We start from the raw sequence: 141,731 nt of genomic DNA on the forward strand, positions 1-141,731 counted from the left end.
GTTAGTACGTCTCAATATATTCTAACTCTGTATGGGAAAAGTGAAGAGTGCTGTTTTTGAGTTTTAATGGGGTGGGTGGGGAGGGTAATATAGTAGTAATTGGGTTGTGGTGGGGATTATGTATTTGGTTTGTAATGTTTGTTACATAATAAAAAAATAATAAAAAAAAAAAAAAAGGAGGAAGGAAGATGGGGGTTATACTCACAGCAGGACGGCCCGGCCGGGATCGATGCTCCTCTCCTGGGGTTTTGCTGCCAGGGGGGCTGATTGAAGATTCCTCCAGTTTATGGGGGGCTGTCAGAGATACCAGAGATTATATATATATATATATATATATATATATATATATATATATATATATATATATATATATATATATATATATATATATATATATAGTAGAGAAGAGATCCTGCTTGTTCCCTGGTGGGGTCTGCGGGGTCACTATCATTTGTCCTCCAGGATTTCTCTACTTTACATTAAAGGGATTGTTCACCAACATTTTTTTACTTTCAAATCGACTGGTGCCAGAAAGTGCCAGAGATTTCCTTCTATTAAAAAATCTCCAGTCTGCTAGTACTTATCATCTGCTGTATGTCCTGCAGGAAGAGGTGTATTCTCTACAGTCTGACACAGTGCTCTCTGCTGCCACCTCTGTCCATGTCAGGAACTGTCCAGAGCAGCAGCGAATCCTCGTAGAAAACCTCTCCTTCCACTTCCTTTAGGACATACAGCAGCTGATAAGTACTGGAAGGCTTGAAATTTTTAAGTGAACTCCTCCAAAATCCCTAACTGCCTAAAAGAGCATCATTCCAGTAGCTGACTACTAGTACCAGGATAGGGGACGTCTGGCTAGGGACACAGCAGTAGGAATGGGGATCCCCATGTATCCTCTTGGGGGACATTGTGGAAGAATGTGTCTTGGTTATTACCTATACGGTTCCTCTCCAGGGATCCGGCCTGGGGCAGGTTGGGGTGAGGAGACTGTAGAAGGGAATCCCCTCTTTCCCAGCCGCTCTCTGCACGGCGCAGATCTGGATTACTGGAAGACAAGAGGGGCGGCCATTAGAGGATCCAGTCAGGCTAGTAGGTGGGGAGCGTGTCCAGACGGATGTATAAGGGATGGGACAATGGAGCGGTATTATGTGGCATAGCCAGATGTGGGCGGCTTACCTGGCTCTGACAGCCTGGACTGGTCGCCCCCCTCCGGATCCGCTGGTGTTCAGCGCTGTGGCTATAGACGTCGTCCTCTGAGGAACCTGGAAGAAACCTCAGCACTTATACACTGGCCCCCGGCTGCCGGGCTGCTCTGTATACAGGTGTACTGCATGGAAGGAGATGTACACCCAGAATGCACTGCAGCACAAAGTGCCGTGTATTAGGGGAAATCAGTAATGTTCTCAGAAGACTTCTGGTCACACCCAGAGCTGCACTCATAATTCTGCCCCACATTGGGTCCACAGGAAACACTACCCCTCCCACAATGAGCGCAGCTCTGGAGGTGACTGGAGTATATGTTGTGATATCACTCAGGACAAGGTAAGGTAACCCTGACTGGTGCACTCTAATGCCAAACAGAGAGGATTGTGGGAAAAAAGAAACCCAGCAGAGACAAGTTTATTATGGGTGGGGGAGACGTCCATGAGAGAACAGTCCGGAAAGCAGAGTGGCGGTTAGTAAGAGAACGGTCTGTATATGGGGAAAGCTGGGTGGCCACCAATATGGCCGCTGTTACAGCTCAGGCACAGATGATATTCATTCTCCGTCGTTCAGGGGTCTGGGAAAGTTGTGTATCCACTTTTACTGATGAAGGTGTCACAGCGGCCAACAAAGACGGAGGCCACAGCGCCCATTGCCATAGTTGTGAATGTGCGTCTGTGGGAACTGTGATCACATCCGGCTTTACCAATCTCCTGAAAGGCACATATACGGCCAGCCCTCCCTTCTCCAATATAACTAGTAAGAGTTTCCCTTCGTAGGTCCTGCAAGTAATGGCGGCCATTCGGTTCTCATCCAACTTTTTCAAACTACTGAATGGCAAATCCAAAAAGGATCCCTTTAAGAGCTGTAGGAGGCCATATTGGCTGTCACCCAGCTTTCCAAGACCACTGAATGCTGACATACAGAAGCAGGGCATGTGTCAGAGCCTTACGGGGACAAAACTCAGAGGACCCCAGTAAATGTTATAATGGCGGCCATATTGGCTGTCACCCAGCTTTCCCAGACCACTGAATGCTGACATACAGAAGCAGGGGAAGTGTCAGAGCCTTACGGGGGCAAAACTCAGAGGACCCCAGTAAATGTTGTAATGGCGGCCATATTGGCTGTCACCCAGCTTTCTCAGAGACAGAAGATTTAGCTGATAGTACAGGACAGCGGAAAGCAGCCAGTAAGAAAGGGTTAAAACGGAGCGAGAGAGACAGGGGGGCCACACGGGCTGACAGACGTCCTTCTTCACACCCCCTTTACCTTTGGAGGAGGGGTCTCTGGCTCCATTTTCACCCAGGGGCCCCTGTCTGGCCGGGCGGAGGGGATATTGGCCGCCTCCGGGGAGGGGTCAGAGCTCTGACGGGCTAGCTGGTTCCGGGAGGCGGGAGGCATCATGGCGGCGGCCGGCTGACGGCTCATCATGGGTGCGGATGGCACGTCCTGGAGGGAATTGGGCCGAGGGTTGGGTTTCAGGGCGGCGCGGGCCTGCGGTGTGATGTTACGGAGCGGCTGAGGGATGGATGAATGGAGGATGAGATGATGAACAGGCTACGCACTGTATACGGCTATCTACTGTCAGCTGCACTACACCTCTCACAATGCAATGCAGCAGGATATACCGTCTCTCATAGGAGCAGCTCTGGATGTCAATAAGGTAGGAGGCATGATATTCAGGTTAAGATAGGACCTGGGGTATAGACGTCCTGCAATGCTCTATGGGAAAAAACGTATGGAAAGCAGGTCTCTGCTGCAAGGGAAAAAGCCGGCTCTTAGCTGCCACCTACCAGACGAAGCGTCACCTCACATAAATATTCAACAAGCCTTGAAACATGACTGGGGATTCTCTTTCCAGAAGGGAAAGTTACCCATCTGTACACAGCCCCCCACCATGGCCTATGGACGTTTATAGATGGCTATCCTTCCTTCTGGAACTGATTCTGACATATAATCCCCAGTCATGTTTTAAGGCTCTTTATGGGTGGAACATGGACTTAAAGGGATGCTGCCTCCAGCAGGTTGCAGCCTGGGAATAGAATTTCACACCCCAGTTTCCCTGATAATACACACTACTCCCTCAGTCCCAGAACCCTGCTGTCTACTAATGTGGGGCAAGAACCCTGAAAAAGCATGTGATCCTCTTAAAGGGAATGTTTCACCTACTTTTTTTTGTCGGTTAAGAGTCAGATACTAAAACTTTCTCTTTTATTCTAATCGGCTTCTATTTCCTGACTTTTTTTCTAATTTCTTATGGGAGTGGCCGTATTGCCTAAGCTGTTTTTAACAGCATTTAGTGACATGCTTTACAGCAAGACTCACGGACATAGACGACAATAGGCATAGACTCTGTCCCCTTGAGATAATTGTGAGACATTACTGAGCGCGCTCTGTGACCTTTGAAGAGGTTATCCCACAGGGAGCTGCTATTGTCTCCTCTATCTACTGGTGTCACATGACGCTGCAATGCTGTACAGATCACTTTACTGCAGCCTCCTCTTATTACAACAGACACAAAAGGAAGTCTCAGCTTAGTTTAAGCCCCAGTGGTGAGAATGAGAACTGCAAGATATCAGGATTATTTTAATTTAGATAGAAAATGGAAAATAAGAAAAAAAAAGTTTCAAAAAATTCCTTAAAAAATGTGTGTGTAACATAAAAACATTATTTATACAATAAGTTACATGGGTGGTGCACTAATTTAAAGGGACAATGCCACCTCCACTAAATACATTGCAATCAACTCCTACCTATGACCCCCCCCCCAGCTACTGAGCGGCTGTATGGAATCCACTTCATGCCTCAAGATGGACTCCTCCATGCTTTACACTGCAGCACTGATCCATCAGAGCACAGCTCCGGTCATTTGCTCCACCTGTATTATAGTCTAGTCCGTCGGGTAGTCTGTCGTTCATTAGCTGTTACCTGTTCTTCCTACACTACACAGAAGACGATGGATGGAGAGCTGATGACGTGGATACGAAGAGGACTGCGCTACTACATGGGTAAGAGATGAGACGTATGAGACTAAACTGGGTGGAAAAGGCGCCAAGCGAACGGTGATGGGGGTTGAACAGATTCATACAGTGTGCAGGTGCCCTATATCTACAAATGGCTTGTTTCCTTCAAATCAACTGCTGACAAAAAGTGCCAGAGATTAGTAATTCACTTTTATTTTAAAAAATTCCAATCTTCCAGTACTTATCAGCTGCTGCATGTCCTGCAGGAAGTGGTGTATTCACTCCAGTTCCAGTCTGGAGAGCAGGAGAGGGTTTCAATGGGGATTTGCTGCTGCTGTTCACAATTCCTGACATGGACAGAGGTGGCAGCAGAGAGCAATGTGTCAGACTGGAGGGAATATACCACTTCCTGCAGGACATGCAGCAGCTGATATGTACTGGAAGACTGGAGATTTTTTTTTAACCAGAAGTAAATTACAAATCGCTGGCACTAGTTGTTTTGAAAGAATTCTTTAATTTGTGAACAGCCCCTGTAAAGGAATTCAATAGTGTTGGGGTGCGGGGGCTGTCTCCTTGCACGTCCACAGACACTTACCTTATGCTCCTGGAGATCTAGCGGCCTTTGTGATGGAGGGGTCTGGTTGGGGGTCCCGGACGACTCTACTGAGCTGAGCTTTGTAATGGAGAGCGGAGAGTTCTGCTTGTTCAGTCTGGACCGTTCCTCCACCTGTAGAGAAGGATACAACAGGTGTCACTATGAAAGAACCATTGTATTAACCAAAAATAGATCTCTGGCGCCCCCTGGAACCAATCTATGATGGTGCAAGCGATTTTAGATGACAACGTCAAAATTAATTTGGCTTTACCAGAGGCAGACGGAGGTTGGGTGGCGTCTCAGAGCTAGTGTAGTAAGGGTGGTCATACCTCTCTGGCCCAGGCGGGCTTCTCGCTGGGGTTCATGACGGCCCGGTTATAGTGGTACAGCGGCTTCTTCTCCTGTTGTTGCTGCTGTTGTTGCTGCTGCAGTGACTTGAGATAGGCGTGCTCCTGCTGGAGTTGGCGCTGCAGGCGCTCGGACTGACGCTGCTCCTCCAGCTGTTTCCGCTTGTACTCCTGCCCAGATAAAGCCGGCTGAGCGCGTGTGCGACACACACAGGACACGCCACAAAGGTGCAAACACACACACGCTGCACGCTACTCGGTATAGTGGAGTATTATTCTACACTGCTAGGGGGTCAGGCCGCCGGGTGTAATAATACTCAGTGTCTATACACCGGATACAGGACATGGACACAGAGGAGGAGGAGATCGTCACCTACAGTAATAAACAGCACAGGCGTGAGGGGAAGAGACGAGAGGGCGGCAGTGTGGAGACCACAGGAAAGGACAGCGTCAGCTTAGGTTCTGCCTTCTCTAGGAGCCCAGAGGAGTGCGGCCTGGGGAACGGACCCCGCTACATGACTGTATACAGCACAGAGTTATGGGATAATAGCATAATACAGGCTGTCTCCATACTGGAGGAGACATGGTGTAGCACTGGGGGTCTACAAGTAGGTAGGGGTGTCACCGTGTGGTACAGGCAGTCTCCACACATTATTGTGTAGCATAGGATGTATACATGTAGGATCGGAGCCTCATGTCCAGGGTGTATCTGTACAGGAAGACGTGTTGTGGTGTATAGTACTGGGTGTCTATATGCAGGATGGGGCGTTATGGTGTATAGTACTGGGTGTCTATATGTACAAAGAAGCGTTATAGTGTAGTATAAGCTACATATCTGAAGGTCACAGTGTAGTATAACCTGTATATCTGCAGGTAGTGGTGTCACAGTGTAGTATAAGCTGTATACCTGCAGGTAGTGGTGTCACGGTGTAGCATAGGCTATATATCTGCAGGTAGTGGTGTCAGGGTGTAGTATAAGCTATATATCTGCAGGTAGTGGTGTCAGGGTGTAGTATAAGCTATATATCTGCAGGTAGTGGTGTCACAGTGTAGTATAAGCTATATATCTGCAGGTAGTGGTGTCACAGTGTAGTATAAGCTATATATCTGCAGGTAGTGGTGTCACAGTGTAGTATAATCTGTATATCTGCAGGTAGTGGTGTCACAGTGTAGTATAAGCTATATATCTGCAGGTAGTGGTGTCACAGTGTAGTATAAGCTATATATCTGCAGGTAGTGGTGTCAGGGTGTAGTATAAGCTATATATCTGCATGTAGTGGTGTCAGGGTGTAGTATAAGCTATATATCTGCATGTAGTGGTGTCAGGGTGTAGTATAACCTGTATATCTGCAGGTAGTGGTGTCACGCTGTAGTATAATCTGTATATATCTGCAGGTAGTGGTGTCACGCTGTAGTATAAGCTAAATATCTGCAGGTAGTGGTGTCACGGTGTAGTATAAGCTATATATCTGCAGGTAGTGGTGTCACGCTGTAGTATAATCTGTATATATCTGCAGGTAGTGGTGTCACGCTGTAGTATAAGCTATATATCTGCAGGTAGTGGTGTCACGGTGTAGTATAAGCTATATATCTGCAGGTAGTGGTGTTACGGTGTAGTAGTGTCACAGTGTAGTATAAGCTATATATCTGCAGGTAGTGGTGTCATGCTGTAGTATAATCTGTATATATCTGCAGGTAGTGGTGTCAGGGTGTAGTATAAGCTATATATCTGCAGGTAGTGGTGTCAGGGTGTAGTATAAGCTATATATCTGCAGGTAGTGGTGTCAGGGTGTAGTATAAGCTATATATCTGCAGGTAGTGGTGTCACAGTGTAGTATAAGCTATATACCTGCAGGTAGTGGTGTCACAGTGTAGTATAAGCTATATATCTGCAGGTAGTGGTGTCACGGTGTAGTATAAGCTATATATCTGCAGGTAGTGGTGTCACGGTGTAGTATAAGCTATATATATGCAGGTAGTGGTGTCACACTGTAGTATAATCTGTATATATGCAGGTAGTGGTGTCACGCTGTAGTATAAGCTATATATCTGCAGGTAGTGGTGTCACAGTGTAGTATAAGCTATATATCTGCAGGTAGTGGTGTTACGGTGTAGTAGTGTCACGGTGTAGTATAAGCTATATATCTGCAGGTAGTAGTGTCACGGTGTAGTATAACCTGTATATCTGCAGGTAGTGGTGTCACAGTGTAGTATAACCTGTATATTTGCAGGTAGTGGTGTCAGGGTGTAGTATAAGCTATATATCTGCATGTAGTGGTGTCAGGGTGTAGTATAAGCTATATATCTGCAGGTAGTGGTGTCAGGGTGTAGTATAAGCTATATATCTGCAGGTAGTGGTGTCACAGTGTAGTATAAGCTATATACCTGCAGGTAGTGGTGTCACGCTGTAGTATAAGCTATATATCTGCAGGTAGTGGTGTCACAGTGTAGTATAAGCTATATCTCGGCATGTAGAGGTGTCACAGTGTAGTATAAGCTATATATCTGCAGGTAGTGGTGTCACGGTGTAGTATAAGCTATATATCTGCAGGTAGTGGTGTCACGGTGTAGTATAAGCTGTATACCTGCCAGGTAGTGGTGTCACAGTGTAGTATAAGCTATATATCTGCTATATATCTGCAGGTAGTAGTGTCACAGTGTAGTATAAGCTATATATCTGCAGGTAGTGGTGTCACAGTGTAGTATGAGCTATATATCTTCAGGTAGTAGTGTCACAGTGTAGTATAAGCTATATATCTGCAGGTAGTGGTGTCACAGTGTAGTATGAGCTATATATCTGCAGGTAGTGGTGTCACAGTGTAGTATGAGCTATATATCTGCAGGTAGTGGTGTCACGGTGTAGTATAACCTGTATATCTGCAGGTAGTGCTGTCACAGTGTAGTATGAGCTATATATCTGCATGTAGTGGTGTCAGGGTGTAGTATAAGCTATATATCTGCAGGAAGTGGTGTCACAGTGTAGTATAAGCTATATATCTGCAGGTAGTGGTGTCAGGGTGTAGTATAAGCTATATATCTGCAGGTAGTGGTGTCACGCTGTAGTATAACCTGTATATCTGCAGGTAGTGGTGTCACGCTGTAGTATAACCTGTATATCTGCAGGTAGTGGTGTCACGCTGTAGTATAAGCTATATATCTGCAGGTAGTGGTGTCACGGTGTAGTATAAGCTATATATCTGCAGGTAGTGGTGTCACAGTGTAGTATAAGCTGTATATCTGCAGGTAGTGGTGTCACGGTGTAGTATAAGCTATATATCTGCAGGTAGTGGTGTCACGCTGTAGTATAATCTGTATATATGCAGGTAGTGGTGTCACGCTGTAGTATAAGCTGTATATCTGCAGGTAGTGGTGTCAGGGTGTAGTATAAGCTATATATCTGCAGGTAGTGGTGTCACAGTGTAGTATAAGCTATGTATCTGCAGGTAGTGGTGTCAGGGTGTAGTATAAGCTATATATCTGCAGATAGTGGTGTCACAATGTAGTATAAGCTATATATCTGCAGGTAGTGGTGTCACGCTGTAGTATAATCTATATATATGCAGGTAGTGGTGTCCTGCTGTAGTATAAGCTATATATCTGCAGGTAGTGGTGTCACGCTGTAGTATAATCTGTATATCTGCAGGTAGTGGTGTCACAGTGTAGTATAAGCTATATACCTGCAGGTAGTGGTGTCACAGTGCAGTATAAGCTATATATCTGCAGGTAGTGGTGTCACGCTGTAGTATAAGCTATATATCTGCAGGTAGTGGTGTCACAGTGTAGTATAAGCTATATATCTGCAGGTAGTGGTGTCACAGTGTAGTATAACCTGTATATCTGCAGGTAGTGGTGTCACAATGTAGTATAAGCTATATATCTGCAGGTAGTGGTGTCACGCTGTAGTATAATCTGTATATATGCAGGTAGTGGTGTCACGGTGTAGTATAAGCTATGTATATGCAGGTAGTGGTGTCACGGTGTAGTATAAGCTATATATCTGCAGGTAGTGGTGTCACAGTGTAGTATAAGCTATGTATATGCAGGTAGTGGTGTCACGGTGTAGTATAAGCTATATATCTGCAGGTAGTGGTGTCACAGTGTAGTATAAGCTATATATCTGCAGGTAGTGGTGTCACGCTGTAGTATAATCTGTATATCTGCAGGTAGTGGTGTCACAGTGTAGTGAAGTAGTATACAGCTGTCTGTACCAGGGAAGCACAGGGGTATAATAACTAGTGAGGAGGCGAGGAGGGGCCGTACTAGAGAAGCCGACAGGAGGAGGAGCGGATTTACCAGTAAGAGGGCCTGTTCCTGCAGAAGCTGCTGCTGGAGGATTTCTAACTGTCTCTGTTCTTCCTCTAACTTCTGTCTGATATATTCCTAGAGAAGGAGAGATGCAGAGAGAGCCAAGAGACAGCTGGGAGAGATACAGAGATAACACAGGAAGGAGGGAGCACGGCCAGATCACACAAACGTCCCCGCAAAACCAACACAGCGACCACGTGGTGACAGACACAGGGGACCCGAGGATTCTGTCATCTCCAAACATGACACTCAGTGACAATACACAACAGTGTGACAGGGTGCAACACAGACCAGAGAGGTGACCAGGCCCTCCCCGGCATACATGATGTATGTGCACTGGCCCTCCCCATTATCTATTAAGCATATGCTGTGGCCCTCCCCTATGTACATGAGGCACAAGAACTGGCCCTCCCCTATGTACATGAGACATGTGCACCGGCCCTCCCATATGTACATGAGACATGTGCAGCCCCAAGTACATGAGGCACGAGCACTGGCCCTCCCCCATATACATGAGGCACGAGCACTGGCCCTCCCCCATGTACATGAGGCACAAGCACTGGCCCTCCTCTATGTACATGAGGCACAAGCACTGGCCCTCCCCCATGTACATGAGGCACAAGCACTGGCCCTCCCCCATGTACATGAGGCACAAGCACTGGCCCTCCTCTATGTACATGAGGCACAAGCACTGGCCCTCCCCCATGTACATGAGGCACAAGCACTGGCCCTCCCCCATGTACATGAGGCACAAGCACTGGCCCTCCCCTATGTACATGAGGCACAAGCACTGGCCCTCCCCCATGTACATGAGGCACAAGCACTGGCCCTCCCCCATGTACATGAGGCACAAGCACTGGCCCTCCTCTATGTACATGAGGCACAAGCACTGGCCCTCCCCCATGTACATGAGGCACAAGCACTGGCCCTCCCCATGTACATGAGACATGTGCACTGGCCCTCCCCTATGTACATGAGGCACAAGCACTGGCCCTCCCCTATGTACATGAGCCCCATGCACTGCCCCTCCCCCATATACACGAGGCACATGCACTGGCCCTCCCCCATGTACACGAGGCACGTTCACTGGCCCTCCACTATGTACATGAGGCACAAGCACTGGCCCTCCCCTAAGTACATGAGGCACGAGCACTGGCCCTCCCCTATGTACATGAGCCCCATGCACTGCCCCTCCCCCATATACACGAGGCACATGCACTGGCCCTCCCCCATGTACACGAGGCACGTGCACTGGCCCTCCCCTATGTACATGAGGCACAAGCACTGGCCCTCCCCTAAGTACATGAGGCACGAGCACTGGCCCTCCCCCATGTACATGAGGCACGAGCACTAGCCCTCCCCCATGTACACGAGGCACGTGCACTGGCCCTCCCCTATGTACATGAGGCACAAGCACTGGCCCTCCCCTAAGTACATGAGGCACGAGCACTGGCCCTCCCCCATGTACATGAGGCACGAGCACTAGCCCTCCCCCATGTACATGAGGCACAAGCACTGGCCCTCCCCTATGTACATGAGGCACAAGCACTGGCCCTCCCCTAAGTACATGAGGCACGAGCACTGGCCCTCCCCTATGTACATGAGGCACAAGCACTGGCCCTCCCCTATGTACATGAGGCACAAGCACTGGCCCTCCCCTAAGTACATGAGGCACGAGCACTGGCCCTCCCCTATGTACATGAGGCACAAGCACTGGCCCTCCCCTAAGTACATGAGGCACGAGCACTGGCCCTCCCCCATGTACATGAGGCACATGCACTGGCCCTTGCCAGTTTACATGACAGATGTGTGCCCCACAGCCATGAAGAGGTCTTCCTTCTTATGTAGACTGACGCTATATTAGAGACATGCGTGTACATGGTGTTTGAAAGCGGAACATCTAGTACATGCAAGTACCCTACACTGTATACATGCTTCAGCCTTAGCGATACATATACCCCATGCTGCAGTGATATCTTACGTAGTATGTACCCCATGCTGCAGTGATATCTTACGTAGTATGTACCCCATGCTGCAGTGATACCTCATGTCTTATGTACCCCATCTTATATACCCCATGCTGCAGTAATAACCCGTCTTATATGTACCCCATGCTGCAGTAAAAACCCATCTCATATGTACCCCATGCTGCAGTGATACCTCATGTCTTATATACCCCATGCTGCAGTGACACCCCATCTTATATGTACCCCAAGCTGCAGTGATACCCTGATCCATACAACTGTCTCACCCTACAGGTCACCCTGCGTCATAGCATGAAGCCCACCTGGTGACCGAGCCATTGAAACACTAACCTGCTCCCTCTCGGCCATCCTTCTCTCCTCCTCCCGCCGTATGTCATCCCGCCTCCGCTGCTGTTCCTTCTCGTGAAGTTTTCTTTGCTCTCGCTCCCGGCGCTGCTGCTGTGATAATAGAAGCGGAGACACCGATACGGAAATAAGACAAGTGAAAGAGGACGGGGCCAAAGAGGATGTTGTGTGAGGGCGGAGACTGCTGGGTGTAACAGCGCTGGGGACCCCCTACCTCCTCCACACGCCGGCGCTCCTCCTTCTGCTCCTCGATGCGTCTCTGGCGCTCGTGCAGCAGCTGCTTGATGTGCGCCTCCGAGTCGCGGTGCTGCGGTCCCATCTGCTGCTGCTTCAGGGCTTCCGAGTTACTCTTGTTCTCTTGCTGCAGCCTGAGGAACTCACGTCTCAGCGTGGACTCCCCCGGGACGTTCATGATGGAGCTGGAAGGACGGGACATGGGACACTCAGGAGAGCAGGAGTCATGGGGGTGGCCGTGTGTCATTGTGAGGGGTGCAGGGCCTTACCTGGGCTCCCCTTCCTCCACGTGATTCTCCTCCTCATCCTCACTGCCGCTATATTCATATTCTGTCTCATCTGTATGGAGGGAACCAGAGTATATAGTAACCGTAATCTGGTCAATGTAACTAGAGCAGAACCTCTTTTATAAACACCCCAATGAGGTGCTGCAGCAGCTGTGGGGTAATATTAAAGGGCCACTATCAGTAGGTTCACATGGAGGAACCTGCTGATAGTTTCCGATAGCCGCTGAAGTCTTCTTACCGATGCCGATTTTCTCACTGTCTCATGTGCCGTCATTTTAAGGATAATTAATGCAAAACATAAATGCAAATTCCCTCGTTTCTCTGCCCCACAAAGCGTCGCCCCCCCAACCACCACTTATGCATAAGCACAAGCAGGCAGGCTGGAATATGCATCAGGAGGTGTGATCAGTCAAGGGGGCGGGCCGAGAAACTAGTACATTTGCATATTTGTACTGCATTAAAGAGGTATTTCACAAAATATTTTTTTAATTCAAATCAATGGTTGCCAGAAAGTGCCAGAGATTTGCATATTACTTTAGTGTTGCAGTACCTATCAGCTGCTGTATGTCCTGCAGAAAGAGGTTTTCTATGGGGATTTACTACTGGTCTATGCAAAGAAGGGGTCCGTGGAGCCTCAGTTACGAGTCTCATAACACGGGAATAGCCAGATATCCCTCTCTCCAGAGAAGGAAGCCCATTGCCAAGGGGTGCCTCCTAGTGGGGAGAGCACCAAACCACCCTGATACGTAGTCCCTCAGGTCCTCACTCTGTTGCGAGCTTTAGGACCTAAATAGGGAAACACCAGGGTGGCCCCTGTATGTCAGAATCCTACTCCACACTGACAAAGGGCAAATATCCCAATACTGCAGTCTGTGGATGGATGCCTAGCCTTGGTAACCCTTGTCTTATGTCGTTATACTCGCCACAGAGTTAGACTTTGACTCACAGGGGCCACCCTGGTGTTTCCCTATTTAGGTCCCAAAGCTGGAAACAGAGTGAGGACCTGAGGGACTACGTATCAGGGTGGTTTGGTGCTCTCCCCACTAGGAGGCACCCCTTGGCAATGGGCTTCCTTCTCTGGAGTGAGGGATATCTGGATATTCCCGTGTTTTGAGACTCGTAACTGAGGCTCCACGGACCCTTCTTTGCATATTCAAATTTTGTAGGGGACAATCAGTGGAGACTCGTAAATGAGTACTCCTTTGGATTTTTTTCGCTGTTCAGTGATTGTTGTGTTTTGTTTTACTACAGGTCTAGACAGTTCCCGACATGGACAGAGGTGGCAGCAGAGAGCACTGTGTCAGACTGGAAAGAATACACCACTTCCAGCAGGACATACAGCAGCTGATAGGTACTGGAAAACTGGACATTTTTTTAAATTACAAATCTTTGGCACCAGTTGATGTGAAAGGAAAACATGTTTTGGGGAACAATCCCTTCGATTATTCTCAGGCACGTAAGAAAACTTCAGCTGCTAGCGGGAACTATCACCTGCTGTAACCTTCTGATCCTGTGTATCTCACTGTGCACAGCAGGGGGCGCACTCGCTGACGTACCCTTCTCCACGCGCTTCTTCCGGGAGCGATCAATGTGATCTTTGAGCTGGATCCTGACCTGCCGCTCGGTGGGCTGGTCTCTAATAAAGGGGTACTTCAGCAGCTGCTCGGTGGGTGGTCGGTTCATGTAGTTCTTGATCAGACAGGTGTCAATGAAGTCGATGAATTTTTTGGACCTAAAGATTGAAAAAAAAAGAAGAAGTATAAAACAAAGTGAAACGTGTTATTACTGAACAGTGAAATAGGCGGCAGAGTGATGAGCGGTGGTCTTCCCTATATACAGGGTCTCATAGAGGGGTATATACTAGATAGATGCTGTAAGTACCATTAGCGCCTTGTGTACATATCAGTGACTGACTGGCGGGATGCCTGGAGGTCTGTAGACAGCGGGGACGCGGTCATGTGATGTGGGAGAGGATTTGGGCTGTTTGTTTAGCAGGGAATTAGAGCGATCCTGTAATACGTCCCATGTGGCCGGCATTATGCGGCTTTGCTGTGATTAGCGCAGTCATTACACACTTACCATTTCTTGGATTTGAGTTTCGGGGGAGGGTTCCTGGGGATGAGGAATAAAGCTCTCATCGGATGCATGTCACACAGCGCTGGAGAGAGAGCGAGGAGAGAGAGCGTCAGAAGACGGACAGGACGGCCATCAGAAGACCGAGAGGTCACTACTAAACTGACAGTGAGCAGCGCTGTACCGGATACGGGGTGATAGCACTGGGACCTGTCCACAAACCATCACCAGAGGACAACTGTACTGCCAGCCAACCGACCACCCCCAGAGGACGACTGTACCACCAGCCAAACAGACAACCACAGAGGACGACTGTACTGAGAGAGAACCGGCCACCCCCCAAAGAGCGACCTTACCAACAGCCAAACGGCCACCCCCAGAGAACACCTGTACCATTAGCCAACCGCCCACCCCCCAAAGAGCGACTGTACCAACAGCCAACCAGCCACCCCTAGAGGACGACTGTACCAACAGCCAACCACAGAGGACGACTGTACTGAGAGAGAATCGGCCACCCCCCAAAGAGCGACCGTACCAACAGCCAACCACAGAGGACGACTGTACCAACAGCCAAACAGCCAACCACAGAGGACAACTGTACTGAGAGAGAACCGGCCACCCCCCAAAGAGCGACCGTACCAACAGCCAACCACAGAGGACGACTGTACCGAGAGAGAACCGGCCACCCCCCAAAGAGCGACCGTACCAACAGCCAAACGGCCACCCCCAGAGAACACCTGTACCATCAGCCAACCGCCCACCCCCCAAAGAGCGACTGTACCAACAGCCAACCAGCCACCCCTAGAGGACGACTGTACCAACAGCCAAACAGCCAACCACAGAGGACGACTGTACTGAGAGAGAACCGGCCACCCCCCAAAGAGCGACTGTACCAACAGCCAACCACAGAGGACGACTGTACCGAGAGAGAACCGGCCACCCCCCAAAGAGCGACCGTACCAACAGCCAAACGGCCACCCCCAGAGAACTGTACCATCAGCCAACCGGCCACCCCCCAAAGAGCAACTGTACCAACAGCCAAACGGCCACCCCCAGAGAACAACTGTACCATCAGCCAACCGGCCACCCCCCAAAGAGCAACTGTACCAACAGCCAAACGGCCACCCCCAGAGAACAACTGTACCATCAGCCAACCGGCCACCCCCCAAAGAGCAACTGTACCAACAGCCAACCAGCCACCCCTAGAGGACGGCTGTACCAACAGCCAAACAGCCAACCACAGAGGACGACTGTACTGAGAGAGAACCGGCCACCCCCCAAAGAGCGACCTTACCAACAGCCAAACGGCCACCCCCAGAGAACACCTGTACCATTAGCCAACCGCCCACCCCCCAAAGAGCGACTGTACCAACAGCCAACCAGCCACCCCTAGAGGACGACTGTACCAACAGCCAACCACAGAGGACGACTGTACTGAGAGAGAATCGGCCACCCCCCAAAGAGCGACCGTACCAACAGCCAACCACAGAGGACGACTGTACCAACAGCCAAACAGCCAACCACAGAGGACGACTGTACTGAGAGAGAACCGGCCACCCCCCAAAGAGCGACCGTACCAACAGCCAACCACAGAGGACGACTGTACCGAGAGAGAACCGGCCACCCCCCAAAGAGCGACCGTACCAACAGCCAAACGGCCACCCCCAGAGAACTGTACCATCAGCCAACCGGCCACCCCCCAAAGAGCAACTGTACCAACAGCCAAACGGCCACCCCCAGAGAACAACTGTACCATCAGCCAACCGGCCACCCCCCAAAGAGCAACTGTACCAACAGCCAAACGGCCACCCCCAGAGAACAACTGTACCATCAGCCAACCGGCCACCCCCCAAAGAGCAACTGTACCAACAGCCAACCAGCCACCCCTAGAGGACGGCTGTACCAACAGCCAAACAGCCAACCACAGAGGACGACTGTACTGAGAACCGGCCACCCCCCAAAGAGCGACCGTATCAACAACCAACCGTCCACCCCCAAGGAACAACTGTACCAACAGCCAACCGGCCACCCCCCCAAAAAGCGTCTGTACCAACAGCCAACCCCAGGGACGACTGTACCAACAGCCGACCGCAGAGGACGACTGCCCCGACAGCCAACCAGCCACCCCCAAAGTACAACTGTACTGCCGGCCAACCGCAGAAAACTGTACCAACAGCCAACCAGCAATCTCCAGAGCACAACTGTACTGCCAGCCAACCAGCCACAGAGGGCAACTCTACTAACAGCCAACCGACCACCTCCAGAGGACAACTGTACTGACAGCCAACCGCAGAAGACAACTGCATCGACAGCCAATCTGCCTCCCCAGAGGACGACTGTACCGACAGCGAACAGGCAACCCCCAGAGGACGACTTTACCGACAGCCAACCGCAGAGGAGAACTGCAACAAAGGCGAACCGGCCATCCCCCAGAGGACGACTGTACCGACAGCCACCCCCAGAGGACGACTGTACCGACAGCCAAACAGCCAACCACAGAGGACGACTGTACCAAGAGAGAACCGGCCACCCCCAAAGAGCGACCGTACCAACAGCCAAACGGCCACCCCCAGAGAACAACTGTACCATCAGCCTACCGGCCACCACCCTAAGAGCAACTGTACCAACAGCCAACCCCAGAGAACAACTGTACCATCAGCCAACCGGCCATCCCCCAAAGAGCGACTGTACCAACAGCCAACTAGCCACCCCCAGAGGACGACTGTACCGACAGCCAAACACAGAGGACTACTGTACCGAGAGAGAACCGGCCACCCCCCAAAGAGCGACCGTACTAACAGCCAAAGGGCCACCCCCAGAAAACAAATGTACCAACAGCCAACCGGCCACCCCCAGGGAACAACTGTACCAACAGCCAACCGGCCACCCCCCAAAGAGCGACTGTACCAACAGCCAACCGGCCACCCCCAGGGAACAACTGTACTAACAGCCAACTGGCCACCCCCCAAGAGCGACTGTACCAACAGCCAACCAGCCACCCCCAGGGACTACTGTACCAACAGCTGACCGCAGAGGACAACTGCACCGACAGCCAACCAGCCACCCCCAGAAGACAACTGTACTGCCGGCCAACCGCAGAAAACTGTACCAACAGCCAACCAGCAACCTCCAGAGGACAAATGTACTGCCAGTCAACCAACCGCAGAGGGCAACTCTACCAACAGCCAACCGACCACCCCCAGAGGACAACTGTACTGACAGCCAACCAGCCGCAGAGGACAACTCTACCAACAGCCAACCGACCACCCCAGAGGGCAACTGTACTGATGTACAGACAGCCAACCGCAGAAGACAACTGCATCGACAGACAATTGGCTACCCCCAGAGGACAACCGTAACAGCAGCCAACCAGCCACCCCCAAAGAGCGACTGTACCAACAGCCAACCGGTCACCCCCCAAAGGGCGACTGTACCAACAGTCAACCGGCCACCCCAGAAGACAACTGTACCAACAGCCAACCGGCCAACCCCAGAGGACAACTGTACCAACAGCCAACCAGCCACCCCCAGAGGACAACTGTACCAACAGCCAACCAGCCACTCCCAGAGGATAACTGTGCCGCCAGCCAACCGGCCAACCCTAGAGGACAACTGTACCAACAGCCAACCCCAGAGGACAACTGTACCAACAGCCAACCAGCCACTCCCAGAGGATAACTGTGCCGCCAGCCAACCAGCCAAACCCAGAGGACAACTGTACCAACAGTCAACCCCAGAGGACAACTGTGCCCACAGGCAACCGGCCACCCCTAGAGGACAACTGTACCAACAGCCAACCAGCCACTCCCAGAGGATAACTGTGCCGCCAGCCAACCAGCCAAACCCAGAGGACAACTGTACCAACAGTCAACCCCAGAGGACAACTGTGCCCACAGGCAACCGGCCACCCCTAGAGGACAACTGTACCAACAGCCAACCAATCACCCCCAGAGGACAACTGTACTGCCAGCCAACCGGCCACCCCCAGAGAACAACTGTACCGCCAGTCAACCGGCCACCGCCAGAGGACAACTGTACCAACAGCCAATCAGCCACCCCTAGAGCGCTGCACGGTATATAAGGAAAAGTGGCAGGAGACAGAGCTGCTAACCACTGCAACCTGTCTACAAACCATCACCAGAGGCCGACTGTACTGACAACCATCACCAGAGGCCAACTGTACTGACAACCATCACCGGAGGCTGACTATTGATAGCCGCCTATCAGACACCTTCTGAAGCCACAGGATGATGTAGTAGCAGAGCTCAGTGACAGCCTTGATTTCAACACAAGGAACTAACACAGTAACACAGTCCTTGCAGTGGTATTATTACTCTCTATGTCGGCTGCTTCACAGATTGATGCACATGACAAAAATATGAATGAGTAAAAGCAGGAAAGATCTGGTTATTGTTGTTTCTAAGGATAAAACACTTAGCTGTAAATTTACAGTCACGGCCACAGAAAGCTCTAGAATCCATTGTATCCCATCAGACAGTAACGTACACCGCAGATACAGCCAGAGCTCCACCACTAGACAGCTATTACTGTAAGAGACTGACAGAGGATTTATAATGGACAGGAAACATTATATAACTCACGTGGTGCACCCTCCGCCATCTCTATAGCTGTGATACCCAGAGACCAAATGTCACTCTGTAGAAAGAGAGAGAAAGAAGGTACATAATATTATATATATATATATATATATATATATATATATATATATATAAAAAACAGCATGACAGATGATACAGATAGAAGGAGCTATAAGTCTCCTCCTCCTCCTGCAGGGTGATACAGATAGAAGGAACTATGCGTCTCCTCCTCCTCCTGCAGGGTGATACAGATAGAAGGAGCTATGCGTCTCCTCCTCCTCCTGCAGGGTGATACAGATAGAAGGAGCTATGCGTCTCTTCCTCCTCCTGCAGGGTGATACAGATAGAAGGAGCTATGCGTCTCCTCCTCCTCCTGCAGGGTGATACAGATAGATGGAGCTATGAGTCTCCTCCTCCTCCTCCTCCTGCAGGGTGATACAGATAGAAGGAGCTATGGGTCTCCTCCTCCTCCTCCTGCAGGGTGATACAGATAGAAGGAGCTATGAGTCTCCTCCTCCTCCTGCAGGGTGATACAGATAGAAGGAGCTATGCGTCTCCTCCTACTCCTGCAGGGTGATACAGATAGAAGGAGCTATGAGTCTCTTCCTCCTCCTGCAGGGTGATACAGATAGAAGGAGCTATGAGTCTCTTCCTCCTCCTGCAGGGTGATACAGATAGAAGGAGCTATGAGTCTCCTTCTCCTGCAGGGAGATTTAGGTAGATGGGGCTATGTCTCTGCTCCTCCCCCTGCAGGGTGATACAGGGTAAAACACACACACACACACAATATATCACTGCCTCATACCCTGTAGTCATATGTGGCGTCTGGGTTCTCATCACAGGCGATGACCTCTGGTGCCATCCAGTAGGGAGTCCCTATGAAGGTGTTTCTTCTTCCCACTGTACGATCCAGTTGGGCGCTGACCCCAAAATCGACTAAAGAAAAAACAAAAGAGAAGAGCCTGTGATGAGACTGAGCCACGGTGGATATAGCAGTGAGGATGGCGCTCCCTGTCTCCTGTGTACTCACCCAGCTTCACCTCCGCGTTCTCAGTCAGTAGCACGTTCTGCCCCTTGATGTCTCGGTGGATGACTTTGTGGGCGTGTAGGTGGGAGAGGCCCTGCGGGTGACATGAGGGGTTACCAGGACATAAACATGGGAAACCACAATCATCTAAAGGAGTCACAGCCCTTCCCACAGTCCCACTCAGTATTGCTGCTGACAGCAACAGGACTGGGCACCATAGGATCAGGTGAGTACACATACTGGTAGCCCGGCCCTTAGTCCCTCTGCACATAGATCAGGTCACTATGAGGTTAGAAGCCAGCTGTCTGCAGGCAGGGACAGGCGGCTCTCCTGGACAGAGGTGGCACAGGGCCCTCACCCGCAGGATCTCTCGGCAGATGTAAGCGATGCAGTCCTCCTTCAGAGCATTCCCTTTGGTGTTCTTCACCAGATCGGTGACTGATCCGGCTCCACAGAACTCCATCACCAGCTGCCAGAAAACAGGAGACAAGGGTGAGTACTGAACCTGGAGGGGAGCAGGCTCCACTAACATTAACAGCACACAAGTCACATGGTCAGCCCTGGACCAGCCGGGCCGGAGCTGTACATGGGTCACATGGTCAGCCCTGGACCAGCCGGGCCGGAGCTGTACATGGGTCACATGGTCAGCCCTGGACCAGCCGAGCCGAGCTGTACATGGGTCACATGGTCAGCCCTGGACCAGCCGAGCAGAGCTGTACATGGGTCACATGGTCAGCCCTGGACCAGCCGAGTAGAGCTGTACATGGGTCACATGGTCAGCCCTGGATCATCCGGGCCGGAGCTGTACATGGGTCACATGGTCAGCCCTGGATCATCCGGGCCGGAGCTGTGCATGGGTTACATGGTCAGCCTCCACATGTCCCCCAGTAATATCAGCAGAGACCCTCCCCCATGTCCCCCAATAATCCCAGCATAGCCCCTCCCCGATGTCCCCAGTAACCCCAGCAGAGCTCCTCCCCCATGTCCCCAGTAATCCTAGCAGAGCCCCTCCACCATGTCCCCCAGTAATCCCAGCGGAGCTCCTCCCCCATGTCCTCCAGTAATCCCAGCGGAGCCCCTCCCTCATGTCCCCAGTAATCCCAGCAGAGCCCCTCCATGTCCCCAGTAATCCCAGCAGAGCTCCTCCCCCATGTCCCCAGTAATCCCAGCAGAGCTCCTCCCCCATGTCCCCAGTAATCCCAGCAGAGCTCCTCCCCCATGTCCCCAGTAATCCCAGCAGAGCTCCTCCCTCATGTCCCCAGTAATCCCAGCAGAGCTCCTCCCCCATGTCCCCAGTAATCCCAGCAGAGCTCCTCCCCCATGTCCCCAGTAATCCTAGCAGAGCCCCTCCATGTCCCCAGTAATCCCAACAGAGCTCCTCCCTCATGTCCCCAGTAATCCCAGCAGAGCTCCTCCCCCATGTCCCCAGTAATCCCAGCAGAGCTCCTCCCCCATGTCCCCAGTAATCCCAGCAGAGCTCCTCCCCCATGTCCCCAGTAATCCCAGCAGAGCTCCTCCCCCATGTCCCCCTATTTATAGTACAGCCTCTCCCAATGCCTAATCCCCCATTATCTCACAATCAGACCCCCTTACATACTTAGCCCCGCCCTCCTCCCACACATGTGCCCCCAGTTACACTCAGCTGAGAGTGGGGTCTCACCCATAGCTGGTCGTCGTTCCCCGGGGGGCTCTTCTTGATGAAGGCTCCATAGTAGGTAGCGATGTTGCGGTGGTGAGAATACTTCTTCAGCATATTAATCTCCTGCTTGATCTCCTCCTCCTCATCCTGAAAAACACAACACACACAATGGCGGCATATACGGACCCCCCGCTCTATAGCAGAGGAAGAGACACCAACCAAGGGAGCGGTGACCGACCACAACGTCATCCACCGCCCACTCACCTCCGTAACATCCATGACTTTGATAGCGGCCAGCTGACCCGTCTTGACATGACGACCCTGAAAACAGAGGACACAGGTCACTACTGCAAGTATACAGGAGAAGGAGGGGTATACAGAGCAATGGCGGACAGAGACACCCTGCAGAAGGAGGAGGAGGAGGAGACTCATAGCTCCATCTATCTGTATCACCTGCAGGAGGAGGAGACGCATAGCTCCTTCTATCTGTATCACCCTGCAGGAGGAGGAGGAGGAGGAGACGCATAGCTCCATCTATCTGTATCACTCTGCAGGAGGAGGAGGAGACGCATAGCTCCTTCTATCTGTATCACCCTGCAGGAGGAGGAGGAGGAGACTCATAGCTCCTTCTATCTGTATCACCCTGCAGGAGGAGGAGGAGGAGGAGACGCATAGCTCCATCTATCTGTATCACTCTGCAGGAGGAGGAGGAGGAGGAGACGCATAGCTCCATCTATCTGTATCACTCTGCAGGAGGAGGAGGAGACGCATAGCTCCTTCTATCTGTATCACCCTGCAGGAGGAGGAGGAGGAGACTCATAGCTCCTTCTATCTGTATCACCCTGCAGGAGGAGGAGGAGGAGGAGACGCATAGCTCCATCTATCTGTATCACTCTGCAGGAGGAGGAGGAGACGCATAGCTCCTTCTATCTGTATCACCCTGCAGGAGGAGGAGACTCATAGCTCCTTCTATCTGTATCACCCTGCAGGAGGAGGAGGAGGAGACCCATAGCTCCTTCTATCTGTATCACCCTGCAGGAGGAGGAGGAGACCCATAGCTCCTTCTATCTGTATCACCCTGCAGGAGGAGGAGGAGACTCATAGCTCCTTCTATCTGTATCACCCTGCAGGAAGAGGAGGAGGAGACGCATAGCTCCTTCTATCTGTATCACCCTGCAGGAAGAGGAGGAGGAGACGCATAGCTCCTTCTATCTGTATCACCCTGCAGGAGGAGGAGGAGGAGGAGGAGACTCATAGCTCCATCTATCTGTATCACCCTGCAGGAGGAGGAGGAGGAGGAGACTCATAGCTCCTGCTATCTGTATCACCCTGCAGGAGGAGGAGGATGAGACTCATAGCTCCTATCTGTATCACCCTGCAGGAGGAGGAGACTCATAGCTCCTTCTATCTGTATCACCCTGCAGGAGGAGGAGGAGGAGGAGACTCATAGCTCCTTCTATCTGTATCACCCTGCAGGAGGAGGAGGAGGAGACTCATAGCTCCTTCTATCTGTATCACCCTGCAGAGGGAGGAGGAGGAGGAGACTCATAGCTTCTTCTATCTGTATCACCCTGCAGGAGGAGGAGGAGGAGACTCATAGCTCCTTCTATCTGTATCACCCTGCAGAGGGAGGAGGAGGAGGAGACTCATAGCTTCTTCTATCTGTATCACCCTGCAGGAGGAGGAGGAGACTCATAGCTTCTTCTATCTGTATCACCCTGCAGGAGGAGGAGGAGACTCATAGCTCCTTCTATCTGTATCACCCTGCAGGAGGAGGAGGAGACTCATAGCTCCTTCTATCTGTATCACCCTGCAGGAGGAGAAGGAGACTCATAGCTCCTTCTATCTGTATCACCCTGCAGGAGGAGGAGGAGACTCATAGCTCCTTCTATCTGTATCACCCTGCAGGAGGAGGAGGAGACTCATAGCTCCCTCTATCTGTATCACCCTGCAGGAGGAGGAGGAGGAGACGCATAGCTCCTTCTATCTGTATCACCCTGCAGGAGGAGGAGGAGGCTCATAGCTCCTTCTATCTGTATCACCCTGCAGGAGGAGGAGGAGGCTCATAGCTCCTTCTATCTGTATCACCCTGCAGGAGGAGGAGGATGAGACTCATAGCTCCTTCTATCTGTATCACCCTGTAGGAGGAGGAGGAGACTCATAGCTCCATCTATCTGTATCACCCTGCAGGAGGAGGAGGAGGAGACGCATAGCTCCTTCTATCTGTATCACCCTGCAGGAGGAGGAGGATGAGACTCATAGCTCCTTCTATCTGTATCACCCTGTAGGAGGAGGAGGAGACTCATAGCTCCATCTATCTGTATCACCCTGCAGGAGGAGGAGACGCATAGCTCCTTCTATCTGTATCACCCTGCAGGAGGAGGAGGAGGAGACGCATAGCTCCTTCTATCTGTATCACCCTGCAGGAGGAGGAGGAGACACATAGCTCCTTCTATTTGTATCACCCTGCAGGAGGAGGAGGAGACGCATCGCTCCCTCTATCTGTATCACCCTGCAGGAGGAGGAGGAGGAGGAGACGCATAGCTCCTTCTATCTGTATCACCCTGCAGGAGGAGGAGACTCATAGCTCCTATCTGTATCACCCTGCAGGAGGAGGAGGAGGAGACGCATAGCTCCTTCTATCTGTATCACCCTGCAGAAGGAGGAGGAGGAGGAGACGCATAGCTCCTTCTATCTGTATAACCCTGCAGGAGGAGGAGGAGACACATAGCTCCTCCTATCTGTATCACCCTGCAGGAGGAGGAGGAGGAGACGCATAGCTCCTTCTATCTGTATCACCCTGCAGAAGGAGGAGGAGGAGGAGACGCATAGCTCCTTCTATCTGTATAACCCTGCAGGAGGAGGAGGAGACGCATAGCTCCTTCTATCTGTATCACCCTGCAGGAAGAGGAGGAGACTCATAGCTCCTTCTATCTGTATCACCCTGCAGGAGGAGGAGGAGACACATAGCTCCTTCTATCTGTATCACCCTGCAGGAGGAGGAGACATTTGCCCCCAGTAGAGGGCAGTCCCGCACACTACGTGCCCTCAGGTAGACAATGGCGCTGCAGGCACTCTCTTATACGCTTGCACATCATCTTCTGTTGCTATGGTAATCCATGTTACACTAATACTCCCCCGCTCATTCTCCTAATAACGCCCCCTCTGTTTCCGTCTCTCTCACCCACCTCCCCCTCCCCCTCCTCTCCATGTGCCGTCTGCTTACTCTGCAGTTTCCAGGCTGGCACTGCCAGTACAAGAGCGGACAATGGAGAGAAAAGACAGCGACACATTCCAAGAGAACGGCCGGACGACCAGTGATGGAGGAGAGGATAAGCAGAGAGAGCACGCAAAGGAGGGAGCAGAGAGGCAGGGGGGCAAGGAGTAGGGAGCTGAGGGGCAGGGGGGAGAGCAGTAGGGAGTAAGGTACAGAGAACTTCATAAGGAGGCAGCAAAGAGTAGGGGGTGGAGGAGCCAGTGAGGGGTAGGGAGCGGCAGGGGCTGACAGTGAGGGGTAGGGAGCGGCAGGGGAAGCCAGTGAGGGGTAGGAAGCGGCAGGGGAAGCCAGTGAGGGGTAGGGAGCGGCAGGGGCAGACAGTGAGGGGTAGGGAGCGGCAGGGGCAGACAGTGAGGGGTAGGGAGCGGCAGGGGCAGACAGTGAGGGGTAGGGAGCGGCAGGGGCAGACAGTGAGGGGTAGGGAGCGGCAGGGGCAGACAGTGAGGGGTAGGGAGCGGCAGGGGCAGACAGTGAGGGGTAGGGAGCGGCAGGGGCTGACAGTGAGGGGTAGGGAGCGGCAGGGGAAGCCAGTGAGGGGTAGGGAGCGGCAGAGGAAGCCAGTGAGGGGTAGGGAGCGGCAGGGGCAGACAGTGAGGGGTAGGGAGCGGCATGGAGGGTAGCGATGAGAGATGGGCGGGGGAAGCAGTCAGCATGGAGGGCAGTGATAGCAGTCAGCATGGAGGGCAGTGATAGCAGTCAGCATGGAGGGCAGTGATAGCAGTCAGCATGGAGGGCAGTGATAGCAGTCAGCATGGAGGGCAGTGATAGCAGTCAGCATGGAGGGCAGTGATAGCAGTCAGCATGGAGGGCAGTGATAGCAGTCAGCATGGAGGGCAGTGATAGCAGTCAGCATGGAGGGCAGTGATAGCAGTCAGCATGGAGGGCAGTGATAGCAGTCAGCATGGAGGGCAGTGATAGCAGTCAGCATGGAGGGCAGTGATAGCAGTCAGCATGGAGGGCAGTGATAGCAGTCAGCATGGAGGGCAGTGATAGCAGTCAGCATGGAGGGCAGTGATAGCAGTCAGCATGGAGGGCAGTGATAGCAGTCAGCATGGAGGGCAGTGATAGCAGTCAGCATGGAGGGCAGTGATAGCAGTCAGCATGGAGGGCAGTGATAGCAGTCAGCATGGAGGGCAGTGATAGCAGTCAGCATGGAGGGCAGTGATAGCAGTCAGCATGGAGGGCCGGGGGAGACGGTTACCTTATACACTTGCCCGTATGTCCCATTTCCAACCACTTCAACCAGTTCAAAGATTCCTGCAGGATCCTGTGAAAAAGAACAAAAAGAAACGTGAGAAGAGGGAAAGCTGGCGGAGAAAGTTATCACAATGACAATCGCACCCTGAGGCGGTGATGTCACCCGAGAAGCGTTCACAAGAGCTGACAATCCGCTACCGTGTGTCAGAGCGGCTGTCACCGCGGGTAGGTGTAGTGGCTATATATAGCAGCTGGCACCGAGAGGCTGTTACTATGCATCTGAGCCCCGATTACATCTCACAGTATACAGCTCTGCCTGAGAAACATGGCGGTACACAATATACACAACGCAGGTGATGCTGAAGTATACAGCTCCTCCTGAGAAACATGGCGGGTACACAATATACACAACGCAGGTGATGCTGAAGTATACACCCCTGCCTGAGAAACATGGCGGTACACAATATACACAACGCAGGTGATGCTGAAGTATACAGATCCTCCTGAGAAACATGGCGGTACACAATATACACAACGCAGGTGATGCTGAAGTATACAGCTCCTCCTGAGAAACATGGCGGTACACAATATACACAACGCAGGTGATGCTGAAGTTTACACCCCTGCCTGAGAAACATGGCGGGTACACAATATACACAACGCAGGTGATGCTGAAGTATACACCCCTGCCTGAGAAACATGGCGGTTACCCTACTGTTCCCAAAATCCCTCCCCAGTAAAAATATACTGTACACCACTGAGTATGATCCAGGTGGTATATATGACCCCCCTCCTCCGGTATACTATATACTGTACACCAGTCAGGAGGAGGATACAGGTGGTATATATGCCCCCCCCCCCCGGTATATACTATATACTGTACACCAGTCAGGAGGAGGATACAGGTGGTATATATGCCACCTCCCCCGGTATATACTATATACTGTACACCAGCCAGGAGGAGGATACAGGTGGTATATATGACCCCCCCTCCCCCGGTATATACTATATACTGTACACCAGTCAGGAGGAGGATACAGGTGGTATATATGCCCCCCTCCCCCCATATACTATACACCAGTCAGGAGGAGGATACAGGTGGTATATATGCCCCCCCTCCGCCGATATATACTATATACTGTACACCAGTCAGGAGGAGGATACAGGTGGTATATATGACCCCCCTCCCCCGGTATACTATATACTGTACACCAGTCAGGAGGAGGATACAGGTGGTATATATGCCCCCCCCCCCCCCGGTATACTATATACTGTACACCAGTCAGGAGGAGGATACAGGTGGTATATATGCCCCCCTCTCCCAGTATATACTATATATTGTACACCAGTCATGAGGAGGAAACAGGTGGTATATATGCACCCACCCACCCCCCTCCCCCAGTATATACTATATACTGTACATCAGTCAGGAGGAGAATACAGGTGGTATACATCCACCCCCCCCCCCGGTATATACTATATACCAGTCAGGAGGAGAATACATGTGGTATATATGACCCCCTCCCCCCATATACTATACACTGTACACCAGTCAGGAGGAGGATACAGGTGGTATATATGCCCCCCCCCGGTATATACTATATACTGTACACCAGTCAGGAGGAGGATACAGGTGGTATATATGCCCCCCCCCCTATATACTATATACTGTACACCAGTCAGGGGGAGGAGGATACAGGTGGTATATATGCCCCCCATATACTATATACTGTACACCAGTCAGAAGGAGGATACAGGTGGTACATATGCCCCCCCTCCACCGATATATACTATATACTGTACACCAGTCAGAAGGAGGATACAGGTGTGGTATATATGCCCCCCTCCCCCAGTATACTATATACTGTACACCAGTCAGGAGGAGGATACAGGTGGTATATATGCCCCCCCCCCCATATACTATATACTGTACACCAGTCAGGAAGAGGATACAGGTGGTATATATGCGCCCCCCCCCCGGTATATACTATATACTGTACATCAGTCAGGAGGAGAATACAGGTGGTATATATCCACCCCCCCCCCCCCCGGTATATACTATATACTGTACACCAGTCAGGAGGAGGATACAGGTGTTATATATGACCCCCTCCCCCCATATACTATATACCAGTCAGAAGGAGGATACAGGTGGTATATATGCCCCCCCCCCATGGTATATACTATATACTGTACACCAGTCAGGAGGAGGATACAGGTGTTATATATGACCCCCTCCCCCCATATACTATATACCAGTCGGGAGGAGGATACAGGTGGTATATATGCCCCCCCCACAGTATATACTATATACTGTACACCAGTCAGGAGGAGGATACAGGTGGTATATATTACCCCCCCCCCCCCGGTATATACTATATACTGTACACCAGTCAGGAGGAGGATACAGGTGGTATATATGCCCCCCCCCCGGTATATACTATATACTGTACACCAGTCAGGAAGAGGATACAGGTGGTATATATGCCCCTCTCCCCCAGTATACTATATACTGTACACCAGTCAGGAGGAGGATACAGGTGGTATATATGCCCCCCTCCCCCAGTATACTATATACTGTACACCAGTCAGGAGGAGGATACAGGTGGTATATATGCCCCCCCCCATGGTATATACTATATACTGTACACCAGTCAGGAGGAGGATACAGGTGTTATATATGACCCCCTCCCCCCATATACTATATACCAGTCAGGAGGAGGATACAGGTGGTATATATGCCCCCCCCACGGTATATACTATATACTGTACACCAGTCAGGAGGAGGATACAGGTGGTATATATGCCCCCCCCCCATGGTATATACTATATACTGTACACCAGTCAGGAGGAGGATACAGGTGGTATATATGCCCCCCTCCCCCAGTATACTATATACTGTACACCAGTCAGGAGGAGGATACAGGTGGTATATATGCCCCCCTCCCCCAGTATACTATATACTGTACACCAGTCAGGAGGAGGATACAGGTGGTATATATGCCCCCCCCCCGGTATATACTATATACTGTACACCAGTCAGGAGGAGGATACAGGTGGTATATATGCCCCCCTCCCCCAGTATATACTATATACTGTACACCAGCCAGGAGGAGGATACAGGTGGTATATATGCCCCCCTCCCCCGGTATACTATATACTGTACACCAGTCAGGAGGAGGATACAGGTGGTATATATGCCCCCCCCCCCCGGTATATACTATATACTGTACACCAGTCAGGAGGAGGATACAGGTGGTATATATGCCCTCCCTCCCCCGGTATACTATATACTGTACACCAGTCAGGAGGAGGATACAGGTGGTATATATGCCCCCCCCCCGGTATACTATATACTGTACACCGGTCAGGAGGAGGATACAGGTGGCATATATGCCCAGCCCCCTCCCCCGGTGTATACTATATACTGTACACCAGTCAGGAGGAGGATACAGGTGGTATATATGACCCCCCGGTATATACTATACACTGTACACCAGTCAGGAGGAGGATACAGGTGGTATATATGCCCCCCCGGTATATACTATATACTGTACACCAGTCAGGAGGAGGATACAGGTGGTATATATGACCCTCCCTCCCCCGGTATATACTATATACTGTACACCAGTCAGGAGGAGGATACAGGTGGTATATATGACCCCCCTCCCCCGGTATACGCCACAACACAGATCGTCAGGAATATTGAGTGTGACGGACGCTCCCTGTAGCTGCTGGCACATTTCCCATACTGCACTGCAGCACGCTGCTTCTCTCTCTGCAGTTTTGGAAGAATTAACCCCGTCCTGCCTGTAGTTGGGGGAACACTGACAGATCGTCCTCCTCACACACGGGGAGACCTGCTGGAGGGGGGGGGGGGGGGGGGGTACAGCGGTCCGGCGGCAGCCAGGGGGCGCTCTCCATACACTCCTCATACAGGGATCATCTCATGATATCGGGTGAATACACCTGCACCCAGGGGATGACATGGGGGGGAACTAAGTGGAACTTCCCTTTAAGTAAATCATTAACAATGATTTGTCACTTTAAATGAGGGCATCCTCCTAATGACATGTAACAGGAGGAGGAGTGTACGCCGGAAGGAAGATCCCGCTCACTGACCATAGAGGGGTTATCCCAAGCCTGGCAGGACCCCAGCCCCCCATCAGGGCAGAATACCCGACTATCCCCCCCCCCCCAGTCATCAGGGCAGGACCTCTACTTCCTTAATATGTACTACCTCTTCAACAACGGTAGGACCCTCCAATTTCTTACTGGTCACGGCAGGACCAGCACCTCCCCCAGCAGTCCCCAGCGGTCATGCCACGGCCTGCACTACCACCTAGCGGTCACAGCAGGACCAGCACCTCCCCAGCGGTCACAGCAGGACCAGCACCTCCCCAGCGGTCACAGCAGGACCAGCACCTCCCCAGCGGTCACAGCAGGACCAGCACCTCCCCAGCGGTCACAGCAGGACCAGCACCTACCCAGCTGTCACAGCAGGACCAGCACCTACCCAGCGGTCACAGCAGGACCAGCACCTACCCAGCAGTCACAGCAGGACCAGCACCTCCCCAGCGGTCACAGCAGGACCAGCACCTCCCCAGCGGTCACAGCAGGACCAGCACCTCCCCAGCAGTCACAGCAGGACCAGCACCTCCCCAGCAGTCACAGCAGGACCAGCACCTCCCCAGCGGTCACAGCAGGACCAGCACCTACCCAGCGGTCATGCGACGGCCTGCACTACCCCCTAGCGGTCACAGCAGGACCAGCACCTCCCCAGCGGTCACAGCAGGACCAGCACCTCCCCAGCGGTCACGGCAGGACCAGCACCTCCCCAGCGGTCACAGCAGGACCAGCACCTCCCCAGCGGTCACGGCACGGCCCCCTACTACTCAGCGGTCACGGCCCGCACCTCCCCAGCGGTCACGGCCCGCACCTCCCCAGCGGTCACAGCAGGACCAGCACCTCCCCAGTGGTCACGGCACGGCCCCCTACTACTCAGCGGTCACGGCAGGACCAGCACCTCCCCAGCGGTCACGGCCCGCACCTCCCCAGCGGTCACAGCAGGACCAGCACCTCCCCAGCGGTCACGGCCCGCACCTTCCCAGCGGTCACAGCAGGACCAGCACCTCCCCAGCGGTCACGGCAGGGCCCACTACTCCCCAGCGGTCACGACCCGCACCTTCCCCGCGGTCACAGCAGGGGCCGCACCTCCCGAGCGGTGACAGCAGGACCAGCACCTCCCCAGCGGTGACAGCAGGACCAGCACCTCCCCAGCGGTCACGGCAGGGCCCACTACTCCCCAGTGGACACCTCCCCAGTAGTGGGGTCACGGCAGGGCCCACTACTCCCCAGTGGACACCTCCCCAGTAGTGGGGTCACGGCAGGGCCCACTACTCCCCAGTGGACACCTCCCCAGTAGTGGGGTCACGGCAGGGCCCACTACTCCCCAGTGGACACCTCCCCAGTATTGGGGTCACGGCAGGGCCCACTACTCCCCAGTGGACACCTCCCCAGTAGTGGGGTCACGGCAGGGCCCACACCTCCCCAGTAGATGGGTCACATACAGTAATAGGGTCTCTGCACCCTCCTCCTGTATCCCCCCCCCACCACCACCACAGAAGAGCCAATCACACGATCCGATCCCCCAGTTTATAGGAAACAACAGGCGTCTATCAGCCAACGTTCCCTGCAAGCTGATATGTGAAGCAGGGGAGGGGAGCTGTGTACTGAATACGGGAGACGTAGAAGACATAAACAATCAGTGTATTAATAGGAGTCTTAAAGTGCCGGAGGCCCAACAGGGGGCGGCGTACAGGACTGCACTCATCTACAGGAGACAATGCCAAGATGGCTGACACCAGAGAGCAGCAGCACCGACGAGGCCTACGGAGAGGAGTGTGTCCCTTTAATGTGCAGCCCTACATTCAGTCCCCCCCTTATTACAGCACTCCCGAGTATTACGGCTAATGCGGTGAGATAATGACGGAGGGGAGGATGGGAATAGTCAGCGACCATCCTTAGATAAACAGCTCTGTGTACATGGCACACCCACTGATCTCCTGTATACACTGGAGCATTGTTATCTGACCTCATCCCGCTCACAGCTGAGGGTCTGGTACAGTGTATCCCCACCACACAATACTCTCATCCCGCTCACAGCTGAGGGTCTGGTACAGTGTATAATGTATCCCCACCACACAATACTCTCATCCCGCTCACAGCTGAGGGTCTGGTACAGTGTATAATGTATCCCCACCACACAATACTCTCATCCTGCTCCTCACAGCTGAGGGTCTGGTACAGTGTATAATGTATCCCCACCACACAATACTCTCATCCTGCTCACAGCTGAGGGTCTGGTACAGTGTATAATGTATCCCCACCACACAATACTCTCATCCTGCTCCTCACAGCTGAGGGTCTGGTACAGTGTATAATGTATCCCCACCACACAATACTCTCATCCTGCTCACAGCTGAGGGTCTGGTACAGTGTATAATGTATCCCCACCACACAATACTCTCATCCTGCTCACAGCTGAGGGTCTGGTACAGTGTATAATGTATCCCCACCACACAATACTCTCATCCTGCTCACAGCTGAGGGTCTGGTACAGTGTATCCCCACCACACAATACTCTCATCCCGCTCACAGCTGAGGGTCTGGTACAGTGTATAATGTATCCCCACCACACAATACTCTCATCCTGCTCACAGCTGAGGGTCTGGTACAGTGTATAATGTATCCCCACCACACAATACTCTCATCCCGCTCACAGCTGAGGGTCTGGTACAGTGTATAATGTATCCCCACCACACAATACTCTCATCCTGCTCACAGCTGAGGGTCTGGTACAGTGTATAATGTATCCCCACCACACAATACTCTCATCCTGCTCACAGCTGAGGGTCTGGTACAGTGTATAATGTATCCCCACCACACAATACTCTCATCCTGCTCACAGCTGAGGGTCTGGTACAGTGTATAATGTATCCCCACCACACAATACTCTCATCCTGCTCACAGCTGAGGGTCTGGTACAGTGTATAATGTATCCCCACCACACAATACTCTCATCCCGCTCACAGCTGAGGGTCTGGTACAGTGTATAATGTATCCCCACCATATAATACTCTCATCCTGCTCACAGCTGAGGGTCTGGTACAGTGTATAATGTATCCCCACCACACAATACTCTCATCCCACTCACAGCTGAGGGTCTGGTACAGTGTATAATGTATCCCCACCACACAATACTCTGCAGGGTAATGCTCTCCCTGTCCTTGCCTCATACTGCTCACAGCTTTATACTAGCGGCAGCCTGAGAGGTAACAGTAATGCAGCGGTGCAGACAGATAGCTGTATACTAACTGCAGCCTGAGAGGTAACAGTAATGCAGCGGTGCAGACAGATAGCTGTATACTAACTGCAGCCTGAGAGGTAACAGTAATGCAGCGGTGCAGACAGATAGCTGTATACTAACTGCAGCCTGAGAGGTAACAGTAATGCAGCGGTGCAGACAGATAGCTGTATACTAACTGCAGCCTGAGAGGTAACAGTAATGCAGCGGTGCAGACAGATAGCTGTATACTAGCGGCAGCCTGAGAGGTAACAGTAATGCAGCGGTGCACACATAGCTGTATACTAGCGGCAGCCTGAGAGGTAACAGTAATGCAGCGGTGCAGACAGATAGCTGTATACTAGCGGCAGCCTGAGAGGTAACAGTAATGCAGCGGTGCACACATAGCTGTATACTAGCGGCAGCCTGAGAGGTAACAGTAATGCAGCGGTGCAGATAGATAGGTGTATACTAGCGGCAGCCTGAGGCGGGGAGATCCATTAGTGTGTGTTGATGAAGACCCGGGTAGTTTAGCTCATTTATTCGGTGCAATGTGCATAAATACGTTGCTAGTATGCGTTTCGGCCAAACACGGCCGTCCTCAGCAAGATGAATAACTCAGCTAAGCTACTCGGTGAGCGCCGGGTCTTCATCTACACACACCGCAGCTCTGGACGTGACTGGAGTGACAGACATCATGTGACACTGTGAGCTGTCAGCTGTGGTTATAACACAGGAAGTAAGAGGAGTCCGCTGTCAGCAAACCGCAAGAGCGGCGCTAGTCTATGGAACGGACACATCTGACATCGCAACCCTGGCAGTGAGGTGCCCCGTCACACACAGTCTCTCTCCTGCCCCCCCCCGTCACACACAGTCTCTCTCCTGCCCCCCGTCACACACAGTCTCTCTCCTGCCCCCCGTCACACACAGTCTCTCTCCTGCCCCCCGTCACACACAGTCTCTCTCCTGCCCCCCCCCCCCGTCACACACAGTCTCTCTCCTGCCCCCCCCTCCCCCGTCACACACAGTCTCTCTCCTGCCCCCCCCTCCCCCGTCACACACAGTCTCTCTCCTGCCCCCCCCTTCCCCGTCACACACAGTCTCTCTCCTGCCCCCCCCCCCCCCGTCACACACAGTCTCTCTCCTGCCCCCCCCTCCCCCGTCACACACAGTCTCTCTCCTGCCCCCCCCCGTCACACACAGTCTCTCTCCTGCCCCCCCCCATCACACACAGTCTCTCTCCTGCCCCCCCCCGTCACACACAGTCTCTCTCCTGCCCCCCCCCCGTCACACACAGTCTCTCTCCTGCCCCCCCCCCCGTCACACACAGTCTCTCTCCTCCCCCCCCCAGTCACACACAGTCTCTCTCCTGCCCCCCCCCCCCCCCCCCCGTCACACAGTCTCTCTCCTGCCCCCGTCACACACAGTCTCTCTTCTGGCCCCCGTCACACACAGTCTCTCTCCTGCCCCCCGTCACACACAGTCTCTCTTCTGGCCCCCGTCACACACAGTCTCTCTTCTGGCCCCCGTCACACACAGTCTCTCTTCTGGCCCCCCCGTCACACACAGTCTCTTCACACACAGTCTCTCTCCTGCCCCCCCCCCCTCCCCCGTCACACACAGTCTCTCTCCTGCCCCCGTCACACACAGTCTCTTCACACACAGTCTCTCTCCTGCCCCCCCCCCCCCCGTCACACACAGTCTCTCTCCTGCCCCCCCCCCCCTCCGTCACACACAGTCTCTCTTCTGGCCCCCCCCGTCACACACAGTCTCTTTTCTGGCCCCCCCGTCATACACAGTCTCGTCACACACAGTCTCTCTCCTGCCCCCCTCCCCCGTCACACACAGTCTCTCTCCTCCCCCCCCCCAGTCACACACAGTCTCTCTCCTGCCCCCCCCCCCCCCGTCACACAGTCTCTCTCCTGCCCCCCCCCCCCCCCGTCACACACAAGTCTCTCTCCTGCCCCCCGTCACACACAGTTTCTCTCCGGCCCCCCGTCACACACAGTCTCTCTTCTGGCCCCCGTCACACACAGTCTCTCTCCTGCCCCCCGTCACACACAGTCTCTCTTCTGGCCCCCGTCACACACAGTCTCTCTTCTGGCCCCCCCGTCACACACAGTCTCTCTTCTGGCCCCCCCGTCACACACAGTCTCTTCACACACAGTCTCTCTCCTGCCCCCCCCCCCCGTCACACACAAGTCTCTCTCCTGCCCCCGTCACACACAGTCTGTTCACACACAGTCTCTCTCCTGCCCCCCCCCCGTCACACACAGTCTCTCTCCTGCCCCCCCCCCCGTCACACACAGTCTCTCTCCTGCCCCCCCCCCCCCCCCCTCCGTCACACACAGTCTCTCTTCTGGCCCCCCCGTCACACACAGTCTCTCTTCTGGCCCCCCCGTCACACACAGTCTCTCTCCTGCCCCCCCCCGTCACACACAGTCTCTCTCCTGTCCCCCGTCACACACAGTCTCTCTCCTGCCCCCCGTCACACACAGTCTCTCTCCTGCCCCCCGTCACACACAGTCTCTCTCCTGCCCCCCGTCACACACAGTCTCTCTCCTGCCCCCCGTCACACACAGTCTCTCTTCTGGCCCCCCCATCACACACAGTCTCGTCACACACAGTCTCTCTCCTGCCCCCCGTCACACACAGTCTCTCTCCTGCCCCCTCCCCCGTCACACACAGTCTCTCTCCTGCCCCCCCCCTCACACACAGTCTCTCTCCTGCCCCCCGTCACACACAGTCTCTCTCCTGCCCCCCCGTCACACACAGTCTCTCTCCTCCCCCCCCCCCCGTCACACACAGTCTCTCTCCTGCCCCCCCCCGTCACACACAGTCTCTCTCCTGCCCCCCCCCCCCCCGTCACACACAGTCTCTCTCCTGCCCCCCCCGTCACACACAGTCTCTCTCCTGCCCCCCCCCCCCGTCACACACAGTCTCTCTTCTGGCCCCCCCGTCACACACAGTCTCTCTTCTGGCCCCCCCGTCACACACAGTCTCGTCACACACAGTCTCTCTCCTGCCCCCCCGTCACACACAGTCTCTCTCCTGCCCCCCGTCACACACAGTCTCTCTCCTGCCCCCTCCCCCGTCACACACAGTCTCTCTCCTGGCCCCCCCGTCACACACAGTCTCTCTCCTGCCCCCCGTCACACACAGTCTCTCTCCTGCCCCCCCCCCCCGTCACACACAGTCTCTCCCCTGCCCCCCCGTCACACACAGTCTCTCTTCTGGCCCCCCCGTCACACACAGTCTCTCTCCAGCCCCCCCCCCCCTCACACACAGTCTCTCTCCTGCCCCCCCCCCTCACACACAGTCTCTCTCCTGCCCCCCCCCCCGTCACACATAGTCTCTCTCCTGCCCCCCGTCACACACAGTCTCTCTCCTGCCCCCTCCCCCGTCACACACAGTCTCTCTCCTGCCCCCCCCCCCCCGTCACACACAGTCTCTCTCCTGCCCCCCCCTCACACACAGTCTCTCTCCTGCCCCCTCCCCCGCCACACACAGTCTCTCTCCTGCCCCCCCGTCACACACAGTCTCTCCCCTGCCCCCCCGTCACACACAGTCTCGTCACACACAGTCTCTCTCCTGCCCCCCCCCCGTCACACACAGTCTCTCTCCTGCCCCCCGTCACACACAGTCTCTCTCCTGCCCCCCGTCACACACAGTCTCTCTTCTGCGCAGTCACACAGTCCGGGGTCCCTGAACAGCGTCTCCTGCTCCATCACACACAGGTGTAAGATCTCCGTTTGCAGGCAGGGAACAGAAACTTATTGTTTCTTATCACACAGCGGAGGGTTTGTTACAATGTATCGGTGCAGACAGTGCTCTTACCTATACTGATACACACCTGCAACCTGAGAGGCCACATCCAGCCGAACCTCCTACACACCCTGAACCTAGCGCCAATCATATGACCGCCCCTAAACCTAGCGCCAATCATGTGACCGCCCCTGAACCTAGCGCCAATCATGTGACTGCTCCTGAACCTAGCGCCAATCATGTGACCGCTACTGAACCTAGCGCCAATCATGTGACCGCTACTGAACCTAGCGCCAATCATGTGACCGCTACTGAACCTAGCGCCAATCATGTGACCGCTCCTGAACCTAGCGCCAATCATATGACCGCCCCTAAACCTAGCGCCAACCATGTGACCGCCCCTGAACCTAGCGCCAATCATGTGACCGCTCCTGAACCTAGCGCCAATCATGTGACCGCTACTGAACCTAGCGCCAATCATGTGACCGCTCCTGAACCTAGCGCCAATCATGTGACCGCCCCTAAACCTAGCGCCAATCATGTGACCGCCCCTGAACCTAGCGCCAATCATGTGACCGCTCCTGAACCTAGCGCCAATCATGTGACCGCTACTGAACCTAGCGCCAATCATGTGACCGCTACTGAACCTAGCGCCAATCATGTGACCGCTACTGAACCTAACGCCAATCATGTGACCGCTCCTGAACCTAGCGCCATCATGTGAACGCTCCTGAACCTAGCGCCAATCATGTGACCGCTCCTGAACCTAGCGCCAATCATGTGACCGCTCCTGAACCTAGCGCCAATCATCTGACGCCCCTGAACCTAGCGCCAATCATGTGACCGCTCCTGAACCTAACGCCAATCATGTGACCGCTCCTGAACCTAGCGCCAATCATGTGACCGCTCCTGAACCTAGCGCCAATCATGTGACCGCTACTGAACCTAGCGCCAATCATGTGACCGCCCCCGGATGGCGGGGCTATGGCCGCCACAGACTGGAAATTGTCAGCTCCCGTGGCGAGGTTACATATAATATCACAATATGAACCCCATTACTTTGCCGATCACTTTTTTCTAACGTCAGTCGCCACGGCAACAAGCGAAACACTGCGTCACCGCAGGCTCTGGTCACCGTGGTAACCGGGAGCATCGATTACCGGGTCATTTCCCTGCTTTTGATACTGATCTGCATTGGAAAATGATTTATGAGACCTCTGATCACTGTCAGTGAATGGAATCAGTAACTTCTACACAGCTGAGGGTTTGTTACAATGGCATCCAGGCTGTCTGAGGAGATGACACTGTGACAAACCCTCTGCTGTGCACACTCTGGATTTCCTCCATACAGACACCCTGCCCAGTGTTCCCCCCACCCCCATGGTACATCAGCAGACCCCCGGGAGACGGGAATCAAAGACAGGATGTAGGAACAATAAGCGGGGAAGGAGATCTGGGGGCACACGGAGGCCACACAGTGCCAGCAACCTCCCCCATACCTTACTGTAAGAGAGCAGTGTAACAGATAGGGGGAGGACAGGGGAGGATCACCTGGTGGGGGCACTGACTGCTGCTACACAGGGAGAGACGGAGAGAGAGAGAGAGGGGGGGGGGGGGACAGAGGAGGATCACCTGGTGGGGGCACTGACTGCTGCTACACAGGGAGAGACGGAGAGAGAGAGAGAGAGAGAGAGGGGGGGACAGAGGAGGATCACCTGGTGGGGGCACTGACTGCTGCTACACAGGGAGAGGGAGAGAGAGAGAGAGAGAGAGAGAGAGAGAGAGAGAGAGAGAGAGAACGGGGGGGGCAGAGGAGGATCACCTGGTGGGGGCACCGACCGCTGCTATACAGGGGGAGAGAGAGCGAGAGACAGAGAGAGAGAGAGAGAGAGAGAGAGAGAGAGAGAGGGGCAGAGGAGGATCACCTGGTGGGGGCACTGACTGCTGCTATACAGGGAGAGACGGAGGGAGAGAGACACAGGGGGAGGACAGGGGAGGATCACCTGGTGGGGGCACCGACCGCTGCTATACAGGGGGAGAGAGAGAGAGAGAGAGAGAGAGAGAGAGAGAGAGAGAGAGAGAGAGAAAGGGGGGGGCAGAGGAGGATCACCTGGTGGGGGCACCGACTGCTGCTGTACAGGGGGAGAGAGAGAGAGAGAGAGAGAGAGAGAGGGGGGGGGGGGAGGACAGAGGAGGATAACCTAGTGGGGGCACTGACTGCTGCTATACAGGGAGAGAGAGAGAGAGAGAGAGAGAGAGAGAGAGAGAGAGAGGGGCAGAGGAGGATCACCTGGTGGGGGCACTGACTGCTGCTATACAGGGAGAGACGGAGGGAGAGAGACACAGGGGGAGGACAGGGGAGGATCACCTGGTGGGGGCACCGACCGCTGCTATACAGGGGGAGAGAGAGAGAGAGAGAGAGAGAGAGAGAGAGAGAGAAAGGGGGGGGCAGAGGAGGATCACCTGGTGGGGGCACCGACTGCTGCTGTACAGGGGGAGAGAGAGAGAGAGAGAGAGAGAGAGAGGGGGGGAGGGAGGACAGAGGAGGATAACCTAGTGGGGGCACTGACTGCTGCTATACAGGGAGAGAGAGAGAGAGAGGGGGGCAGAGGAGGATCACCTGGTGGGGGCACCGACTGCTGCTACACAGGGAGAGACGGAGAGAGAGGGGGGGGGGCAGAGGAGGATCACCTGGTGGGGGCACCGACTGCTGCTATACAGGGAGAGACGGGGGGAGAGAGAGAGAGAGAGAGAGAGATAGGAGGGCAGTGGAGGATCACCTGGTGGGGGCACCGACTGCTGCTATACAGGGAGAGACGGGGAGAGAGAGAGAGAGAGAGAGGGGGGGGGGCAGGGGAGGATCACCTGGTGGGGGCACCGACTGCTGCTGTACAGAGAGAGAGAGAGAGAGAGGGGGGCAGAGGAGGATCACCTGGTGGGGGCACCGACTGCTGCTGTACAGAGAGAGAGAGAGAGAGGGGGGCAGAGGAGGATCACCTGGTGGGGGCACCGACTGCTGCTACACAGGGGGGGGGAGAGAGAGAGAGAGAAAGAGAGAGAGAGAGAGGGGAGGACAGAGGAGGATCACCTGGTGGGGGCACTGACTGCTGCTACACAGGGAGACGGAGGGAGAGAGACACAGGGGGAGGACAGGGGAGGATCACCTGGTGGGGGCACCGACCGCTGCTATACAGGGGGAGAGAGAGAGAGGGGGGCAGAGGAGGATCACCTGGTGGGGGCACCGACTGCTGCTACCCAGGGAGACGAAGGGAGAGAGACACAGGGGGAGGACAGGGGAGGATAACCTGGTGGGGGCACCGACCGCTGCTATACAGGGAGAGAGAGAGAGAGGGGGGGGCAGAGGAGGATCACCTGGTGGGGGCACCAACTGCTGCTACACAGGGGGAGAGAGAAAGAGAGATCACCTGGTGGGGGCACCGACCGCTGCTATACAGGGGGGGAGAGAGAGAGAGAGAGAGAGAGAGAGAGAGAGAAGGGGGGGCAGAGGAGGATCACCTGGTGGGGGCACCGACTGCTGCTGTACAGGGGGAGAGAGAAAGAGAGGGGGGGGAGGACAGAGGAGGATCACCTAGTGGGGGCACCGACTGCTGCTGTACAGGGGGAGAGAGAAAGAGAGGGGGGGAGGACAGAGGAGGATCACCTAGTGGCGGCACCGACTGCTGCTGTACAGGGGGAGAGAGAAAGAGAGGGGGGGAGGATCACCTAGTGGGGGCACTGACTGCTGCTACACAGGGAAGAGAGGCAGAGACAGGGGAGGATCACCTGGTGGGGGCACCGACTGCTGCTACACAGGGAGAGACGGAGGAAGAGAGAGACACACAGGGGGAGAGGCAGAGAGGGAGAGACAGGGGAGGATCACCTGGTGGGGGCACCGACTGCTGCTGTACAGGGAGAGAGAGAGAGAGAGAGAGAGAGAGAGAGAAAGAAAGAGAGGGAGAGGGAGAGAGAGACAGGGGGAGGACAGAGGAGGATCACCTAGTGGGGGCAACGACTGCTGCTACACAGGGAGAGACAGAGAGAGAGAGAGAGACAGAGAGACAGAGACGGCAAGGAGGATCACTTGGTGGAGGCACCGACCACTGCTGTACAGGGGGAGAGAGAGAGAGAGAGAGAGAGAGAGAGAGAGAGAGACAGGGAGGGGGAGAGAGGGAGAGAGACAGAAATTTATTGTTTAAAAAAAACTGATTTTAGGTAATATGTAATATCTCCATTCCTGGACAGCAAGCAGAGATCCTACGGGTGACAGGAGACATGTGCAACCTCCCTCGTCCGTCTTCTCGCCCTACGGCCATTACCTTCTCTCTTGCCCTCCGACCATTACCTTCTCTCTTGCCCGTCCTCTCACCCTCCGACCATTACCTTCTCTCTCGCCCTCCGGCCATTACCTTCTCTCTTGCCCGTCCTCTCACCCTCCGACCATTACCTTCTCTCTCGCCCTCCGGCCATTACCTTCTCTCTCACCCTCCGGCCATTACCTTCTCTCTTGCCCGTCCTCTTACCCTCCGGCCATTACCTTCTCTCTTGCCTGTCCTCTCACCCTCCGACCATTACCTTCTCTCTCGCCCTCCGGCCATTACCTTCTCTCTCGCCCTCCGGCCATTACCTTCTCTCTCGCCCTCCGGCCATTACCTTCTCTCTCGCCCTCCGGCCATTACCTTCTCTCTCGCCCTCCGGCCATTACCTTCTCTCTCGCCCTCCGACCATTACCTTCTCTCTCGCCCTCCGGCCATTACCTTCTCTCTCGCCCTCCGGCCATTACCTTCTCTCTCGCCCTCCGGCCATTACCTTCTCTCTCGCCCTCCGGCCATTACCTTCTCTCTTGCCAGTCCTCTTACCCTCCGGCCATTACCTTCTCTCTCGCCCTCCGACCATTACCTTCTCTCTCGCCCTCCGACCATTACCTTCTCTCTCGCCCTCCGGCCATTACCTTCTCTCTCGCCCTCCGGCCATTACCTTCTCTCTTGCCAGTCCTCTTACCCTCCGGCCATTACCTTCTCTCTCGCCCTCCGACCATTACCTTCTCTCTTGCCCATCCTCTCACCCTCCGACCATTACCTTCTCTCTCGCCCCTCTTCTCGCCCTCCGGCCATTACCTTTTCTCTCGCCCGTCTTCTCGCCCACCGGCCATTAACTTCTCTCTTGCCCGTCCTCTCACCCTCCGGCCATTACCTTCTCTCTCGCCCTCCAGCCATTACCTTCTCTCTTGCCCGTCCTCTTACCCTCCGGCCATTATCTTCTCTCTCACCCTCCGGCCATTACTTTCTCTCGCCCGTCCTCTCACCCTCCGGCCATTACTTTCTCTCTCGCCCGTCCTCTCACCCTCCGGCCATTACCTTCTCTCTCGCCCGTCCTTTCACCCTCCGGCCATTACCTTCTCTCTTGCCCGTCCTCTCACCCTCCGGCCATTATCTTCTCTCTCACCCTCCGGCCATTACCTTCTCTCTCGCCCGTCCTTTCACCCTCCGGCCATTACCTTCTCTCTCGCCCGTCCTTTCACCCTCCGGCCATTACCTTCTCTATCACCCTCTGGCCATTACTTTCTCTCGCCCGTCCTCTCATCCTCCGGCCATTACTTTCTCTCTCGCCCGTCCTCTCACCCTCCGGCCATTACCTTCTCTCTCGCCCGTCCTTTCACCCTCCGGCCATTACCTTCTCTATCACCCTCCGGCCATTACTTTCTCTCGCCCGTCCTCTCACCCTCCGGCCATTACTTTCTCTCTCGCCCGTCCTCTCACCCTCCGGCCATTACCTTCTCTCTCGCCCGTCCTCTTACCCTCCGGCCATTACCTTCTCTCTCACCCTCTGGCCATTACTTTCTCTCGCCCGTCCTCTCACCCTCCGGCCATTACCTTCTCTCTCGCCCGTCCTCTTACCCTCCGGCCATTACCTTCTCTCTCACCCTCTGGCCATTACTTTCTCTCGCCCGTCCTCTCACCCTCCGGCCATTACCTTCTCTCTCGCCCGTCCTCTTACCCTCCGGCCATTACCTTCTCTCTCACCCTCTGGCCATTACCTTCTCTCTCACCCTCCGGCCATTACCTTCTCTCTCACCCTCCGGCCATTACCTTCTCTCTCACCCTCCGGCCATTACCTTCTCTCTCACCCTCCGGCCATTACCTTCTCTATCACCCTCCGGCCATTACCTTCTCTATCACCCTCCGGCCATTACCTTCTCTATCACCCTCCGGCCATTACCTTCTCTCTCGCCCGTCCTCTTACCCTCCGGCCATTACCTTCTCTCTCACCCTCCGGCCATTACCTTCTCTCTCTCTTTTCCCACATTCAGGCACAACTAGATAATCCAGATCTAATAGAAACACCAGGAGCCCAGAGCACATAGCAGGCCCCCCCCCCCCCCCCCCGTCACTACACATATATTCATGTATAACCAGTGAGGTGTATCTAAGCCTAGCATGTGTGATACTGCCTCCTGAACCAGTGTATCTAGACATAGCTTATGTGATACTGTCTGCTGAGCCAGTATAGAGAAGCCTATAACAATCTGTTAATCCAGGTGTATCTAAGGGTACTATTACACCAACAGATCTGACGACAGATTATCTGCCAAAGATTTGAAGCCAAACCCAGGAGTGGATTTGAAAAGAGGAGAAATCCAGTCTTTCCTTTATGACCTGTTCTCTGTTTATAGTCTGTTCCTGGGTTTGGCTTCAAATCTTTGGCAGATAATCTGTCGTCAGATCTGTTGGTGTAATAGTACCCTAAGGCTATCATGTGCGATACTATCTACTAGCCGATGTAACTAAACTTATGCACAATACTGTATCTGAGCCTATCAAGTGTAACAGTCAGGACAGTGTATCTAAGCTTATCATGTGTCACACAGTAAATGGGGTAGATGCATAGGTTCAGCATACAGAGTGATACTATTGGCTGCCCTAGTGTATCTAAGCCTATGCTGTGTTACAGTATATAACCCCCCATATACACGGCACAGCCAGGCCTCACCCGGTCACAGCTGGGCGGCTGCCATCACCTCACAGGGCACGACCTCTACTGTCGTGTCAATAAAGTTTAGTGACAGTATGATTCATAACACTTGCCACCTGATAAAACGCTGTTGCCCATGGCAACCAACCAGAGGACAGCTTTCATGTTACCACAGCTGTTTGAGAAAAGAAATCTGAGCTCTGATTGGTTGCTATGGGTGACAGCGTCTTATTATTAGACTTTCTCTTCATACAGAGGATGTCCGTTTTCTGTCAGTCCTGATGACTGGTCGGGACCCCGATCCCTCTCATCTATCCGTCCTCCCATCCCACCGTGATCATTGGGCACAAAAGTCACATGAACAGCCCCTAGGCCCGGCCCTGGCCTCCTGTACAGAGGGTCAGCCCCTAGGCCCGGCCCTGGCCTCCGGTACAGAGGGTCAGCCCCTAGGCCCGGCCCTGGCCTCCGGTACAGAGGGTCAGCCCCTAGGCCCGGCCCTGGCCTCCGGTACAGAGGGTCAGCCCCTAGGCCCGGCCCTGGCCTCCGGTACAGAGGGTCAGCCCCTAGGCCCGGCCCTGGCCTCCGGTACAGAGGGTCAGCCCCTAGGCCCGGCCCTGGCCTCCGGTACAGAGGGTCAGCCCCTAGGCCCGGCCCTGGCCTCCGGTACAGAGGGTCAGCCCCTAGGCCCGGCCCTGGCCTCCGGTACAGAGGGTCAGCCCCTAGGCCCGGCCCTGGCCTCCGGTACAGAGGGTCAGCCCCTAGGCCCGGCCCTGGCCTCCGGTACAGAGGGTCAGCCCCTAGGCCCGGCCCTGGCCTCCGGTACAGAGGGTCAGCCCCTAGGCCCGGCCCTGGCCTCCGGTACAGAGGGTCAGCCCCTAGGCCCGGCCCTGGCCTCCGGTACAGAGGGTCAGCCCCTAGGCCCGGCCCTGGCCTCCGGTACAGAGGGTCAGCCCCTAGGCCCGGCCCTGGCCTCCGGTACAGAGGGTCAGCCCCTAGGCCCGGCCCTGGCCTCCGGTACAGAGGGTCAGCCCCTAGGCCCGGCCCTGGCCTCCGGTACAGAGGGTCAGCCCCTAGGCCCGGCCCTGGCCTCCGGTACAGAGGGTCAGCCCCTAGGCCCGGCCCTGGCCTCCGGTACAGAGGGTCAGCCCCTAGGCCCGGCCCTGGCCTCCGGTACAGAGGGTCAGCCCCTAGGCCCGGCCCTGGCCTCCGGTACAGAGGGTCAGCCCCTAGGCCCGGCCCTGGCCTCCGGTACAGAGGGTCAGCCCCTAGGCCCGGCCCTGGCCTCCGGTACAGAGGGTCAGCCCCTAGGCCCGGCCCTGGCCTCCGGTACAGAGGGTCAGCCCCTAGGCCCGGCCCTGGCCTCCGGTACAGAGGGTCAGCCCCTAGGCCCGGCCCTGGCCTCCTGTACAGAGGGTCAGCCCCTAGGCCCGGCCCTGGCCTCCTGTACAGAGGGTCAGCCCCTAGGCCCGGCCCTGGCCTCCGGTACAGAGGGTCAGCCCCTAGGCCCGGCCCTGGCCTCCGGTACAGAGGGTCAGCCCCTAGGCCCGGCCCTGGCCTCCTGTACAGAGGGTCAGCCCCTAGGCCCGGCCCTGGCCTCCTGTACAGAGGGTCAGCCCCTAGGCCCGGCCCTGGCCTCCTGTACAGAGGGTCAGCCCCTAGGCCCGGCCCTGGCCTCCTGTACAGAGGGTCAGCCCCTAGGCCCGGCCCTGGCCTCCTGTACAGAGGGTCAGCCCCTAGGCCCGGCCCTGGCCTCCTGTACAGAGGGTCAGCCCCTAGGCCCGGCCCTGGCCTCCTGTACAGAGGGTCAGCCCCTAGGCCCGGCCCTGGCCTCCTGTACAGAGGGTCAGCCCTAGGCCCGGCCCTGGCCTCCTGTACAGAGGGTCAGCCCCTAGGCCCGGCCCTGGCCTCCTGTACAGAGGGTCAGCCCCTAGGCCCGGCCCTGGCCTCCTGTACAGAGGGTCAGCCCCTAGGCCCGGCCCTGGCCTCCTGTATAGAGGGTCAGCCCCTAGGCCCGGCCTCCTGTATAGAGGGTCAGCCCCTAGGCCCGGCCTCCTGTATAGAGAGTCAGCTCTTAGTACAAGTCCAAGCTGTAGCACGGCACACCCCCTCCCTATAAGCCCCAGCTCTCACCCTTAGTGCGGAGAGGTCGATGTCATCCAGGCTCCGGGCTGGTGGGTCGGTGGCCATGTTGCCGCTGTTCGCTGCTCAGGGGGGTGGTCGGCGGGGAGCGCTCCTCACATCACTGACCACACACGATGCTCCGGGGTCCGGCAGATCTTAGCAGCTGTAGTGATTCACATGCTGCTGCAGACGCGACACCCACACTGCAAACACAACGTGAGGGGCGCAACACCCCCGCTCCGCCACTACACCCACACTACACCAGCACAGGGAGACCGGGGACCCCAAAATACTGCAGCCTTGCAGCTCGGGGGTCTTCAGACTAGTGGTCCATATAAGAAGCTGGGTGGTCTGCAATATAGATGACAACCAGGGGGATCCAGCTGCTCTGCAGGGGTGGTGGGGGTCTGCAGAGCCTCTAATGGTCACTGTACACAGGTGGTGGGGGTCTGCAGAGCCTCTAATGGTCACTGTACACAAGTGGTGGGGGTCTGCGGAGCCTCTAATGGTCACTGTACACAGGTGGTGGGGGTCTGCGGAGCCTCTAATGGTCACTGTACACAGGTGGGGGTCTTCAGCTCTGGATGACGATCACTGCACTTCACTATAGGCAGATGGGGGTCTTCAGTTCTTGTGACAGTCGCTCCGGGGGTCTATAGACAGTTACAGGCTTATAAGAACTCCGGGAATCTCTATAGACAGATGAGGGTCTCCAGCACTAGTGACAGTCGCTTCAGGGGTCTCTATAGACAGTTACAGGTTCCCAGCACTAGTGACAGCTGCTCCGGGCGTCTATAGACAGATGAGGGTCTCCAGCACTAGTGGCAGCCGCTCCGGGGGTCTATAGACAGTTACAGGTCTCCAGCACTAGTGACAGCCGCTGCGGGGGGTCTCTGTAGACAGATGAGGGTCTCCAGCACTAGTGACAGCCGCTCCCGGGGTCTCCAGCACTAGTGACAGCCGCTCAGGGGGTCTCCAGCACTAGTGACAGCCGCTCAGGGGGTCTCCAGCACTAGTGACAGCCGCTCAGGGGGTCTCCAGCACTAGTGACAGCCGCTCAGGGGGTCTCCAGCACTAGTGACAGCCGCTCCCGGGGTCTCCAGCACTAGTGACAGCGCTCAGGGGGTCTCCAGCACTAGTGACAGCCGCTCAGGGGGTCTCCAGCACTAGTGACAGCCGCTCAGGGGGTCTCCAGCACTAGTGACAGCCGCTCCCGGGGTCTCCAGCACTAGTGACAGCCGCTCAGGGGGTCTCCAGCACTAGTGACAGCCGCTCAGGGGGTCTCCAGCACTAGTGACAGCCGCTCAGGGGGTCTCCAGCACTAGTGACAGACGCTCAGGGGGTCTCCAGCACTAGTGACAGCCGCTCTGTGTTCTCCAGCACTAGTGACAGCCGCTCTGTGTTCTCCAGCACTAGTGACAGCAGCTCCCGGGGTCTCCAGCACTAGTGACAGCCGCTCCCGGGGTCTCCAGCACTAGTGACAGCCGCTCTGTGTTCTCCAGCACTAGTGACAGCCGCTCCCGGGGTCTCCAGCACTAGTGACAGCCGCTCTGTGTTCTCCAGCACTAGTGACAGCCGCTCTGTGTTCTCCAGCACTAGTGACAGCCGCTCCCGGGGTCTCCAGCACTAGTGACAGCCGCTGCGGGGGTCCTTACAGACAGCGGGGGCGAGCGGCCGTAGTATGGGGGCAGTAGAGTGGGCTGGAGCGGTCAGGACCCCTGTGGCAGCTGCTGGGGTCTCTCCCCGTCTCCTCCGCCGCCCCCGTCCCTCAGTCTCCGGTACTTCCGGCTCCGTCCTCCGTTCTATGTCGCTGAGGCCGCACCTGGAGGATGGCGCTCCAGGCTCCGCCCACCAACGGGCTGATTGGCGGAGAAAGGCGCGGAGAGGCGGGGCTACAGCAAGACATGTCACGTGACGAATAACCGCAGCGGCACCATAGGCAGCACCTGAGGCGGGCGGAGCGTATGGCGGGGGAGGAGCTTGATGCGGATTTAGGGGGCGCGGTTAATAACGTCTACAGACAGATAATCATGGACTGGGCGGAGCCTGAGAAGTTCAGCGTGGGGGGCGTGGTTAGAGGTGTGCGGGCGAGGCGAGGGCGGCCATATTGGATCAGGGAATGGGAAGGCGTCAATCCTAACAACGTAATATTACTACCGGGGCTGTGTGCCGTATCTAAGCCAGTCCTGAGCGATAGTGTATCTAAGCCCATAATGTGCAATTCTGGCTGCTTAGTTGTGTATCTAAGCCTGTCCTGTGTGATTGGGTCCGCTGAGCAGTGTATCTAAGGCTGTTACATTTGATAACGTCTGCTGAATGTAAGCCAATCCTGTGTGATGTCACCTGCTGAGCGGTGTATCTAAGCTGATTGTGTAATACCATATGCTGAGCGGTGTATCTAAGCTGATTGTGTAATACCATATGCTGAGCGGTGTATCTAAGCTGTGTAATGCCATATACCAAGTGGTGTATCTAAGCTGATTGTGTATAACCATATGCTGAGTGGTGTATCTAAGCTGATTGTGTAATACCATATGCTGAGCGGTGTATCTAAGCTGATTGTGTAATACCATATACCAAGTGGTGTATCTAAGCTGATTGTGTATAACCATATGCTGAGTGGTGTATCTAAGCTGATTGTGTATAACCATATACCAAGTGGTGTATCTAAGCTGATTGTGTAATACCATATGCTGAATGGTGTATCTAAGCTGATTGTGTATAACCATATACCAAGTGGTGTATCTAAGCTGATTGTGTAATGCCATATGCTGAGCGGTGTATCTAAGCTGCTTATGTATTACCATATGCTGAGCTCTGTATCTAAGCTGATGGTGTATCCATACTCAGTAGTGCAGAAGCCTCCTCCATTTACTCTTAGGTTGTTTTAGATACGGGGTCCTGCCCCTACCCCCATGACCGTTCTATTCATGTAGGCCCCCACTTTTCCCATAACCAATCAGCAACAGCCTAGTAGTAGCAAAGTGGGCAGGGTCATATTGTCCCCTCCCAGTAATACCAGCCTGCAACCACCCCACCATTATTACACAGGCAGGTTATGGGCTGAATAAGTTTCTAGCAATGGAGTAATACGGCTAATACAGGTAGAGTAATTCTCTACCTGTAACACCACACAACACGCTGTATTCTCTACCTGTAACACCACACAACACGCTGTATTCTCTACCTGTAACACCACACAGCACGCTGTATTCTCTACCTGTAACACCACACAGCACGCTATATTCTCTACCTGTAACACCACACAGCACGCTATATTCTCTACCTGTAACACCACACAGCACTCTATATTCTCTACCTGTAACACCACACAGCACTCTATATTCTCTACCTGTAACACCACACAGCACTCTATATTCTCTACCTGTAACACCACACAGCACACTGTATTCTCTACCTGTAACACCACACAGCACTCTATATTCTCTACCTGTAACACCACACAGCACTCTATATTCTCTACCTGTAACACCACACAGCCCACTGTATTCTCTATCTGTAACACCACACAGCACTCTATATTCTCTACCTGTAACACCACACAGCACTCTATATTCTCTACCTGTAACACCACACAGCACTCTATATTCTCTACCTGTAACACCACACAGCACTCTATATTCTCTACCTGTAACACCACACAGCACTCTATATTCTCTACCTGTAACACCACACAGCACTCTATATTCTCTACCTGTAACACCACACAGCACTCTATATTCTCTACCTGTAACACCACACAGCACTCTATATTCTCTACCTGTAACACCACACAGCACTCTATATTCTCTACCTGTAACACCACACAGCACTCTATATTCTCTACCTGTAACACCACACAGCACTCTATATTCTCTACCTGTAACACCACACAGCACTCTATATTCTCTACCTGTAACACCACACAGCACTCTATATTCTCTACCTGTAACACCACACAGCACTCTATATTCTCTACCTGTAACACCACACAGCACTCTATATTCTCTACCTGTAACACCACACAGCACTCTATATTCTCTACCTGTAACACCACACAGCACTCTATATTCTCTACCTGTAACACCACACAGCACTCTATATTCTCTACCTGTAACACCACACAGCACGCTGTATTCTCTACCTGTAACACCACACAGCACGCTGTATTCTCTACCTGTAACACCACACAGCACGCTGTATTCTCTACCTGTAACACCACACAGCACGCTGTATTCTCTACCTGTAACACCACACTGTATTCTCTACCTGTAACACCACACAGCGCACTGTATTCTCTACCTGTAACACCACACAGCACACTGTATTCTCTACCTGTAACACCACACTCACACTGTATTCTCTACCTGTAACACCACACAACACACTGTATTCTCTACCTGTAACACCACACTGTATTCTCTACCTGTAACACCACACAGCGCTGTATTCTCTACCTGTAACACCACACAGCACACTGTATTCTCTACCTGTAACACCACACAGCACGCTGTATTCTCTACCTGTAACACCACACAGCGCTGTATTCTCTACCTGTAACACCACACAGCACGCTGTATTCTCTACCTGTAACACCACACAGCACCCTGTATTCTCTACCTGTAACACCACACAGCGCACTGTATTCTCTACCTGTAACACCACACAGCGCACTGTATTCTCTACCTGTAACACCACACAGAATGCTGTATTCTCTACCTGTAACACCACACAGCACTGTATTCTCTACCTGTAACACCACACAGAATGCTGTATTCTCTACCTGTAACACCACACAGCACTGTATTCTCTACCTGTAACACCACACAGCACACTGTATTCTCTACCTGTAACACCACACAGCACGCTGTATTCTCTACCTGTAACACCACACAGCACACTGTATTCTCTACCTGTAACACCACACTGTATTCTCTACCTGTAACACCACACAGCACACTGTATTCTCTACCTGTAACACCACACAGCACGCTGTATTCTCTACCTGTAACACCACACAGCACCCTGTATTCTCTACCTGTAACACCACACAGCACTGTATTCTCTACCTGTAACACCACACAGCACTGTATTCTCTACCTGTAACACCACACAAGCACGCTGTATTCTCTACCTGTAACACCACACTGTATTCTCTACCTGTAACACCACACAGCACGCTCTATTCTCTACCTGTAACACCACGCTGTATTCTCTACCTGTAACACCACACAGCACACTGTATTCTCTACATGTAACACCACACAGCACTGTATTCTCTACCTGTAACACCACACACCACGCTGTATTCTCTACCTGTAACACCACACAGCACGCTATATTCTCTACCTGTAACACCACGCTGTATTCTCTACCTGTAACACCACACAGCTCACTGTATTCTCTACCTGTAACACCACACAGCACACTGTATTCTCTACATGTAACACCACACAGCACTGTATTCTCTACCTGTAACACCCCACAGCACGCTGTATTCTCTACCTGTAACACCACACCGCACACTGTATTCTCTACCTGTAACACCACACAGCACGCTGTATTCTCTACCTGTAACACCACACAGCACGCTCTATTCTCTACCTGTAACACCACACAGCTCACTGTATTCTCTACCTGTAACACCACACAGCACACTGTATTCTCTACATGTAACACCACACAGCACTGTATTCTCTACCTGTAACACCACACACCACGCTGTATTCTCTACCTGTAACACCACACAGCACTGTATTCTCTACCTGTAACACTGATATTGGAATAAAGTAAAGAACTTTTTTGATTTTTTTTCTTTTCATTTTCACACACTTATGATCAAGCATCTGTTATCTGTGAAGTTAAGCCCCACAATAAGACTCTGAACCTCTCTGCCGTTTAGCATCATTTACTGTGTTACTGCAATATTTCTGGGAATACGCTACAGTACTGCAATGAAACTCCAATATGTGTGAACACAGCCCTAATTTCACTTCACACTTCTGCACCATCAGAGAAATCAGTGCAGCAGCTGCTTCTGGCTGGTCAGAGATGGTGAATCACTCAGGGGATTGGGAGATCCAGCTCCGCCTCCTGTGACATCACACCCTGCCCCCTGTCTGCATCATCAGCCTGTGCTCAGCAAACACACACAATGTGAGATAGAGGCATGGAAGATTTGTCTCCTAAGGTGGGAGAACAGCAGGACCAGGAGACAATGTGAATTAGCACAGAGGCCATTTTTCTTCACTTGAGCTACCAGTGTGGCAGAACCCCACAGATACGGTAATACATTGTATAGACACATCTATAGCACTTTCAATGTACTTTTAATAGAAAACAAGTTTTCCCTTTAAAGTTCCCCTTTAAAGTTTCACTGTTTCAAAAAACTTTTGGTCATAAGGTTTTATTGGCTGGGGTCAGAGTGTTCAGACCGATCAGGAGAAGACTGCGATCAGCACATTCCTCTCCCACCTCTGGGTCACATGATCAGTCAGACATATAATGTAAGTCTAGGAGTCAGACTATCCTCACTGAGAGCGGGGAGCTCCCCTTTAAGATGCCACCTGCAATAATAATGAAGGACACTAGTGCCGGAGTAAGTGCGCCCCTTTATTCCTGTACACATCGGGGGGACAGATTCTTTCTTCGCAATCGTCCAATGACGACGAAAACAACACAGACAAGGACCACCACCAAGCTGAGGCCCCCCACCCCCACCAGCAGCCACATCTCCACCCCGCTGGAGCCCTCCATCCCTAGGGAACGTCTCTGGTCTTCTCCCAGCACCAGCAGCGGTCCCACCATGGCCGAGGCCCGTCTGTCCTCCAACCGGGGTTCTGTAAGAAGATTCAGATTACCCATAATGCATCACCTCCCACAATTTGTGTGGGGGGGGGGGGAAGGACATGGCCGCTTTCTTCCAGAGACAGCACCACCATACTCCTCAGGTCGGGTGCGGTATTACAGCTGCGTTCTATTGAAGTAAATGGAGCAGTGTTGTAATACCACACACAGCCTGAGGACTGGGAGGGGCAACATCAGTGATAGCAGCCATGTTTTATTAAATCTTTATACAACTCCATTACCGACCTTGTAAGACTTCTCCATCCAGCCCGCGCGGTCTTCTGTAGGACGGACCCCAACTCCTGCTCTGACCATCGGGGGCGCCACAGCTCTGGGTGTTACAGCATTGGCAGATCTCACTTGGGCCCTCCACAGCTGACCAACTGAGGAGACAATGGACAATATAGAAGTCAATGGAATAGCGCCCCCTGCAGTCAGTGAATGTCACTACAACTTGTATTATCCACTGCTGAGGGTTTGTTACAGTTGCATCTGATAAAAGCCCCTTTAGGCCCTTGTATCCAAGAACGCAACATCACATCTTACTGGAGACGACGCAAACAAAGCTACGGCACCAAAAGTGTTAACAAGCCTGGAAGTGGAGACGTAAACGCACAAATTCACAGCATCTTAAAAGGGAATATATATATATTTTATATATACATATATACACACAGCTCTGCGGAAAGTCGCGTGGCCCCGGCTGTGATTAGAGAATATAACACATAATGGGCCCCATAGAGCTGAGCAGGTTGCTATGGGCAACAAGACAATCAGACACATCAGGTTCTATAGCACAGAAGAGACTCCAGCCTGATGATCTGTCACCATCTAGTGGTCATTACTGGTATTACAGCCAGTGACAGCCGCCATTGTACTGTAGCCAACATTGTGAAATCTTACTGCAAAGACTTTATTGGGGTCTCCAACCCAAGGCTGCAGGGCATACTAGAAGGGGTAAAGTGCTGGGTGGAAAGGCCACTTCCTCTCACCTGTTGGAGGTCTTGTTGTAGGAGCAGGCCTTGTTTGTGGGATCTGGGGCCTGGGTGTCCGCAGCCGCCCTCAGGTAGCAGGTAATGTACATCTACAATAGGGCACAAAGATTAAGTGTCCAAAAATAGTGAGCGCCACCCCTGTCCACAGGTTGTGTGAGGTACTACAACTCTGCTTCATTCACTTCAATGGAACCGAGCTGTAATACCACACACTCACAACCATGTCTTTACAATCCTGGAGGACCCCTTTAAAGACCCTCGATTAGACAATGAGCGCCGCCCACAGGACACTTACAGTGGACGCCTGGGAGTCTGAGAAGTGGAAAGCGTCCACCGTGAACTGCAGCTTGTCTGGACGGGGTCTGGGAGATCGGAAAGCAGAGGAAGAGTCTTGTTGGGTTCCATCCATTAGGCACCTGTAGGAGACGTTCATTAGAGCAGAGACCCCCATAACCCCCACAGCTGCAGGAATAGGGGGGCTACATACCCATAGGAAGCAATGATCTCATAACTGGGGCTGGAGCTGGGGTCTGGAGAGATGGTGGCCACACAGCGCTCAATGAAGAGAGTCATAGGGGCGTGATGCTGGGTCTCCAAGGAAGCCTCAATGTAGAAGACGTCTCCAAGACTGAAGACCGGCGATGACCTGGGGGCGCTCCAGTCCTCTGAGGATACACATACATAGTCTGATGGTGGCCGTATACACTGCTCAGCCAGCATTCTATTCATGCTGCCTGAGCCACAAGATGGGGCGGGGCCTGACACCTTCTCCTGCCCACCAGCCTCGATCAATAGATCCCAAACAGGGAGGAGTCAATCGGTCTGGTGGGAAGGAGCACAACCCGATGATTAGATTTATCAAACATGGTGTAAAGTGAAACTGGCTCAGCCGCCCCCGGCAACCAATCAGATTCCACCTTTCATTTTCCAAAGCGTCTGAGGAATGAAAGGTGGAATCTGATTGGTTGCTGGGTGCAACTGAGCCAGTTTCACTTCACACCATGTTTGATAAATCTCCCCTATGTCCTTATATACAGCGTATGACTAAACCTACCGGTCATCAGACGTAAGGAGAAGACCAGCCGCTCCTCCGAGGACACAGTGCTGCCAAAGGGGATCCAGGTGGGCTTGATGGCATTACTGCTCACATTACCGTATCTGCCAAAATATCACCGCCAACAGGTTATACTACCGCAAGAAACTGTATTCTCATACATACAAGGCAGTATTATAGTAGTTATATTCCTGTATATAGGAGCAGTATTATAGTAGTTATATTCCTGTATATAGGGGGCAGTATTATAGTAGTTATATTCCTGTATATAGGGGGCAGTATTATAGTAGTTATATTCCTGTATATAGGAGCAGTATTATAGTAGTTATATTCCTGTATATAGGGGGCTGTATTATAGTAGTTATATTCCTGTATATAGGAGCAGTATTATAGTAGTTATATTCCTGTATATAGGAGCATTATTATAGTAGTTATATTCCTGTATACAGGAGCAGTATTATAGTAGTTATATTCTTGTATATAGGAGCAGTATTATAGTAGTTATATTCCTGTATATAGGGGGCAGTATTATAGTAGTTATATTCCTGTATATAGGAGCAGTATTATAGTAGTTATATTCTTGTATATAGGGAACAGTATTATAGTAGTTATATTCTTGTATATAGGAGCAGTATTATAGTAGTTATATTCCTGTATATAGGGGGCTGTATTATAGTAGTTATATTCCTGTATATAGGAGCAGTATTATAGTAGTTATATTCCTGTATATAGGAGCATTATTATAGTAGTTATATTCCTGTATACAGGAGCAGTATTATAGTAGTTATATTCTTGTATATAGGAGCAGTATTATAGTAGTTATATTCCTGTATATAGGAACAGTATTATAGTAGTTATATCCTTGTATATAGGGGGCAGTATTATAGTAGTTATATTCTTGTATATAGGGGGCAGTATTATAGTATTTATATTCTTGTATATAGGGGGCAGTATTATAGTAGTTATATTCCTGTATATAGGAGCAGTAATATAGTAAGTATACACTAGTGTCTGACTACACATCTAGAGGGATACTCACCGGGGGTAGTAGCAGCGTATGGGGACCACAGCTGGGTTGGTGAGGGTGATGGACGTGGTTTGGGTACGAGGCGTTAGGCTGACAGTAAGGTTGTTGCTATATATCAGCCAGTCAGGAGTCATCTGAGGGTTAGAGGCAGGTTACATGTTACATAAATCAGAAGGTAAGAAAAGAGAATATGACAGTAAAAAATGTTATATGTTCATGCCCTAGGCTTGCTGTACAGCTGCAGACTTCGTTACAATGTATCAGTATAGGGAGTCGCTATCAGCCTGGAGGACAGAACAAGCAGGATGTGTACAGCAGCAGGATACACTGTAACAAAGAGTCAGCTGTGCGAGTCAAGCAATACATTTCATTACAGCCCATAAGCCCAGAATGGGGAGGCATATGTGACCAAGACCATTGTCACCTCCCAGTTACACACCACCTCTACACTGCCACCAGTGGCCAGTCATTGGAACTGCACCCGATATATACACAGAGCTCATACCTGTAAACTGCTCCCGCACTCTTGCAATCCAATGTTGAAGACCACCGTGGTGTCCGTACTCTGGGGGCCAGGGCCACAGGACTCGGGCCCCAGGGCCAGATCAGAGGTCCTAACTAGCCTTCCATTCCCATAGAGATCCCTGGTCACAGTCACCACCATCCGGCCCTCCCCACATTGGACACTGACAGGGGAGCGTTCAGGGGGCCGCAGCGGTCTGGTGTGTAGCCCCCCTTCAGCATAGCCCACTAGGCCCCTGCCATGTAACAGGTTATAACCCAGAGCTCGGGAGCCATCCTGATACCTCCTGGAGTCACCACTCCACCCAGTCTCCTCATGTCGCCTCCGCCACAAATCTATCTGGCGACGAACTCTGGTTAAACTCTTAGTGGCTGCAAAGTCCTGACCTAAGACTAACACTATGAGCCCAAGACAAACCACCCCATCTCTATGCTGCCCCATAGTGGCCAAAGATGGAACAACACCAGTGTAGTCACCCTTATCTTATAGCTCCACCCGTCCTCTCCTGAGATCTCCACCCCGGCGGGTTGATACAAAGCACCTGGGGGCCGCGCTGTGACTCCTGGGAGTTTACGGCTCTGTTCACACATAGGCTGGGGCCACGCTTTGCGTTTGTGCCATACACATGTGTTTTATGCTTTTTTTTTTTTATATAATGTATTTCAATGGGAAATGTACAAGAAAAACAAAGGGGGAGATTTATTAAGTGAAACTGGCTCAGTTGCCCCTAGTAACCAATCATATTCCACCTTTCATTCCTCATAGATTCTTTGGAAAATGAAAGGTGGAATCTGATTGGTTGCTAGGGGCGACTGAGCCAGTTCTACTTTACACCATTTGGGCCCTTGCACACTGAGCAATTCTTGAGGAATTGTAGCTGAAAAATTTCTGCTTGAAATTCCTCGCCTATTCTGCTCTGGTGGAATTTGAGCGGAATTCGAGCGGAATTTGAGCGGAATCCGCGCGGAAATCAAGCGGAATGCAAGCGGAATTACCAGCAGAATTCAAACCCCATTGACTTCTATAAGATTCCTCTAGTGGAATCCGCCCAAAGAATTGACATGTACATTCTTCGGGCGGAATGCGGATTCTGCGCGGAATCTGCGCGGAATTCCGGACGGAAATTTACTCTGTGTGCACGGGCAGTCCCATTGTTCTCTATAGAAAGAGCAATGTTGCATTTACACGGGCGGAATTCCACGCAGATTCCGCCCGCTTTTTATGGCGGAATTCCGCGAGAATTGCTCAGTGTGCACGCACCCTTTTGGATAAATCTCCCCCAAAGTGTAAACCAAGCCCTAGTAGCCCTACATAGAGTCACAGTGTAGTCCTGGCCATAAAAGAGGCCCAGCTGAGTGTAATAAGGCATCAGGTGGAGGATGGCCGTGTGATGGGTATAAAGATCAGCCTCCTCCATCCTCTCCTTGTGTGACTTGTCCTGCAGTCAGGATGGAGCTGTGGATCAGGTGGAGTTGGTTCTTAGTGGTTCTGCTCTATGGACCAGGCTTTAGCAGCTCCTCGGTTAGACCCCGGCGCCAGTATGACACTTGGTGGAGGAGTAACCAGGCTGGATGGGGATCTTCTAGAGGACTTGGACAATCTGGACTGGGCTCTCCCAGAGCAAACCCTTGGTCTCAGTCTCAATCAGTCTATAGTGTTGGGTCTCCAAGAGGTTTTCTGCCTGTGGCTGGATGGGGCCCTGCGTTTCTTAGAGGAGACCATCATTCCCGACAGCTTCCACCACAATCCTCATCTTCCCCTATCAGTGTGCAGTGTGGGGAAGACAAGATGGTGGTGATGGTGAAGAGAGACTTCTATGGTAATGGTTTTCTAGTGAAGACTTCAGACTTTAGCTTGGGCTCTTGTAGCCCTGGATCCCAGAGTTCAGACACCATGGTGGTCTTTGATAATGATGTCCAGGCCTGTGGGAGCAGCTTACAGGTGAGAACATGGTAGAAACGTCTTAAGGAACCCTTTTGAGCTGGGAGATGTTACTGGGATCTTGGTTGGTGGGTTGGTCTACTAACTTAGTAACTGGAGCCATAGCTGCTTTAGATGTCACTAAAGTATAAGTTGGTCCTTTTGCGATCTATGACTTGTATGTTTCCTATAGTGACTAGTTATAGGGGTGTGCAGACCTGTAGACCTTTCTGCTGTAATAAGGTACCCCTATTATAAGTGGTAGGTGGTGGCATGGTTTACAGACTTGGCCCAAGGACTTCCTTTGACTAGTGTTAGGTAGACCTGTCTGGATTCAGTAATGTTCTCCAAACCTGAGCGCTTGGCATTTGCTTCTCCATGGCTGAAGAAGTTGGATGCTGCCCTAGGGAGTCCTTAAATACAGCTATAGACTTTACTCCTGTTTTCCAGGACTCTAGGGTGGCATCCAACTTCTCCAGATGCTAGGAGTCAAATGATGAACGGGCTCAGAGAATGTACCCAAACTGTTTGACTGGTCTGCAACGCTACAGATTACCCTTCTTATGGTGTACGTCTCATTGGTTTATCTTTATTTAGATGACACAGGAATTCATGATCTACAGAACAATGTTGAGCTACAATCCAGTCTCCAGCAACACCGTCATAATAAGGTCCAGTCCAGCTATGGTTCCAGTCATTTGCTATTACCCCCGGTGAGTCTCTCATGGGTTTGGTTGGAATCCTACATTGTGCCATTAATCTCATGTTTAGGATAATGGCACCATGGTGGGGTGACCCTACTACAGACACTAAAGCTTCTTAATGTCTGTTAAGCTTTGAGAGTCCTCTGCTCTTGTCTGGTTTCTCTGTAGGCATGGTAATGTGAGCAGCAAAGCAATACGGCCAACGTGGGCTCCATTCAGTACCACAGTCTCCACAGAGGAGAGGTTGGCATTCTCCATGTACCTGATGACTGGTAAGTTAAGTAGAGGTCTGGTGTGGTTGACCCTATGTCTCCGTCAACCTGACTCTCTACTGTTGACCTTTTATAGATGACTGGAGTGCTCGACTATCATCCTCCATCTTCCAACTTGGGGATGTATTCAACATAGAGGCATCTGTGGTAATAGACAATCACATCCCCATGATCCTGTTTGTTGACAGCTGTGTGGCCACCACCACGTCGAATGTCAACTCCAACCCCAGTTATGACATCATAACCTACAATGGGTATGTTGAGACTTGGGTTGACTTGGGACTTGCTATTAATTTGGTACTTCACTCATTACCGACTCCTTGTTCAGGTGCCTGGTGGATGGGACTCAAGATGACTCTACTTCAGCCTTCAGGTCTCCAAGGTCTCAACCAAATATGATCCAGTTCACAGTTGATGCCTTCAGGTTCATTGAGGTGGCTGCATCTACGGTGAGGAACAATTTCTTATAAGTAGTCAGACTACATGTACGTATCATGTACACCAGGTGTTTGACTTAAAAATGTTGCATGAGGTGGACCATAAAGTGGTAACCTAAAATGACCTCTAACAAGATATTGTTGTCTTCTAGATCTTCATCACTTGCTCTTTAAGAGCTGCAGAACTTGCCCAACCTCCAGATCAAATGAACAAGGCCTGTTCCTACAACAAGGCCACGAGAAGGTAAGATGACAAATTCTTGACTAGGCTTAATGCAGGCCCTGAAGGTACGTGACCTACAGTAGGCATTGGTGGTGGTGCTGCATCTGCCTGATGTCTTTGGTTGTATCTATTTGGTAGTATTATAGTATTAGAAACATTCTGTTGCCCCTACATTGTGTATCTGAACAGCTTTTGTCCTCTGTAAGCACCAATAACTTGCATTGAGGACTCCTGAAATAAAATAAAAAAACAAATAAATAAAAATTCCCAGTCACTTAATCTCCATATCTCTGGTTCCTCCTCAGCTGGTCTGCTGTTGAGGGCTCCAATGACATCTGCCGCTGCTGTGACTCCAGGAATTGTGCCATGCCTCCTGTTGGCCAGCCAAGAAGATGGGGCCCAGTCGTTGGTGGGTCCAGAGGTATTGGAAAGAGAGATGTTGGTAAGTGTGGGTCTTGTAAAACATGGCACGCTTCATGCTGTAACTGGCAAAAACTAGCCTGTAGGCAAGAGGCTAGATTCCTTATAGTCTTATCTAGTTCCACCCTTCCCAGGGATAGTTAATACACCATAGATCTCCTAGTATACCCTGACACTTCATAAACTTACTGTAGATGCTGTTCTAAGAGGCGTGATGCCCACCAGACCACACGATTGTTTTGGTATGGGCAGCTGGGTCTACTCTGGCGTTAACAATTCTGTGTGGGGAAAGGGTTTAGAATGGCCCCTTAAGAGTATCTTGGGTTGTCCTTTTTCTGTGAGCTGATGGCCACCTCCCACTCCGAGTCTAGCTCCACTGTAGCCATGGGTTTTCCACAGGTAGCAAGATTAATATGCTGATCTATGATTCTACATACTAAGCCTTCTCTCCTCCAGGTCCTCATCCAGAGGAGCATGCCATGGCCACACTCGGTCCTCTCTTGGTCATCAGTGCTGAGACCCACCATGTGGCATCCACGGCAGAACGTGTCCAGAGTCTGAGAGTTCCTGAAGAGTCCCAACCCCTGGAGCTTTGGCTGTTGGTGGTGGTTGGTTCTGTCAGTGTGGTGGTTGTTGCTGTTGGCCTTGTTGCAACTGGTCGATATGTTATGAAGATGTTGTCTCCCCAAGAAGCTCTGTAAAATAAAGACTTTATCAAACAGTATCTCATTGTCTGAGTTCCACTATCATGCCCCCTGTATCACCCACAGTCCAGAAAGGTCATCTTCCTATATTGTAAGCAGGTTAGCCACCACTCCCCTTAGAACACCTCTAGTGGTCTTCATCTGTCACAATGGTAAATATGCTCTCCAGACCCTTCATAGTATTCCCTGTTTCCATGAATTTCAAGTTACCTCCTAATACGGCTCACATGGAGGTTGTCGTCCAGCTTTCCCAGCCCTCTGAATGGGAGATAAGGGGATACACCACTTATCCTTGACAAAAGAGGACAATGGTGGTATGGACCAGAAGGTGGGCTCCACTCTTTTATGTTGCCTTCCTGATTGCTCATGTTCACAAATGGTGGGGTGATGGTTCTATGTGGTATGGCCCAACACTAGGGAGGGAGCCCTGTGAGGCTGTGTTCCTCAATGTATACCCCTGATTATTCTTAAGTAATGGTGGGTAGAGGTAATCTAATTCTACTTCTCTCATACCAGTTACGGCATTGCAGGACATGCGGCTCTGCTTGCTTGGGTTGCTGCACTGCTAGGGTAGATCTCTTTGTGGGCACTGCCTGGACGTAGGTAGAATAATGCCAGAAACAGAGACTCTCCTCTCTTGGACAGAACCCTATCTCTGAATCCACATGTAATAAAGGTTAACTGACTACAGTAGTAGGTGAGCACCTGTGACATAGGGACCCACCTCACTGCCTTCTCTTCCTTAGTATCTATTGGAAGTCAGTCCATTCACACCGGGGATGGTGGAATTCCTGAGACTTGTAGTGCTCCTAGACTGTGTAATGTCCAAATGAGGTTGTGGATACGCTGGTGCTTGGTCAGAAACAATACATGTCCTAGATGGGAGTGAGATCCTTGTGATGAGTCTCCTCACTGCTTAGACCAGGGCTGCTTTGTGATGTAACCCCTTCTTTGTTATATTTTCTTTAGCTTGCCCTCATTGGTTCACTTTTTTTTTTTTCTTCTCTCAACCATATAAGCTACAGGACTATGACAGAGGGTGCTACCGGTAGTCGGTGTGCCTGGATCTATGTAAAAACTGGGGTGTCTGCACACACATCCCTCATACACACATACCCTATGCCATCATGGGTAAAGGGGTGATTTATTAGCATTGTTAAAAGGGATGGTATTGGCTTGTGGGGGCAGTGTTATGGACAGGGTGGTGTGTTTTTACACCACCCATCCATGTGGAGGTGCTCTCTGCTGATCTGGGTATAAATCCATCCTTGCAGATCACATAGATCCATACACAGTTTCCCCTGGGGTGGAGTGCATTACTGTAAGTACTACCCTGGCCCCTAACCCCCCCCATACTCCTGTAGGGCCACCTCTATGGTGTCTGCTCTATGGACTCTCCAGCAATGACACCTACCATGACCTTGTAGAGCGCTTTTACTGGCAGCCTACAGTGTTTCCTCTAGCCGGTCTCCCTAAGGTCTTTTTACCATGGTGCTGCTCCACACTGACGACCTGAAACAGCTTTCTGTGGATGGGTACCTGGCTTTGGTATTTCCCTATTATATCATCAGACTTGTAAATTGAGTTAGACAATGACTGAAAGAGACATTTAAAGCGGACTTGGATGAAAATCTTTTATTTATTTTTTTCAAATCAACTGGTATATAGATTTGTAATTTACTTCAATTTAAAAATCTCTGGTCTTCCAGTACTTATCAGCTGCTGTATGTCCTGCAGGAAGGGGTGTAGTCTCTTCAGTCTGACACAGTGCTCTCTGCTGCCACCTCTGTCCATGTCTGGAACTGTCCAGAGCAGGAGAGGTTTTCTATGGGGATTTGCTGCTGCTCTGGACAGTTCCTGACATGGACAGAGGTGGCAGCAGAGAGCACTGTGTCAGACTGGAAAGAATATGCCACTACCTGCAGGACATACAGCAGCTGATAAGTACTGGAAGACTGGAGATTTTTAAATAATAAAAAAAAAAGTTCCAAATCTATATAACTTTCTGAAACCAGTTGATTTTAAAGAAAAAGATTTTCACTGGGGTACCCCTTTAGTATGGTGGTTTTGGCGGTCTTCTTCCAGGAGTCACCCCCTGGTCATCTGGCTGGTCACATATGTTGAGACTCCACGGACTCTTTTCCAGGACCTTATAGAGTTCCTCCGGCCCATCTAGCTGCTGTCTGGGTCCCAATGGACTCCACTCTGTATAAACTTTGGGGGAGTTTTTGTGGGGTAAAAAAAAATTAAGCATATTCTGATTTTTTTTTTTTCTTTTGGGGGGAGGGGGGGTGTCCTAGGGTAGTTTACGGTGTGTTAACATACATACAGGCAATGGATCTGGGTGCTCCCAGTAAGGCTGCATTCACACTGCGTTTTTGCAATCCGTTTTTTTTCATCTGTTTTTATGCAAAAAACGGATGAAAAACGTATTGCAGAAGACGGATGCATTTGTGTGCATCCTTTTTGATCCGTTTTTCCATTGACTTCCATTATAAAAAAAAAAAACAGATTAAAACGGATTCATTGTTTTTGACTGGACACAAAAATGTTGCTGACACTATTTTTTTGTCCGTAAAAAAAACAGATCCGTTAAACGTATGCTGAAAACGCAGTGTGAACCCAGCCTAAGGCTGCATTCACACGTTCCGTGTTCTCTCCGTGAAACACGAATGACGAATCACGAAAGCCCGACCTGGACTGTTTCCCCGCCCGCCATGATATTGATACATCATGTTGGCAGTAGGGAAACTCATTGAATTGCAGCAGCACTGAAATGGCACAGCCGACCAGAATACTGAGCAAAAATACTGTGTGGGAACAACGCCTGAGGGTATGGAATCTGCACGGATAACTTCCAGAGGATTCTGGCGCTCCCTCCGCATGACTGCGCCATCTTTCTTTTGTGCTAGATACACATTGAATACATTTTCCAATAAGAAATGTCTGTGGACAACAGTGTGACGAAGAATGATTTACTCTCTGGTCCCGTCTACTTCCTCAAAAAAACATGAACCTAAAAGACGTGAAAGAGACCACACCCTGGTCCGGACTCAGTGACACACACATAAACATCTTATCTGGATATGAAAGATTTAGCTTCGGGTCTATTCACACCATCAGGTTTCTTAAAGCCAAAGCCAGGAATGGACTTACAGGAAGAGGTGGATAAAGGTGTCCAGCTGAGTGTAATAAGGCATCAGGTGGAGGATGGCCGTGTGATGGGTATAAAGCTCAGCCTCCTCCATCCTCTCCTTGTGTGACTTGTCTTGCAGTCAGGATGGAGCTGTGGATCAGGTGGAGTTGGCTCTTAGTGGTTCTGCTCTATGGACCAGGCTTTAGCAGCTCCTCGGTTAGACCCCGGCGCCAGTATGACACTTGGTGGAGGAGTAACCAGGCTGGATGGGGATCTTCTAGAGGACTTGGACAATCTTCCTCTAGACTGGGCTCTCCTAGAGCAAACCCTTGGTCTCAGTCTCACTCAGTCTCTGGTGTTGGGTCTCCGAGAAGTCTTCAGCCTGTATACGGATGGGGCTCCAGGAGTCATGGAGCAGAGTATCAGTCCCGACAGCTTGCACTACAACCCTCATCCTCCCCTATCAGTGTGCAGTGTGGTGAGGACATGATAGTGGTGATGGTGAAGAGAGACTTCTATGGTAATGGTAAGCTGGTGAAGTCCTTAGACCTGTCCCTGGGTTCCTGTACCCCAGGAACTCAAACTACAGACGCTGTTGTGGTCTTTGAGAACAGTCTTCAGGACTGCGGAAACAGCTTAGAGGTGAGTGATGGCTGAAGGACATGGGAAGATGTCTTCTCAATAGGTTTACACTCAAATGTTGATGTGTCTATAGCTAGTATGATAGATGGATACACCACTAGCAGGTGAATTGTGCAAGGTCTTATGGCTCCATTAGGCCTTCCTGGTAATGTTAATCAGTGATCTGTCTTATATGTAATAAGCCCCCCTTATCTGTAATGTTCAGATACTATAGAGCGAGAATGATGGTTCATCTATGTGAAACCTGAAGTGCCTGCTAATATTGCCCCCTTGTTTCCAAAGTATTAACCAGGTAACTAATGTCTTCCAGATGACTCCAGACTGGCTGATCTACAACTCCATCCTACGTTACACCCCCACTTCTCCCAGCAATGCGCCAATCACCAGGTTTAACCCTGCTGTGGTTCCCATCAAGTGCTTCTATCCAAGGTGAGTCTATATAGTATGCGGGAGGGGGGCTTGTAGGGAATTGACGGAGCCTTTAAAGTGACTGTACCACCAGGCCCAGGCAGAAGCACTGGAGGCGGGCCGACCCACCCTTAGTGGGAGGAAACCCTAGCCCCTCTATCATAGGGTTCCATTGATTCTAATGGAGTCACGTCTTGGAGGGGCTGGGGTTTCTTCCCACTAAGGGTGGGTTGGCCCACCTCCAGTGCTTTTGCCTGGGCCTGGTGGTACAGTCACTTTAAGAAACCTTGTACTAGTGTTTGAGGGATCCCATGGACCATTTTCTTTAGACCACCAAAAGTGGCTATTCCATGTAAATCCCTGTAACTGTTTTCTATGGATCTTTGCATGGGCCAAATGTTCGTCTGACTGCCATCTATTGATAACCCACCCCTTCGGTATGCATGTCTTGTTGGGTCAGAAACTGGACACTGTTAGGTGTTTTCCCTTGGGCCCACGTTCTCTTAACTACAGTAATAATAATAAAAGGGCCTCAAAGGAGATTCTAATACTGTACTTCTCTACTGGTTACCCCATAGGCAGGAATAGGGCGCCTGCGGCCCTCCAGCTGTTGCAAAACTATTGTTTGGACAACCTAAACAAAGCTTTGTTCAAGTACGATGGGAATTTAAGTCTTACAATACCTGCCTTAAAGAGCAATCTATTGCAAAACTCCTTAGCTACCTACCTGGGTTCAACCACCTCAGTTTAAGCCCTACTCATTTTGCTATGACTTGAGTTCTTTTTTTTTTTTATTTTTTTTTTTCTCTGTACCTTTTTACTTGCAAGTATCTATTACTTGGCCATGTACTGATATGGGTCCTAGGATTTGTTCCCACTCTCCTAGTACAATTTCTTTCTTGTGTAGACATGGTAATGTAAGCAGTAAGGCCATCAAGCCAACATGGATTCCATTCAGCAGCACTGTGACCTCAGAAGAGCGGCTGGCCTTCTCCTTGCGTCTCATGACTGGTAAGAAGCTTTCTAGTATTAGGGTGGGGGGTTCTGAGTCTCCTGGCCTTTACTTATCCCCCAGTATCTTCTCTCCAGCGGACTGGAGCGCTCCCAGTCCATCACTGGTCTTCCAGCTTGGTGACATGTTCTACATAGAAGCCTCTCTGGACACTCAGAACCATGCCCCGATGATCCTGTTTGTGGACAGTTGTGTGGCCACCATTACCCCAGATGTGACCTCCACTCCTCGCTATGAGATCATCTCTAACAATGGGTGAGTTACTCCCATCAATAATGTCCCAAGTCTTCAAGGAACCTATTGTCTACAGCTCATCTCTCCTACAGGTGCTTGATGGACGGGATGCAAGAAGATTCCTCTTCAGTATTTGTTTCTCCAAGACCTCAAGCAGACACGCTTCGCTTCATAGTAGATGCCTTCAGGTTCACAGACAGTGCAGTCTCCCTGGTAAGGACTCTGACCTGAGCCTGTATTGACATCTGTACACCCCCCCCCCCCCTACAATGGGGGCTTCTACGTTTGCTAAACTGGTTAAAATGGCCCCTGGTGTTGACATGGGCACCTTTGGTAGCCTATACTTAACTGTCTTAAGAATAATAGAGGTTCCATATATTTATGCCATTGTGGTGTCCTACCACAGGTGTTATATACACCTTTTCATAAAAGCTTATACGTATGTGGTGGTGGTTTTGCCACTAGATGTTGCTGTTATAGAAGTATGTGTTCAGATGCTGCACAGCTGAAGTGTGTATAGGATTATTGTTTGTATGTCACATGGATATGTGAACCTATGGGAATCTTTTCTTCTGTCCTATCACCTCTTTGCTTCTATTGCATTCTTCACCCCCTCACAGCGCATGCTGAGGAAGGAAGTCACGTAGGAGACAGGAAGAATAGGTCAGTCTTGGTCAGAACCCCGTATGGGTAGGACGTCAAACAGGACACCTGTAACAGTTTCTTATCAGTGATGCTTCACAACACTATGCAGTGTTTAAACATCTACCAAAAGAGAGAGAGTCAGAACTTCAACCCACGCTGTGGACAAGGAGTGTCAGAGCAGGACAGTATCCACAGACTAGCAAAAAGAAAGGAACTGATCCGGATAGAGCAAAGTGCGCAAATCCTATGAACTCTTATCTCGCAGCGCGGTTATCAGCAGGGAACCCTCAGCATTCAGCTCATCCCAGGTAACAAGGTCTGGGCCTTGTGTCACCCCCTAGGACAGGTCCCCCCCCCAAATCTAAAAGGCATAAGGTGGTGCAAAGACCCAAAGGTCAATACACAGGCACAAGGATTTTCTTCTGAGTATTCTTCTACCTCATCCTCCAACATCCCAGCAGAGCACAGTACTACTTGAGTTGGGACTCTCACGACTTCTTCCTCTCTGCTACTCTGCTTGTCTGTCACAACAGGCCAGTTGGTCTGCACTACTATTCTCCTTACTACCTTCCTGTCACAGATCTGGCTGTTGTATTGTCAAGTGTTCGTCCACCAGTATTTGAGTGTCTTTTCAAGTGCTCCATCAAGAGAAACGTATACTGTCAAGTCAAAGCTGTATAACTTGCTGCATCAAGTATCTAAGTAAAAACAAGCTTATTTATGGTAAAGTGTACACTATAGCCTTGGGCCACTTCACCTTTCTGTGTGAGGCAGTGCGGGAGGGTCATTACGCCACTCCGGTCAACCGTAATATCATCCCAAGGGACCTTGTAGCAACCCAGCAGGTACAACTAGCCTTAAAAATAAAAGCAGGTGTGCCATCACACCTGTGTGCCTACCCGGCACTGGCGTCACGGATTAACATCCTAAGGTCCGGCTGCATCTCTGCCATCTGCAACCGGAGTGGTGTCACACCCCTCCTTCTAGCGAGTGACTGGGCGATCCTCTGACACAACACCTCCAGGGGTCACCACACTATTATAACTACTTTTAAGTAGGATGAGAGTGACTGCTCCTGTTTTGTCCTAGATCTACATCACCTGTACTCTGAGAGCTGCAGCCATCGACCAGACCCCTGACCCAGTGAACAAGGACTGCTCCTACAACAAGGCCTCCAGCAGGTCAGGACCTATAGAAGTAACCTTTGAGTTTGAGGATCAGTTGTGTATCAACCATCTAACAAATTGTCTAATTTTCTAGCTGGTCACCTGTAGAAGGCTCTAGTGGGATCTGCCAGTGCTGTGCAACCGGGAACTGTGCTGCTCCTACAGGCCCCAGATCGGCATGGGGCTCGTACTTTGGGAGGCCGAGAGGACTTGGGAAGAGAGATGTTGGTGAGTAAAGGACATCCTCTCTACAGAGACCTGTAGTAATGAATGAAGCTAGCTTATCACTGGTATACCACTAATTCTCATGACGTCATGTAAAACTACTCCCTTGTGTGTTGACGTTAGACCAAACCCAGGCTTCTACCGCTCATAAACCTGACTAGGTTCGTCCAGGTTTTTGAGACCATAAAACTTGGTATAAGGCCTTGAGCGCACAATTGTTAGGTTTTTACTGTTGGAAAAAACTAAATTGGTTGTCAGTAGGAAGTAATCGGTATTTCCTGATTCCATACGTTTGCCAATGTCTCCTAGCGAGAATTCTATGGACTCATCCATGCTGTGATTAAGGGCAAAAATGGTATTTGTCTTTTTCTAGAATAATATCTCTGATTAAAGACAAAAAGATGCTGTGGCCATTAGACCTCAATGGGTCTAAATTGCTGTATGTTACTTGGCTATGTGACAAGTGGGAGTTGCTTGTGAATTTGTATCTGACTTTGCTTCTGACAGGTTCTCAGGTGGAGGAACACGGCCTGGCCACACTAGGTCCTCTTCTAGTGACTGTAGCGAAGCCTGACCAGGGGTCCAGAGCAGGAACCGCCCAAGCTTCCAGGATGGGTGCAGGCCAGGAACCTCTCCAGCTGTGGGCGATGGTGGCAATTGGATTTGTCACTACTGTGGTCGTTGTCATTGCTCTTTCTGTGGTTGGAAAATGTCTGAAAAGATTAACTGCTAAAGAATCTGTGTAAAAATGAAAAATAAAAACGAGAAATTAGCAGTTGTCTTGGGTCTCCTTGAAGTGGGTAACTCTTACATGCAATGGGGATTGTACATACAGTTGACTTCTCCTGTGTTTGCAGACCATTGGAGGTAGACTTCAGAGAGGAGATGCCCACCACCAGCCCTGGCACCCATGAAACCAGAAAATCCAATTTCTGCCCTTTGGGGGACAGTCGGACCTTCCATGCAGTCTGTAAATACAGATGTACGATGGAGGGGAATCGTGGAACTCTTGGTTTTATGATGTTGGGAGTTTGTCTCCATGTGTCAGTACAGTAGAATGAATACTTAACTGATTTGGAGCTCCTGGCCTCATAATGCTGGGAGTTCTGTGTCTCCAGTCTATAGCACATCTTCTGTATTTAGTTTGTACATGGAATGTGTACTCACACACTCACACCCTTTTTTTTTTTTTTTTTTAACTTTTCTAGGACTGTAGGTTCTGATTAGAGATCAGTGAACCTGGTTTGAGTCCATCCGAACCCGAACATTCGGCATTTGATTAGCAGGGGCTGCTGAAGCTGGAGAAAGCCCTAAGGCTATGCGGAAAACATGGATATAGTCATTGGCTATATCCATGTTTTCCAGAGAACCTTAGAGCTTTATATCAAAGTTCAGCAGCCCCCGCTAATCCAACACAGAATTTTTGGGTTCTGATCGACCGGAATCCGGTTCGTTCATCTCTAGTTCTGATTTCTCTCCCACCCCAAGCAATCAAGGCATGACTTTTTTTTTATTTTTTTAAATGTGATGCTTCATCTGTTCACTAACCCTAATATCTACTGTTCATTAACCCTAATATCTACTGAACACCAAAATTAATTTGCCACAGTGGCCATTGTCCCACTAAAGCTTATATGGCTTATAACTTGCATAGCCTGGTTAGCCTGGTATGTGTATATTGAACCCAATCCATTATATAGGAAGATAATACAGTGGTACCTTGGTTTAAGAGCTCAGTTTTTTTTTTTCAAAATTGTGACTTGGTTTTTAAGAGCTCTCTGTATTGGGTGGGGGTGGGGGAGGGGCATGGGCTGCATAGCGGGGTCTACAGCCCTGTACTCTGACCCAGGAAGGCTCGCTTACCTTTTCAAATCATAGCAGATCCACTTCAGACTGGGGCCTGCATCAGGGGACAGGACTGTGGAGGTAATCTCTCCATAGCTGTAACCCCTCTCTCCCCAGACAGAGGGCTGCTATACTGTGCCTACATCTGCCCTGCTCATTCCTTCATGCTCCCTGTCAGCCTTAGTGTTTCCCATTCTCCCATAAATGTCTTCTATGCTCTATTGGAGTTTAATATGGCTAGACTGGCAACAAGGTGAGGTTGTTGGTGAACACATGGGGGGATGTGGTCTGCTTCTGCAGCCACATAGGCCAGCTGAATTACTCAGACTAGATTATGGGGCCCACATCTAGAGATCTAGAACCTCCAGTCTGGCTGTGGCCACCACCAAAAGTTATCCGTTATTAAACTTTGCCTCATAGAGTATTCATGTATCTGAGAAGTGCTGCCAGTACTCCATAGAGTAATCAAAAATCCGTATATTTGCTTCTGGTCAGGCCTAGAGACTTCCAGCTCCCTGAACTGACCCTCCCCGGTGAGCCAATGGAAGGATTTTAGCCACCTTAGAATAGTAATCTGGAACTAGTGTCGCACTTTCTACAGGGCCTTCCCCATGGATGACTCATTTCACGCCTGGTTTCCATTGCACCTTAACTATCTTGGGTGACTCCATAATCCAGACACCATATAGGGGTGTACCTCTGGGGGGAAAAAAAATCTGCTCCATTAACATTGCTTAAGTCCTTTTTACCTCTGCGCCGGCCCTTATGGAATGCAAGAACCATTGCCCTGTGGAACGATCATGTTTTACAGTGATGAGGAGCACCACAAATCCCAGCCATCCTCAAGGGGCATCTACCCCCTGGCTCAGCACCCTTTGTGCGAGCTAGTGCTAACACCCTGGACCACTTCAGTGTTAACATACAATAAACCCAGTGTTTTCTATTTGAGTACAGATTCAATTAAAACAAAAGCCGTTCATTAGACTATCCCCCCAAATTTACTAGAATGTAATATGTCTATGTGCAGAGGGACAGAACAAGGCCTCACTGGTATCCAGGCAACCAGAAGTACTAGGCCTCACAGGTATCCAGGCAACCACAGGTACTAGGCCACACTGGTTACCAGGCAACCACAGGTATTAGGCCTTGCTGGTATCCAGGCAACCACAAGTACTAGTCCTCACTGGTACCCAGACAACCACAAATACTAGTCCTCACTGGTATCCAGGCAACCACAGGTACTAGGTCTCACTGCCATCCAGACAAACACAGGTACTAGGGGTCACTGGTATTTAGGTCACCACAGGTACTAGGCCTCATTGGTATCCAGCCAACGACAGGTACTAAGCCTCATTGCTATTGAGGCAACGACAGGTACTAGGCCTCACTAGTATCCAGGCAACCACAGGTACTAATGTGGTGTCTGACCGGTCACCTGTTTGTTCCTTGTGACGCCACTTCTATGGTAGTTGGTCAGTGGTGTAGTACAGCTCAGCCAGTGATAGTTCTGTTGAGACGCCAGTGCCAACTCAGCAGACGGGTGTGATGGTATGTCTGCTTTGTGCAGTGGCTGATTATACTGATCCCCAATGGTCGATGACCTGCCGGGTTGTGATGGGTCCCTTGGGCTCTTATCGTGGTATCCTGGAGTGGAGAGATGACCCACCTGTACTGTCGGTACCGCCACCCACAGAAAGGGAAAAGTGATCCAAGGATGGTGTAGCCTGTGTGTAGGTGCTGGTGCAATGATCACCGAGTCCCAGTAGAATAAATAAACTGATCTTTACTGAAAATCTCTTGCAATACAGCATAGTAGGGTAACAAGTGACTCCTGAGATACAGACTTGAGTTCACTGAATCTGTGCTGAGAGATGCTGAAGTGCTGAGGTAGAATAGCAGTACTGGTTCAGTTGAGCATTGAGTAGAAGAGTGGAGAGGAGTTTGTCGGGAGAGCCCCAACCCAGTGTAATAATGTGCTCTGCTGGAACTTCTAAGATGAAATACTTGTAGAATACTTGAGACGTGAATACTTGTGCCCGTGTGTCGACCTGAATGTCGCGAAAACCACCTTCTGCCCTGCAGTGTTGAGTTACCCGTCCTATGAGGGTGACACAAGCCCCAGTCTTAGTTACCTGAGTGTAGCTAAGTGTCCAAAGTTATCCTGTGTCACCTGGGCTGCAAGATAGAGTACGTAGACCTTGGTTACGGTTGCTTTGCTCTATCCGGGTCAGTTCCTCTGCCTTAGGATACCACCCTGCACCTTTAAGAGAGGTTCTCGGCATGGGCTGGGGTGATATCTGACTTGTTCTCCCTTAGTAGCTTAACACTGCATAGTGTCTGTGGGTATAGCTTGACAAAAGAAAGTCTCCAAAGTCTCTGTCCACTATCACAGCTAGACTTCACTGGACTGTTCCCCAAAGGGTTGTGTTGTGGATGTCTAGAGTGCAGGGATAGGTAGAAAAAGAAGAGCATCTCTCATTGGCTGGCACAGACCATGTGGTGCAAAAACATTAACCCTATAGTGACTGCAGCTGTGCAACATATAATAAAGCTTAAACAACAATGGTCACGTGACGATAACGTGACACCTCAGTACTATGAGTGGAGAGCGACAGATTTTTAAAGCCAAAGCCAGAAATGGATTTGAAATCTCAGTCTTTCCCTTATGACCTGTTCCCTGCTTATAGTCTGGTCCTGGCTTTGGCTTCAAAGATCTGTGGGTGCGTTTACACAGAGAGATTTATCTGACAGATTTTGGAAGCCAAAGCCAGGAATGGATTTGAAAAGAGGTTAGATCCCAGTCTTTCCTTTATGACCTGATCCCTGTTTATAGTCAGTTCCTGGCTTTGGCTTCAAAGATCTGTCAGATAAATCTGTCTGTGTAAACGCACCATAAGTTGTTTGTCTTTCAACGTGAACGATCAGCCAACATGAACGATGTCGGCTGATCATTGCCTCCTACACCAAGGGATGATTATCGGCCGAATACGGACGATAATAGTTCCGTGGAATAGGGCCTTTACAGTGTGACACAATCTATGTGTTGTGCAAGCAAAGTGCCAATGTAGCTCCAGCATAAAGGGCAGGGCAGTTTCTAGGTAATTTTGACTACAGGGCGAATCTTGATAAAAGCGCCCCCCCCCCCACATACACACTATGCCATTCGCCCCCCCCCCCCACACACTATCAACACACACCTAACCCACACACACACTATCCCCCCTAACCCCCCTCCTCCACACACTATCCCCCCTAATCCCCTTCTCCACACACTATCCCCCCTAACCCCCCCTCCTCCACACACTATCCCCCCTAATCCCCTTCTCCACACACTATCCCCCCTAACCCCCCCTCCTCCACACACTATCCCCCCTAACCCCCCCTCCTCCACACACTATCCCCCCTAACCCCCCCTCCTCCACACACTATCCCCCCTAATCCCCTTCTCCACACACTATCCCCCCTAACCCCCCCTCCTCCACACACTATCCCCCCTAATCCCCTTCTCCACACACTATCCCCCCTAACCCCCCCTCCTCCACACACTATCCCCCCTAACCCCCCCTCCTCCACACACTATCCCCCCTAACCCCCCCTCCTCCACACACTATCCCCCCTAACCCCCCCTCCTCCACACACTATCCCCCCTAATCCCCTTCTCCACACACTATCCCCCCTAACCCCCCCTCCTCCACACACTATCCCCCCTAACCCCCCCTCCTCCACACACTATCCCCCCTAATCCCCTTCTCCACACACTATCCCCCCTAACCCCCCCTCCTCCACACACTATCCCCCCTAACGCCCCTCCTCCTCCACACACTATCCCCCCTAACCCCCCTCCTCCTCCACACACTATCCCCCCTAACCCCCCTCCTCCTCCACACACTATCCCCCCTAACCCCCCTCCTCCTCCACACTCTATCCCCCCTGACCCCCCCTCCTCCACACACTATCCCCCCTGACCCCCCTTCTCCACACACTATCCCCTGACCCCCCCCTCCTCCACACACTATCCCCCTGACCCCCCCTCCTCCACACACTATCCCCCTGACCCCCCCTCCTCCACACACTATCCCCCTGACCCCCCCTCCTCCACACACTATCCCCCTAACCCCCTTCTCCACACACTATCCCCCCTAACCCCCCCCCACACACACACAATATTCCCCCTGACCCCCCCCCCTTCTCCACACACTATCCCCCCTAACCCCCCTTCTCCAAACACCATCCCCCCTGACCCCTCCTTCTCCACACACTATCCCCCCTGACCCCCCTTCTCCACACACTATCCCCCTGACCCCCCCCCTCCTCCACACACTATCCCCCTGACCCCCCACCCTCCTCCACACACTATCCCCCTGACTCCCCACCCTCCTCCACACACTATCCCCCTGACCCCCCCCTCCTCCACACACTATCCCCCTGACCCCCCCCTCCTCCTCCACACACTATCCCCCTGACCCCCCCCCCTCCTCCACACACTATCCCCCTGACCCCCCCCCCTCCTCCACACACTATCCCCCTGACCCCCCCCCCCCTCCTCCACACACTATCCCCCTGACCCCCCCCCTCCTCCACACACTATCCCCCTGACCCCCCCCTCCTCCACACACTATCCCCCTGCCCCCCCCCCCCCCCTCCTCCACACACTATCCCCCTGACCCCCCCCTCCTCCACACTCTATCCCCCTGACCCCCCCCCTCCTCCACACACTATCCCCCCTGACCCCCCCCCTTCTCCACACACTATCCCCCCTGACCCCCCTTCTACACACACAATCCCCCTGCCCCCCCCTTCCTCCTCACACATACACACTACCCCACTTCATATTACATAGATGGCTGTCTTCTCACCTCTCAGCTGCAGCAGTAGTAGTGGCCCGGTCTGTCAGATCCCGTCCGCAGCTGCCGCGACTGTGCTCATGTGACTTGCCCCGGCCGTCCCTGCGCCTCACCTACTGCCCGCACTCCTCCAATCAGCGCAGAGTGGGGCCGCTGCGGCCGGCCGTGGCGAACACGTTGATTGGCTGCGTGCAGCACGGCCGGCCGCAGCGGCCCCACGCTCCCGCTCTGCGCTGATTGGAGGAGTGCAGGCAGTAGGTGAGGCGCAAGGACGGCCGGGACAAGTCACATGAGCGCGGTCGCGGCAGCTGCGAACGGGATTGTCGCTCACATGAGCGTCCCGTGCCGCTCATCTGACAGATCGGGGGGGCGAGATGGCGGGCGGCCGGGTGACGTCTGGGTGTGGGGGCGTGTGGTGCGCTATCCAACCCAGGCTGTGTGAGGTCCCGGGGGAGCCACCAGCGCCCCCTAACTCTCGGCGCCCCGTGCTGTCGCCCGGCCCGCCCGGTGCAAGAAACGACCTTGATAAAGGGTCTCATGTGAATAGACCCAAAGAAATGGAGGCTGCTCCTAGTATGACTCCTCCTCATGGCTGTCTCCTCATCAGATGTGGTGGTGGGGGGGAGGCCCAGCTGAGTGTAATAAGGCATCAGGTGGAGGATGGCCGTGTGATGGGTATAAAGCTCAGCCTCCTCCATCCTCTCCTTGTGTGACTTGTCCTGCAGTTAGGATGGAGCTGTGGATCAGGTGGAGTTGGCTCTTAGTGGTTCTGCTCTATGGACCAGGCTTTAGCAGCTCCTCGGTTAGACCCCGGCGCCAGTATGACACTTGGTGGAGGAGTAACCAGGCTGGATGGGGATCTTCTAGGGGACTTGGACAATTTTCCTCTAGACTGGGCTCTCCTAGAGCAAACCCTTGGTCTCAGTCTCACTCAGTCTCTGGTGTTGGGTCTCCGAGAAGTCTTCAGCCTGTATACGGATGGGGCTCCAGGAGTCTTGGAGCAGAGTATCAGTCCCGACAGCTTGCACTACAACCCTCATCCTCCCCTATCAGTGTGCAGTGTGGTGAGGACAAGATGGTGGTGATGGTGAAGAGAGACTTCTATGGTAATGGTAAGCTGGTGAGGCCCTCAGACCTGTCCCTGGGTTCCTGCCCCCCTGGAGCTCAGACTACAGACAGTGTCGTGGTCTTTGAGAATGGTCTTCAGGACTGCGGGAACACTATAGAGGTGAGTGATGGCTGGAGGACATAAGAACACTTCTGGTAATACAGTAGCTCTCTAGCATGGTATATATGGTATGACACTAGTCACGCCGATAGCTCTACAGATGTAACTTCCATGTGTCTATGTTCTGCAGGCTTCTTGTCGGACAGTGTCTAGTCTTCATTGGTTTAGCCTTGCGATCCTCTATGCGTCATCCTTGTATAAGGTCATTTGTAGGAGCTTTATACAGAATTCAGCAGAAGTTATTTAATGTGTAAATCTTGTGTTCTCTTCCAGATGATTCCAGACTGGTTGGTTTATGACTCCATCCTAAACTTCACCCCCACTGTCCCCAGCAATGTGCCCATCATCCGGTCTAACTCTGCTGTGGTTCCCATCCAGTGCTTCTACCCCAGGTGAGTTTGTACAGTATGAATGGCCTGTAGAGCGTTTCTGAGGAGCCTAAAGTGACTGTAGTAGCAGTAGTGGATTACAATAGGGGTGTTTCGGGCGGCAGCCCGGGGCCCTGAGCTCCTGGGGGGCCCATGACCACCCAAACAGACTTATACTGTCTCCTGGCTACACTTCCGCCATGATTTGCAAAAAGTCAGTTTCTTTTTATGGCAATTTTGCACAAATCATGACATTATCTGTCCTGTACTATGAACACCAGGCTAGTGCTGCCATAGTTATAGTGGGGTGGGGGGGCCCAGGCTTGGTGAACAGCCCGGGGCCTATGGTAACGTTAATCTGCCCCTGACCACCAGGCCCAAGCTGAATGACTGGAGGTGGCTGACCCACCGTTAGTGGGAGGAAACCCCAGCCCCTCCATGATAGGGTTCCATTGATTCTAATGGAGTCACATCAGAGGGGCTGGGGTTTCCTCCCACTAGGGGTGGGTCGGCCGCCTCCAGTGCTTCAGCCTGGGCCTGGTGGTACATTCAGTTTAAACTAGTGACATGTTTACTAGATAGTTTGACGCTTGGCTGCATTCAACTGTCTTCCAAAAAGCCTATAGAAGTTAGTACCAGTTCTAGTTAGTACTTCTATAGTGTAGTGTTTTTTGTTTTTGTTTTTTTGGTTTTTTTTAAATTGGTAGCATTTTATAAAATGACTAGAGATGAGTGAACTTGCTTTGTTTTGCAATCTGCTTATCAGCCTGTTGCTTTTGAAGTCCGTGCTGCTCCACCGCAGGTGCCTGGAAAAGCTGGTTCGTACCTGGGAGAAGTTTCCCAGGACTGGCTACAGCTTGGGGTCCTATTCCAGGGGCCGAGCAGGGCCTGATCAATGACATAAACGAGCGCCGATCTGCTAGATTGGCGCTCGATTACTGGGCCTATTCCACGGCCCGACAATCGTTAGTGAGGGCTGCAGGGACATTGTTACCTATGTCCTTGCAGTCCTTGTTCCATAATTACCTGTCCAGGCGCAGGTCTTCTCCTGGTCCCGCGCATCAGCTTCGGAGCGGCCTGACAGAGCGCTCAGCCAATCACTGGCCGCGGCAGTCCTGGCCAGTGATTGGCTGAGCGCTCTCTCAGCTCAGACGGGCCGCTCCGAAGCTGATGCTGCAGCGCGGGACTGGGAGAAGACCTGCAGCCTGGACAGGTAATGTATGATCATGAAATCGTCGGGTGCCCGCTATTCCACGTAGTGATGTCCGGGTGGCGACTGATTTTAGGTTTGAATCCAGCTGAACTATCAGCCGATGACACAATCAGCTGATCGTTCTCTATTCCACAGAGCGATAATCGGCAGATTTATCGCTCCGCTGAATAGGCCCCTTACTCCACCTCAGGTGCCTGGGTCACAGATCATAGGCAGGCCGCTGAGCAAACAAAGCACTTCTGTAATGTAGAGTCGCTCATCTCTAGTCCATAACCCTTTGCAGTTCATGGTCATGCAGTGGAAATTTGTTACATACATATTTTTTTCTTCTTCTTTTAATAGACATGGTAATGTGAGCAGTAAGGCCATCAAGCCAACATGGATGCCATTCAGCTCTACCGTGACCTCAGAAGAGCGGCTGGCCTTCTCCTTGCGTCTCATGACTTGTAAGAAGCTTTCTAGTATTAGGTTGTTGGTTCTGTCTCCTGGCCTATACTTATACCCCAGTATCTTCTCTCCAGCGGACTGGAGTGCTCCCAGTCCATCACTGGTCTTCCAGCTTGGTGACATGTTCTACATAGAAGCCTCTCTGGACACTCAGAACCATGCCCCGATGATCCTGTTTGTGGACAGTTGTGTGGCCACCATTACCCCAGATGTGACCTCCACTCCTCGCTATGAGATCATCTCTAACAATGGGTGAGTTACTCCCATCAATACTGTCCACGTCTTCAAGGAACCTATTGTCTACAGCTCATCTCTCCTACAGGTGCTTGATGGACGGGATGCAAGAAGATTCCTCTTCAGTCTTTGTTTCTCCAAGACCTCAAGCAGACACTCTACGCTTCATAGTGGATGCCTTTAGGTTCACAGACAGTGCCGTCTCTCTGGTAAGGACTAGTGATCTTGTAGTGACTTTAGTGTTCACTATAGTGGGAATATCCAATATACAAATCGGGACTAACATAAAACCTGTCTCGAGGCTTTTAATAGTGCCTATACTTTGGCATATCACCACTGTGTAATAGCCCTAACTAGGATGACTTGGCAGATTGTTTGGTGTAATGGTCCATTTACACGGAGCGATAATTTGCCTTATCAACTTTCTGAGACTTTTTAGATGAAGCAATTGAACACGTTGAAAGACCACAATCAACGACTTGTCGCTTGATCGATCGCTGTGTTTACACAAACAGATTATCGCTCAAATGTTGTCGTTAAAATATGAGCGATAATCGCTCCCTGTAAATGGACCATAATAAAGAACTATCAACTGATGACACAATCATTGGCTGACTGTTCCAGCCTAAAATGATCATCCACCAGGCACACATCGCTACATGTACATGCCTCTCCATGCTCCTTGGTGTCCTCCTTGCGTCTACCCTCTGCCTGCAGCCACCACGAGAACTTCTGAGCTAGTCCCTGAAGTGACAATCTGCCAGTTATTGGCTGAGCAATCTTGGGCCGTGATTGAAGTGACAGGCCACTCAGCCGGAGACCAACTCAGAAGTGCCAGCGGCTGTAGAGGGCAGAAGCAAGAAGGACACCAGACACCTCTAAGGTGTATATTTTACAATAGGGCTGCACAGACATTGCTTACTATGTCTGTGCAGCCCTTGCTACATGATAGAGCCGTGTAATAGGCTCAGTAAGAAAGCGCCAGTCTAGCAGATTGACTTACTTACTTTAGTGATCAGGCTGTGTAATATGGCCCTTAACCTATAGTAAATGGGGGTCTAGAGGGTGGGGTCTAGAGGGTGACAATGTCTGTTAAATGTTCCAGATCTATATCACCTGTACTCTTGAGAGCTGCTGCCATTGACCAGACCCCTGATCCAGGGAACAAGGCCTGCTCCTACAACAATGCATCCAGCAGGTAGGAACCTGTATGACTGGCTGAATATTCAGAATATACAACTACATAATGGTGGTGGTCACTCAAGAATTGTCTGAATCTCTTCTAGCTGGTCACCTGTAGAAGGCCCTAGTGGGATCTGCCAGTGCTGTGCCACCGGGAACTGTGCTGCTCCTACAGGCCCCAGATCAGCATGGGGCTCGTACTTTGGGAGGCCGAGAGGACTTGGGAAGAGAGATGTTGGTGAGTTAATATTTAATGCATTATCATGGAGAGGCTGGGTATTATAAAGGTTTTCAAGTGTTGGACTTGACCTTATCAGGTCTTGACGGGTATAAGCATTGTGAGCATGATTGTGCTAAAAGAGTTGCTGTCAATTTTGATCTACAATCTGACTTTGCTTCTTCTGACAGGTTCTCAGGTGGAGGAGCATGGCCTGGCCACACTGGGTCCTCTTCTAGTGACTGGAGCTAAGCCAGAGCAGGAACTGCCCAAGCTTCCAGGATGGGTGCAGGCCAGGAACCTCTCCAGCTGTGGGTGATGGCGGCCTTTGGATCGCTCACTACAGTAGTTGTTGTCATTGTTCTTGCTGTGGTTAGAAAATGTCTTCTCAAGAGATCTACTCCAGAATCTGTAGAAATAAACACATTTTTGTAAACTCATGTCGTCCACTTCAATATGGGCAAAGTTTGGGGTATTGAGATCCAAAAAAGTTGTCTTCATCGATGTTGGCTGAAGACCTGGTCCCTGTATAGGTCTTGGATGACTGTATCACCTATGGGTCTAATGTAGTCGTACAGTATGAGTGATCAAGTTCTTTCACACTAGGCTGAGGTTTACATAGTGTTCTATACATACTCCCCACTCTGGATGTTGTGTATTACAATACTTGGCCTTGCTCCTGTACCATAAAGTAATTTAGGGCAGAGGACACCTACTCAGGTCAGGGGGAATTCTATTTTCATGTTACAGGAAAATACTGCTCTGTAGTAGGTGGTGGGCTTCCCTAGGTGTCATGTAGCCTCTTGGAACTGGACATGGCTAAGCTTGTGACAAATAATATAAAAATGTGTTCCAAACTATTTTCAGTAAGAAATTCCCATCAGATTGGTTCAGTATTGGAGACAAGGCTTGGTAATAGGTGCTGTCTTCCTGTATGAATGTTTCACTAAGTTTTGGCACCTGTCCAGAAGTAAAGGTCAGGTGCCACACTCGGGGATGATGGGTGCTTTTCCACACAATCTTCACATTTCTATGTACAGCTGAAGGAGGTAAAAGGGGCTAAATGCTGTTTGCTTTATATTCACTGTTGTGCAGGTACCACACGTACTCGCAACCGATCACATCCATCTTGTTAGTATGTTCCCTAGTACTAGGAGAATACACCCAGTCACTCCTATATAAGTTTCTGGTGGGGGGGATGGTGGAGATGGCCAGAGCCCTTGGTGGGAACCAGAGCTCTAAAGGCCCTATTCCATGGAACAATTATCGTCCCGTGGAATAGGAGGAAATGATCAGCTGACATCGTTCATGTTGATCGTTGAATTTGTCTTTCAACATGTTGAAAGGCAAACAACTTGTATAGCAGCGATCTGTCATCGCCCCGTGGAATAGTAGCAGCGGCAGCAGACTGCCCCTATATCCTATGGGTTGCATGGACGATCTAGCGATCACCCGGGCGGACTCGCCCACTCGCTGCAGCCAGAAGGAATGAGGACAAAAGAGTGCTTACGGCCTTAAGTTGTTCATGAGACTAGAAAAATCATTATGCGGTGATAAGGGAACTGGCACCTGGGTTCAGCCCTGCCTATACCTGGGACCCTAATAAAATATCAGGACAATGTACAGTGACTGATCCGCAGTGGAACAAAGAGCCCATGCTGACGTGTTCCGCTGATACTTGCTTGGCCTTCTCTGGGAACCTTGAGGTGTTAGCTTCACCCAGTAATTCACGGCTAGGACTCGTAATACCAAACCTGACACTTGTTGGACTTGTTTGGCAAAGGGCGGTCTTATTCAAACGTAAGTATGAGGTTATCCTACACACCATCACTGCAGAGTATTGCACTAATTAGGCAGGGTCCCTAAGACAGTTCTTGAACCTATCCAGTCAAGCAACACTTCTACTTACTGTCAGCTACTACATCAAGCACTATTAGCACCTTTACCAAGTAAAGATATTCACCTAAATTGCACTAAAGTTCTTAAGTTGTTTCTTTAAGTGCTGGACTCTGTGCTATATTTTTTTTTTTTTTTTTTAGTCCAGTGCACCCACACTTACCATTCACAAAGCTCCGTGCCATTGTGTCTTGGGGAGGGTATCACCACTTCTGGCCACTGTGACCCAGTGAACACCAGAAGCCCTCCTGCTAGCTGCCATCCCCAATAGTTTATCTGTATGTCATATTTATAAAATTATTATTGGTGCCGTTTGTTATATAACTGGTGTAGCTACCACGGAGGCAGACCACACAATTATCATGGGGCCTGTGCAGCAGGGGGCCCAGCGAAACATGGTCTGCCTCAGGACCGGCATACTCAACTGGCCTGGGAGAATGATGTAACATTGTGTGGGGGAGGGGCTGTACAGTCTTTTTGCTATGGGGTCCCCATATTTTAATGTACGGTCGGTTCACTAGAGGTAGGCTGCCATATTGTTACCCAACAAGCCCCCCACCAGCAACCAGCATGTTCTGCTTTCATCTCAGGCTGAGACTCTATGGCAACTTTTTAAAAAGCAATTTTAATCAACCCAATATCCCAATTTTGCAGATGTCTGAACCCTCGTTTGGTCATCTTTGGAACAATGCAAACTGCACTGTGGTTGGCTGATAGTAGCTATGTATGAAGACAGTGACTATAGAGTAAGGGTCCTTTTAGTCATAATGATTGCCGGCTGTCCACGAACCACAAATGGGTGCAGATCAGTGAGATTGGCGCTCATTCACACTGCTTTTAGACAGAACAACCAAATTTAGCAGTTGGGCCACCTGAACGATCACTGTATCATTTGTGTGGCCTTTTGAATATATTGATAGATTAAAGCAGTACATATGTACTGCATTAATCCCTATGAGCGAGTCGGTTAGGGGGACTTGAAGTCTCCACGCGGATTCTGTAGTGTGAACATACCCTTATAATAATTTAATTTTTTTTCATAGTAATCACCCCCCCCCCTTTTCTATTTTTTTTTAAATAAAAATACAAACTAAAAACAAACATATTTGCTATGGCCACATGCTGAATCAGTTAAGTTATAACATCCCTGATCTCACACGGTCAACGGCGTAAGACCACCAAGGTGCAAAATTGTTGATTTTTGGTCACATCAGATTAATGAAAAATAGAGATAAAAAAATTGCATTTACACAAGTGCGACACCGATAAAAAGATAATGGCACAAAAAATGTTTACATCACACAGGCCCATAGGCCAAAAAATTACAGCACTATAAGGATCAGAATCAAGCAATTTTAAACACGTTTTATGTTTTTTCAAGTTAATTTTTTTTTAAAAGCAATAAAATAAACGTTATATATATTGGGTATAATTGTAATTGTACTGACTCAACGAACATAAATAACATGTCAGTTTAAGGCTAGGTTCACACTGCGTTTTCAGCATCCGTTTAACGCATCCGTTTTTTGCAAAAAACGCATGAAAAACGGTTTGCAAAAAACGGATTCATTTGTGTGCATCCGTTTTTCCATTGACTTCCATTATAAAAAAAAAAACGGATCCGTTTTTTTTGGCGGACCAAAACGGACCAAAAAACGTTGCTGACCCTATTTTTCTGGACGTTAAAAAAAACGGATCCGTTAAACGGATGCTGAAAATGCAGTGTGAACCTAGCCTTACCACATGGGGAATGGCATGAAGATGATACCCCCAATAATGTAATGTGAACCTCAACTAAAATATCTGATGTGAATAGACTCAAAGGCATGGAAGCAGCTCCTAGCATGACTCCTCCTCATGGCTGTCTCCTCATCACATGTGGTGGTGGTGGGGAGGCCCAGCTGAGTGTAATTTGGCATCAGGTGGAGGATGGCCGTGTGATGGGTATAAAGCTCAGCCTCCTCCACCTTCTCCTTGTATGACTTGTCCTGCAGTCAGGATGGAACTGTGGAGCAGGTGGAGTTGGCTCTTAGTGGTTCTGCTCTATGGACCAGGCTTTAGCAGCTCCTCGGTTAGACCCCGGCGCCAGTATGACACTTGGTGGAGGAGTAACCAGGCTGGATGGGGATCTTCTAGAGGACTTGGACAATCTTCCTCTAGACTGGGCTCTCCTAGAGCAAACCCTTGGTCTCAGTCTCACTCAGTCTCTGGTGTTGGGTCTCCGAGAAGTCTTCAGCCTGTATACGGATGGGGCTCCAGGAGTCTTGGAGCAGAGTATCCGTCCCGACAGCTTGCACTACAACCCTCATCCTCCCCTATCAGTGTGCAGTGTGGTGAGGACATGATAGTGGTGATGGTGAAGAGAGACTTCTATGGTAATGGTAAGCTGGTGAGGCCCTCAGACCTGTCCCTGGGTTCCTGTACCCCAGGAACTCAAACTACAGACGCTGTTGTGGTCTTTGAGAACAGTCTTCAGGACTGCGGAAACAGCTTAGAGGTGAGTGATGGCTGAAGGACATGGGAAGAAGTCTTCTCAATAGGTTTACACTCAAATGTTGATGTGTCTATAGCTAGTATGATGAATGGATACACCACTAGCAGGTGAATTGTGCAAGGTCTTATGGCTCCATTAGGCCTTCCTGGTAATGGCTCCATTAGGCCTTCCTGGTAATGTTAATCAGTGATCTGTCTTATATGTAATAAGCCCCCCTTATCTGTAATGTTCAGATACTAATAGAGAGAGAATGATAGTTCATCTATGTGAAACCTAAAGTGCCTGCTAATATTGCCCCCTTGTTTCCAAAGTATTAACCAGGTAACTAATGTCTTCCAGATGACTCCAGACTGGCTGATCTACAACTCCATCCTACGTTACACCCCCACTTCTCCCAGCAATGTGCCAATCACCAGGTTTAACCCTGCTGTGGTTCCCATCAAGTGCTTCTATCCAAGGTGAGTCTATATAGTATGCGGTTGGCCCGCCTCCAGTGCTTTTGCCTGAGCCTGGTGGTACAGTCACTTTAAGAAACCTTGTACTAGTGTTTGGTGGTCTAAAGAAAATGGTCCATGGGATCCCTCAAAGTGGCTATTCCATGTAAATCCCTGTAACTGTTTTCTATGGATCTTTGCATGGGCCAAATGTTTGTCTGACTGCCATCTATTGATAACCCACCCCTTCGGTATGCATGTCTTGTTGGGCCAGAAACTGGACACTGTTAGGTGTTTTCCCTTGGGCCGACGTTCTCTTAACTACAGTAATAATAATAAAAGGGCCTCAAAAGAGATTCTAATACTGTACTTCTCTACTGGTTACCCCATAGGCAGGAATAGGGTGTCTGCGGCCCTCCAGCTGTTGCAAAACTATTGTTTGGACAACCTAAACAAAGCTTTGTTCAAGTACAATGGGAATTTAAGTCTTACAATACCTGCCTTAAAGCGCAAACTATTGCAAAACTCCTTAGCTACCTACCTGGGTTCAACCACCTCAGTTTAAGCCCTACTCACTTTGCTATGACTTGAGTTCTTCTTTCCTTTTTTTTTTTTTTTTTTTTTTCTCTGTACCTTTTACTTGCAAGTATCTATTACTTGGCCATGTACTGATATGGGTCCTAGGATTTGTTCCCACTCTCCTAGTACAATTTCTTTCTTGTGTAGACATGGTAATGTGAGCAGTAAGGCCATCAAGCCAACATGGATCCCATTCAGCAGCACCGTGACCTCAGAAAAGCGGCTGGCCTTCTCCTTGCGTCTCATGACTGGTAAGAAGCTTTCTAGTATTAGGGTGGGGGGTTCTGAGTCTCCTGGCCTTTACTTATCCCCCAGTATCTTCTCTCCAGCGGACTGGAGTGCTCCCAGTCCATCACTCGTCTTCCAGCTTGGTGACATGTTCTACATAGAAGCCTCTCTGGACACTCAGAACCATGCCCCGATGATCCTGTTTGTGGACAGTTGTGTGGCCACCATTACCCCAGATGTGACCTCCACTCCTCGCTATGAGATCATCTCTAACAATGGGTGAGTTACTCCCATCAATAATGTCCCAAGTCTTCAAGGACCCTATTGTCTACAGCTCATCTCTCCTACAGGTGCTTGATGGATGGGATGCAAGAAGATTCATCTTCAGTATTTGTTTCTCCAAGACCTCAAGCAGACACTCTTCGCTTCATAGTAGATGCCTTCAGGTTCACAGACAGTGCAGTCTCCCTGGTAAGGACTCTGACCTGAGCCTGTATTGACATCTGTACACCCCCTCCCCCCTACAATGGGGGCTTCTACGTTTGCTAAACTGGTTAAAATGGCCCCTGGTGTTGACATGGGCACCTTTGGTAGCCTATACTTAACTGTCTAAGAATAATAGAGGTTCCATATATTTATGCCATTGTGGTGTCCTACCACAGGTGTTATATACACCTTTTCATAAATGCTTATACGTATGTGGTGGTGGTTTTGCCGCTAGATGTTGCTGTTATAGAAGTATGTGTTCAGATGCTGCACAGCTGAAGTGTGTGTTTATAGGGTTATTGTTTGTATGTCACATGGATCTGTGAACCTATGGGAATCTTTTCTTCTGTCCTATCACCTCTTTGCTTCTATTGCATTCTTCACCCACTCACAGCGCACGTTGATGTGCTGAGGAAGGAAGTCACGTAGGAGACAGGAAGAATAGGTCAGTCTTAGTCAGAACCCCGTATGGGTAGGACGTCAAACAGGACACCTGTAACAGTTTCTTATCAGTGATGCTTCACAACACTATGCAGTGTTTAAACATCTACCAAAAGAGAGAGAGTCAGAACTTCAACCCACGCTGTGGACAAGGAGTGTCAGAGCAGGACAGTATCCACAGACTAGCAAAAAGAAAGAAACTGATCCGGATAGAGCAAAGTTGCGCAAATCCTATGAACTCTTTATCCCGCGGTTATCAGCAGGGAACCCTCAGCATTCAGCTAATCCCAGGTAACAAGGTCTGGGCCTTGTGTCACCCCCTAGGGCAGGTCCCCCCCCCCCCCCCCCCCCCCCCAAATCTAAAAGGCATACGGTGGTGCAAAGACCCAAAGGTCAATACACAGGCACAAGGATTTTCTTCTAAGTATTCTTCTACCTCATCCTCCAACATCCCAGCAGAGCACAGTACCACTTGAGTTGGGACTCTCACGACTTCTTCCTCTCTGCTACTCTGCTTGTCTGTCACAACAGGCCAGTTGGTCTGCACTACTATTCTCCTTACTACCTTCCTGTCACAGATGTGGCTGTTGTATACTGTCAAGTCAAAGCTGTATAACTTGCTGCACCCAAGTATCTAAGTAAAAACAAGCTTATTTATGGTAAAAAGTGTACACTATAGCCTTGGGCCACTTCACCTTTCTGTGTGAGGCAGTGCGGGAGGGTCATTACACCACTTAGGTCAACTGTAATATCATCCCAAGGGACCTTGTAGCAACCCAGCAGGTACAACTGGCCTTAAAAATAAAAGCAGGTGTGCCACTGGCGTCACGGATTAACATCCTAAGGTCCGGCTGCATCTCTGCTATCTGCAACCGGAGTGGTGTCACACCCCTCCTTCTAGCGAGTGACTGGGCGATCCTCTGACACAACACCTTCAGGGGTCACCACACTATTAAAACTACTTTTAAGTAGGATGAAAGTGACTGCTCCTGTTTTGTCCTAGATCTACGTCACCTGTACTCTGAGAGCTGCTGCCATCGACCAGACCCCTGACCCAGTGAACAAGGCCTGCTCCTACAACAAGGCCTCCAGCAGGTCAGGACCTATAGAAGTAACCTTTGAGTTTGAGGATCAGTTGTGTATCAACCATTTAACAAATTGTCTAATTTTCTAGCTGGTCACCTGTAGAAGGCTCTAGTGGGATCTGCCAGTGCTGTGCCACCGGGAACTGTGCTTCTCCTACAGGCCCCAGATCGGCATGGGGCTCGTACTTTGGGAGGCCGAGAGGACTTGGGAAGAGAGATGTTGGTGAGTAAAGGACATCCTCTCTACAGAGACCTGTAGTAATGAATGAAGCTAGCTTATCACTGGTATACCACTAATTCTCATGACGTCATGTAAAACTACTCCCTTGTGTGTTGACGTTAGACCAAACCCAGGCTTCTACCGCTCATAAACCTGACTAGGTTCGTCCAGGTTTTTGAGACCATAAAACTTGGTATAAGGCCTTGAGCGCACAATTGTTAGGTTTTTACTGTTGGAAAAAACTAAATTTGTTGTCAGTAGGAAGTAATCGGTATTTCCTGATTCCATACGTTTGCCAATGTCTCCTAGCGAGAATTCTATGGACTCATCCATGCTGTGATTAAGGGCAAAAATGGTATTTGTACTTTTCTAGAATAATATCTCTGATTAAAGACAAAAAGATGCTGTGGCCATTAGACCTCAATGGGTCTAAATTGCTGTATGTTACTTGGCTATGTGACAAGTGGAGTTGCTTGTGAATTTGTATCTGACTTTGCTTCTGACAGGTTCTCAGGTGAAGGAACACGGCCTGGCCACACTGGGTCCTCTTCTAGTGACTGTAGCGAAGCCTGACCAGGGGTCCAGAGCAGGAACCGCCCAAGCTTCCAGGATGGGTGCAGGCCAGGAACCTCTCCAGCTGTGGGCGATGGTGGCAATTGGATTTGTCACTACTGTGGTCGTTGTCATTGCTTTTTCTGTGGTTGGAAAACGTCTGAAAAGATAACTGCTAAAGAATCTGTGTAAAAATGAAAAATAAAAAAATTGAAAAATTAGCAGTTCTTGTCTTAGGTCTCCTTGAAGTGGGTAACTTATATGCAATGGGGATTGTACATACAGTTGACTTCTCCTGTGTTTGCAGACCATTGGAGGTAGACTTCAGAGAGGAGATGCACACCACCAGCCCTGGCACCCATGAAACCAGAAAATCCAATTTCTGCCCTCTGGGGGACAGTCGGACCTTCCATGCAGTCTGTAAATACAGATGTGCGATGGAGGGGAATCGTGGAACTCTTGGTTTTATGATGTTGGGAGTTTAAGTCTCCATGTGTAAGTACAGTAGAATGAATACTTAACTGATTTGGAGCTCCTGGCCTCATAATGCTGGGAGTTCTGTGTCTCCAGTCTATAGCACATCTTCTGTATTTAGTTTGTACATGGAATGTGTACTCACACTTTTTTTTTTTTTTTTTTTTTTTTTTTATACTTTTCTAGGACTGTAGGTTCTGATTAGAGATGAGTGAACCTGGTTTGAGTCCATCCGAACCCGAACATTCGGCATTTGATTAGCAGGGGCTGCAGAAGCTGGAGAAAGCCCTAAGGCTATGCGGAAAACATGGATAGTCATTGGCTATATCCATGTTTTCCAGAGAACCTTAGAGTTTTATATCAAAGTTCAGCAGCCCCCGCTAAACCAACACCGAATTTTTGGGTTCTGATGGACCGGAACCCGGTTTGTTCATCTCTAGTTCTGATTTCTCTCCCACCCCAAGCAATCAAGGCATGACTTTTATTTTTTTTAAATGTGATGCTTCATCTGTTCATTAACCCTAATATCTACTGAACACCAAATTTGCCACAGTGGCCATTGTCCCACTAAAGCTTATAACTTGCATAGCCGGGTTAGCCTGGTATGTGTATATTGAACCCAATCCATTATATAGGAAGATAATACAGTGGTACCTTGGTTTAAGAGCTCAGTTTTTTTTCAAAATTGTGACTTGGTTTTTAAGAGCTCCCTGTATTGGGTGGGGGTGGGGCATGGGCTGCATAGCTGGGTCTACAGCCCTGTACTCTGACCCAGGAAGTCTCGCTTACCTTTCAAATCATAGCAGATCCACTTCAGACTGGGGCCTGCATCAGGGGACAGGACTGTGGAGGTAATCTCTCCATAGCTGTAACCCCTCTCTCCCCAGACAGAGGGCTGCTATACTGTGCCTACATCTGCCCTGCTCATTCCTTCATGCTCCCTGTCAGCCTTAGTGTTTCCCATTCTCCCATAAATGTCTTCTATGCTCTATTGGAGTTTAATATGGCTAGACTGGCAACAAGGTGAGGTTATTGGTGAACACATGGGGGGATGTGGTCTGCTTCTGCAGCCACATAGGCCAGCTGAATTACTCAGACTAGATTATGGGGCCCACATCTAGAGATCTAGAACCTCCAGTCTGGCTGTGGCCACCACCAAAAGTTATCCGTTATTAAACTTTGCCTCATAGAGTATTCATGTATCTGAGAAGTGCTGCCAGTACTCCATAGAGTAATCAAGAATCCGTATATTTGCTTCTGGTCAGGCCTAGAGACTTCCAGCTCCCTGAACTGACCCTCCCCGGTGAGCCAATGGAAGGATTTTAGCCACCTTGGAATAGTAATCTGGAACTAGTGTCGCACTTTCTACAGGGCCTTTCTTATGGATGACTCATTTCACGCCTGGTTTCCATTGCACCTTAACTATCTTGGGTGACTCCATAATCCAGACACCATATTGGGGTGTACCTCTGGGGGAGAAAAAAATCTGCTCCATTAACATTGCTTAAGTCCCTTTTACCTCTGCGCCGGCCCTTAGGGAATGCAAGAACCATTGCCCTGTGGCACTATCATGTTTTACAGTGATGAGGAGCACCACAAATCCCAGCCATCCTCAAGGGGCATCTACCCCCTGGCTCAGCACCCTTTGTGCGAGCTAGTGCTAACACCCTGGACCACTTCAGTGTTAACATACAATAAACCCAGTGTTTTCTATTTGAGTACAGATTCAATTAAAACAAAGCCGTTCATTAGACTATCCCCCCAAATTTACTAGAATGTAATATGTCTATGTGCAGAGGGACAGTACAAGGCCTCACTGGTATCCAGGCAACCACAGGTACAAGGCCTCACCAGTATCCAGGCAACCACAGGTACAAGGACTCATTGGTATCCAGGCAACCACATGTACAAGGCCTTACTGGTATCCAGGCAACCACATGTACAAGGCCTTACTGGTATCCAAGCAACCACATGTACAAGGCCTCACTGATATCCAAGCAACCACATGTACAAGGTCTCACTGGTATCCAGGCAACCATAGGTACTAGGCCTCACTAGTATCCAGGCAACCACAGGTACTAGGCCTTGCTGGTATCCAGACAACCACATGTACAAGGACTCACTGGTATTCAGGCAACCACAGGTACTAGGCCTCACTTGTATTGTGGCAACCAAGTGTACAAGGACTCACTGGAATTCAAGCAACCACAGGTACTAGGCCTAACTGGTATCCAGGCAACCACAAGTACTAGGCCTCACGGGTATCCAGGCAACCACAGGTGCTAGGCCACACTGGTTACCAGGCAACCACAGGTATTAGGCCTTGCTGGTATCCAGGCAACCACAAGTACTAGTCCTCACTGGTACCCAGACAACCACATGTACAAGGACTCACTGGTATCCAGGCAACCACAGGTACTAGGCCTCACTGGTATTCAGGCAACCACAGGTACTAGGTCTCACTGCCATCCAGACAAACACAGGTACTAGGGGTCACTGGTATCTAGGTCACCACAGGTACTAGGCCTCATTGGTATCCAGCCAACGACAGGTACTAAGCCTCATTGCTATTGAGGCAACCACAGGTACTAGGCCTCACTAGTATCCAGGCAACCACAGGTACTAATGTGGTGTCTGACCAGTCACCTGTTTGTTCCTTGTGACGCCACTTCTATGGTAGTTGGTCAGTGGTGTAGTACAGCTCAGCCAGTGATAGTTCTGTTGAGACGCCAGTGCCAACTCAGCAGACGGGTGTGATGGTATGTCTGCTTTGTGCAGTGGCTGATTATACTGATCCCCAATGGTCGATGACCTGCCGGGTTGTGATGGGTCCCTTGGACTCTTATCGTGGTATCCTGGAGTGGAGAGATGACCCACCTGTACTGTCGGTACCGCCACCCACAGAAAGGGAAAAGTGATCCAAGGATGGTGTAGCCTGTGTGTAGGTGCTGGTGCAATGATCACCGAGTCCCAGTAGAATAAATAAACTGATCTTTACTGAAAATCTCTTGCAATACAGCATAGTAGGGTAACAAGTGACTCCTGAGATACAGACTTGAGTTCACTGAATCTGTGCTGAGAGATGCTGAAGTGCTGAGGTAGAATAGCAGTACTGGTTCAGTTGAGCATTGAGTAGAAGAGTGGAGAGGAGTTTGTCTGGAGAGCCCCAACCTAGTGTAATAATGTGCTCTGCTGGAACTTCTAAGATGAAATACTTGTAGAATACTTGAGACGTGAATACTTGTGACCGTGTGTCGACCTGAATGTCGCGAAAACCACCTTCTGCCCTGCAGTGTCGAGTTACCCGTCCTATGAGGGTGACACAAGCCCCAGTCTTAGTTACCTGAGTGTAGCCAAGTGTCCAAAGTTATCCTGTGTCAACTGGTCTGCAAGATAGAGTACGTAGACCTTGGTTACGGTTGCTTTGCTCTATCCGGGTCAGTTCCTCTGCCTTAGGATACCACCCTGCACCTTTAAGAGAGGTTCTCGGCATGGGCTGGGGTGATATCTGACTTGTTCTCCCTTAGTAGCTTAACACTGCATAGTGTCTGTGGGTATAGCTTGACAAAAGAAAGTCTCCAAAGTCTCTGTCCACTATCACAGCTAGACTTCACTGGACTGTTCCCCAAAGGGTTGTGTTGTGGATGTCTAGAGTGCAGGGATAGGTAGAAAAAGAAGAGCATCTCTCATTGGCTGGCACAGACCATGTGGTGCAAAAACATTAACCCTATAGTGACTGCAGCTGTGCAACATATAATAAAGCTTAAACAACAATGGTACCTTGTGGTAAAACTAGAGAATGCACCTTCATGACCACTGAAGGAATAACTTTCTGACCGCTGCCTTAATAACTGTGGGACACCACACTAGGCCTCACAGCAGCCAGGCAACCACAGGTACAAGGCCTCAATGATATCTAAGATGCATCACACTTGTGATCATGTTAGTGTGGTGTCAGGTGTGAACAGGACACAATATCTGATGCAGCTTTTACAGAGCTCTCCTAATGTTCTTATGCTGCTTTATATATTCTCTTCTATTCAGTGATTATAAATGTGTTTGCACAACGACTGCCGGCGGCAGAACTGGCTCCACATGAAAAAGCAGAAGACTATGCCATGGCAGGAACTTTAGTCTTTCTTGCCATGAGTAAATATAGTCTTAGTGTGAGCAGTATGCTGGCACAATGGGGCTGCGACAGGACAGTGGGGTACCTAGAAATACATCCGACACTAGGTAAGGCTTGATGTTTGTGGCCTAATGCTATGGCCACACAGCGAGATGTCACGTGACGATAACGTGACACCTCAGTACTATGAGTGGAGAGCGACAGATTTTTAAAGCCAAAGCCAGGAATGGATTTGAAATCTCAGTCTTTCCCTTATGACCTGTTCCCTGCTTATAGTCTGGTCCTGGCTTTGGCTTCAAAGATCTGTGGGTGCGTTTACACAGAGATATTTATCTGACAGATTTTGGAAGCCAAAGCCAGGAATGGATTTGAAAAGAGGTTAGATCCCAGTCTTTCCTTTATGACCTGATCCCTGTTTATAGTCAGTTCCTGGCTTTGGCTTCAAAGATCTGTCAGATAAATCTGTCTGTGTAAACGCACCATAAGTTGTTTGTCTTTCAACGTGAACGATCAGCCAACATGAACGATGTCGGCTGATCATTGCCTCCTACACCAAGGGATGATTATCGGCCGAATATGGCCGATAATCGTTCCGTGGAATAGGGCCTTTACAGTGTGACACAATCTATGTGTTGTGCAAGCAAAGTGCCAATGTAGCTCCAGCATAAAGGGCAAGGCAGTTTCTAGGTAATTTTGACTACAGGGCGAATCTTGATAAAAGTGCCCCCCCCCCCCCCCCCCCCCACATACACACTATGCCATTCGCCCCCCCCCCAACACACACACACTATCCCCCCTAACCCCCCCTCCTCCACACACTATCCCCCCTAACCCCCCTTCTCCTCCACACACTATCCCCCCTAACCCCCCTTCTCCACACACTATCCCCCCTAATCCCCTTCTCCACACACTATCCCCCCTAACCCCCCCTCCTCCACACACTATCCCCCCTAACCCCCCTCCTCCTCCACACACTATCCCCCCTAACCCCCCTCCTCCTCCACACACTATCCCCCCTGACCCCCCTTCTCCACACACTATCCCCTGACCCCCCCCTCCTCCACACACTATCCCCCTGACCCCCCCTCCTCCACACACTATCCCCCCTAACCCCCTTCTCCACACACTATCCCCCCTAAACCCCCCTCCTCCACACACTATCCCCCTAACCCCCTTCTCCACACACTATCCCCCCTGACCCCCCCTCCTCCACACACTATCCCCCCTGACCCCCCCCTCCTCCACACACTATCCCCCTGCCCTTCCCCTTCTCCACACACTATCCCCCTGACCCCCCCCCCTCCTCCACACACTATCCCCCTGACCCCCCCCCCTCCTCCACACACTATCCCCCTGACCCCCCCCCCCTCCTCCACACACTATCCCCCTGACCCCCCCCCCCCTCCTCCACACACTATCCCCCTGACCCCCCCCCTCCTCCACACACTATCCCCCTGACCCCCCCCCTCCTCCACACACTATCCCCCCTGACCCCCCCTCCTCCACACACTATCCCCCTGACCCCCCCCCTCCTCCACACTCTATCCCCCTGACCCCCCCCCCCCTCCCCCCCTCCTCCACACACTATATCCCCTAGCCCCTCTTCTCCACACTGTCCCCCCTGACCCCCCTTCTCCACACACAATCCCCCTGACCCCCCCTTCCTCCTCACACATACACACTACCCCACTTCATATTACATAGATGGCTGTCTTCTCACCTCTCAGCTGCAGCAGTAGTAGTGGCCCGGTCTGTCAGATCCCGTCCGCAGCTGCCGCGACTGTGCTCATGTGACTTGCCCCAGCCGTCACTGCGCCTCACCTACTGCCCGCACTCCTCCAATCAGCGCAGAGCGGGAGAGTGGGGCCGCTGCGGCCGGCCGTGGCGAACACGTTGATTGGCTGCGTGCACCACGGCCGGCCGCAGCGGCCCCACGCTCCCGCTCTGCGCTGATTGGAGGAGTGCAGGCAGTAGGTGAGGCGCAAGGACGGCCGGGACAAGTCACATGAGCGCGGTCGCGGCAGCTGCGGACGGGATTGTCGCTCACATGAGCGTCCCGTGCCGCTCATCTGACAGATCGGGGGGGCGAGATGGCGGGCGGCCGGGTGACGTCTGGGTGTGGGGGCGTGTGGTGCGCTATCCAACCCAGGCTGTGTGAGGTCCCGGGGGAGCCACCAGCGCCCCCTAACTCTCGGCGCCCCGTGCCGTCGCCCGGCCCAAGAAACGACCCTGATAAAGGGTCTCATGTGAATAGACCCAAAGAAATGGAGGCTGCTCCTAGTATGACTCCTCCTCATGGCTGTCTCCTCATCAGATGTGGTGGTGGTGGTGGGGAGTCCCAGCTGAGTGTAATAAGGCATCAGGTGGAGGATGGCCGTGTGATGGGTATAAAGCTCAGCCTCCTCCACCTTCTCCTTGTGTGACTTGTCCTGCAGTTAGGATGGAGCTGTGGATCAGGTGGAGTTGGCTCTTAGTGGTTCTGCTCTATGGACCAGGCTTTAGCAGCTCCTTGGTTAGACCCCGGCGCCAGTATGACACTTGGTGGAGGAGTAACCAGGCTGGATGGGGATCTTCTAGAGGACTTGGACAATCTTCCTCTAGACTGGGCTCTCCTAGAGCAAACCCCTGGTCTCAGTCTCACTCAGTCTCTGGTGTTGGGTCTCCGAGAAGTCTTCAGCCTGTATATGGATGGGGCTCCAGGAGTCATGGAGCAGAGTATCAGTCCCGACAGCTTGCACTACAACCCTCATCCTCCCCTATCAGTGTGCAGTGTGGTGAGGACAAGATGGTGGTGATGGTGAAGAGAGACTTCTATGGTAATGGTAAGCTGGTGAGGCCCTCAGACCTGTCCCTGGGTTCCTGCCCCCCTGGAGCTCAGACTACAGACAGTGTTGTGGTCTTTGAGAATGGTCTTCATGACTGCGGGAACACTATAGAGGTGAGTGATGGCTGGAGGACATAAGAACACTTCTAGTAATACAGTAGCTCTCTAGTATGGTATATATGGTATGACACTAGTCACGCCGATAGCTCTACAGATGTAACTTCCATGTGTCTATATTCTGCAGGCTTCTTTTTGGACAATGTCTAGTCTTCATTGGTTTAGCCATGCGATCCTCTATGTGTCATCCTTGTATAAGGTCATTTGTAGGAGCTTTTATACAGAATTCAGCAGAAGTTATTTAATGTGTAAATCTTGTGTTCTCTTCCAGATGATTCCAGACTGGTTGGTTTATGACTCCATCCTAAACTTCACCCCCACTGTCCCCAGCAATGTGCCCATCATCAGATCTAACTCTGCTGTGGTTCCCATCCAGTGCTTCTACCCCAGGTGAGTTTGTACAGTATGAATGGCCTGTAGAGCGTTTCTGAGGAGCCTAAAGTGACTGTAGTAGCAGTAGTGGACTATAATAGGGGTGTTTCGGGCGGCAGCCCGGGGCCCTGAGCTCCTGGGGGGCCCATGACCACCCAAACAGACTTATACTGTCTCCTGGCTACACTTCCGCCATGATTTGCAAAAAGTCAGTTTCTTTTTATGGCAATTTTGCACAAATCATGACATTATCTGTCCTGTACTATGAACCCCAGGCTAGTGCTGCCAAAGTTATAGTGGGGTGGGGGGGCCCAGGCTTGGTGAACAGCCCGGGGCCTATGGTAACGATAATCCGCCCCTGACCACCAGGCCCAGGCTGAATGACTGGAGGTGGCTGACCCATCCTTAGTGGGAGGAAACCCCAGCCCCTCCATGATAGGGTTCCATTGATTCTAATGGAGTCACATCAGAGGGGCTGGGGTTTCCTCCCACTAGGGGTGGGTCGGCCACCTCCAGTGCTTCAGCCTGGGCCTGGTGGTACATTCAGTTTAAGCTAGTGACATGTTTACTAGATAGTTCGACACTTGGCTGCATTCAACTGTCTTCCAAAAAGCCTATAGAAGTTAGTACCAGTTCTAGTTAGTACTTCTATAGTGTAGTGTTTTTTTTTTTTTGTTTTTTTTAAATTAGTAGTATCTTATAAAATGACTAGAGATGAGTGAACTTGCTTTGTTTTGCAATCTGCTTATCAGCCTGTTGCTTTTGAAGTCCGTGCTGCTCTACCGCAGGTGCCTGGAAAAGCTGGTTTGTACCTGGGAGAAGTTTCCCAGGACTGGCTACAGCTTGGGGTCCTATTCCAGGGGCCGAGCAGGGCCTGATCAATGACATAAACAAGCGCCGATCTGCTAGATTGGTGCTCGATTACTGGGCCTATTCCACGGCCCGACAATCGTTAGTGAGGGCTGCAGGGACATTGTTACCTATGTCTTTGCAGTCCTTGTTCCATAATTACCTGTCCAAGCGCAGGTCTTCTCCTTCTCCTGGTCCCGCGCATCAGCTTCGGAGCGGCCTGACAGAGCGCTCAGCCAATCACTGGCCGTGGCAGTCCTGGCCAGTGATTGGCTGAGCGCTCTCTCAGCTCAGACGGGCCGCTCTGAAGCTGATGCTGCAGCGCGGGACTGGGAGAAGACCTGCAGCCTGGACAGGTAATGTATGATCATGAAATCGTCAGGTGCCCGCTATTCCACGTAGTGATGTCCGGGTGGTGACCGATTTTAGGTTTGAATCCAGCTGAACGATTAGCCGATGACACAATCATCTGATCGTTCTCTATTCCACAGAGCGATAATCGGCAGATTTATCGCTCCACTGAATAGGCCCCTTACTCCACCTCAGGTGCCTGGGTCACAGATCATAGGCAGGCCGCTGAGCAAACAAAGCACTTCTGTAATGTAGAGTCGCTCATCTCTAGTCCATAACCCTTTGCAGTTCATGGTCATGCAGTAGTACAGTCCTTTTAAGCCTGTCTTTCTGTAGATTTGATGTCAGATGCATGAATTTAGTATAATGTAGCTCACTAGTTAACTTTTTGTCTAGACATGGTAATGTGAGCAGTAAGGCCATCAAGCCAACATGGATGCCATTCAGCTCTACCGTGACCTCAGAAGAGCGGCTGGCCTTCTCCTTGCGTCTCATGACTGGTAAGAAGCTTTCTAGTATTAGGTTGGTGGTTCAGTCTGCTGGCCTATACTTATACCCCAGTATCTCCTCTCCAGCGGACTGGAGCGCTCCCAGTCCATCACTGGTCTTCCAGCTTGGTGACATGTTCTACATAGAAGCCTCTCTGGACACTCAGAACCATGCCCCGATGATCCTGTTTGTGGACAGTTGTGTGGCCACCATTACCCCAGATGTGACCTCCACTCCTCGCTATGAGATCATCTCTAACAATGGGTGAGTTACTCCCATCAATACTGTCCAAGTCGTCATGGAACCCATTGTTTACAGCTCATCTGTCCTACAGGTGCTTGATGGACGGGATGCAAGAAGATTCCTCTTCAGTCTGTTTCTCCAAGACCTCAAGCAGACACTCTACGCTTCATAGTGGATGCCTTTAGGTTCACAGACAGTGCCATCTCTCTGGTAAGGACTAGTGATCTTGTAGTGACTTTAGTGTTCAATATAGTGGGAATATCCAATATACAAATCGGGACTAACATAAAACCTGTCTCAAGGCTTTTAATAGTGCCTATACTTTGGCATATCACCACTGTGTAATAGCCCTAACTAGGATGACTTGGCAGATTGTTTGGTGTAATGGTCCATTTACACGGAGCGATAATTTGCCTTATAAAAATCAAATCATTGCTGGAAAAGGAAAAAAAAAGTTGATAACAGTATTTAGATAAAGGGTAATTGTTTGAAGAAATCATTTAAGATCGCTTAAGACCATCTCCCACATAGGATCAATCTAAGACTTTTTAGATGAAGCAATTGAACACGTCGAAAGACCACAATCAACGACTTGTCGCTTGATTGATCGCTGTGTTTACACAAACAGATTATCGCTCAAATGTTGTCGTTAAAATATAAGCGATAATCGCTCCCTGTAAATGGACCATAATAAAGAACTATCAACTGATGACACAATCATTGGCTGACTGTTCCAGCCTAAAATGATCAGGCACACATCGCTACATGTACATGCCTCTCCATGCTCCTTGGTGTCCTCCTTGCGTCTACCCTCTGCCTGCAGCCACCATGAGAACTTCTGAGCTGGTCCCTGAAGTGACAATCTGCCAGTTATTGGCTGAGCAATCTTGGGCAGTGATTGAAGTGACAGGCCACTCAGCCGGAGACCAACTCAGAAGTGCCAGCGGCTGAAGGACACCACCTCTAAGGTATATATTTTACAATAGGGCTGCACAGACATTGCTTACTATGTCTGTGCAGCCCTTGCTACATGATAGAGCCGTGTAATAGGCTCAGTAAGAAAGCGCCAGTCTAGCAGATTAAGTTACTATAGGTTAAGGGCCATATTACACAGCCTGATCACTAAAGTAAGTAAGTGGGGGGGTCTAGAGGGTGACAATGTCTGCTAAATGTTCCAGATCTATCACCTGTTCCCTGAGAGCTGCTGCCATTGACCAGACCCCTGATCCAGTGAACAAGGCCTGCTCCTACAACAAGGCATCCAGCAGGTAGGAACCTGTATGACTGGCTGAATATTCAGAATATACCTGTATGACTGGCTGAATATTCAGAATATACAACTACATAATGGTGGTGGTCACTCAAGAATTGTCTGAATCTCTTCTAGCTGGTCATCTATAGAAGGCCCTAGTGGGATCTGCCAGTGCTGTGCCACCGGGAACTGTGCTGCTCCTACAGGCCCCAGATCAGCATGGGGCTCGTACCTTGGGAGGCCAAGAGGACTTGGGAAGAGAGATGTTGGTGAGTTAATATTTGATGCATTATCATGGAGAGGCTGGGTATTATAAAGGTTTTCAAGTGTTGGACTTGACCTTATCAGGTCTTGATGGGTATAAGCATTGTGAGCATGATTGTGCTAAAAGAGTTGCTGTCAATTTTGATCTACAATCTGACTTTGCTTCTTCTGACAGGTTCTCAGGTGGAGGAGCATGGCCTGGCCACCCTGGGTCCTCTTCTAGTGACTGGAGCAAAGCCAGACCAGGAGTCCAGAGCAGGAACCGCCCAAGCTTCCAGGATGGGTGCAGGCCAGGAACCTCTCCAGCTGTGGGTGATGGCGGCCTTTGGATCGCTCACTACAGTAGTTGTTGTCATTGTTCTTGCTGTGGTTAGAAAATGTCTTCTGAAGCGATCTACTCCAGAATCTGTAGAAATAAACACAGTTTTGTAAACTCATGTCGTCCACTTCAATATGGGCAAAAGTTTGGCTGGTATTGAGATCCGAAAAAGTTGACTTCATCGATGTTGGCTGAAGACCTGGTCCCTGTACAGGTCCTGGATGACTGTATCACCTATGGGTCTAATGTAGTCGTACAGTATGAGTGATCAAGTTCTTTCACACTAGGCTGAGGTTTACATAGTGTTCTATACATACTCCCCACTCTGGATGTTGTGTATTACAATACTTGGCCTTGCTCCTGTACCATAAAGTAATTTAGGGCAGAGGACACCTACTCAGGTCAGGGGGAATTCTATTTTCATGTTACAGGAAAATACTGCTCTGTAGTAGGTGGTGGGCTTCCCTAGGTGTCATGTAGCCTCTGGGAACTGGACATGGCTAAGCTTGTGACAAATATTATGAAATGTGTTCCAAACTATTTTCAGTAAGAAATTCCCATCAGATTGGTTCAGTATTGGAGACAAGGCTTGGTAATAGGTGCAGTCTTCCAGTATGAATGTTTTACTAAGGTTTGTCACCTGTCCAGAAGTAATGGTCAGGTGCCACACTCTAGGATGATGGGTGCTTTTCCACACTATCTTCACTTGGTGTCTTAGGGTGTGTTTACAAAGGAAGATTTATCTGACAGATTTTTGAAGCCAAAGCCAGGAATAACCATAAACACGAAATAGGTCATAAAGGAAAGACTGAGTCCTTCTTTCAAATCCATTCCTGGCTTTGGCTTTCAAAATCTGTCAGATAAATCTGCCTTTGTAAACGCACCTGTGCAAACGCACCATTACGCTACCACATTTCTATGTACAGCTGAAGGAGGTAGGAGGTAAAAGGGTTAAATGCTGTTTGCTCTATATTCACTGTTGTGCAGGTACCACACGTACTCGCAACCGATCACATCCATCTTGTTAGTATGTTCCCTAGTACTAGGAGAACACACCCAGTCACTCCATATAAGTTTCTGGTGGGGGGGATGGTGGAGATGGCCAGAGCCCTTGGTGGGAACCAGAGCTCTAAAGGCCCTATTCCATGGAACAATTATCGTCCCGTGGAATAGGAGGAAATGATCAGCCGACATCGTTCATGTTGATCGTTGAAGTAATTTGTCTTTCAACATGTTGAAAGACAAACAACTTGTATAGCAGCGATCTGTCATCGTGGAATAGTATCAGCGGCAGCAGACTGCCCCTATATCCTATGGGTTGCATGGACGATCTAGCGATCGCCCGGGCAGACTCGCCCACTCGCTGCAGCCACAAGGAATGAGGACAAAAGAGTGCTTACGGCCTTAAGAAGTTCATGGGACTAGAAAAATCATTATGCGGTGATAAGGGAACTGGCACCTGGGTTCAGCCCTGCCTATACCTGGGACCCTAATAAAATATCAGGACAATGTACAGTGACTGATCCGCAGTGGAACAAAGAGCCCATGCTGACGTGTTCCGCTGATACTTGCTTGGCCTTCTCTGGGAACCTTGAGGTGTTAGCTTCACCCAGTAATTCACGGCTAGGACTCGTAATTCCAAACCTGACACTTGTTGGACTTGTTTGGCAAAGGGCGGTCTCATTCAAACGTGAGTATGAGGTTATCTTACACACCATCACTGCAGAGTATTGCACTAATTAGGCAGGGTCCCTAAGACAGTTCTTGAACCTATCCAGTCAAGCAACACTTCTACTTACTGTCAGCTACTACATCAAGCACTATTAGCACCTTTACCAAGTAGAGATATTCACCTGTATTGCACTAAAGTTCTTAAGTTGTTTCTTTAAGTGCTGGACTCTGTGGTCCAGTGCACCCACACTTACCATTCACAAAGCTCCGTGCCGTTGTGTCTTGGGGAGGGTATCACCACTTCTGGCCACTGTGACCCAGTGAACACCAGAAGCCCTCCTGCTAGCTGCCATCCCCAATAGTTTATCTGTGTGTCATATTTATAAAATTATCATTGGTGCCGTTTGTTATATAACTGGTGTAGCTACCACAGAGGCAGACCACACAATTATCATGGGGCCTGTGCAGCAGGGGGCCCAGCGAAACATGGTCTGCCTCAGGACCGGCATACTCAACTGGCCTGGGAGAATGATGTAACATTGTGTGGGGGAGGGGCTGTACAGTCTTTTTGCTATGGGGCCCCCATATGTTAATGTACGGTCGGTTCACTAGAGGTAGGCTGCCATATTGTTACCCAACAAGCCCCCCACCAGCAACCAGCATGTTCTGCTTTCATCTCAGGCTGAGACTCTATGTCAACTTTTTAAAAAGCAATTTTAATCAACCCAATATCCCAATTTTGCAGATGTCTGAACCCTTGTTTGGTCATCTTTGGAACAATGCAAACTGCACTGTGGTTGGCTGATAGTAGCTATGTATGAAGACAGTGACTATAGAGTAAGGGTCCTTTTAGTCATAATGATTGCCGGCTGTCCACGAACCACAAATGGGTGCAGATCAGTGAGATTAGCGCTCATTCACACTGCTTTTAGACAGAACAACCAAATTTAGCAGTTGGGCCACCTGAACGATCACTGTATCATTTGTGTGGCCTTTTGAATATATTGATAGATTAAAGCAGTACATATGTACTGCATTAATCCCTATGAGCGAGTCGGTTAGGGGGACTTGAAGTCTCCACGCAGATTCTGTAGTGTGAACATACCCTTATAATAATTAAATTTTTTTTCATAGTAATCACCCCCCCCCCCCCTTTTCTATTTTTTTTTAAATAAAAATACAAACTAAAAACAAACATATTTGCTATGGCCACATGCTGAATCAGTTAAGTTATAACATCCCTGATCTCACACGGTCAACGACGTAAGACCACCAAGGTGCAAAATTGTTGATTTTTGGTCACATCAGATTTATGAAAAATAGAGATAAAAAAAATTGCATTTACACAAGTGCGACACAGATAAAAAGATAATGGCACAAAAAATGTTTACATCACACAGGCCCATAGGCCAAAAAATTACAGCACTATAAGGATCAGAATCAAGCAATTTTAAACACGTTTTATGTTTTTTCAAGTTATTTTTTTTTTAAAAGCAATAAAATAAACGTTATATATATTGGGTATAATTGTAATTGTACTGACTCAACGAACATAAATAACATGTCAGTTTTACCACATAGGGAATGGCATGAAGATGATACCCCCAATAATGTAATGTGAACCTCAACTAAAATATCTGACGTGAATAGACTCAAAGGCATGGAAGAAGCTCCTAGTATGACTCCTCCTCATGGCTGTCTCTTCATCAGATGTGGTGGTGGTGGGGGGGAGGCCTAGTGGTGGGGGGGAGGCCTAGTGGTGGGGGGGGAGGCCCAGCAGCTGAGTGTAATTTGGCATCAGGTGGAGGATGGCCGTGTGATGGGTATAAAGCTCAGCCTCCTCCACCTTCTCCTTGTGTGACTTGTCCTGCAGTCAGGATGGAGCTGTGGATCAGGTGGAGTTGGCTCTTAGTGGTTCTGCTCTATGGACCAGGCTTTAGCAGCTCCTCGGTTAGACCCCGGCGCCAGTATGACACTTGGTGGAGGAGTAACCAGGCTGGATGGGGATCTTCTAGAGGACTTGGACAATCTTCCTCTAGACTGGGCTCTCCTAGAGCAAACCCTTGGTCTCAGTCTCACTCAGTCTCTGGTGTTGGGTCTCCGAGAAGTCTTCAGCCTGTATACGGATGGGGCTCCAGGAGTCTTGGAGCAGACTATCAGTCCCGACAGCTTGCACTACAACCCTCATCCTCCCCTATCAGTGTGCAGTGTGGTGAGGACATGATAGTGGTGATGGTGAAGAGAGACTTCTATGGTAATGGTAAGCTGGTGAGGCCCTCAGACCTGTCCCTGGGTTCCTGTACCCCAGGAACTCAAACTACAGACACTGTTGTGGTCTTTGAGAACAGTCTTCAGGACTGCGGAAACAGCTTAGAGGTGAGTGATGGCTGAAGGACATGGGAAGAAGTCTTCTCAATAGGTTTACACTCAAATGTTGATGTGTCTATAGCTAGTATGATGAATGGATACACCACTAGCAGGTGAATTGTGCAAGGTCTTATGGCTCCATTAGGCCTTCCTGGTAATGGCTCCATTAGGCCTTCCTGGTAATGTTAATCAGTGATCTGTCTTATATGTAATAAGCCCCCCTTATCTGTAATGTTCAGATACTATAGAGAGAGAATGATAGTTCATCTATGTGAAACCTAAAGTGCCTGCTAATATTGCCCCCTTGTTTCCAAAGTATTAACCAGGTAACTAATTTCTTCCAGATGACTCCAGACTGGCTGATCTACAACTCCATCCTACGTTACACCCCCACTTCTCCCAGCAATGTGCCAATCACCAGGTTTAACCCTGCTGTGGTTCCCATCAAGTGCTTCTATCCAAGGTGAGTCTATATAGTATGCAGGAGGGGGGCTTGTAGGGAATTGACGGAGCCTTTAAAGTGACTGTACCACCAGGCCCAGCCTGAAGCACTGGAGGCGGGCCGACCCACCCTTAGTGGGAGGAAACCCTAGCCCCTCTATCATAGGGTTCCATTGATTCTAATGGGAGTCACGTCTTGGAGGGGCTGGGGTTTCTTCCCACTAAGGGTGGGTTGGCCCGCCTCCAGTGCTTTTGCCTGAGCCTGGAGGTACAGTCACTTTAAGAAACCTTGTACTAGTGTTTGGTGGTCTAAAGAAAATGGTCCATGGGATCCCTCAAAGTGGCTATTCCATGTAAATCCCTGTAACTGTTTTCTATGGATCTTTGCATGGGCCAAATGTTCGTCTGACTGCCATCTATTGATAACCCACCCCTTCGGTATGCATGTCTTGTTGGGTCAGAAACTGGACGTTGTTAGGTGTTTTCCCTTGGGCCCACGTTCTCTTAACTACAGTAATAATAATAAAAGGGCCTCAAAGGAGATTCTGCAGTGTCCCAGAACATGCAGACTACTACTCCTATTATGGCCATTTCTATTGCTGTGTCAATGCCTGTTCTGGTAAGTGTTTGCACTGCAACTGCTGCTGGTTTTCCCCTAGTATTCTCTGGTAATGTGCATTTTCATGTGTATTGTCATGTATTCCTGTGTATTATTACAGTGTACAGTGGTATGCAAGGCTGTTGATCACGTGACCTGTAACCATGGTTCCTCCAATGGCCGACTAGTTCTGGCCAGGAGCAACCATGTGACCTCCCACTTCCTCCTAACAAGTTAGTCTTCCCCCTGCTTCCAAGCAAGGAGGATGTGTGTCGTCCCTCTCCTGCCTCAGAGGAGTTGTGGATCGAGTGCTCTGCTGTATTCAAGTCTTTGGCTGTATCTGCCTGCTCAAGTGACCGGATTCTTCTCTCTCATCTGGGTGTCATTCCGTTATCTCTCCTCATCGCTGCAAGGATTCACAGCAAGTATTATTCTCAAGCTAATCCACCCAGCAACGCTATTCCTCTCATACTCCTACTCCCATCATCCGGCACGTATTCTCACAGCCTATGCAGCACCACTCCTGCCTTATTTGTCAAAGCCTGCTATATACCCGGTTGCATCCGGACAGAACTGTTGCTACTAGTTACCTTTTCTATAATAAAACCGCTGTTACTGAACCCTGGCATTGGTGTCCACTAACTTGTGCCCTGACTAAGTGCAGCGAAGAATCGCATGCCCATCATCACCCGCAGATTCCACAGACCGGCCCTACAGCTGTGCTGCCCTCAGGCCTATACCGTGACAAGTATAACCCCTGCAGCTGCCCCGGTCATTGCCCGCTCATAACACCAGCACTGCGGAAGTGGCCCCCAGGGGCCAGGGCATCGCATTTTTGGCGTCACGAACAGGATTCAGACTGTGTTGTGCCAACTGTCAGTGCCCCCAGAACTGTACTGCTAATCCCCCCAGAGGCTTTGCTATTGCCGCGCTGCGGCCTGCTAAGGGGTCAAGTCAGCCGGTGACGCACTGTCTTCGCGCGCTCCGCCCCGGCCCTGCAGTATCCAAGCCTCTGTTGCAGGAGGGAAGGAGATTGTGCCCGGACCGCCGGAAGTGTTGATGCTGACTTCCGCCCTATTCCTCTCCGGTCCCGGACACCCTGCCTATCGGTGCCTGCTGTTCCCGCAAGCTCTCCTCGCTCCTACTTTCTTCCAGGCGCCTTACACCAGAACCCCTCGTCATGTCCACCGGCCATCACAGTGACTCTGACGGGTCCGGCAGTTCGCCGACGGCCCGAAGAAGGCTTCCCGCGGCTCCCGTTGCTATGGCTACCGCAGCGGTCCCATTCTTCATTGGGCCCAACAATCTTCCCAGTTATAAAGGAGAACCCCACACGTTGGCTGATTTCAAGGAAAAAATTTCCCGCACCCTTGAACTTGTCTCACTCTCTCCCACTCAGCAGGTGCAGTTGCTGCTAGGACAACTTGAGGGTCCCGCTGCCGAGGAGGTGCGGTCATGGCCAGCTACGGAGAAAGCTAATGTACAACAGATCCTGACCCGGCTGAGTAAAGAATTTGAGGTACAGTCACCCACGGAGGTCCGCCTTAAGTTTTATGACCGACGACAAAGGCCAGGTGAGACCCTCAGAGACTATGCACTAGCACTCCAATCTGCCTACCGGGCCCTGAGACAGGTTGATACCATAGACCCCTCAGCTGTGGAGAGTATGATCACTGACCGCTTCATAGAGGGGGTGGACTCTAGACTCATCCAGAGCCAACTGCGTATGCTAGCTGCCCAAAACCCTACAATGCCTTTCCTGGACTTCAAGACTCTGGCTCTGAGGGTGGTTGGCATTGACAATCCCTGTGCCGGCTGTACTCCAGATTCGGATTGCCCGGATCCGGTGGGACCTATACCCCCACCTCCAGTGCCCACTATGGTTCCACCAGTTTCCGCTATACAAGCTGCCCAACAGTCTATCCCGGCTAATTCACCAGCGATCCCTGCTCTCCTTACGCAAGTGGTTGACTCTCTCTGCCAAGCCCTAAGGGGGCTACAAGGGGCCTATCCAACACCTCCACCACCACAGGACCCCTGCCCTGAGTATTCAGTTCCCGATCGGCCTCCTCCACCGAGACTTAGATCCCCTGAGCGCCCCTATTGCCGCCACTGTAGGCGACATGGACACTACCGCTCTCAGTGCTATCAGTTAAACGGGCTACCCCTGGGTCCGAGGGCCAACACCCAGGAGGTCGAGATCCAGGCCCGCAGGAAGCACAGTGGTTCTCAAGGTTCCTCTCACAATGCCCGCATGTGACTCTCTGGGTGGACGGAGTCCCCCTGGAGGCTCTGGTAGATACAGGTTCCCAGGTTACCACTATCCCGAGGCATGTGTTTGAAGAACATTGGGATCTGAGAACCCTAGGTCCAGTTGAGAAATACCGTCTGAAACTTATTGCTAGTAATGGTCGTCCTATTGTGCAACTAGGTTACTGGGAACCCACTGTCTGCATAGGGAAGCGGGAGCTAGCGCGTCAGGGTATCATTGTTACTGAGGCTCAGGGAGATAGTGGGACCGTGTGATTAGGCATGAATATTATCCGCCATGTATTCACTGAAGTGTTGGATGCCTTGAATGCCTCTATGTCTTGTGCTATGTCTCCTCAGTACAGGCAAGCCGTTCAGAAGACCATAAAGGTGCTCGCCGCTCAGCGGAAATTTGCCAATCCTCGAGGAGAAATCTGCCGTGTCCGCACTAAAGATGCTCGTCCGATCACCATCCCAGCTAACAGTGAGTTCCTCATCTGGTGCAGGGTCCGTCCAGGCCTCAACAATGCTGATTATGTGGCCCTTCTGGATGCTATTGAAATTGAGGGGCAACCTCTTGTCAGGGCCGCTAGGAGCCTGGTGACCGTCTCCAATGGTCAGGTCCCTGTCCGTCTGGTGAACCTTGGAGACTCCTCAGCTGACCTACCCAAGTTCACCACCGTGGCCATGTTATACCAACTCGATCCTGAGGACATCATCTGTGAGGAGACCATCGCCTATCAGAGTTCCATCCGTGGCACTCAAAGGGACTCAAACAGGGCTCTCGCCCCTTGGTGGGATGAACTCCATATTGGCGATGCCAATACCCCACTTGAATACCTCCACGGCATCCTCAAGGTGGCCAAAAGGTATCACGAGGCCTTCAGCAAACACTCCTTCGATTTCGGGAAGACCAACCTGGTCCAGCATCGGATCAACACTGGGGACCATCTGCCTATCAAAGAGAAACATCGGCCAATCCCTCCTGCCAGCTATCAGCAGGTCAAGAAACTGCTCAAGGAGATGAAAGACTCTAACGTTATCCAAGAGAGTCAGAGTCCGTGGGCTGCCCCTATTGTCCTCGTGAGGAAGAAAGACGGTAACATCCGGTTCTGCGTGGATTATAGGAAGATAAACACAATCACCCACAAGGATGCCTATCCTTTGCCCCGGATCGAAGAGTCTATTGCTGCTTTGGGGTCAGCCGCCTACTTCTCCACCTTGGACCTCACCAGTGGGTACTGGCAGGTGCCCATGGCACCCGAAGACCGTGAGAAGACGGCCTTCACCACCCCCATGGGGCTCTTTGAATTCACCAGCATGCCCTTCGGTCTGTGCAACGCCCCCGCTACCTTCCAGCGGTTGATGGAAAGGTGTCTCGGCCATCTCAACTTTCAGAGTGTCCTGCTCTACCTAGATGATGTGATTGTCTATTCACGTACCTACGAAGATCACGTCCATCATCTGGCTGAAGTGTTCCAGGTCCTAATCGATCACGGCCTGAAAATCAAGCCTTCCAAGTGCCACCTTCTCAAACCCCAAGTGAACTATCTGGGGCACGTTGTGAGTGCTGAGGGGATACGACCCGATCCAGAGAAGATCTCGGCTGTGGAACACTGGGATACCCCTAAGACCGTCAAGGAGGTGAGAAGCTTTCTGGGATTTGCCGGCTATTACCGCCGCTTCATTCCCCACTTTGCCCAAGTGGCCGAGCCCCTCAATGAGTTACTCCGGGGTTGCCCTCGAGAAAGCTACAACCGACGACTCCCCGTCGAGTGGTCCGAACGGCAGGAGGTTGCTTTTCAAACCCTGAAACGCCTGTTGACCACGCCTCCTATCCTGGCCTACCCGGACTATAACCTTCCTTTCCGGCTTTACACAGACGCCAGCTTCCAAGGCCTGGGAGCTGTGCTGTCCCAGGTTCAAGATGGCCAAGAGAGAGTCGTAGCTTATGCCAGCCGGAGTCTTCGGGGTGCTGAAAAGAACGATAACAATTATAGCTCCTTCAAGTTGGAGTTACTAGCCCTAGTGTGGGCCGTCACTGAAAAGTTCAAGGACTACCTGGCTGCCACCCCTGTTACCATCTATACGGATAACAACCCGTTGGCGCATCTCAACACTGCTCGGCTGGGCGCCCTGGAGCAGCGGTGGGCTTCTCGACTGGCCAATTTCCAGTTTGAAATTAAGTACCGCAGTGGCAAGGCTAACGTCAATGCAGACCTTCTGTCCCGACTATCCAAGGGCGAAGAGGCCCCAGAGGACAGCGATTGGGAAGACGTAGAAATGCCTCCCTTCTATCAAAGGTTCGCTACCCAGAGTGCTATTGATGTAGCCGGGCCTGAAACGCCTTCGCCTCCACCTAGGGCCCCGCAAGACTTGGCCAGGTGGCAGACCATCCAGGAAGAGTCCCGTGTCCTGGGGGAGATCTATGACTACCTCTCTACTGGTCGGGTCCCCATGCGGATAAAGAGGCCCTATCCTGATGTCGAGCTCAGGCGACTCTGGAGGCAAAGAAAGAGGCTCTTCTTACAGAAGGGACTGATCCTGCGGAACTCTCTTGATCCGGTCTCTGGGGAGAGGTGCCACCAGATCCTCATTCCCCGACGAGACGCTAAGATGGTGTTAGATGCCTACCATGACCGGTCCGGTCATTTCGGGGTACACAAGACAGAGGCCACTATCCGACAGCGGTTCTACTGGATCGGGATGAGGGCTGACATCGAGAACTGGTGTGCTGAGTGCCCTGCCTGTAATATCTCCAAAGCTGGGGGAAGAGAAGTCAGGGCCCCTTTGCATCCAATCACCTCCCACCGGCCGAATCAGCTAGTCGCCCTGGACCATGTGAAGCTAGCCCCTACAAGATGCGGGTATACCTACGCCCTCACCATGGTTGACCACTACTCCAAGTGGGTAGTCGTGGTACCTGTCAGGGACTTGACCGCCAAGACCACTGCTCTTACTTTTTACAAGGAGTATGTAAAGCACTATGGGTGCCCAGAGTCTCTGCTGACGGACCGGGGTCCGGCCTTCGAGTCGCAACTTTTCCAGGAGCTGTGTGCCTACCATGAATGTAAGAAGCTCCGCACCACGGCCTATCACCCTCAAGGGAATGGTCTGTGTGAAAAAATTAACCAGGTCTTTATCAACATGCTCCGAACGGCTTCAGTGACCAAGAGAGTAGAGTGGCCCCACTTGTTGGATGAACTAGTGGAGATCTATAACAATACCACTCATTGTTCAACTGGCTACTCCCCGTTCTACCTGATGTTCGGCCGCCAAGGCCAACTTCCTCAGGACCGTGCTCTTGGAGTCCAAGCTCCTGACACCCTCAACCCCCTACCTGAAACGGACTGGGTTCGGGAACATCAGAGGAGAATCCAGGATGCCCGGGAAATTGTTGACCGGAGGATGGGGGAGGCTCAGCAGCGCCAAGAGGATGCCTACAACCAAAGGGCGAATGCCACACCACTACAAGTGGGAGATAAAGTTTGGCTAAAGAAATATCATCGCTCTCACAAACTTGAAAGCCTTTGGGAGCCTGAGCCCTATGTCATCTCCTCTATCCCTTACCCAGAGACTGATGTGTATGAAGTCAAAAAGCCTGGGCTAGCCCCACAGACGGTGCATCGGAATAGGATAAAACGTTGCACTAAGGAGGACCTACAGGGCCTTACAGCACCGTGTCCGGTACCTGCATCCACGCCTCCGGCTCCCCCAGCAGCTCCAGCTAAACCTCTCTCTCTGGAAGAAATGTTCCGAGTTGAACCGTTCCTCATGGCCGTAGGCTATCCAGCGTTCCCTGTACCCGTTTCAGCGGTTTCTCCACTTCCAATTGTGCCTCCAACGACTCCATCTTTACAACCAGACACTGGGGGTGATCTTCCACCGGTACCTGCACCAATCACTGTTGAAGAGGATCCTCCGCTGAGACGGTCTGAGCGCTCTACCAGAGGAATTCCTCCACTTCGCTACAGAGACCAGAGCCCTTAAACTGTTTTGTTGTCTAACTGTTTTGTTCCAGTTCCTGCAACGTTCAAGGTTCGTGCCTGGTCCTCCTGACCAAGTTCCCTGTACTAACCAGCCATGAGCTGATGGACACTTACAATAACAAAAGGTTCTCTAGTGCCTGTCCCAGAGCCTTTTACATGGACGATGTTCCAATTGCCTAAAAGAGACTCTACCTCACAGAGACACTTAACCCATTCCTTCCTAATGCACTTTCCTGTGATTGTGGGTTCCACACAGGGTATCATTGCACCTATTTCAATATTGCACTTTTCCTACTATTGCATTTCAGTGTTATCGAAGTCTTTGTATTTCCTCCTCTGAGTAAGCACAAGGTTACTTAGATAGCCTCAGAGTAGAGCGCCTCTTTTGTAAAACAGTATATTTTCCAGTGTCTGAGACAGATAGCTCCTCCTCTGAGTAAGAGAAGTCAGTTTACATATACCTCAGAGAAAGTCCAGTTTATGTAGGAGTGTATTTTCTCATCCAGTCTCATTATTGTGTATTATTATTATCTCTATAGCTGGAAAGATTTAGTTGAGCCAGTTCGTATGCAGATTTTTCTCAGATTTTCATTCAGATTTCTCTCAGGTTTCATTCAGATTCATGTGAGCCAGTTCTCCTCAAGACCTCGCAGTATTTGTTGTCCCTTGTGTTTCCTTTCCTTTTGTTTCCAGTATTTGTTCGCCTCTGTCTTGTCCCAACACAGTAGTTATCACACATAGTCATACCTAACCTTCACACTGGTCCATACATATAACACCTTGGATGCCTTTTCGTGTGTTTGGCCTGTGGAGTGCTTGTGTGTGTGATCGAGTGGTATGAAAGGGAGCTCCCCATGTATGTTTGCTTTTATTATTTTGTTCTTTTCTCTTCCAGGTATCCAAGACATTTCACAGACACGCCAAGGTAGTACACAGGTCTTCACAGTTCTCTTTTCCAGTAGGGTAACACATTTAACAGAAAACCTACTGTCTAACTGGCTGGAATATTGAGGGTCCCCCGCCAGCAGTTAAGTTGTCCTGGCTTACACGTCAGATGGTTCACGCACTAGCTACCTGGTCGCCAGAGTACGTTAGGCACCCCTAGGTGAAGTCCTGCCACTAGGGTTTCTCATTCTCTCTCTTCTCACCTGTGCCTTGGGCGTGGGAAACACACACCTCATCACACTCACTCTCATAATTCATTCCTGTTGTTTGATTGTCCAGTCTATTCATGTTTGCTGCCTTCTAGATTCGCCGAGGTCGGCTCAAATTTGCTAGGGAGGTATGCAGTGTCCCAGAACATGCAGACTACTACTCCTATTATGGCCATTTCTATTGCTGTGTCAATGCCTGTTCTGGTAAGTGTTTGCACTGCAACTGCTGCTGGTTTTCCCCTAGTATTCTCTGGTAATGTGCATTTTCATGTGTATTGTCATGTATTCCTGTGTATTATTACAGTGTACAGTGGTATGCAAGGCTGTTGATCACGTGACCTGTAACCATGGTTCCTCCAATGGCCGACTAGTTCTGGCCAGGAGCAACCATGTGACCTCCCACTTCCTCCTAACAAGTTAGTCTTCCCCCTGCTTCCAAGCAAGGAGGATGTGTGTCGTCCCTCTCCTGCCTCAGAGGAGTTGTGGATCGAGTGCTCTGCTGTATTCAAGTCTTTGGCTGTATCTGCCTGCTCAAGTGACCGGATTCTTCTCTCTCATCTGGGTGTCATTCCGTTATCTCTCCTCATCGCTGCAAGGATTCACAGCAAGTATTATTCTCAAGCTAATCCACCCAGCAACGCTATTCCTCTCATACTCCTACTCCCATCATCCGGCACGTATTCTCACAGCCTATGCAGCACCACTCCTGCCTTATTTGTCAAAGCCTGCTATATACCCGGTTGCATCCGGACAGAACTGTTGCTACTAGTTACCTTTTCTATAATAAAACCGCTGTTACTGAACCCTGGCATTGGTGTCCACTAACTGGTGCCCTGACTAAGTGCAGCGAAGAATCGCATGCCCATCATCACCCGCAGATTCCACAGACCGGCCCTACAGCTGTGCTGCCCTCAGGCCTATACCGTGACAAGTATAACCCCTGCAGCTGCCCCGGTCATTGCCCGCTCATAACACCAGCACTGCGGAAGTGGCCCCCAGGGGCCAGGGCATCGCAATTCTAATACTGTACTTCTCTACTGGTTACCCCATAGGCAGGAATAGGGTGTCTGCGGCCCTCCAGCTGTTGCAAAACTATTGTTTGGACAACCTAAACAAAGCTTTGTTCAAGTACAATGGGAATTTAAGTCTTACAATACGTGCCTTAAAGCGCAAACTATTGCAAAACTCCTTAGCTACCTACCTGGGTTCAACCACCTCAGTTTAAGCCCTACTCACTTTGCTATGACTTGAGTTCTTCTTTCCTTTTTTTTTTTTTTTTTTCTCTGTACCTTTTACTTGCAAGTATCTATTACTTGGCCATGTACTGATATGGGTCCTAGGCTTTGTTCCCACTTTCCTAGTACAATTTCTTTCTTGTGTAGACATGGTAATGTGAGCAGTAAGGCCATCAAGCCAACATGGATCCCATTCAGCAGCACCGTGACCTCAGAAGAGCGGCTGGCCTTCTCCTTGCGTCTCATGACTGGTAAGAAGCTTTCTAGTATTAGGGTGGGGGGTTCTGAGTCTCCTGGCCTTTACTTATCCCCCAGTATCTTCTCTCCAGCGGACTGGAGTGCTCCCAGTCAATCGCTGGTCTTCCAGCTTGGTGACATGTTCTTCATAGAAGCCTCTCTGGACACTCAGAACCATGCCCCGATGATCCTGTTTGTGGACAGTTGTGTGGCCACCATTACCCCAGATGTGACCTCCACTCCTCGCTATGAGATCATCTCTAACAATGGGTGAGTTACTCCCATCAATAATGTCCCAAGTCTTCAAGGACCCTATTGTCTACAGCTCATCTCTCCTACAGGTGCTTGATGGATGGGATGCAAGAAGATTCATCTTCAGTATTTGTTTCTCCAAGACCTCAAGCAGACACTCTTCGCTTCATAGTAGATGCCTTCAGGTTCACAGACAGTGCAGTCTCCCTGGTAAGGACTCTGACCTGAGCCTGTATTGACATCTGTACACCCCCCCCCCCCCCCCCCTACAATGGGGGCTTCTACGTTTGCTAAACTGGTTAAAATGGCCCCTGGTGTTGACATGGGCACCTTTGGTAGCCTATAATTAACTGTCTAAGAATAATAGAGGTTCCATATATTTATGCCATTGTGGTGTCCTACCACAGGTGTTATATACACCTTTTCATAAAAGCTTATACGTATGTGGTGGTGGTTTTGCCGCTAGATGTTGCTGTTATAGAAGAATGTGTTCAGATGCTGCACAGCTGAAGTGTGTGTGTATAGGGTTATTGTTTGTATGTCACATGGATCTGTGAACCTATGGGAATCTTTTCTTCTGTCCTATCACCTCTTTGCTTCTATTGCATTCTTCACCCACTCACAGCGCACGTTGATGTGCTGAGGAAGGAAGTCACGTAGGAGACAGGAAGAATAGGTCAGTCTTAGTCAGAACCCCGTATGGGTAGGACGTCAAACAGGACACCTGTAACAGTTTCTTATCAGTGATGCTTCACAACACTACGCAGTGTTTAAACATCTACCAAAAGAGAGTCAGAACTTCAACCCACGCTGTGGACAAGGAGTGTCAAAACAGGACAGTATCCACAGACTAGCAAAAAGAAAGGAACTGATCCGGATAGAGCAAAGTTGCGCAAATCCTATGAACTCTTTACCTCGCAGCGCGGTTATCAGCAGGGAACCCTCAGCATTCAGCTAATCCCAGGTAACAAGGTCTGGGCATTGTGTCACCCCCTAGGGCAGGTCCCCCCCCCCCCCCCCAAATCTAAAAGGCATACGGTGGTGCAAAGACCCAAAGGTCAATACACAGGCACAAGGATTTTCTTCTAAGTATTCTTCTACCTCATCCTCCAACATCCCAGCAGAGCACAGTACCACTTGAGTTGGGACTCTCACGACTTCTTCCTCTCTGCTACTCTGCTTGTCTGTCACAACAGGCCAGTTGGTCTGCACTACTATTCTCCTTACTACCTTCCTGTCACAGATGTGGCTGTTGTATTGTCAAGTGTTAGTCCACCAGTATTTGATTGTCTTTTCAAGTGCTCCATCAAGAGAAACGTATACTGTCAAGTCAAAGCTGTATAACTTGCTGCACCCAAGTATCTAAGTAAAAACAAGCTTATTTATGGTAAAAAGTGTACACTATAGCCTTGGGCCACTTCACCTTTCTGTGTGAGGCAGTGCGGGAGGGTCATTACACCACTTAGGTCAACTGTAATATCATCCCAAGGGACCTTGTAGCAACCCAGCAGGTACAACTGGCCTTAAAAATAAAAGCAGGTGTGCCATCACACCTGTGTGCCTACCCGGCACTGGCGTCACGGATTAACATCCTAAGGTCCGGCTGCATCTCTGCTATCTGCAACCGGAGTGGTGTCACACCCCACCTTCTAGCGAGTGACTGGGCGATCCTCTGACACAACACCTTCAGGGGTCACCACACTATTAAAACTACTTTAAGTAGGATGAAAGTGACTGCTCCTGTTTTGTCCTAGATCTACGTCACCTGTACTCTGAGAGCTGCTGCCATCGACCAGACCCCTGACCCAGTGAACAAGGCCTGCTCCTACAACAAGGCCTCCAGCAGGTCAGGACCTATAGAAGTAACCTTTGAGTTTGAGGATCAGTTGTGTATCAACCATTTAACAAATTGTCTAATTTTCTAGCTGGTCACCTGTAGAAGGCCCTAGTGGGATCTGCCAGTGCTGTGCCACCGGGAACTGTGCTTCTCCTACAGGCCCCAGATCGGCATGGGGCTCGTACTTTGGGAGGCCGAGAGGACTTGGGAAGAGAGATGTTGGTGAGTAAAGGACATCCTCTCTACAGAGACCTGTAGTAATGAATGAAGCTAGCTTATCACTGGTATACCACTAATTCTCATGACGTCATGTAAAACTACTCCCTTGTGTGTTGACGTTAGACCAAACCCAGGCTTCTACCGCTCATAAACCTGACTAGGTTCGTCCAGGTTTTTGAGACCATAAAACTTGGTATAAGGCCTTGAGCGCACAATTGTTACGTTTTTACTGTTGGAAAAAACTAAATTGGTTGTCAGTAGGAAGTAATCGGTATTTCCTGATTCCATACGTTTGCCAATGTCTCCTAGCGAGAATTCTATGGACTCATCCATGCTGTGATTAAGGGCAAAAATGGTATTTGTCTTTTTCTAGAATAATATCTCTGATTAAAGACAAAAAGATGCTGTGGCCATTAGACCTCAATGGGTCTAAATTGCTGTATGTTACTTGGCTATGTGACAAGTGGAGTTGCTTGTGAATTTGTATCTGACTTTGCTTCTGACAGGTTCTCAGGTGAAGGAACACGGCCTGGCCACACTGGGTCCTCTTCTAGTGACTGTAGCGAAGCCTGACCAGGGGTCCAGAGCAGGAACCGCCCAAGCTTCCAGGATGGGTGCAGGCCAGGAACCTCTCCAGCTGTGGGCGATGGTGGCAATTGGATTTGTCACTACTGTGGTTGTTGTCATTGCTTTTTCTGTGGTTGGAAAACGTCTGAAAAGTAACTGCTAAAGAATCTGTGTAAAAATGAAAAATAAAAAAATTGAAAAATTAGCAGTTCTTGTCTTAGGTCTCCTTGAAGTGGGTAACTTACATGCAATGGGGATTGTACATACAGTTGACTTCTCCTGTGTTTGCAGACCATTGGAGGTAGACTTCAGAGAGGAGATGCACACCACCAGCCCTGGCACCCATGAAACCAGAAAATCCAATTTCTGCCCTCTGGGGGAAAGTCGGACCTTCCATGCAGTCTGTAAATACAGATGTACGATGGAGGGGAATCGTGGAACTCTTGGTTTTATGATGTTGGGAGTTTAAGTCTCCATGTGTAAGTACAGTAGAATGAATACTTAACTGATTTGGAGCTCCTGGCCTCATAATGCTGGGAGTTCTGTGTCTCCAATCTATAGCACATCTTCTGTATTTAGTTTGTACATGGAATGTGTACTCACACTTTTTTTTTTTTTTATATACTTTTCTAGGACTGTAGGTTCTGATTAGAGATGAGTGAACCTGGTTTGAGTCCATCCGAACCCGAACATTCGGCATTTGATTAGCAGGGGCTGCAGAAGCTGGAGAAAGCCCTAAGGCTATGCGGAAAACATGGATATAGTCATTGGCTATATCCATGTTTTCCAGAGAACCTTAGAGTTTTATATCAAAGTTCAGCAGCCCCCGCTAAACCAACACCGAATTTTTGGGTTCTGATGGACCGGAACCCGGTTTGTTCATCTCTAGTTCTGATTTCTCTCCCACCCCAAGCAATCAAGGCATGACTTTTATTTTTTTAAATGTGATGCTTCATCTGTTCATTAACCCTAATATCTACTGAACACCACAATTTGCCACAGTGGCCATTGTCCCACTAAAGCTTATAACTTGCATAGCCGGGTTAGCCTGGTATGTGTATATTGAAACCAATCCATTATATAGGAAGATAATACAGTGGTACCTTGGTTTAAGAGCTCAGTTTTTTTTCAAAATTGTGACTTGGTTTTTAAGAGCTCCCTGTATTGGTTGGGGGTGGGGCATGGGCTGCATAGCTGGGTCTACAGCCCTGTACTCTGACCCAGGAAGTCTCGCTTACCTTTCAAATCATAGCAGATCCACTTCAGACTGGGACCTGCATCAGGGGACAGGACTGTGGAGGTAATCTCTCCATAGCTGTAACCCCTCTCTCCCCAGACAGAGGGCTGCTATACTGTGCCTACATATGTCCTGCTCATTCCTTCATGCTCCCTGTCAGCCTTAGTGTTTCCCATTCTCCCATAAATGTCTTCTATGCTCTATTGGAGTTTAATATGGCTAGACTGGCAACAAGGTGAGGTTGTTGGTGAACACATGGGGGGATGTGGTCTGCTTCTGCAGCCACATAGGCCAGCTGAATTACTCAGACTAGATTATGGGGCCCACATCTAGAGATCTAGAGCCTCCAGTCTGGCTGTGGCCACCACCAAAAGTTATCCGTTATTAAACTTTGCCTCATAGCGTATTCATGTATCTGAGCAATGCTGCCAGTACTCCATAGAATAATCAAGAATCCGTTTATTTGCTTCTGGTCAGGCCTAGAGACTTTCAGCTCCCTGAACTGACCCTCCCCGGTGAGCCAATGGAAGGATTTTAGCCACCTTGCAATAGTAACCTGGAACTAGTGTTGCACTTTCTACAGGGCCTTGCTTATGGATGACTCATTTCACGCCTGGTTTCCATTGCACCTTAACTATCTTGGGTGACTCCATAATCCAGACACCATATTGGGGTGTACCTCTGGGGGGATAAAAAAATCTGCTCCATTAACATTGCTTAAGTCCCTTTTACCTCTGCGCCGGCCCTTATGGAATGCAAGAACCATTGCCCTGTGGCACTATCATGTTTTACAGTGATGAGGAGCACCACAAATCCCAGCCATCCTCAAGGGGCATCTACCCCCTGGCTCAGCACCCTTTGTGCGAGCTAGTGCTTACACCCTGGACCACTTCAGTGTTAACATACAATAAACCCAGTGTTTTCTATTTGAGTACAGATTCAATTAAAACAAAAGCCGTTCATAAGACTATCCCCCCAAATTTACTAGAATGTAATATGTCTATGTGCAGAGGGACAGTACAAGGCCTCACCGGTATCCAGGCAACCACAGGTACTAGGCCTCACTGGTATCCAGGCAACCACAGGTACTAGGCCTCACCAGTATCCAGGCAACCACATGTACAAGGCTTCACCAGTATCCAGGCAACCACAGGTACAAGGACTCATTGGTATCCAGGCAACCACAGGTACAAGGACTCATTGGTATCCAGGCAACCACATGTACAAGGCCTTACTGGTATCCAGGCAACCACATGTACAAGGCCTTACTGGTATCCAAGCAACCACATGTACAAGGCCTCACCGGTATCCAGGCAACCATAGGTACTAGGCCTCACTAGTATCCAGGCAACCACAGGTACTAGGCCTTGCTGGTATCCAGACAACCACATGTACAAGGACTCACTGGTATTCAGGCAACCACAGGTACTAGGCCTCACTTGTATTCAGGCAATCAAGTGTACAAGGACTCACTGGAATTCAAGCAACCACAGGTACTAGGCCTAACTGGTATCCAGGCAACCACAAGTACTAGGCCTCACGGGTATCCAGGCGACCACAGGTACTAGGCCACACTGGTATCCAGGCAACCACAAGTACTAGGCCTCACGGGTATCCAGGCAACCACAGGTACTAGGCCACACTGGTATCCAGGCAACCACAAGTACTAGGCCTCACGGGTAACCAGGCAACCACAGGTACTAGGCCACACTGGTTACCAGGCAACCACAGGTATTAGGCCTTGCTGGTATCCAGGCAACCACAAGTACTAGTCCTCACTGGTACCCAGACAACCACATGTACAAGGACTCACTGGTATCCAGGCAACCACAGGTACTAGGCCTCACTGGTATTCAGGCAACCACAGGTACTAGGCCTCACTTGTATTCAGGCAACCAAGTGTACAAGGACTCACTGGAATTCAAGCAACCACAGGTACTAGGCCTAACTGGTATCCAGGCAACCACAAGTACTAGGCCTCACGGGTATCCAGGCAACCACAGGTACTAGGCCACACTGGTATCCAGGCAACCACAAGTACTAGGCCTCACGGGTATCCAGGCAACCACAGGTACTAGGCCACACTGGTATCCAGGCAACCACAGGTATTAGGCCTTGCTGGTATCCAGGCAACCACAAGTACTAGTCCTCACTGGTACCCAGACAACCACATGTACAAGGACTCACTGGTATCCAGGCAACCACAGGTACTAGGCCTCACTGGTATTCAGGCAACCACAGGTACTAGGTCTCACTGCCATCCAGACAAACACAGGTACTAGGGGTCACTGGTATCTAGGTCACCACAGGTACTAGGCCTCATTGGTATCCAGCCAACGACAGGTACTAAGCCTCATTGCTATTGAGGCAACGACAGGTACTAGGCCTCACTAGTATCCAGGCAACCACAGGTACTAATGTGGTGTCTGACCGGTCACCTGTTTGTTCCTTGTGACGCCACTTCTATGGTAGTTGGTCAGTGGTGTAGTACAGCTCAGCCAGTGATAGTTCTGTTGAGACGCCAGTGCGAACTCAGCAGACGGGTGTGATGGTATGTCTGCTTTGTGCAGTGGCTGATTATACTGATCCCCAATGGTCGATGACCTGCCGGGTTGTGATGGGTCCCTTGGGCTCTTATCGTGGTATCCTGGAGTGGAGAGATGACCCACCTGTACTGTCGGTACCGCCACCCACAGAAAGGGAAAAGTGATCCAAGGATGGTGTAGCCTGTGTGTAGGTGCTGGTGCAATGATCACCGAGTCCCAGTAGAATAAATAAACTGATCTTTACTGAAAATCTCTTGCAATACAGCATAGTAGGGTAACAAGTGACTCCTGAGATACAGACTTGAGTTCACTGAATCTGTGCTGAGAGATGCTGAAGTGCTGAGGTAGAATAGCAGTACTGGTTCAGTTGAGCATTGAGTAGAAGAGTGGAGAGGAGTTTGTCGGGAGAGCCCCAACCCAGTGTAATAATGTGCTCTGCTGGAACTTCTAAGATGAAATACTTGTAGAATACTTGAGACGTGAATTCTTGTGCCAGTGTGTCGACCTGAATGTCGCGAAAACCACCTTCTGCCCTGCAGTGTCGAGTTACCCGTCCTATGAGGGTGACACAAGCCCCAGTCTTAGTTACCTGAGTGTAGCTAAGTGTCCAAAGTTATCCTGTGTCACCTGGGCTGCAAGATAGAGTACGTAGACCTTGGTTACGGTTGCTTTGCTCTATCCGGGTCAGTTCCTCTGCCTTAGGATACCACCCTGCACCTTTAAGAGAGGTTCTCGGCATGGGCTGGGGTGATATCTGACTTGTTCTCCCTTAGTAGCTTAACACTGCATAGTGTCTGTGGGTATAGCTTGACAAAAGAAAGTCTCCAAAGTCTCTGTCCACTATCACAGCTAGACTTCACTGGACTGTTCCCCAAAGGGTTGTGTTGTGGATGTCTAGAGTGCAGGGATAGGTAGAAAAGGAAGAGCATCTCTCATTGGCTGGCACAGACCATGTGGTGCAAAAACATTAACCCTATAGTGACTGCAGCTGTGCAACATATAATAAAGCTTAAACAACAATGGTACCTTGTGGTAAAACTAGAGAATGCACCTTCATGACCACTGAAGGAATAACTTTCTGACCGCTGCCTTAATAACTGTGGGACACCACACTAGGCCTCACAGCAGCCAGGCAACCACAGGTACAAGGCCTCAATGATATCTAAGATGCATCACAATTGTGATCATGTTAGTGTGGTGTCAGGTGTGAACAGGACACAATATCTGATGCAGCTTTTACAGAGCTCTCCTAATGTTCTTATGCTGCTTTATATATTCTCTTCTATTCAGTGATTATAAATGTGTTTGCACAACGACTGCCGGCAGCAGAACTGGCTCCACATGAAAAAGCAGAAGACTATGCCATGGCGGGAACTTTAGTCTTTCTTGCCATGAGTAAATATAGTCTTAGTGTGAGCAGTATGCTGGCACAATGGGGCTGCGACAGGACAGCGGGGTACCTAGAAATACATCCGACACTAGGTAAGGCTTGATGTTTGTAGCCTAATGCTATGGCCACACAGCGAGATGTCACGTGACGATAACGTGACACCTCACTACTGTGGAGAGCGACAGATTTTTAAAGCCAAAGCCAGAAATGGATTTGGAATCTCAGTCTTTCCCTTATGACCTGTTCCCTGCTTATAGTCTGGTCCTGGCTTTGGCTTCAAAGATCTGTGGGTGCGTTTACACAGAGAGATTTATCTGACAGATTTTGGAAGCCAAAGCCAGGAATGGATTTGAAAAGAGGATAGATCCCAGTCTTTCCTTTATGGCCTTATCAACCTGATCCCTGTTTATAGTCAGCTCCTGGCTTTGGCTTCAAAGATCTGTCAGATAAATCTGTCTGTGTAAACGCACCATAAGTTGTTTGTCTTTCAACGTGAACGATCAGCCAACATGAACGATGTCGGCTGATCATTGCCTCCCACACTAAGGGATGATTATCGGCCGAATACGGCCGATAATCGTTCCGTGGAATAGGGCCTTTACAGTGTGACACAATCTATGTGTTGTGCAAGCAAAGTGCCAATGTAGCTCCAGCATAAAGGGCAAGGCAGTTTCTAGGTAATTTTGACTACAGGGCGAATCTTGATAAAAGCGCCCCCCCCCCCCCCCCACATACACACTATGCCATTCGCCCCCCCCCCACACACACTATCAACACACACCTAACCCCCCCCCCACACACACACTATCCCCCCTAACCCCCCCCTCCTCCACACACTATCCCCCCTAATCCCCTTCTCCACACACTATCCCCCCTAACCCCCCCTCCTCCACACACTATCCCCCCAACACACACACTATCAACACACACCTAACCCCCCCACACACACACAATATTCCCCCTGACCCCCCTCCTCCACACACTATCCCCCCTAACCCCCCCTCCTCCACACACTATCCCCCCTAACCCCCTTCTCCACACACTATCCCCCCTAACCCCCCCTCCTCCACACACTATCCCCCCTAATCCCCTTCTCCACACACTATCCCCCCTAACCCCCCCTCCTCCCCTTCTCCACACACTATCCCCCCTAACCCCCACTCCTCCACACACTATCCCATCAACACACACCTAACCCCCCCACACACACACAATATTCCCCCTGACCCCCCTCCTCCACACACTATCCCCCCTAACCCCCACTCCTCCACACACTATCCCCCCTAACCCCCCCTCCTCCACACACTATCCCCCCTAACCCCCTTCTCCACACACTATCCCCCCTAACCCCCTTCTCCACACACTATCCCCCCTAACCCCCCCTCCTCCACACACTATCCCCCCTAACCCCCCCTCCTCCACACACTATCCCCCCTAACCCCCCTCCTCCTCCACACACTATCCCCCCTAACCCCCCCTCCTCCACACACTATCCCCCCTAACCCCCCTCCTCATCCACACACTATCCCCCCTGACCCCCCTTCTCCACACTCTATCCCCCCTGACCCCCCCTCCTCCAAACACCATCCCCCCTGACCCCCCTTCTCCACACACTATCCCCCCTAACCCCTCCTCCTCCACACTCTATCCCCCCTGACCCCTCCTTCTCCACACACTATCCCCCCTGACCCCCCTTCTCCACACACTATCCCCTGACCCCCCCTCCTCCACACACTATCCCCCTGACCCCCCTCCTCCACACACTATCCCCTGACCCCCCTCCTCCACACACTATCCCCCCTAACCCCCCCTCCTCCACACACTATCCCCCCTAACCCCCCCTCCTTCACACACTATCCCCCTGACCCCCCCTCCTCCACACACTATCCCCCTGACCCCCCTCCTCCACACACTATCCCCCTAACCCCCTTCTCCACACACTATCCCCCCTAACCCCCCTTCTCCACACACTATCCCCCCTAACCCCCCTTCTCCAAACACCATCCCCCCCTGACCCCTCCTTCTCCACACACTATCCCCCCTGACCCCCCTTCTCCACACACTACCCCCCTTACCCACACAGTATCCCCCCTGACCCCCCTTCTCCACACACTATTTCCCTGACCCCCCTCCTCCACACACTATCCCCCTGACCCCCCCCTCCTCCACACACTATCCCCCCTGACCCCCCTTCTCCACACACTATCCCCCCTTCTCCACACACAATCCCCCCTGACCCCCCTTCTCCACACACTATCCCCCCTGACCCCCCTTCTCCACACACAATCCCTCTGACCCCCCCCCCCCCTTCCTCCTCACACATACACACTACCCCACTTCATATTACATAGATGGCTGTCTTCTCACCTCTCAGCTGCAGCAGTAGTAGTGGCCCGGTCTGTCAGATCCCGTCCGCAGCTGCCGCGACTATGCTCATGTGACTTGCCCCGGCCGTCCCTGCGCCTCACCTACTGCCCGCACTCCTCCAATCAGCGCAGAGCGGGAGAGTGGGGCCGCTGCGGCCGGCCGTGGCGAACACGTTGATTGGCTGCGTGCACCACAGCCGGCCGCATCGGCCCCACGCTCCCGCTCTGCGCTGATTGGAGGAATGCAGGCAGTAGGTGAGGCGCAAGGACGGCCGGGACAAGTCACATGAGCGCGGTCGCGGCAGCTGCGGACGGGATTGTCGCTCACATGAGCGTCCCGTGCCGCTCATCTGACAGATCGGGGGGGCGAGATGCCGGGCGGCCGGGTGCCGTCTGGGTGTGGGGGCGTGTGGTGCGCTATCCAACCCAGGCTGTGTGAGGTCCCGGGTGAGCCACCAGCGCCCCCTAACTCTCGGCGCCCCGTGCCGTCGCCCGGCCCAAGAAACGACCCTGATAAAGGGTCTCATGTGAATAGACCCAAAGAAATAGAGGCTGCTCCTAGTATGACTTCTCCTCATTGCTGTCTCCTCATCACATGTGGTGGTGGTGGTGGGGAGGCCCAGCTGAGTGTAATAAGGCATCAGGTGGAGGATGGCCGTGTGATGGGTATAAAGCTCAGCCTCCTCCACCCTCTCCTTGTATGACTTGTCCTGCAGTCAGGATGGAGCTGTGGATCAGGTGGAGTTGGCTCTTAGTGGTTCTGCGTGGTTCTGCTCTATGGACCAGGCTTTAGCAGCTCGTCTGTTAGATTCCGGCGCCAGTATGACACTTGGTGGAGGAGTAACCAGGCTGGATGGGGATCTTCTAGAGGACTTGGACAATCTTCCTCTAGACTGGGCTCTCCTAGAGCAAACCCTTGGTCTCAGTCTCGCTCAGTCTCTGGTGTTGGGTCTCCGAGAAGTCTTCAGCCTGTATACGGATGGGGCTCCAGGAGTCATGGAGCAGAGTATCAGTCCCGACAGCTTGCACTACAACCCTCATCCTCCCCTATCAGTGTGCAGTGTGGTGAGGACAAGATGGTGGTGATGGTGAAGAGAGACTTCTATGGTAATGGTAAGCTGGTGAAGCCCTTAGACCTGTCCCTGGGTTCCTGTACCCCAGGAACTCAAACTACAGACGCTGTTGTGGTCTTTGAGAACAGTCTTCAGGACTGCGGAAACAGCTTAGAGGTGAGTGATGGCTGAAGGACATGGGAAGAAGTCTTCTCAATAGGTTTACACTCAAATGTTGATGTGTCTATAGCTAGTATGATGAATGGATACACCACTAGCAGGTGAGTTGTGCAAGGTCTTATGGCTCCATTAGGCCTTCCTGGTAATGGCTCCATTAGGCCTTCCTGGTAATGTTAATCAGTGATCTGTCTTATATGTAATAAGCCCCCCTTATCTGTAATGTTCAGATACTATAGAGAATGATAGTTCATCTATGTGAAACCTGAAGTGCCTGCTAATATTGCCCCCTTGTTTCCAAAGTATTAACCAGGTAACTAATGTCTTCCAGATGACTCCAGACTGGCTGATCTACAACTCCATCCTACGTTACACCCCCACTTCTCCCAGCAATGTGCCAATCACCAGGTTTAACCCTGCTGTGGTTCCCATCAAGTGCTTCTATCCAAGGTGAGTCTATATAGTATGCAGGAGGGGGGCTTGTAGGGAATTGACGGAGCCTTTAAAGTGACTGTACCACCAGGCCCAGGCTGAAGCACTGGAGGCGGGCCGACCCACCCTTAGTGGGAGGAAACCCTAGCCCCTCTATCATAGGGTTCCATTGATTCTAATGGGAGTCACGTCTTGGAGGGGCTGGGGTTTCTTCCCACTAAGGGTGGGTTGGCCCGCCTCCAGTGCTTTTGCCTGAGCCTGGTGGTACAGTCACTTTAAGAAACCTTGTACTAGTGTTTGGTGGTCTAAAGAAAATGGTCCATGGGATCCCTCAAAGTGGCTATTCCATGTAAATCCCTGTAACTGTTTTCTATGGATCTTTGCATGGGCCAAATGTTTGTCTGACTGCCATCTATTGATAACCCTCCCCTTTGGTATGCATGTCTTGTTGGGCCTAAAACTGGACACTGTTAGGTGTTTTCCCTTGGGCCCACGTTCTCTTAACTACAGTAATAATAATAATAATAAAGGGCCTCAAAGGAGATTCTAATACTGTACTGCTCTACTGGTTACCCCATAGGCAGGAATAGGGTGCCTGCGGCCCTCCAGCTGTTGCAAAACTATTGTTTGGACAACCTAAACAAAGCTTTGTTCAAGTACGATGGGAATTTAAGTCTTACAATACCTGCCTTAAAGCGCAAACTATTGCAAAACTCCTTAGCTACCTACCTGGGTTCAACCACCTCAGTTTAGGCCCTACTCATTTTGCTATGACTTGTTTTTTTTGTTTTCTCTGTACCTTTTTACTTGCAAGTATCTATTACTTGGCCATGTACTGATATGGGTCCTAGGATTTGTTCCCACTCTCCTAGTACAATTTCTTTCTTGTGTAGACATGGTAATGTGAGCAGTAAGGCCATCAAGCCAACATGGATTCCATTCAGCAGCACCGTGACCTCAGAAGAGCGGCTGGCCTTCTCCTTGCGTCTCATGACTGGTAAGAAGCTTTCTAGTATTAGGGTGGGGGGTTCTGAGTCTCCTGGCCTTAACTTATCCCCCAGTATCTTCTCTCCAGCGGACTGGAGTGCTCCCAGTCAATCGCTGGTCTTCCAGCTTGGTGACATGTTCTACATAGAAGCCTCTCTGGACACTCAGAACCATGCCCCGATGATCCTGTTTGTGGACAGTTGTGTGGCCACCATTACCCCAGATGTGACCTCCACTCCTCGCTATGAGATCATCTCTAACAATGGGTGAGTTACTCCCATCAATAATGTCCCAAGTCTTCAAGGACCCTATTGTCTACAGCTCCTCTCTCCTACAGGTGCTTGATGGACGGGATGCAAGAAGATTCATCTTCAGTATTTGTTTCTCCAAGACCTCAAGCAGACACTCTTCGCTTCATAGTAGATGCCTTCAGGTTCACAGACAGTGCAGTCTCCCTGGTAAGGACTCTGACCTCACCTGAGCCTGTATTGACATCTGTACACCCCCCCCTACAATGGGGGCTTCTACGTTTGCTAAACTGGTTAAAATGGCCCCTGGTGTTGACATGGGCACCTTTGGTAGCCTATACTTAACTGTCTAAGAATAATAGAGGTTCCATATATTTATGCCATTGTGGTGTTCTACCACAGGTGTTATATACACCTTTTCATAAAAGCTTATACGTATGTGGTGGTTTTGCCACTAGATGTTGCTGTTATAGAAGTATGTGTTCAGATGCTGCACAGCTGAAGTGTGTATAGGGTTATTGTTTGTATGTCACATGGATCTGTGAACCTATTTGAATCTTTTCTTCTGTCCTGTCCTATCACCTCTTTGCTTCTATTGCATTCTTCACCCACTCACAGCGCACGTTGATGTGCTGAGGAAGGAAGTCACGTAGGAGACAGGAAGAATAGGTCAGTCTTAGTCAGAACCCCGTATGGGTAGGACGTCAAACAGGACATCTGTAACAGTTTATCAGTGATGCTTCACAACACTATGCAGTGTTTAAACATCTACCAAAAGAGAGAGTCAGAACTTACACCCACGCTGTGGACAAGGAGTGTCAGAGCAGGACAGTATCCACAGACTAGCAAAAAAGGAACTGATCCGGATAGAGCAAAGTTGCGCAAATCCTATGAACTCTTATCTCACAGTGCAGTTATCAGCAGGGAACCCTCAGCATTCAGCTCATCCCAGGTAACAAGGTCTGGGCCTTGTCACCCCCTAGGACAGGTCCCCCCCCCCAAATCTAAAAGGCATAAGGTGGTGCAAAGACCCAAAGGTCAATACACAGGCACAAGGACTTTCTTCTAAGTATTTTTCTACCTCATCCTCCAACATCCCAGCAGAGCACAGTACTACTTTTGGGACTCTCACGACTTCTTCCTCTCTGCTACTCTGCTTGTCTGTCACAACAGGCCAGTTGGTCTGCACTACTATTCTCCTTACTACCTTCCTGTCACAGATCTGGCTGTTGTATTGTCAAGTGTTCGTCCACCAGTATTTGAGTGTCTTTTCAAGTGCTCCATCAAGAGAAACGTATACTGTCAAGTCAAAGCTGTATAACTTGCTGTATCTAAGTAAAAACAAGCTTATTTATGGTAAAAAGTGTACACTATAGCCTTGGGCCACTTCACCTTTCTGTGTGAGGCAGTGCGGGAGGGTCATTACACCACTCAGGTCAACCGTAATATCATCCCAAGGGACCTTGTAGCAACCCAGCAGGTGTAACTGGCCTTAAAAATAAAAGCAGGTGTGCGATCACACCTGTGTGCCTACCCGGCACTAGCGTCACGGATTAACATCCTAAGGTACGGCTGCATTTCTGCCATCTGCAACCGGAGTGGTGTCACACCCCTCCTTCTAGCGAGTGACTGGGCGATCCTCTGACACAACACCTCCAGGGGTCACCACACTATTATAACTACTTTTAAGTAGGATGAGAGTGACTGCTCCTGTTTTGTCATAGATCTACATCACCTGTACTCTGAGAGCTGCTGCCATCGACCAGACCCCTGACCCAGTGAACAAGGCCTGCTCCTACAACAAGGCCTCCAGCAGGTCAGGACCTATAGAAGTAACCTTTGAGTTTGAGGATCAGTTGTGTATCAACCATCTAACAAATTGTCTAATTTTCTAGCTGGTCACCTGTAGAAGGCTCTAGTGGGATCTGCCAGTGCTGTGCCACCGGGAACTGTGCTGCTCCTACAGGCCCCAGATCGGCATGGGGCTCGTACTTTGGGAGGCCGAGAGGACTTGGGAAGAGAGATGTTGGTGAGTAAAGGACATCCTCTCTACAGAGACCTGTAGTAATGAATGAAGCTAGCTTATCACTGGTATACCACTAATTCTCATGTAAAACTATTCACTTGTGTGTTGACGTTAGACCAAACCCAGGCTTCTACCGCTCATAAACCTGACTAGGTTCGTCCAGGTTTTTGAGACCATAAAACTTGGTATAAGGCCTTGAGCGCACAATTGTTACGTTTTTACTGTTGGAAAAAACTAAATTGGTTGTCAGTAGGAAGTAATCGGTATTTCCTGATTCCATACGTTTGCCAATGTCTCCTAGCGAGAATTCTATGGACTCATCCATGCTGTGATTAAGGGCAAAAATGGTATGTCTTTTTCTAGAATAATATCTCTGATTAAAGACAAAAAGATGCTGTGGCCATTAGTCCTCAATGGGTCTAAATTGCTGTATGTTACTTGGCTATGTGACAAGTGGAGTTGCTTGTGAATTTGTATCTGACTTTGCTTCTGACAAGTTCTCAGGTGGAGGAACACGGCCTGGCCACACTAGGTCCTCTTCTAGTGACTGTAGCGAAGCCTGACCAGGGGTCCAGAGCAGGAACCGCCCAAGCTTCCAGGATGGGTGCAGGCCAGGAACCTCTCCAGCTGTGGGCGATGGTGGCAATTGGATTTGTCACTACTGTGGTCGTTGTCATTGCTCTTTCTGTGGTTGGAAAATGTCTGAAAAGATTAACTGCTAAAGAATCTGTGTAAAAATGAAAAATAAAAAAATTGAAAAATTAGCAGTTCTTGTCTTGGGTCTCCTTGAAGTGGGTAACTCTTACATGCAATGTGGATTGTACATACAGTTGACTTCTCCTGTGTTTGCAGACCATTGAAGGTAGACTTCAGAGAGGAGATGCCCACCACCAGCCCTGGCACCCATGAAACCAGAAAATCCAATTTCTGCCCTCTGGGGGACAGTCGGACCTTCCATGCAGTCTGTAAATACAGATGTACGATGGAGGGGAATCGTGGAACTCTTAGTTTTATGATGTTGGGAGTTTGTCTCCGTGTCAGTACAGTAGAATGAATACTTAACTGATTTGGAGCTCCTGGCCTCATAATGCTGGGAGTTCTGTGTCTCCAGTCTATAGCACATCTTCTGTATTTAGTTTGTGCATGTACACTCACACTTTTTTTTTTTTTTTTATACTCTTCTAGGACTGTATGTTCTGATTAGAGATGAGTGAACCTGGTTTGAGTCCATCCGAACCCGAACATTTGGCATTTGATTAGCGGGGGCTGCTGAAGCTGGAGAAAGCCCTAAGGCTATGCGGAAAACATGGATAGTCATTGGCTATATCCATGTTTTCCAGACAACCTTAGAGCTTTATATCAAAGTTCAGCAGCCGCCACTAATCAAATACTGAATTTTTGGGTTCTGATCGACCGGAACCCGGTTTGTTCATCTGTAGTTCTGATTTCTCTCCCACCCCAAGCAATCAAGGCATGACTTTTTTTATTTTATTTAAATGTGATGCTTCATCTGTTCATTAACCCTAATATCTACTGAACACCAAATTAATTTGCCACAGTGGCCATTGTCCCACTAAAGCTTATATGGCTTATATAGCCGGGTTAGCCTGGTATGTGTATATTGAACCCAATCTATTATATAGGAAGATAATACAGTGGTACCTTGGTTTAAGAGCTCAGTTTTTTTTTTCAAAATTGTGACAGCTCCCTGTATTTGGGTGGGGGTGGGGCATGGGCTGCATAGTGGGGTCTACAGCCCTGTACTCTGACCCAGGAAGTCTCGCTTACCTTTCAAATCATAGCAGATCCACTTCAGACTGGGGCTTGCATCAGGGGACAGGACTGTGGAGGTAATCTCTCCATAGCTGTAACCCCTCTCTCCCCAGACAGAGGGCTGCTATACTGTGCCTACATCTGCCCTGCTCATTCCTTCATGCTCCCTGTCAGCCTTCGTGTTTCCCATTCTCCCATACATGTCTTCTATGCTCTATTGGAGTTTAATATGGCTAGACTGGCAACAAGGTGAGGTTATTGGTGAACACATGGGGGATGTGGTCTGCTTCTGCAGCCACATAGGCCAGCTGAATTACTCAGACTAGATTATGGGGCCCACATCTAGAGATCTAGAACCTCCAGTCTGGCTGTGGCCACCACCAAAAGTTATCCGTTATTAAACTTTGCCTCATGGAGTATTCATGTATCTGAGAAGTGCTGCCAGTACTCCATAGAGTAATCAAGAATCGTATATTTGCTTCTGGTCAGGCCTAGAGACTTCCAGCTCCCTGAACTGACCCTCCCCGGTGAGCCAATGGAAGGATTTTAGCCACCTTGGAATAGTAACCTGGAACTAGTGTCGCACTTACTACAGGGCCTTCCCCATGGATGACTCATTTCACGCCTGGTTTCCATTGCACCTTAACTATCTTGGGTGACTCCATAATCCAGACACCATATTGGGGTGTACCTCTGGGGGAGAAAAAAATCTGCTCCATTAACATTGCTTAAGTCCTTTTTACCTCTGCGCCGGCCCTTAGGGAATGCAAGAACCATTGCCCTGTGGAACTATCATGTTTTACAGTGACGAGGAGCACCACAAATCCCAGCCATCCTCAAGGGGCATCTACCCCCTGGCTCAGCACCCTTTGTGCGAGCTAGTGCTAACACCCTGGACCACTTCAGTGTTAACATACAATAAACCCAATGTTTTCTATTTGAGTACAGATTCAATTAAAACAAAAGCCGTTCATTAGACTATCCCCCCAAATTTACTAGAATGTAATATGTCTATGTGCAGAGGGACAGTACAAGGCCTCACCGGTATCCAGGCTGATAAGGCCAGCGATACGATTTTACCTACCTGCACCGTACCTATATGACTACACCTATATATATTGCCCTCTTAAGAGACTGGAGATGATCAGAGCGTGATGAGAGCGTGATCAGAGGGTGACAGAGAGATGTTCTGGCCTAAAGAAGAGGAATGCTGGAAGCACGTCACTGAGAACAACTCCTGGAAAGTTATCATTTGTAGACACAATCCCCAAGGACCCAGAGACACTTATCTATAAACAATTTATGGAAAACAAATACATTGTGCTCTTGGATTCATGAAAAAGTATCTTTGCACAGAATGTATTGTTCTACCCTTTTTGACCTTTTTGAATAATAATAATGAATACTAATATAGATGCCATTGCGCATGACTGAATATCTAAATCACTAGCACCGCCTCATCTATGTCTTATTAGCATTTGTTACCACCCTATATTTTATCTGTCTATAAAATGTGATTACCATAATAAAACTTGGGCCATTTTCTCCAGGCTTATAATCATGATACATTGTCTTATCTGTGTCCATGACGTATAAGTAACGAGCTGGTAATACTGCAGGATTCCAACTCTAGATATAATTCAAAAACCATCCTTTACCTGGGTTTTTGGCTTCTCTCCATAGAGAGAGGTCAACATATAAATTTAGTCTTATCATTTTGGCGTCCGAACCGGGACTCAGCCTCTTGCAACCAGAACGCAGACTGACGGGATGCGGTGATTTATCCGTCATCGGACGCGCAGATATAACTGGCCAGGTAAGAAAGACTTTCCTTTCTTACGTACTATCTGCGCCTCAGGGGAACGGATCTAATCAGATTCCCGTCACACCTGCGTTCTCTATATATGTTTGTAAAGCTGAGTCTATTTGTTAGACAAAGAACTCTGTAACCCAGGATAGGACAAGGTTAAAGTGCTGCATTGCCGTCGCAAACTGTGGTGTGATTGAGATAAGCTGTTGCTGTATTCATGCTGAATTAAGGAAAGGGATTGCCGAACTTATTCACTTCTACGTCCTTACGGGGAGGCTGTGATTAATGCTTAACCCTTGTAATACAGCATAACATCGAGAGCAGCTGCAAGGTCACGGACAGTAGGCGCATAGACTCTCTGTATGAATGGGTTCCGGAAGTGAAAACAATCTGTTCGGTGACCAGTGGAAATAGTACTTGTATTAATTCCACTCCTTGCTTGTACCCTGTCGATTCGGTACAAGATGTAGGCGCCATGGATCAATAGACCCGTGGATTATTCTCGCCGCTTAGGAGGATGGCAAAGAGGGAAGGCATCCCGCCGCAAGCAGGAGCCTACTATAAGACCTAGATAGGTCTGGACAATCCCCAATAAGCTACCTAGGGCTGGGTGCGAGAATGGGACAGATGTTCACTAAAAAACAGGAACTCATCATCTTTATGGGAGGGCTATGGGAAATTGAATAGCTAAGAGATAGTTAGCGACGGGCATGAGAAGATGCAGTGCAAGATCTAGAACAGATCTTTAGGAGGTTTGATATGAAGGCAGATACATGCCTTAGCCCCACCAACCTCTGGCTCTCTGACCAACACCTGGGAAACCACTCGCACTCCTGTGCACACTTATTTTTGCCTTGTGGGTAGGTAACCAGACCTACATGTAACATGCAGGGCAAATGGGTCCTTGGAATTTCCAGGAACCTTAGGGGTCAATGTAAGTACTATCCCTAAGGGGGAATCAAGGATTAGAGTTCTAAGAGGGGAGGGTGTGGAGTAGATAGATGAGAGCCAGAAGGTCAGACAGAAGGAAAACATTCAGGATAATGGGTGGGAAGCACAGGTCCAGCTGGGTGGACATGTCATGTGCCGGTGACCAGCAATATCTAGATAAGACAGAATATTGTAGTGTGTGTGGCAGACCCAAGCCACATCATTATGTTACACCATTGCACCCAGTTTATATCTGTATACAAACCCCAGATCCTGCGAAAAGCCAACCTACCTCCAATGGTGGCGTATAGACCCTTTGTTCTGCAGGAATCTTCCCCTTGGTTGGCTGTTGAAGTAGTTACTTTGATTTAAAGTGCCCCTTACCTGATTGTAAGACCAATGCCTTTGTGGAGGTGGGCAGCCTAACCTCAAATAGTGTACAGTGCCATGTAAGTGTCTAAGTACAAAGCCACGTACTCAGACAAGGAGAACAGTCCAGCTCATTGCTAGATACAGTACTGAGAGAGCTGAAAAGAGGTTAATTAATGCTGCGTAGTGAAGCAGCATACAAAGTACATAATGTGTGTTATTTGTTATGTTTTGTACAAGGCCATCAACCAGCTCTGAGGGCTGCAGATCACATGCAAGCAGCATTAGAAAAAAAAAAAAGAAAAGAATCAGAGCTGTTAGTGTAATGTAATGTACGCTCCTACATTATACTGTATTTCAGCCAGTCTTACTAAGCTGGTGTTCCCCTTTAGAAGTATGTTACGTGTTACAAAATGTTGATCATTTTCTGTTGTCCCGACCGTGGAACATTTGCTTATTTGTGTACGCCACTTTTCTGTAATCAGCCCTCAAAGATGGCGACGGAAAGCCAACCACTCCCACATATCATCCACGTCTGTATTATAATTGTGACGTCTCAAAACCATGCCCTAAGCCAACACCCTTATATCCGGTTATCTAGTCCGGTGGCCATTTTAACTCCTGGCATTTCTGTCCTCCGCCCATACTGCTTAGTGTCACTGAGGGGGCGGGCACAGGACTCTCCGATAGAGTCTGACAACTGTTTTGCACATTTATTAAGAAATATTATTACCTGAGGGTGAGGAAAGTTAGACAAAGGTTTGTTGAAAGGAAAAGTATAGAGACTGTTTGAAGGAGCCGGGTCTATTAGACCTATTAGTGTATAAGATTGTTATACGGAAGTGTCAGTAGGAGGAGTCAGAGAGAAAAAGTACGTTTTATTAGGAATGTCAAGAAGAAAAGTGATAATTGGTAAAGATCAAACGCAGAATTTTGTGCACTTATTAAGAACCCAATGGTATAAGGAGCCTGTAGTAACTTATTACTGTAACTTACACATTTTTATTTAAAAAGTATTTTGTAGGTATATATATGTATCCCAATATATATTGTAAGCAGATTTTCTTTAAGTGTGTGTCCCCAACGTATGATATTTCAAAGAAGAAGTAGTTTACTACAGTAAAATATATATATTTCTAAGGAGTAGTAACTTACTACTGTAATATATATTTCTATGTAACTTTATTTAACAAGTCTTTATATATATATGTGTATATATGTGTACACATCTATCCTAATAAGTTCTATGCAAATTGTTTTTTTTTTTTTCCTACTAAGTTATAAGTATGTGTGCCACTGTCCAAGGTTACAGTCTGGTGTATAAGAGCACAGCGCTGATATCTTCTGTAACTTCAAGGATGTTAGAAAAAAAAAAAAAAAAAAAAAAATCCAAGAAGTTTTAACTCTTGTATCTATGATTTTACTGCTCACTGCTCAAGGTTAGAAGTGAAGCACAGAGCGTTCTGTTTACTGATAAGAGCAGCGTATTGAAGGAATATTCATTTCAGCGGATTCATTTAATTTTTTTTATGTTTTTATTTTTAGGGTTAACAGTTTTGTGATGATTATGGCAGACTAGCTCATGAATATATATGTACTTTTATCCCTAGTAAAAACCAAACCCATGTCCATGGCTCCAGTCTGCACTCCTTATGCCCCCCCAATATATATATATTTTGTGTTAAGTGCATTGAATCCAGCATCTCTGTTGCCTCTTGATGTAGATTCAAATGGGGGAGGGGATAGAGGTGAATGGAAATGGGAGTAGCCCATTTTTAAAAAAAAAAAACAAAAAAAAACAACATTTTAAACCCCGTACAAACTTTATATTTTTGAATAAGGATGTTTTTATTACTTATTGTGTTTGATATTTTAAATTGTGAAAGATGAAAATGTAATTGAAAGCTCAAATATTAATGAAAGTTTAAAAGTTTTTTATTGTAGATTATCCCAGACTTTACAAAGATGGATGACACAAGACGCAAGGATATATGGTGACCGCCATGCAGTGTGACGTTCCACTGCAGAAACCACTCCTGCCATAAGCTGGAGGTGAGGACAATCACTGAGACATGTAAGATGGTTGAAGGTAACTGTGCAGATGTCTATATGAAGCCCACTATTATGGGTTAATTGGCAAATTAGAGATTAGTTTGGTCCCTGGGCTTACCAAAAACACTTGTAGAAAAAAAAACTGTTCAAAGAAGAAGAAAAGCTGCCATAGAGCGGCTGACGCAACGTTCACGCAGACAAACCCTGAAGCTTAAAGGGTGATGGATGATGGATGAAGCTGGTGATGCTGTGGTTTCTGTGCTCTTCCCAAGGTAACAGCGTACAAGGGAATGGGGAGATGTTTCCAGTCCCTTCCTGAGGTAACCGTACATAGTGTACAGGTGGAGGGGGAGATGTGGATCTGTTTGTTTTTAAGTCTTTTCCAGAGACAATCAGCAACAAGCTGTGAGACCAGCGGATGGAGAGGAGGTACAGGGTAAAGATGGCATCCAATAACTATTTGCCGACAGCCTTGTATCCCACTGTAAGTTATCTGACAAAACCAGCAGAAGGAAGCCATGTGTAATGTGCTGTAGTATCCTCACATTGGGCGGCCCAGGGGACAACAAATATAGCAGAGAGGGTTGTGTACGGCTGTATTGTCTACACCTGCCATAACCTACTGTAAGTAACACCGTAAAGTGCCTGTCTGCATAGTCTGTCATCTTCCTGCCTGTTTCAGGGAATGTAAGTGGACGTCATCCACCTGCCACAGGTGGCCTATATAGGTATGTCCTTGTCTGTATTGGTGTCTTCTTTACAGGTCAAGCCAAAACTATGGGAGACGACAAAGCCAATGTCTGAGGTGATACTAGTGGCCTTAAAAGAAGCGATATAACTGAGGCCAAGAGTCCAAGTGTCTGTAAAGAGGCCTGTCAGTCAAAAGATGGGTTTAAGGATAAAGGATCCATACCAATGCTACTATTACAAAAAGGATCATAGGATATATATTATTCTCATAAAAAGGCTTTGAAACCTTAGGTGATGTATCGTTTACACTTTGCTTTTATTTCTATGGTGGTTATCTTATGTGTAATATGTGATGATCTCAGTCAGACAAGAGACAATTCAGTAGGATCCAAATATTATATCGGTAATAAACGCCCAGTTACTTCATATTATTGGTGTATGTATTATACTATATGATTATGTACAGGAAGAGATGTGACCATGCGACCAGTCATTAGTCCTGTGTGATCTAATCATAAAGACGTTTTCTAGGTACAAAATGAAGTAAAAAGACTAAAAAGAAGTGGAAATTTTGAGAATCCCTTACTGAAGATTGTGAATTCACTAATTGGTTATTATAAGTGAATCTAGAGGTTACATAGTAGGTCACATTGTGGAGATTTTATTGCATTTACCTGTTATGCTGTTTTTGGTTTATGTATCAATGAACTTTTATTTTTGCTTTTGCCATGAGATAAGATTTGCTCACATCTAAACTTTTTATTTTCAGAAACTTTTTAAAGTTAGTTTTTGTGACTTTCCAATCCCCACATGATACCAAAGTGGTAGAGTCCTTGTGATAGAGTCACGTCTGTTATGTACAGTGAAGAACTTATTGTCTGATCACTCAGTGTCACAGGGAGACGTAGGAGTGACAGGAGACTAGGTTAGGTTCGGGACGGAGGATTGTCTTACCTTTAAAGCAGTCCTACGGTAAAGGGACCTAGAGAAGGGGGCTACATCTGTAGTCAAGATTAGGGACAAATCTTAGGGACAGGAGTGATGAGACAATAAGGTTTGGTTATTTTGATAAAATCCGGAGAGGTATTTGTCATATATATATGATTGTTTGAGTATTGATAATAAGCTTTTATTTGTCTTGTTGTAACTAAGCTGTATATTGATGTATACTGTACAGACTCACCCATTGTTTAGTATTTTCTTTCGGTTATTGCAGATCTTACTACCACATCTGCTGTAAGTTTGTTCCGCCATCTATAACTTTCAATAAAACGTATAGTACTATTTTTGTCTATCCTATGGTGATGCCCCTAAACTAATGGGAGTCCTTCAGGGTCTCTTCCAAGTGGTCTTATGCACAATACTGATCTGTTTTTCAGTAAAAGTGTTCATGTGTATTTTCTCTCGTATAAAACTTCGACAAACAGGAAGAAGCTTCACCCTCATATAAGAGACTAACGTTACTATGCTTTCTTTCTCTTATCGGTTCTCTTGAATCTGTGCCGCCTGGACATTTCTGGAGGTTGGATGCTGTTCTAGTACTTGGAGGATGTTTTCACCTGTGGTCCCTTGATCAACCTGCGACTGAGGGTAGAGTCCTTAAAACCTCCGGCTACGACCCAACCACCAGTGATGAACCATATCCATGCTCCACGGATGTCAAATGGGGGAATGATAAGGCCAGCGATACGATTTTACCTACCTGCACCGTACCTATATGACTACACCTATATATATTGCCCTCTTAAGAGACTGGAGATGATCAGAGCGTGATGAGAGCGTGATCAGAGGGTGACAGAGAGATGTTCTGGCCTAAAGAAGAGGAATGCTGGAAGCACGTTACTGAGAACAACTCCTGGAAAGTTATCATTTGTAGACACAATCCCCAAGGACCCAGAGACACTTATCTATAAACAATTTATGGAAAACAAATACATTGTGCTCTTGCATTCATGAAAAAGTATCTTTGCACAGAATGTATTGTTCTACCCTTTTTGACCTTTTTGAATAATAATAATGAATACTAATATAGATGCCATTGCGCATGACTGAATATCTAAATCACTAGCACCGCCTCATCTATGTCTTATTAGCATTTGTTACCACCCTATATTTTATCTGTCTATAAAATGTGATGACCATAATAAAACTTGGGCCATTTTCTCCAGGCTTATAATCATGATACATTGTCTTATCTGTGTCCATGACGTATAAGTAACGAGCTGGTAATACTGCAGGATTCCAACTCTAGATATAATTAAAAAACCATCCTTTACCTGGGTTTTTGGCTTCTCTCCATAGAGAGAGGTCAACATATAAATTTAACCTTAACAAGGCAACCACAGGTACTAGGCCTCACTGGTATCCAGGCAACCACATGTACAAGGCCTCACCAGTATCCAGGCAACCACATGTACAAGGCTTCACCAGTATCCAGGCAACCACAGGTACAAGGACTCATTGGTATCCAGGCAACCACAGGTACAAGGACTCATTGGTATCCAGGCAACCACATGTACAAGGCCTTACTGGTATCCAGGCAACCACATGTACAAGGCCTTACTGGTATCCAAGCAACCACATGTACAAGGCCTCACCGGTATCCAGGCAACCATAGGTACTAGGCCTCACTAGTATCCAGGCAACCACAGGTACTAGGCCTTGCTGGTATCCAGACAACCACATGTACAAGGACTCACTGGTATTCAGGCAACCACAGGTACTAGGCCTCACTTGTATTCAGGCAACCAAGTGTACACAGACTCACTGGAATTCAAGCAACCACAAGTACTAGGCCTCACGGGTATCCAGGCGACCACAGGTACTAGGCCACACTGGTATCCAGGCAACCACAAGTACTAGGCCTCACGGGTATCCAGGCAACCACAGGTACTAGGCCACACTGGTATCCAGGCAACCACAAGTACTAGGCCTCACGGGTATCCAGGCAACCACAGGTACTAGGCCACACTGGTTACCAGGCAACCACAGGTATTAGGCCTTGCTGGTATCCAGGCAACCACAAGTACTAGTCCTCACTGGTACCCAGACAACCACATGTACAAGGACTCACTGGTATCCAGGCAACCACAGGTACTAGGCCTCACTGGTATTCAGGCAACCACAGGTACTAGGTCTCACTGCCATCCAGACAAACACAGGTACTAGGGGTCACTGGTATCTAGGTCACCACAGGTACTAGGCCTCATTGGTATCCAGCCAACGACAGGTACTAAGCCTCATTGCTATTGAGGCAACGACAGGTACTAGGCCTCACTAGTATCCAGGCAACCACAGGTACTAATGTGGTGTCTGACCGGTCACCTGTTTGTTCCTTGTGACGCCACTTCTATGGTAGTTGGTCAGTGGTGTAGTACAGCTCAGCCAGTGATAGTTCTGTTGAGACGCCAGTGCGAACCCAGCAGACGGGTGTGATGGTATGTCTGCTTTGTGCAGTGGCTGATTATACTGATCCCCAATGGTCGATGACCTGCCGGGTTGTGATGGGTCCCTTGGGCTCTTATCGTGGTATCCTGGAGTGGAGAGATGACCCACCTGTACTGTCGGTACCGCCACCCACAGAAAGGGAAAAGTGATCCAAGGATGGTGTAGCCTGTGTGTAGGTGCTGGTGCAATGATCACCGAGTCCCAGTAGAATAAATAAACTGATCTTTACTGAAAATCTCTTGCAATACAGCATAGTAGGGTAACAAGTGACTCCTGAGATACAGACTTGAGTTCACTGAATCTGTGCTGAGAGATGCTGAAGTGCTGAGGTAGAATAGCAGTACTGGTTCAGTTGAGCATTGAGTAGAAGAGTGGAGAGGAGTTTGTCAGGAGAGCCCCAACCCAGTGTAATAATGTGATCTGCTGGAACTTCTAAGATGAAATACTTGTAGAATACTTGAGACGTGAATACTTGTGCCAGTGTGTCGACCTGAATGTCGCGAAAACCACCTTCTGCCCTGCAGTGTCGAGTTACCCGTCCTATGAGGGTGACACAAGCCCCAGTCTTAGTTACCTGAGTGTAGCTAAGTGTCCAAAGTTATCCTGTGTCACCTGGGCTCCAAGATAGAGTACGTAGACCTTGGTTACGGTTGCTTTGCTCTATCCGGGTCAGTTCCTCTGCCTTAGGATACCACCCTGCACCTTTAAGAGAGGTTCTCGGCATGGGCTGGGGTGATATCTGACTTGTTCTCCCTTAGTAGCTTAACACTGCATAGTGTCTGTGGGTATAGCTTGACAAAAGAAAGTCTCCAAAGTCTCTGTCCACTATCACAGCTAGACT

General features: G+C 50.1%; 8 protein-coding genes and 2 pseudogenes across 33 annotated transcripts in view; 8 read left to right on the top strand and 2 right to left on the bottom strand.

Moving 5' to 3' along the window:
• The window catches only part of MINK1 (misshapen like kinase 1), a 57,889-nt gene extending 9,735 nt beyond the window's left edge, over positions 1-48,154 (bottom strand). The window contains exons 1-20 of one of the 7 annotated variants that reach the window (XM_069949186.1): positions 46,282-48,154; positions 26,077-26,142; positions 21,863-21,919; positions 21,620-21,745; positions 20,318-20,428; positions 19,963-20,053; positions 19,738-19,868; positions 18,936-18,990; positions 14,341-14,419; positions 13,818-13,993; positions 12,244-12,313; positions 11,955-12,159; positions 11,726-11,833; positions 9,399-9,485; positions 5,088-5,276; positions 4,759-4,890; positions 2,470-2,718; positions 1,174-1,259; positions 933-1,042; positions 206-294 (exon numbers count right to left, since the gene is read on the bottom strand). In XM_069949186.1, the coding sequence (XP_069805287.1) occupies positions 206-294; positions 933-1,042; positions 1,174-1,259; positions 2,470-2,718; positions 4,759-4,890; positions 5,088-5,276; positions 9,399-9,485; positions 11,726-11,833; positions 11,955-12,159; positions 12,244-12,313; positions 13,818-13,993; positions 14,341-14,419; positions 18,936-18,990; positions 19,738-19,868; positions 19,963-20,053; positions 20,318-20,428; positions 21,620-21,745; positions 21,863-21,919; positions 26,077-26,142; positions 46,282-46,338 (2,274 nt within the window). In that variant the 5' untranslated portion in view covers positions 46,339-48,154. The remainder of the gene's footprint in view (positions 1-205; positions 295-932; positions 1,043-1,173; positions 1,260-2,469; positions 2,719-4,758; positions 4,891-5,087; positions 5,277-9,398; positions 9,486-11,725; positions 11,834-11,954; positions 12,160-12,243; positions 12,314-13,817; positions 13,994-14,340; positions 14,420-18,935; positions 18,991-19,737; positions 19,869-19,962; positions 20,054-20,317; positions 20,429-21,619; positions 21,746-21,862; positions 21,920-26,076; positions 26,143-46,281) is intronic. The other 6 variants (XM_069949150.1, XM_069949159.1, XM_069949195.1 and 3 more) reach the window with 6 other exon arrangements.
• Positions 48,155-52,331: 4,177 nt separating this feature from the next.
• On the top strand, positions 52,332-61,417 carry LOC138770266 (zona pellucida sperm-binding protein 3-like). 4 transcript variants are annotated; one of them, XM_069949219.1, is made up of 9 exons: positions 54,085-54,191; positions 55,151-55,235; positions 59,235-59,350; positions 59,510-59,613; positions 59,690-59,867; positions 59,942-60,062; positions 60,203-60,294; positions 60,579-60,715; positions 61,150-61,417. In XM_069949219.1, exons 3-9 carry the CDS (start codon positions 59,235-59,237, stop codon positions 61,392-61,394), a joined length of 993 nt encoding a protein of 330 aa, XP_069805320.1. In that variant the 5' UTR covers positions 54,085-54,191; positions 55,151-55,235; the 3' UTR covers positions 61,395-61,417. The 4 variants fall into 4 exon arrangements, with proteins under 4 accessions (XP_069805338.1, XP_069805320.1, XP_069805330.1 ...); XM_069949237.1 differs by lacking the exons at positions 54,085-54,191; positions 55,151-55,235 and adding an exon at positions 52,332-52,557; XM_069949229.1 differs by lacking the exon at positions 55,151-55,235.
• LOC138770281 (zona pellucida sperm-binding protein 3-like) lies at positions 52,871-72,266 on the bottom strand. Its single transcript, XM_069949261.1, has 8 exons — positions 72,146-72,266; positions 56,207-56,328; positions 55,168-55,271; positions 54,601-54,778; positions 54,409-54,529; positions 54,111-54,202; positions 53,365-53,501; positions 52,871-53,111 (listed from the first exon to the last, which is right to left on the bottom strand). The coding sequence occupies exons 2-8, from the start codon at positions 56,326-56,328 to the stop codon at positions 52,885-52,887; spliced, it is 981 nt and encodes a 326-aa protein (XP_069805362.1). The 5' UTR covers positions 72,146-72,266; the 3' UTR covers positions 52,871-52,884.
• On the top strand, positions 64,611-69,611 carry LOC138771152 (zona pellucida sperm-binding protein 3-like). The gene is made up of 9 exons (XM_069950662.1): positions 64,611-65,098; positions 65,219-65,238; positions 65,486-65,604; positions 66,491-66,594; positions 66,673-66,850; positions 66,922-67,042; positions 68,564-68,655; positions 68,735-68,868; positions 69,373-69,611. Exons 1-9 carry the CDS (start codon positions 64,678-64,680, stop codon positions 69,609-69,611), a joined length of 1,428 nt encoding a protein of 475 aa, XP_069806763.1. The 5' UTR covers positions 64,611-64,677.
• Positions 72,151-86,073, top strand: LOC138770288 (zona pellucida sperm-binding protein 3-like; annotated as a pseudogene).
• LOC138785155 (zona pellucida sperm-binding protein 3-like) lies at positions 85,399-89,030 on the top strand. The gene is made up of 7 exons (XM_069960758.1): positions 85,399-85,433; positions 85,994-86,097; positions 86,176-86,353; positions 86,425-86,545; positions 88,005-88,096; positions 88,176-88,309; positions 88,813-89,030. Exons 1-7 carry the CDS (start codon positions 85,399-85,401, stop codon positions 89,028-89,030), a joined length of 882 nt encoding a protein of 293 aa, XP_069816859.1.
• Positions 89,031-92,043: 3,013 nt separating this feature from the next.
• LOC138770342 (zona pellucida sperm-binding protein 3-like) lies at positions 92,044-100,171 on the top strand (annotated as a pseudogene).
• On the top strand, positions 100,102-114,832 carry LOC138770337 (zona pellucida sperm-binding protein 3-like). The gene is made up of 5 exons (XM_069949366.1): positions 100,102-100,227; positions 100,398-100,530; positions 104,924-105,042; positions 114,394-114,497; positions 114,576-114,832. Exons 1-5 carry the CDS (start codon positions 100,178-100,180, stop codon positions 114,755-114,757), a joined length of 588 nt encoding a protein of 195 aa, XP_069805467.1. The 5' UTR covers positions 100,102-100,177; the 3' UTR covers positions 114,758-114,832.
• Positions 114,833-116,700: 1,868 nt separating this feature from the next.
• Positions 116,701-130,546, top strand: LOC138770293 (zona pellucida sperm-binding protein 3-like). Of its 9 annotated transcripts, XM_069949335.1 has the most exons (9): positions 116,701-116,794; positions 117,298-117,430; positions 126,458-126,576; positions 127,452-127,555; positions 127,634-127,811; positions 127,883-128,003; positions 129,518-129,609; positions 129,689-129,822; positions 130,324-130,546. In XM_069949335.1, the coding sequence occupies exons 3-9, from the start codon at positions 126,458-126,460 to the stop codon at positions 130,380-130,382; spliced, it is 807 nt and encodes a 268-aa protein (XP_069805436.1). In that variant the 5' UTR covers positions 116,701-116,794; positions 117,298-117,430; the 3' UTR covers positions 130,383-130,546. The 9 variants fall into 9 exon arrangements, with proteins under 9 accessions (XP_069805436.1, XP_069805400.1, XP_069805427.1 ...); XM_069949299.1 differs by lacking the exons at positions 116,701-116,794; positions 117,298-117,430 and adding an exon at positions 119,789-119,952; XM_069949326.1 differs by lacking the exons at positions 116,701-116,794; positions 117,298-117,430 and adding an exon at positions 119,789-119,918.
• A 9,384-nt stretch (positions 130,547-139,930) lies between these two features.
• LOC138766282 (zona pellucida sperm-binding protein 3-like) overlaps positions 139,931-141,731 on the top strand; it is a 13,075-nt gene continuing 11,274 nt past the window's right edge. The window contains exon 1 of one of the 9 annotated variants that reach the window (XM_069943806.1): positions 139,931-140,162. In XM_069943806.1, coding sequence (XP_069799907.1) covers positions 140,127-140,162 — 36 coding nt within the window. In that variant the 5' untranslated portion in view covers positions 139,931-140,126. The other 8 variants (XM_069944136.1, XM_069944209.1, XM_069944289.1 and 5 more) reach the window with 8 other exon arrangements.

Source organism: Dendropsophus ebraccatus, chromosome 1 (assembly GCF_027789765.1).
Source record: "Dendropsophus ebraccatus isolate aDenEbr1 chromosome 1, aDenEbr1.pat, whole genome shotgun sequence".
NCBI classification, from domain to species: Eukaryota; Metazoa; Chordata; class Amphibia; order Anura; family Hylidae; genus Dendropsophus; species Dendropsophus ebraccatus.

What these genes read in the sequence shown, in the direction of transcription:
- LOC138770293 (XM_069949285.1), top strand. Translation starts at nt 120,393, where the DNA reads ATGTACAAGGACTCACTGGTATCCAGGCAACCACAGGTACTAGGCCTC. An exon ending in TGGAATTCAAGCAACCACAG is followed by an intron (nt 120,531 to 126,457) that starts GTACTAGGCCTA and finishes AATGTCTTCCAG; the next exon opens with ATGACTCCAGACTGGCTGAT. An exon ending in ACTTGGGAAGAGAGATGTTG is followed by an intron (nt 129,823 to 130,323) that starts GTGAGTAAAGGA and finishes ACAAGTTCTCAG; the next exon opens with GTGGAGGAACACGGCCTGGC.
- LOC138785155 (XM_069960758.1), top strand. Translation starts at nt 85,399, where the DNA reads ATGGTCCATGGGATCCCTCAAAGTGGCTATTCCAT. An exon ending in CCTCAAAGTGGCTATTCCAT is followed by an intron (nt 85,434 to 85,993) that starts GTAAATCCCTGT and finishes TTTCTTGTGTAG; the next exon opens with ACATGGTAATGTGAGCAGTA. An exon ending in CTCCTTGCGTCTCATGACTG is followed by an intron (nt 86,098 to 86,175) that starts GTAAGAAGCTTT and finishes TCTTCTCTCCAG; the next exon opens with CGGACTGGAGTGCTCCCAGT.
- LOC138770337 (XM_069949366.1), top strand. Translation starts at nt 100,178, where the DNA reads ATGGGGCTCGTACCTTGGGAGGCCAAGAGGACTTGGGAAGAGAGATGT. An exon ending in ACTTGGGAAGAGAGATGTTG is followed by an intron (nt 100,228 to 100,397) that starts GTGAGTTAATAT and finishes TTCTTCTGACAG; the next exon opens with GTTCTCAGGTGGAGGAGCAT. An exon ending in GGCCAGGAACCTCTCCAGCT is followed by an intron (nt 100,531 to 104,923) that starts GTGGGTGATGGC and finishes AATTTCTTCCAG; the next exon opens with ATGACTCCAGACTGGCTGAT.
- LOC138770266 (XM_069949247.1), top strand. Translation starts at nt 58,506, where the DNA reads ATGGTGGTGATGGTGAAGAGAGACTTCTATGGTAATGGTTTTCTAGTG. An exon ending in GACATCATAACCTACAATGG is followed by an intron (nt 59,868 to 59,941) that starts GTATGTTGAGAC and finishes CTCCTTGTTCAG; the next exon opens with GTGCCTGGTGGATGGGACTC. An exon ending in TACAACAAGGCCACGAGAAG is followed by an intron (nt 60,295 to 60,578) that starts GTAAGATGACAA and finishes GTTCCTCCTCAG; the next exon opens with CTGGTCTGCTGTTGAGGGCT.
- LOC138770281 (XM_069949261.1), bottom strand. Translation starts at nt 56,328, where the DNA reads ATGACTCCTGACTGGCTGATATATAGCAACAACCTTACTGTCAGCCTA. An exon ending in TACAACAAGACCTCCAACAG is followed by an intron (nt 53,502 to 54,110) that starts GTGAGAGGAAGT and finishes TTGTCTCCTCAG; the next exon opens with TTGGTCAGCTGTGGAGGGCC. An exon ending in GGATGGAGAAGTCTTACAAG is followed by an intron (nt 53,112 to 53,364) that starts GTCGGTAATGGA and finishes ATCTTCTTACAG; the next exon opens with AACCCCGGTTGGAGGACAGA.
- LOC138771152 (XM_069950662.1), top strand. Translation starts at nt 64,678, where the DNA reads ATGGAGCTGTGGATCAGGTGGAGTTGGCTCTTAGTGGTTCTGCTCTAT. An exon ending in AGACCTGTCCCTGGGTTCCT is followed by an intron (nt 65,099 to 65,218) that starts GTACCCCAGGAA and finishes TCTTCTCAATAG; the next exon opens with GTTTACACTCAAATGTTGAT. An exon ending in GAGATCATCTCTAACAATGG is followed by an intron (nt 66,851 to 66,921) that starts GTGAGTTACTCC and finishes TCTCTCCTACAG; the next exon opens with GTGCTTGATGGACGGGATGC.